Here is a 144,179-nt window from a genome sequence, read left to right as displayed (position 1 = left end):
CACGCCTAAGCTCAAAACCCACGCTTAAGGAGGGACCCCACGACCAAGGAAGAACCTCACTCCCAAGGAAGAAACCCCACGCCCATCTTAAAACCACACGCCCAAGGAAGAACCCCATGCCTAAGGAGAAACCCTAAACGAACCAACCCCACGCCCTAGGACCAACCCCACACCAACAAACCAACCCCACGCCCAACCAACCGACCCCACGCCCAACTAATAAGCCCCACGCCTTAGGGAGGACCCCATGCCCGAGGGACACCACGCTTATATAGGGGCGGGGCCAACGCCCAAGGAAACCCCACACCTAAGGAATCCCCACGCTCATAGAGGGACCCTACGCAATACTTCTTTTGAGGTGATCAAAGTTTCCGAGGATAGTAATCTTCATGCCCTAGATGAACAGAACAATATATTTTTGTCATCAAATATATCTAATGATCAGGCAAATAATTAAGTAGCTCAGCTTTTAGATATTCTGCTTTCAAATGCTATTGGGGAGACAATCTAGCAGAGTTTGGAACATCCTTCACACATCTTTTAGATATTATGTTTTCAAATGCTATTGGGGAGACAATCTAGTAGAGTTTGGAACATCCTTCACACTCATTGTTTCCATCAATGCACGTTTATGTGCATAGTAGCTCAGTTTTTAGATATTAGAAATCTTATTTTTCTTTCAAATGCTACTGGGGAGACAATCTGGCAGAGTTTGGAACTTCAGCTTAGGTACTCTTCCTCAAAACCTTCCTGAATTTTTCACTTTAGATGGTGATCCCAGCTATAAGATCAAACTCAATTTTCCTCCAATGTGTCTGCAAATTCCTGACTGACTATAAAAGGTAATAACCCAGGTTATTACCTTGTCTCTAATAAGTTGATTCCTTATTGATGGGAAAATCCTAAGTGGAATAGCCAGTTGTGACCCAATTGATAATTTTTTTTCTTCCTCAACTCTTTAATATCTTCTATTGTGCGCCGTGCGTCGGATGACGAGGACGGACACAGCTCGTGGTACGATGTTGCTCGTTGGACCTCTCGGGGAGTGGGGAGGGGGGTTCAAGCGAGCCCGATGTCCCCGTAAGGGAGTTTGAGGGCTAACGTTGGATAACATGACTTGCTGAACCCTTTAATTGAGTCATTTTGGTCGATGAATCCTTTCGGGTGTGCGGGTACTCGTTGAATGACGGAAACTCGGATTGGGCAAATGTCAAGGATAGGTGCTCGAGGATCCCTTGTGATCAACTAGCCTCAGTCCCGAGAGGGTGTCTTACATGTCTAACCCTCAGTCCCTTGTCGTTGGCTTTGGCAGCCGTTCACGGGGTCCCGGACTTGTCGGTGCGGACCTCGCACTACCGTTCGCTTGTCCGACACACTATAATATGACTGTCGCCACCCGCTCGCCAAAGTCTTCACCCCCATTATGGGTGTCTCACATGTCTAACCCTCGCACTGCAGTCAAGTAGTAAAATGTAAATGCCACATATATAATTTGCATAATACATTAGCTTATATTTTGGGAATTTGTGACATTATAGCTATAGCATTAATAAACACTAAATGGGTCTGATTCATTTTGAAGCACTATAATGGCAAGCTACTTGGGCCTAATAAACTTCTTTATGAATATAAAACTATTAATTGTTAATGACATATACAGATACACATTCAAAAACAATTTTACTTAAGCACTCATTTTAAACTTACTTGGCGCCATTAGTTATGAAACTTTATCATTACATTATTAAACACTCCAATTAACATACCGTATTTTATTTCTAAAAACACTCCAATTAACAAAATCGGCAGCAGCAACATCATCAGCAAGCATCATCATCTAAAAATAACCATGATCATGATTAGTTATGAAAACCATGATGCCTAAGAATTCAAGCTTACAAGAACGTTAATCAAGATTAATTGATCCTCAATTTCAAAAAAATTAGAACTTTTGAAAACAATTATTGCGGGCTGTGAATGAAATGTAACAAATGGATCTGCAAATGGTGTATCAAAGCCCTGTATAATCACATGATACCTCAATCCCCTAAAGTGCTATGGAGAAGACTGGTGGAACAATAAGGCACCTGGCAATTACAGTTGGGTGCTCAAAAGAATCATGAAATGTAGAGATTTGGGTCCATACTTTGTTTGGACCTTGCAAGCTCCTTCTATTTCAGAGGTGTACTGCAGGGCTAAAAGATCAAAGGGCGTTAGCTTCTTTATGCAGGGGGGCTGCTGGTCAAGTCAGTGGATTCAACTGATGCCTGTGGTTTTGGTTTTGGTCTAATGACCTGCAGCAGGTGGTTTTTTTTTTGGGGGGGGGGGGGTGGGTGGGTCTGTAGACTGGGGTTTAAATCTGCAGATGGGGTTGTTGTTTTCTGCTGCTGGGTGGTGTAGCAGCAGCAGGGGTAGGCATCATGCTAATGGCATCAGTGGTTGAGCTGCAGTGGTTGTGTTGGCAGGTGCTACAATGGTTGTGGTCAGCTTGTTGGAGGTGATTTAGACTATAGAATCTTGGATTTTTCTGTTGGTTTTAGAAAGGTTCGGCTTTTCAGAGCCGTGTGGGCTTTCTTTGGAATTTCAGGTCTGCAGTTGAGCTCCGGTTTACTGTCACGCTTGATGTGATGCTTGTTTTGATGTTGTCCTATGGTGGAAGCAATTATGCAGCCTGTGGTTCTTTTCTAAACATGTGTTTGAGTGATTTTGGTTCCTGAAGTTTCACTTAGTTTTCATTAACCAAACATGACCATCAACATTTTGTAATTTCTAACACATAAAACATCATATATTTCACAAAACATAAGACATAAGAATCATAAACAAAAATCAATATTGACCCTAACGAGGACCCTAATGATGATTTCTAACCTATAATCTAAACAAAAATCATAGTACTCCTAATACCCTCCGGGAGTCCAATTAGGTGGGTGGAACCACCCAATTGGCCTTAAAACGATCAATTTAGCAATTCGCAACTTGCACCGATTTTATGAACTCAAGCCTACCACGGACATTTATGACATTATATAATGGTCATATATGGTTCCAAAAATCATTATATGATCCTAAGATGTATCTCCTAGGGTCTTAATACTTTTCGCCACCGGGCCCCGTAACCTAAAATATTCTTCAAAAAACGTGGATAATAGCCTTTAACTTTGGAATTTTTTGACCTTTTTTTGCCTGGAAATAAAAATTGCCGAGTTGTTTACCATGGTCCCTAATACCTTCCGGGAGTCCAATGGATTGGGTGGAACCATCCAATTTTCCTTAAAACGGTCTATTTATTAATTCGCAACTTGCATCGATTTTGTGAACTCAAGCCTACCACGGACATTTATGACATCATTTAATGGTTATATATGGTTCCAAACGGCATTATATGACCCTAAGATGTATCTCCTAGGGTCTCAACACTTTTTGACATCGGGCCCCGTAACCTCAAAAATTCCTTGAAAAGCGTTGATAGCTTTCAATTTTGGAAAATTTTGACATTTTTTCGCCTGAAAATAAAAATTACCGAGATGATTATAATGGTCCCTAATACCCTTCGGGAGTCCAATTGGGTGGGTGGAACCATCCAATTTGCCTGGAACAAAGTGGCGGTTACTTGATAATGGGTAGTTACCATGTAGTGGGCTGTTAACAAAGTTGTGGGAAGTTATTCCTATTTGGCCGGGATGTAGCAAGCCCTTGAGTAGTATAAATAGAGGACTTGCACCCATTCGTTGGGAATTCACTCATTTGGGCTCTTTGCTTGTATTGTACTCTCGTTCTCAAAGTAATAAGAATTGAAGTAGTCATGAGTTTACCTTTGTTTGCTTGTCTTGCTTTGTTTATCGTAGTAGGCTAGTCTAGACTTGGTCTAGATGCCATCACGGGAAACTCCTTGGTCCCTAATTTAGAAAAAAAGTTAGTCCTTAAATTATCCCATGACAAATTTCAGAAATTTTTATTTCCGGGCGAAAAAAGTAAAAAAATTCTAAAATCAAAGGCTAATATCAACGCTTTTTGATAAATTTTTTAGGTTTCAGGGCCCGGTGTCGAAAAATCATGAAATTCTTTTGGATACCTCTCGGGTTCATATAATATCGTTTGGAACCATATATGTTCGTTATTTGTTGTCATAAATGTGCATGGTTGGCTTGAAATAATGAAATCGGTGCAAATTGTAAACCGGTAAATTGGTCATTTAAAGGCAAATTGGATGTTTCCACCCACCAAATTGGACTCCCAGAGGATATTAGGGACCATGGTAAACATTTCGACATGAACGAGAAAAGTATGCGCGTCCTCGTCAAATACCAAGCTGCGAAACTGCATTCTTTGTCGAGGCCCACACAAATGGTGGGAGTGCGAGCATAAAAAAGAGCTTGACAAGATCCAAAAAAGATTGTCATCTATATATTTTCGTGCAAGAGATCCCAGAGGAGAAAGAGACCAGCAAAGACAACAGCCCATACTACGGGATGTACTCCATGAGAATGACTTCCCCAGAACCTAAAGTCCGGTACATATCAACAATGCGAGTGATCGAGCCAGAGAAAGAGGCGACATCAAGAAATAAAGCTTGCACTAGAGACACTCAGAGGCGGGAGATGAAGCCCAGAGAGCCGGTGACATCCTATATACACACCTGCAAAACTCAAAATCAGACACCTGGTTCGAAGCGAGGAGCGACGAGCTCAGAGAAACCCCAGAGACAAGCACCAAAGTCAATAAAGATTTCAGGAGTCAGCCGCATCAATGACACGTCAGAGACCCAAGATAGTTTAGGATTTTCTAGTTTGTTTGTAACTCTTGTAAGTCGACGAGGTCGTTGACAGCTTAAGTGGGGGAGGATGTTAGAATCCAACTCCTTTTGATGTATTAGATTCCCCTTAGATGCTTTATTAGAGTTTAGTTTATGTTTTCTTAACTTGAGGTCCCATTATTATGTTACTGTCAGTTTAGTGTTCTCTAGGGGTTCTCCATGTAAACTATTTAAAGCTCTTTTTATAAGGTGAATGATTAATGAAATCTTAAGTGTTGCTTTGATTTTATGCTTGTTTGTTGTTAGACCTTTATAGATGATTGGTTTCACCCACCCAATTGGAATCCTTTAGGGTATCAGGGTCCGTGGCAAACATTTCGGGAATTTTTATTTCCGAACGAAAAAAAGTCAAAAAATTCCAAAATTGAAGGCTATCTACGCTTTTGGAGAAATTTTGGAGGTTTCGGGGCCTGGTGTCGAAAAGTCTTGAAATCCTAAGGGATACATCTCAGGGTTATATAATTCTTTTTGGAACTATATATAATGATTATTTGTTGTCATAAATTTTCGTGGTAAGCTTGAATTAATGAAATTGGTGTAAGTTGTAAACTGGTAAATTTGTCGTTTAAAGGCAAATTGGATGGTTCCACCCACCCAATTGGACTCCCGGAAGGTATTAGGGACCATGTTAAACATTTCGGCAATTTTTATTTTCGGGCGAAAAAAAGTAAAAAAATTACAAAATTGAAGGCTAATATCCATGCTTTTTGAGAAATTTTAGAGGTTTCGGGGCCCGGAGTCAAAAAGTCTTGAAATTCTATGGAATACATCTCGGGGTCATTTAATGTCGTTTGGAACCATATATGATCATTATTTGTTGTCATAAATGTTCGTGGTTTGCTTGAATTAATGAATTCGGTGCAAGTTTGAAACTGGTAAATTGGTTGTTTAAAGGCAAATTGGATGGTTCCACCCACCCAATTAGACTCCCAGAGGGTATTGAGAGACCATGGTAAATATTTCGGCAATTTTTATTTCCCGACTAATATCCACACTTTTTGAGATTTTTTAGAGTTTTCAAGGCCCGGTTTTGAAAACTCTTGAAATTTTAGGGAATACATCTCGGGGTCATATAATGTCGTTCAGAACCTTATATGATCATTAAATATTGTCATAAATGTTCGTGGAAGGCTTGAATTAATGAAATCAGTGTAAGTTGTAAACCGGTAAATTGGTTGTTTAAATGCAAATTTGATGGTTCCACCCACCCAATTGGACTTCCGGAGGGTATTGGGGACCATGTTTAACATTTCGGCAATTTTTATATCCGAGAAAAAAAAAAGTCAAAAAATTCCAAAATAGAAGGCTAATATCCACGCTTTTAGAGAAATTTTAAAGGTTTGAATTAATGAAATTAGTGAAAGTTGTAAACTTGTAATTTGGTCGTTTAAAGGCAAATTAGATGGTTCCACCCACCCAATTGGTCTTCCGGAGGGTATTTGGGACCATGTTAATCTTTTTGGCAATTTTTATTTCCGGGTAAAAAAACAGTCAAAAAATTCCAAAATTGAAGGCTAATATCCACAGTTTTTGAAAAATTTTGGATGTTGTGGGGCCTGGTGTCGAAAACTCTTGAAATCCTAAGGGTTACATCTCGGGGTAATATAATGTCGTTTGGAACCATATATGATCATTATTTGTTGTCATAAATGTTCGTGGTTGGCTTGAATTAATGAAATCGATGCAAGTTGTAAACCGGTAAATTAGTCGTTTAAAGGCAAATTGGATGGTTCCACCCACACAATTGGATTCCCATAGGGTATTAGGGACCATGTCAAACATTTGGCAATTTTTATTTTTGGGCAAAAAAAGTAAAAAAATTCAAAAATTGAAGGCTAATATCCACGCTTTTTGAGAAATTTTTGAGGTTTCGGGGCCTGGTGCAGAAAAGTTTTGAAATTCTATGGGATACATGTCGGAGTCATATAATGTCGTTTGGAACCATATGTGATCATTATTTGTTGTCATAAATTTTCGTGGTTTTTCTTGAATTAATAAAATTGGTGTAAGTTGTAAACGGGTAAATTAGTCATTTAAAGGCAAATTGGATAGTTCCACCCACCCAATTGGACCCACGGAGGATATTAGGAACCACGGTAAACATTTTGGCAAATTTTATTTCTCGGCGAAAAAAAGTCAAAGAACTACAAAATTGAAGGCTTATATCAACGCTTTTTGAGAACTTTTGGAGATTACGGGGCCCGGTGTCGAAAAGTCTTCAAATTCTATGGGATACATCTCGGAGTCATATAATGCCATTTAGAACCATATAGGATCATTATGTGTTGTCATAAATGTTCGTGGTTGGCTTAAATTAATGAATTTGATGCATGTTGTAAACCGTTTAATTGTTCGTTTAAAGACAAATTGGATGGTTCCACCCACCCAATTGGTATCCTGGAGAGTATTAAAGATCATGGTAATCATTTCGGCAATTTTTATTTCCCAGCGAATAAAAGTAAAAAAAAAAAATAAAAAATTGAAGACTAATATCCACGCTTTTTGAGAAATTTTGGAGGTTTTGGGGCCCGGTGTCGAAACTCTTGAAATTCTATGGGATACATCTCAGGGTCATATTATGTTGTTTGGAACCATATATGATTGTTATTTGTCATCATTAATATTTGTTGTAGGCTAGACTTAATGAATTCGGTGCAATTTGTAAACCGGTAAATTAGTCGTATAAAGGCAATATGGATGGTTACACCCACCCAATTGGAATCCTGGAGGGTATCAGGGTCCATGGCAAACATTTTGGCAATTTTTATTTCCGGACGAAAAAAAGTCAAAAAATTCAAAAACTAAAGGCTAATATTCACGCTTTTTGAGGAATTTTGGAGTTTACGGGGCCCGGTGTCGAAAAGTCTTGAAATTCTATGGGATATATGTTGGAGTTATATAATGCTGTTTGGAAGCATATATATATAATCATTATTTGTTGTCATAAATGTTCGTGGTTGACTTGAATAAATGAAATCGGTGTAAGTTATAAACCGGTAAATTAGTCGTTCAAAGCAAATTCGATGGTTCCACCCACCCAATTGGACTCCCGGTGGGTATTAGGGACCATGGTAAACATTTCAGAAATTTTTATTTCCCAGCGAAAAAAAAAATCAAAGAACTCAAAAATTGAAGGCTAATATCCATGCTTTTTGAGATATTTTGAAGGTTACAGGGCCTGGTGTCGAAAACTCTTGAAATTCTATGGGATACATCTCGGGGTCATATAATGTCATTTTGGAACCATATATGATCATTATTTGTTGTCATAAATGTTCGTTGTTGGCTTGAATTAATGAATTCGGTGCAAGATGTAAACCGGTAAATTGTTCGTTTAAAGACAAATTGGATGGTTGCACCCACACAATTGGACTCCCGTAGGATATTTGGGACCAGGGTAAGCATTTCGGCAATTTTTATATCCGGGCGAAAAAAAAGTCAAAAAATTCAAACATTAAGACTAATATCCACGCTTTTTGAGACTTTTTAGAGTCTTTAAGGACCGGTTACGAAAACTCTTGAAATTTTAGGGAATACAATTCGGGGTCATATAATGTCGTTTGGAACCTTATATGATCATTATTTATTGTCATAAAAGTTCATGGTAGGCTTGAATGAATGAAATTAGTGAAAGTTGTAAACTTGTAATTTGGTCGTTTAAAGGCAAATTGGATGGTTCCACCCACCCAATTGGTCTTCCGGAGGGTATTTGGGACCATGTTAATCTTTTTGGAAATTTTTATTTCCGGGTAAAAAAACAGTCAAAAAATTCCAAAATTGAAGGCTAATATCCACGGTTTTTGAAAAATTTTGGATGTTGTGGGGCCTGGTGTCGAAAACTCTTGAAATTCTATGGGATACATCTCAGGGTCATATAATGTCGTTTGGAACCATATATGATCATTATATGTTGTCATAAATGTTCGTGGTATGCTTGAATTAATGAATTCGGTGCAAGTTGTAAGCCGGTAAATTGTTCGTTTAAAGGAAAATGGGATGGTTCCACCCACCCAATTGGACTCCCAGAGGGTATTTGGGACCATGGTAAACATTTCGGCAACTTTTATTTTCGGGCGAAAAAAAAAGTCAAAAAATTCCTAAATTAAAGGCTAATATCCACGCTTTTTGAAAAATTTTGGAGATTTCGGGGCCCGGTGTAGAAAAGTCTTGAAATTCTATAGGATACATGCCAGAGTAAAATAATGCGGTTTTGAACCATATATGTTCATTATTTGTTGTCATAAATGTTCATGGTTGGCTTGAATTAATGAAATTGGTGCAAATTTAAAACCGGTAAATGAATCGTTTAAAGGAAAATTAGATGTTTCCACCCAGCCAATTATTGGACTCCTGGATCGTATTAGGGACCTTTGTAAATATTTTGGCAATTTTTATTTTCGGGCGAAAAAAAGTCAAAATATTCCAAAATTGAAGGCTAATATCCACGCTTTTTGAGATTTTTTGGAGTTTTCGGGGCTCGGTGTCGAACAGTCTTGAAATTTGATGGTATACATCTCTGGGTCATATAATGCCGTTTGGAACCATATATGATCATTCTTTCTTGTCATAAATGTTCGTGGTTGGCTTTAATTAATGAAATCAGTGTAAGCTATAAACCGGTAAATTGGTCGTTTAAAGGCAAATTGGATGGTTCCACCCACCAACACTAGTGGAAAAAAGACCATCCGTAACGGGCAAAAAGGGCCCATCCGTAACGGGCAGCGTCCGTTACGTATACGGCTGTTACGGATGGCCATTGTTATTCGTAACGGGCAACTGAAATGCCCGTTATGAATAAGTACTTTTTCGTAACGGGAATTTCAGGTGCCCGTTATGAATAACCCATTATTTGTAACGGGTAGGTTCTGTCCGTTACGAATAACGGGGTTATTTGTAACGGGCAGGTTCTGCCTGTTACGAATAACAGGGTTATTTGTAACGGGCAGGTTCTGCCCGTTACGAATACTGTTAGATCCAATTAAAAAAAATAACGGGCAGGTGAAATGCCCGTTACGTATGTTTATATTTTCTATCAAGTGTCCATGCTTAGACCATAACTTTTGCAACGTCGGAAGTAAAGTAGACCGTATTTCAAGTCCTTCAAACATGACTGTCGAGTTATCACTTTGGTTGTGCTATCAAAAATACAGAGGTATCAAAGTGAACATGGTTTCTACTTCCTTGCAAGTACTAGTAGCCAAAGGAGACAGGTGTAAAGTTTATTCAATACCTGACTCGTAGAAGTTATATAAGCCCTTGATACTGAGTGAGTGATCTGAGTATTGTTGCGATCCACCCTTAAAGCCTCCGGATGAAATGCTGATCAACAAGAACAATCATTAATATAAGAGTTGAAGGCTATGATAAGACAATTGATTTCGGACAGAAAGGCTAAAACATTGTGAGAAGTTACCTTGCTCAGTGACATGCTTCATATCTTTTGTGGTAGACAGAATTCTCGTAGTTTCCTCTTGTGCTTCGGACTTAGAAGAATTTCCTATAGTTCTCTCTTGTGATGCAGAAGTAGAAGCAATCTCAACGAATCTCTTCTTGAATTTAGGTCCAAAACTCTGATGTGTATGTTTTCGTAAAGGAGCACCTTCTTGATTGCTTGTAGCAGGCAACATCTCTTCACTTTCTATAGGTTCCCTTCATAATTAAACATACAAAAGGTTTAAATGGAAATATTCGAATATCAAAACTACCTCCCCAAATCAATACCAATCTACAATTCAATTATTCGAATTCTTTAAACCTTTACTTATCTATTTTCATTTCCTACACTTAGCCAACACCCTGCAGATTGGATATAATGTCAAAGATAACAAATAAATTCCAAAACAAAATGTTGGAGAAACACGTAGGAAAATATATACTCCGGTCTTGGAAGTAGCAGCATCATAGTTAATGAATATAAATGACAAGAAAATTATATTCCTTATTTTAAATGCTTTAAAACTGTAAGAGAGTATCATCAACTATGTGATCCTTCAGACAAAGTGTTAAAAACCAGAAAATTATATTCCTAATTCCTTATGCTGATTGCTAAGTTGCCAAGGTGTGTCTTTGTAATCAGACATAGTTCATTTCCGTAACTTTTTCACCCATGGTTCCACCCACCCAATTGGACTCTCGGAGGGTATTAGGGACCATGGTTAACATTTCGGCAATTTTTATTTCCAGGCAAAAAATAGTCAAATAATTTCAAAATTTAAGGCTAATATCCACGATTTTTGTGAAATTTTGAAGGTTTCAGGGCTCGGTGTCAAAAAGTCATGAAATTCCATGGGATATATCTCGGAGTCATATAATTCCTATTAGAACCATATATGATCATTATTTGTTGTCATAAATGTTCGTGGTTGGCTTGAATTAATGAATTCGTTGCAAGTTGTAAACTGCTAAATTGTTCGTTTAAAGAAAAATTAGATGGTTCCACCCACCCAATTGGACTAACGGAGGATATTTGGGACCATAGTAAACATTTCAAAAAAATTTATATCTGAGCCAAAAAAAAGTCAAAAAATTCTAAAATTGAAGAATATTATCCACGCTTTTTGAGATTTTTTGGAGTCTTCGGGGCCCGGTTTCGAAAATTCTTAAAATTTTAGGAAATACATCTTGGGGTCATATAATGTCGTTCGGAACCTTATATGATGATTATATATTTTCATAAATGTTCGTGGTAGGCTTGAATTAATGAAATCAGTGTAAGTTAATTGTAAACCGGTAAATTGGTTGTTTAAATGCAAATTGGACGGTTCCACCCACCCAATTGGACTTCTGGAGGGTATTAGGGACCATGGTAAATATTTCGGCAGTTTTTATTTCTGGGGAAAAAAAAAGTCAAAAAAATTCCAAAATTGAAGGGTAATATCCACGCTTTTTGAGAAATTTTGGAGGTTTCGGGGCTCGATTTGAAAAAGTCTTTAAATTCCATGGGATACATCTCGGAGTCATATAATGCCGTTTAGAACCATATATGATCATTATTTGTTGTCATAAATGTTCGTTCTAGGCTTGAATTAATGAAATGGTTTAAGTTGTAATCTGGTAAATTAGTCGTTTAAAGGCAAATTGGATGGTTCCACCCACCCGATTGGACTCCCGGAGGCTATTAGGGACCATATGAAACATTTCGACAATTTTTATTTTCGGGAGAAAATAAGTCAAAAAATTCCAAAATTGAAGGCTAATATCACGCTTTTTAAAAAATTTTGGAGGTTTTGGGGTTCAGCGTGGGGTTGATATAGTAGGCTTGAAATTTCTCTAAGGGAGTGGGGTTTCATGATGGGTGTGGGGTTCTTACATGGGCGTGGGGTTTGAGCTTCGGCGTGGGTTTTCTCCTTGGGCGTGGGGTTTCATCTTGGGCGTGGGTTCCATCTTAGGCGTGGGGTTTGACCTTGGGCGTGGGGTTTCTTTCTAGGGTGTGGGGCTCTTCATTGGGCGTGGGGTTGATATAGTAGGCGTGGGGTATGAGTTTTTGGCGTAGGGCTGATACAGTAGGCGTGGGGTTTCTCCTAGGGCGTGCGGTTTCATGATGGGCGTGGGGTTCTTCCTTTGGCGTGGGGTTTGAGCTTCGGCGTGGGGTTTCTCCTAGGGCGTGGGGTTTCATCTTGGGTGTGGGGTTTGAGTTTCGGCGTGGGGTTTCTCCTAGGGTGTGGGGTTTCATGATGGGCGTGGGTTTCTTCCTTTGGCGTGGGGTTTGAGCTTCGGCGAGGGGTTTTCCTAGGGCGTGGGGTTTCATCTTGGGCGTGTGGTTTGACCTTGGGCGTGGAGTTTCTTCATTGGGCGTGGGGTTTCATTCTAGGGCATGGGGTTCTTCATTGGGCGTGGGGTTCATAAGATAGGCATGGGGTTTGAGTTTTGGGCGTAGGGTTGATACAGTAGGCGTGGGATTTCTCCTAGGGCGTGGGGTTTCATGATGGGCGTGGGGTTCTTCCTTGGGCGTGTGGTTTTAGCTTCAGCGTGGTGATTCTTCCTATGGCGTGTGGTGAGCTTCGGCGTGGGGTTTGAGTTTTGGGCGTAGGGTTGATACATTAGGCCTGGGGTTTCATGATGGGCGTGGGGTTCTTCTTTCGGCGTGGGGTTTGAGATTCGGCGTTGGGTTTCTCCTAGGGCGCGGGGTTTCATCTTGGGCGTGGGGTTTCTTCTTAGGCGTGAGTTTTTGGTCTTGGGCGTGGAGTTTCTTCATTAGGCGTGGGGTTTCTTTCTAGGGCGTGCGGTTCTTCATTGGGCGTGGGGTTGATACAGTAGGCGTGGGGTTTGAGTTTTGGGCGTAGGGTTGGAACCATGCAATTTACCTTAAAACAGTCAATTTACCAATAAGCAACTTGCACTGATTTTGTGAACTCAAGCCTACCGTGGAAATTTATGACATCTTTTAATGTTCATATATCCCTAAGATGTATTCCCTAGAATCTCAACACTTTTCTCCACCGGGCCCTGTAACCTCAAAAATTCCTCAAAAAGCGTGGATAATAGCCTTCAATTTTGGAATTTTTTGACCTTTTTTTGCCCGGAAATAAAAATTATCGAGATGTTTACCATGGTCCCTAATACCCTCCGGGAGTCCAATTAGGTGGGTGGAACCATCCAATTTACCTTTAAACGGTCAATTTACCAATTCGCAACTTGCACCGATTTTGTGAACTCAAGCCTACCACGGACATTTAAGAGATCATTTAATGGTCATATATAGTTCCAAATGGCATTATATGACCCTAAGATGTATCCCCTAGGTTCTTAACACTTTTAGCCACCAGGCCACTTAACCTCAAAAATTCCTCAAAAAGCGTTGATAATAGCCTTCAGTTTTTGAATTTTTTGACTTTTTTCCGCCCGAAATAAAAATAGCTGAGATGTATACCATGGTCCCTAATATCCTCCGGGAGTTTAATTAGGTTGGTGGAACCATCCAATTTACCTTAAAACGGTCAATTTACCAATTCACAACTTGCACCGATTTTGTGAACTCAAACCTACCACGGACATTTATGACATCATTTAATGGTCATATATGGTTCCAAACGGCATTATATGACCCTAAGATATATCCCATAGGGTATCAACACTTTTCGCCCCCGGCCCTAATAACCTTAAAAATTCCTCAAAAAGCATGGGTAATAATAGCCTTCAATTTAGGAATTTTTTTACCTTTTTTCGCCCAAAAATAATAATTGCCGAGATGTTTACCATGGTCTCTAATATTCTCCGGGAGTCCAATTGAGTGAGTGGAACCATCCAATTTGCCTTAAAACGTTCAATTTACCAATTTGCAACTTGCACTGATTTTGTGAACTCAAGCCTACCACGGATATTTATGACATTATATAAAGGTCATGTATGGTTCCAAACGGCATTATATGATCCTAAGATGTATCGCCTAGGGTCTTAATACTTTTCGTCATCGGGCCCCATTACCTCAAAAATTCCTCAAAAAGCGTGGATAATAGCCTTCAATTTTGGAATTTTTTGACCTGTTTATGCCCGGAAATAAAAATTGTCGAGTTGTTTACCATGGTCCCTAATACCCTCCGGGAGTCCAATTGAATGGGTGGAACCATCCAATTTGCCTTAAAACGGTCAATTTATTAATTCGCAACTTGCACCGATTTTGTGAACTCAAGCCTACCACTGACATTTATGACATCATTGAATGGTTATATATGATTCCAAACGGCATTATATGACCCTAAGATGTATCCCCTAGGGTCTCAACACTTTTTGACACCGGGCCCCGTAACCTCAAAAATTCCTTAAAAAGCGTGGATAATAGCTTTAAATTTTGGAATTTTTTAACATTTTTTCGCCTGAAAATAAAAATTACCGAGATGTTTATAATGGTCCCTAATATCCTCCGGGATTCCACTTGAGTGGGTATAACCATCCAATTTGCCCTAAAACGATCAATTTACACGTTTTCGTAAACTCCTCCTGTATTGGCTATAAACTTTCACGGGGCATGTACGTAGTCGAATAATGGTCATATATGGGTCGAAACAATATTATATGTCCCCAGGACGCATCCCGTAATGTTCCGTGAAATTCCCACACCAAGTCTCGACACATCCTAAATTGTTCCGATTTCGTGTTTTATAGCCTTCATATTTGGCTTCCGTATATCATTTTTTCACCTAGCGAGAATATGCATCTAAGTACTTCCTTGGGCTCCCAAAGGCCCATGGAAGTTTTAAACAGTGTCCGGATTTTGACTTAGAGGCGTTCAGTTATAATCCAGCACACGGTAGTTTCGCGCCACTGGCTTTTCAACCAGGCGACGCATGCGCCACACGGCCCCTTGCCCACGCCCAAGGAAGAAACCCCACGACCTAGAAGAAACCCCACGCCTAAGGAAGACACCCACGCCCATCATGAAACCCCACGCTCTAGGAGACACCCCACGCCGAAGCTCAAACCCCACGCCCAAGGAAGAACCCCCACGCCCATCATGAAACCCCACGCCCTAGGAGAAACCCCATGCCTACTGTATCAACCCTACGCCCAAAACTCTAACCCCACGCCTACTGTATCAACCCCACGCCCAATGAAGAACCCCACGCCCTAGAAAAAAAACCCCACGCTTAATGAAGAAACTCCACGCCCAAGGTCAAACCCCACGCCCAAGATGAAACCCCATGCCCTAGGAGAAACCGTAGGCCGAAGCTCAAACCCCGCGCCCAATGAAGAACCCCATGCCCATCATGAAACCCACGCTCTAAGAGAAACCCCACGCCTAATGTATCAACCCTACGCCCAAAACTCAAACCCCACCCCGAAGCTCATCCCACGCCATAGGAAGAAACCCCATGCCGAAAGTCAAACCCAACGCCCAAGGAAGAACCCCACGCCCATCATGAAACCCCACGCCCTATGAGAAACCCTACGCCCAAAACTCAAACCCCACGCCCAAAACTCAAACCCCACGCCCAACAAAGAACCCCACGCCCTAGAAATATACCCCACGCCCAATGAAGAAACTCCACGCCCAAGGTCAAACCCTACGCCCAAGATGAAACCCCAAGCACAAGATGAAACTCCACGCCCTAGGAAAAAACCCCACACCGAAGCTCAAACCCAACGCCCAAGGAAGAACCCCACGCCCATCATGAAACCCCACGCCCTAGGAGAAACCTCACGCCTAATGTATCAACCCTACGCCCAAAACTCAAACCCCACACCGAAGCTTACTCCACGCCATAGGAAGAAACCCCACGCCGAAAGTCAAACCCCACGCCCATCATGAAACCCCACGCCCTAGGAGAAACCCTACGCCTACTTTATAAACCCTACGCCCAAAACACAAACCCCACGCCTACTGTGTCAACCCCAAGCCCAATTAAGAACTCCACGCCCTAGAAAGAAACCCCACACCCAATGAATAAATTACACACCGAAGGTCAAACCCCACGCCCTAGATGAAACCCAACGCCCAAGATGAAACCCCACGACCTAGGAGAAACCCCACGCCGAAGCTCAAACCCCACGCCCAAGGAAGAAACCCACGCCCATCATGAAATCCCTCGCCCTAGTAAGAACCCCACGCCGAATGTATCAACCCTATGCCCAAAACTCAAACCCCACGCAGAAACTCACCCCACGCCATAGGAAGAAACCCCACGCCGAAAGTCAAACCCCACGCCCAAGGAAGAACCCCACGCCCATCATGAAACCCTACGCCATATGAGAAACCCTACGCTTACTGTATCAACCCTACGCCCAAAACTCAAACCCCACGCCCAATGAAGAACCCCACGCCCTAGAAAGAAACCCAACGCCCAATAAAGAAACTCCACGCCAAAGTCAAAACCCACGCCCAAGATGAAACCCCACGCCCTAGGAGAAACCCCACGTCGAAGCTCAAACCCCACGCCCAAGGAAGAACCCCACGCCTAATGTATCAACCCTACGCCCAAAACTCAAACCTTACGTCAAAGCTCACCCCACGCCATAGGAAGAAACACCACGCCGTTACTTAAACCCTAAGCCTAAAGAGAGGACCCCATGCCCAAGTAAGAACCCTACGCCTAAGAGGGACCCCACGCCTAAACTCAAACCCCACGCCCAAGGAATAACCCCACGCCCATCCTGATACCTCATGCCTAATGTATCAACCCTACGCCCATCCTGAAACCCCACGCCTAAACTCAAAAACCACGCTTTAAGAGGGACCCCACGACCAAGGAAGAACCCCACTCTCAAGGAAGAAACCCCACGCCCATCTTAAAACCCCACACCCAAGGAAGAACCCCACGCCCAAGGAGAAACCCTAAACAAACCAACCCTACGCCCAACCAGCTGACCCCACGCCCAACTAACAAGCCCCACGCTTTAGGGAGGACCCCATGCCGAGGGACACCACGCTTATATAGGGGTGGGGCCAACGTCCAAGGAAACCCACGCTTATAGAGGGACACCACGCCTAAGGAAACCTCACGCTCATAGAAGGACCCTACGCAATACTTCTTTTGGGGTGCTCAAAGTTTCCAAGGATAGTAATCTTCATGCCCTAGATGAACAGAACAATATCTTTTGGTCATCAAATCATATAATGATCAGGCAAATAATTAAGTAGGTCAACTTTTAGATATTCTGCTTTCAAATGCTATTGGGGAGACAATCTAGCAGAGTTTGGAACATCCTTCACACAGCTTTTAGATATTCTGCTTTCGAATGCTATTGAGTAGACAATCTAGCAGAGTTTGAAACATCCTTCACACTCAATGTTGCCATCAATGTAGGTTGATGTGCATAGTAGCTCAGCTTTAAGATATTGGAAATCTTATTCTTCTTTCAAATGCTGCTAGGAGACAATCTGGCAGAGTTTGGAACTTCATCTTAGGCACTCTTCCTCGAAACCTTCCTGAATTTTTCACTTTAGATGGTGATCCCATCTATAAGATCAAACTCAATTTTCCTCCAATGTGTCTGCAATTTCCTGACTGACTATAAAAGGTAATAACCCGGCCTTGTCTCTAGCAAGGTGATTCCTTACTGATGGGAAAATCCTAAGTGGAATAGACGGTTGTGACCCAATTGATAATTTTTTTCTTCCTCAACTCTTTAATATCTTCCATTGTGCGTCGTGCGTCGGATGACGAGGACGGACACAATTCGTGGTATGATGTTGCTCGTTGGGCCTCTCAGGGGAGTGGGGGGGGTTCGAGCGAGCTCGATGTCCCCGTAAGGGCGTTTGAGAACTAACGTTGGACAACAGGACTTGCGGAACCCTTTAATTAAGTCATTTTGGCCGATGATTCATTTCGGGTGTGCGGGTACTCGTTGAATGACGGAGACTCAGATTGGGCAAATGTCGAGGATAGGTGCTCGAAAATCCATTTTCCGCATAAAACATTTTTTTTTTTTAAAAAAAAAGAAAAAAAGAAAATAAAATAAAATAAAATAAAATATCCGCCATTAAATCCATACATCATCATCATAAATCAACATCATCATACATCATTATCATCATCATCATCATCGGCAGCAGACTGGGGTTTAAATCTTCAGATGGGCTTGTTGTTTTCTGCTGCTGGGTGGTGTAGCAGCAGCAGGGGTAGGCATCATGCTAATGGCATCAGCGGTGAAGCTGCAGTGGTTGTGTTGGCAGGTGCTACACAGGTTGTGGTCAGCTTGATGGAGGTGAGTTAGACTATAGCAGCTTAGATTTGGTTGCTGTTCCAAGTTCAATTAGTTGTGGGTTTTTGAAAGGTTCGGCTTTTCAGAGCCTTATGGGCTTTCTTTTGAATTTCAGGTCTGCATTTGAGCTCCGGTTTACTGTCATGCTTAATGTGATGCTTATTTTGATGTTGTGCTATGGTGGAAGCAATTATGCAGCCTGTGGTTCTTTTCTAAACATGTGTTTGAGTGATTTTGGTTCCTGAAGTCTCACTTAGTTTTCATTAATCAAACATGACCATCAACATTTTGTAATTTCTAACACATAAAACATCATACATTTCAAAAAAAATCAGACATAAGAATCATAAACAAAAATCAATATTGACCCTAACAGGGACCCTAATAATGATTTCTAACCTATAATCTAAACAAAAATCATAGTACTCCTAATACCCTCCGGGAGTCCAATTAGGTCGGAGGAACCACCCAATTGGCCTTAAAACGATCAATTTACCAATTCGCAACTTGCACCGATTTTGTGAACTCAAGCCTACCATGGACATTTAAGACATCATATAATGGTCAATTATGGTTTCAAACGTCATTAAATGACCCTAAGATGTATACCCTAGGGTCTCAACACTTTCCGCCACCGGGCCCCGTAACCTCAAAAATTCCTAAAAAAGCGTGGATAATAGCCTTCAATTTTAAAATTGTTTGACCTTTTTTCGCCCGAAAATAAAAATTGCCAAGATGTATACCATAGTCCCTAATACCCACCGGGAGTCCAATTGGGTGGGTGGAACCATCCAATTTGCCTTAAAACGGTCAATTTACCAAATCACAACCTACACCAAATTTATGAACTCAAGCCTACCACGGACATTTATGACATCATTGAATGGTCATTAATGGTTCCAAACGGCATTATATGACCCCAAGATGTATCTTCTAGGGTCTCAACACTTTTCGCCACCGGGCCCCGTAACCTCAAAAATTCCTCAAAAAACTTGGATAATAGCCTTCAATTTTGGATTTTTTAACTTTTTTCGCCCGGAATAAAAAGTCCCGAGATATTTACCATGGTCCCTATTATCCACTGAGAGTCCAATTGGGTGGGTGGAACCATCCAATTTGCCTTAAAACGGTCAATTTACCAATTCGCAACTTGCACCGATTTTGTGAACTCAACCCTACCACGGACATTTATGACTTCATTTAATGGTCATATATGTTTCCAAACGGCATTATATGACCCTAAGACGTATCACCTAGGGTCTCAACACTTTTCGCCACCGGGCGCCGTAACTTCAAAAATTCCTCAAAAAATAAGGATAATAGCTTTCAATTTTGGAATTTTTTTTACTTTTTTCGTTCGAAAATAAAAATTGCCGAGATTTTTACCATGGTCTCTAATACCCACGGGGAGTCCAATTGGGTGGGTGGAATCATCCAATTTGCCTTGAAACGGTCAGTTTACCAATTCGCAACTTGCACCGATTTTGTGAACTCAAGCCTACCACGGAAATTTATGAGTTCATTTAATGGTCATATATGGTTCCAAACAGCATTATATGACCCTAAAATATATCCATTAGGGTCTCAACACTTTTCGTCACCGGGGCCCGTAACCTCAAAAATTCCTCAAAATGGGTAGATAGCCTTCAATCTTAGAATTTTTTGACTTTTTTCGCACGAAATAAAAATTGTCGAGATGTTTAACATGGCCCCTAATACCCTCCTGGAGTCCAATTAAGTGGGTGGAACCATCCAATTTGCCTTAAAACGATCAATTTACCAATTCGCAACTTGCACCGATTTTGTGAACGCAAGCCTACCACGGACATTTATGACATCAATAATCATATATGGTGCCAAACGGCATTACATGACCCAATGATGTATCCCATAGGTTCTCTTAAAACTTTTCGCCACCGGGCCCGTAACATTTAAAATTCCATAAAAAAACGTGGATAATAGCCTTAAATTTTGGAATTTTTGGACTTTTTTCGCCCGGAATTAAAAAATGCTGAGATGTTTACCATGGTCCCTAATACCTTCCGATAGTCCAATTAGATGGGTGGAACCATCTAATTTGCCTTAAAACAGTCAATTTACCAATTCGCAACTTGCTCCGATTTTGTGAACTACCATGGACATTTATGACATCTTTTAATGATCATATATGGTTCAAAACGACATTATATGACCCTAAGATGTATTCCCTAGAGTCTCAACACTTTTCGCCACCGGGCCACCTAACCTCAAAAATTCCTCAAAAAGCGTGGATAAAGCCTTCATTTTTGGAATTTTTTGACCTTTTTTTCCCGAAAATTAAAATTGTCGAGATGTTAACCATGGTCCCTAATACCCTCCGGAAGTCCAATTAGGTGGGTGAACCATCCAATTTGCCTTAAAACAATCAATTTACTAATTCACAACTTGCACCGATTTTGTGAACTCAAGCCTACCACGGACATTTATGACATCATGTAATTGTCATATATGGTTCCAAACGGCATTATATGACCCTAAGATGTATCCCTTAGGGTCTCAACATTTTTCGCCACCGGCCCCAATAACCTTAAAAATTTCTCAAAAAGCGTGGATAATAGCCTTCAATTTTGAAAATTTTGACCTTTTTTCTCCCAGAAATAAAAATTTCCGAGATATTTACTATGGTCCCTAATATCCTTCAGGAGTCCATTTGAGTGGGTGGAACCATCCAATTTGCCTTAAAACAATCTATTTTCCAATTCGCAACTCTCACCGATTTTGTGAACTCAAGCCTACCACGAGCATTCAAGACATCATATAATGGTCATATATGGTTCCAAACGGCATTATATGACCCAATGATGTATCCCATAGGGTCTCAAAACTTTTTGCCACCGGGCCCATAATGTCAAAAATTCCACAAAAAACGTGGATAATAGCCTTCAATTTTGGATTTTTTGACTTTTTTTGCCCGGAAACAAAAATTGGTTAGATGTTTACCATGATCTCTAATACCCTCGTGGAGTCACATTGGGTGGGTGGAATCATCCAATTTGCCTTGAAACGGTCAATTTACCAATTCGCAACTTGCACCGAGTTTGTGAACTCAATCCTACCACGGACATTTATGAGATCAGTCAATGGTCATATATGGTTTTAAACAACATTATATGACCCTAAAATGTATCCCTTAGGGTCTCAACAGTTTTCGCCACCGGGCCAAGTAACCTCAAAAATTCCTCAAAAAGGGTAAATAGCCTACAATTTTGGAATTTTTGACTTTTTTCGCCCAGATAAAATTTTCCGAGATTTTAAACAAGGTCCCTAATACCCTCCGGGAGTCCAATTGGGTAGGTGGAACCATCCAATTGTTCTTAAAATTATCAATTTACCAAATTGCAACTTGTATCGATTTTGTGAACTCAAGCCTACCACTGACATTTATGACATTAATTAATGGTCATATATGGTTCCAAACAGCATTACATGACCCAATGATGTATCCCATAGGGTCTCAAAACTTTTTGCCACCGGGCCCGTAACGTCAAAAATTCCACAAAAAACGTGGATAATAGCCTTCAATTTTGATGTTTTTTGACTTTTTTTGCCCGGAAACAAAAATTTCTTAGATGTTTACCATGGTCTCTAATACCCTCTAAGAGTTTAATTAGGTGTGTGGAACCATCCAATTTGCCTTAAAACAGTCAATTTACCAATTCGCAACTTGCACCGATTTTGTGAACTCAAGCCTACCACGGACATTTATGACATCATTTAATAGTCATATATGGTTCTAAACGACATTATATGACCCTAGGATGTATCCCCTAGGGTCTCGACACTTTTCGCCACCGACCCCAATAACCTCCAAAAATCCTCAAAAAGCGTGGATAATAGCCTTCAATTTTGGAATTTTTTTACCTTTTTTGGCCCGGAAATAAAAATTGCCGAGATGTTTACTATAATCCCTAATATCCTCCGGGAGTCCAACTGAGTGGGTGGAACCATCCAATTTGCCTTAAAACGATCAATTTACTAATTCGCAACTCTCACCAATTTTGTGAACTCAAGCCTACCACGGACATTTAAGACATCATATAATGGTCATATATGGTTCCAAACGGCATTATATGACCCTAAGATGTATCCCCTAGGGTCTTAACACTTTTCGCCACCGGACCCCTTAACCTCAAAATTTTCTCAAAAAACGTGGATAATAGCCTTTAATTTTGGATTTTTTTTACCTTTTTCGCCCGGAAATAAAAATTGCCGAGATGTTTACTATAGTCCCTAATATCCTCCGGGAGTCCAACTGGGTGGCTGGAACCATCCAATTTGCCTTAAAACGATCAATTTACTAATTCACAACTCTCATCGATTTTGTGAACTCAAGTCTACCATGGACATTTAAGACATCATATAATGGTCATATATGGTTCCAAACGGCATTATATGACCCTAAGATGTATCCCCTAGGGTCTTAACACTTTTCGCCACCGGACCCCTTAACCTCAAAAATTTCTCAAAAAGCGTGGATAATAGCCTTCAATTTTGAAATTTTTTGACCTTTTTTCGCCCGGAAATAATAATTGCCGAGATGTTTACTATGGTCCCTAATATCCTCCAGGAGTCCAATTGAGTGAGTGGAACCGTCCAATTTGCCTTAAAACGATCAATTTACCAATTCGCAACTCTCACCAATTTGTGAACTCAAGCCTACCACGGACATTTAAGACATCATATAATGATCATATATGGTTCCAAACGGCATTATATGACCCTAAGATGTATCCCCTAAGGTCTTAACACATTTCGCCACCAGGCCCTTAACCTCAAAAATTCCTCAAAAAGCGTGGATAATAGCCTTCAATTTTTGAATTTTTTGACTTTTTTTCGCCCGAAAATAAAAATTTTCTTCATATTTGGCTTCCGTATATCATTTTTTTACCCGGCGAGATTATGCATCTAAGTACTTCCTTGGGTTCCCAAAGGCCCTTGGGAGTCATAAACAATGTCTGGAACCATCTAATTCATCCTTAAACTTCATGTCTTAAGGGCCTTGGAAGTTGTAAAAAGTGCTCGGAACCCGGTATGCCTTGTCCTTGGGTGGACATGCCACACGGCCCCTTGCCCACTTGTATCATCAAACATCCCAACAGTTAGGCTTTGTGACACCTCTTAATCCCGTACTTAGCCTTTTTTTAGCATACGAGATGCATCGCTAACCTCATTTTCTAAATTATAGGTGTTTTTAGGGAATAGGGTAGGGGGAGGGACGAATCGAAGTGACATAGGGCTTAATCTGAGTATCCACCGCGCGAGCTTAGCCTACGACACGTGTCAAAACCCCTACTGTAGGACGGCACCAGGCAGTGGGCGCATGCGTCGCTTCTGGCCCGAATTTTGACTTAAAGGAGTTCAATCATAATCCAGCACACGGTAGTTTCACGCCACTTGCTTTTCAACCAGGCGACGCATGCGCCACACGACCCCTTGCCCACGCCCAAGGAAAAAACCTACACCCTAGGAGAAACCCCACGCCGAAGCTCAAACCCCACGCCCAAGGAAGAAACCCACGCCCATCATGAAACCCCACTTCTAAGAGCAACCTCACGCCGAAGCTCAAACCCCACGCCCAAGGAAGAACCCCACGCCCTAAGAAAAACCCCACGCCTACTGTAAACCCTACGCCCAAAACTCAAACCCGACGCCTACCGTATCAAATCCATGCCCAATGAAGAACCCCACGCCCTAGAAAGAAACCCCACGCCCAATAAAGAAACTCCACGCCTTAGGAGAAACCCCACGCCGAAGCTCAAACCCCACGCCCAAGGAAGAACCCCACGCCCATTATGAAACCCCACGCCCTAGGAGAAACCCCACGCCTAATGCATCAACCCTACGCCCAAAACTAAAACCCCACACCGAAGCTCACCCCACGCCATAGGAAGAAACCCCACGCCGAAGCTCAAACCCCACGCCCAAGGAAGAACCCCACGCCCAACATGAAACCCCACGCCCTAGGATAAACCCTACGCCTATTGTATCAACCCTACGCCCAAAACTCAAACCCCACGCCTACTGTATCAACCCCACGTCTAATGAAGAACCCCACGCCCAAGAAAGAATCCCCACGCCCAATGAAGAAACCCCACGCCCAAACTCAAACTCCACGCCCAAGCTCAAACCCCACGCCCAAGATGAAACCCCACGCCAAAGATGAAACCCCACACCTAAACTCCATTCCCACACCTAATTTCATAACCCACGCCCTATGAAGAAACCCCACGCCGTTACTCAAACCCCAAGCCTAAAAGAGAGGACCTCATGCCAAAGGAAGAACCCCACACCTAAGAGGGACCCCACGCCTAAACTCAAACCCCACGCTTAAGGAATAACCCCACGCCCATCCTGAAACCCCACGACTAATGTATCAACCGTACGTCTATCCTGAAACCCTACGCCTAAGCTCAAAACCCACGCTTAAAGAGGGACCCCGCGACCAAGGAAGAACCCCTACTCCCAAGGAAGAAACCCCACGCCCATCTTGAAACCCCACGCCCAAGAAGAAACCCTAAACGAATAAACCCCACGACCTAGGACCAACCTACACCAACAAACCAACCCCATGCCAAACCAACCGACCCCACGCCCAACTTATAAGCCCCACGCCTTATGGAGGACCCCATACCCGAGGGAAACCATTATAGGGGCGGGGCCAACGCCCAAGGAAACCCCACGCCTATAGAGGGACCCCACGCCTAAGGAAACCCCACGCTCATAGAGGGACCCTACGCAATACTTCTTTTGGGGTGCTCAAAGTTTCCGAGGATAGTAATCTTCATGCCCTATATGAACAGAACAATATCTTTTGGTCATCAAATATATCTAATGATCAGGCAAATAATTCAGTAGCTCAGTTTTTAGATATTCTGCTTTCAAATGCTATTAGGGAGACAATCTAGCAGAGTTTGAAACATCCTTCACACAGCTTTAAGATATTCTGCTTTCAAATGCTATTGGAGAGACAATCTAGCAGAGTTTGGAACATCCTTCACACTCATTATTGCCATCAATGCACGTTGATGTGCATAGTAGCTCAGCTTTTAGATATTGGAAATCTTATTCTTCTTTCAAATGCTACTGGGGAGACAATCTGGCAGAGTTTGGAACTTCAGCTTAGGTACTCTACCTCGAAACCTTCCTGAATTTTTCACTTTAGATGGTGATCCCAGCTATAAGATCAAACTCAATTTTCCTCCAATATGTCTGCAAATTCCTGACTGACTATAAAAGGTAATAACCCGGGTTATTACCTTGTCTCTAACAAGGTGATTCCTTACTGATGGGAAAATCCTAAGTGGAATAGCCAGTTGTGACCCAATGAATAGTTTTTTTTCTTCCTCAACTCTTTAATATCTTCCATTGTGCGTCGTGCGTCGGATGACGAGGACGGACACAACTCGTGGTATGATGTTGCTCGTTGGGCCTCTCGGGGGAAAGGAGAGGGGGGTTCGAGCGAGCCCGATGTCCCCGTAAGGGCGTTTGAGGGCTAACGTTGGACAACAGGACTTGATGAACCCTTTAATTAAGTCATTTTGGTCGTTGAATCCTTTCAGGTGTGTGGGTACTCGTTGAATGACGGAGACTCGGATTGGGCAAATGTCGAGGATAGGTGCTCGAGGATCCCTTGTGATCAACTAGCCTCAGTCCCTCAGTACCGAGAGGGTGTCTTACATGTCTAACCCTCAGTCTCTTGTCGTTGGCTTTGGCAGTCGTTCACGGGGTCCCAAACTTGTCGGTGCGGACCTCGCAATGTCGCTCGCCTGTCCGACATACTATAATATGACTGTCGCCACCCGCTCGCCAAAGTCTTCACCCCCATTAGGTGTGTCTCACATGTCTAACCCTCGCAATGCAGTCAAGTAGTAAAATGTAAATGCCACAATATCTAATGTGCATAATACATTAGCTTATATTTTGGGAATTTGAGACATCATAGCTATAGCATTAATAAACACTAAATGGGTCTGATTCATGTTGAAGCACTATAATGGCAAGATACTTGGGCCTAATAAACTTCTTTATGAATAGAAAACTATTAATTGTTAATGACATATACAAACACACATTCAAAAACAATTTTACTTAAGCGCTCATTCTAAACTTACTTGGCGCCATTGGTTATGAAACTTTATCATTATATTATTAAACACTTCAATTAACATACCGTATTTTATTTCTAAAAAAAATGAAAAAGTTATGTGTTCAACATTTCAACGTGAGAAGCCCATTACTTAGTGAGAGACAAAGTTAAAGAGGCAAATATGTAAGAAACAACTTGTTCCAATTTCCATAAAATAATTTGATCCAATTTCCCAGAAAATAATTTGATCCATTTTCCGCATAAAACATAAAAAGATATTCGCATAAAACATTCAAAAAAAAAAAGAAAAAAAAAAGTATCCGCCATAAAATCCATACATCATCATCATCAAACATCACCATCATCATACATCATTATCATCATCATTAGCAGCAGCAGCATCCTCAGCAAGCATCATCATCTAAAAATAACCATGATCATGATTAAATATGATAACCATGATTCCTAAGAATTCAGGCTTACAAGAACGTTAATCAAGATTAATTGATCCTCAATTTCAAACAAATTAGAACTTTAAAATAAATTATTGTGGGCTATGAATGAAATGTAACAAATGGATCTGCAAATGGAGTATCAAAGCCATGTATAATCACATGAGACCTCAATCTCCTAAAGTGCCATGGAGAAGACTGGTGGAACAATAAGGCACCTGGCACTTATAGTTGGGTGCTCAAAAGAATCATGAAATGTAGAGAGTTGGGTCCATACTTTGTTGGTCAAGTCAGTGGATTCAACTGATGTCTGTGGTTTTGGTTGTGGTCTAATGACGTGCAGCAGGTGGTTTTTTTTTGGGGGGGGAGGGGGGGTCTGCAGACAAGGGTTTAAATCTGCAGATGGGGTTGTTGTTTTCTGCTGCTGGGTGGTGTAGCAGCAGTAGGGTTAGGCATCATGCTAATGGCATCAGTGGTTGAGCTGCAGTGGTTGTGTTGGCAGGTGCTACAGGTTGTGGTCAGCTTGGTGGAGGTGAGTTAGACAATAGCAACTTGGATTTGGCTGTTGATCCAGGTTCATTTAGCTGTGGGTTTTTTAAAGGTTCGGCTTTTCAAAGCCTTGTGGGCTTTCTTTTGAATTTCAAGTCTGCAGTTGAGCTCCGGTTTACTGTCATGCTTGATGTGATGCTTGTTTTGATGTTGTGCTATGGTCTCTAATATTCTCTTGGAGTCCAATTAAGTGGGTGGAACCATCCAATTTGCCTTAAAAGTATCAATTTACCAATTCGCAACTTGCACCAATTTTGTGAGATCAAGCCTACCACGGACATTTATGACATCAATTAATGGTCATATATGGTTCCAAACGGCATTACATGACCCAATAATGTATTCCATATGGTCTCAAAACTTTTCGCCATCGGGCCCGTAACGTCAAAAATTCCACAAAAAACGTGGATAATAGCCTTCAATTTTGGAATTTTTTTATTTTTTCGCCCGAAATAAAAAAACTGTTGAGATGTTTACCATGGTCCCTAATACCCTCCGGGAGTCCAATTAGGTGGGTGGAACCATCCACTTTGACATAAAACAGACAATTTACCAATTCGCAACTTGCCTTGATTTTGTTAACTCAAGCCTACCAAGGACATTTATGACATCATTTAATGTTCATATATAGTTCCAAACGACATTATATGACCCTAAGATGTATTACCTAGAGTCTAAACACTTTTCGCCACCGAGCCATGTAACCTCAAAAATTCCTCAAAAAGCGTGGATAATAGCCTAAAATTTTGGAATTTTTTGACCATTTTTTGCCCATAAATAAAAATTGTCGAGAAGTTTACCATGGTTCCTTATACCTTCCGGGAGTCCAATTAGGTGGGTGGAACCATCCAATTTGCCTTAAAACGGTCAATTTACCAATTCGCAACTTGCACCGATTTTGTGAACTCAAGCTACCACGGACATTCATGACATCATTTAATGGTCATATATGGTTCCAAACGACATTAAATGACCCTAAGATGTATCCCCTAGGGTCTCAACACTTTTCGCCAGCGGCCCCAATAAACTCAAAAATTCCTCAATAATCGTGGATAATAACCTTCAATTTTAGAATTTTTTCACCTTTTTTCGGCCGGAAATAAAAATTACCGAGATGTTTACTATGGTCCCTAATACCCTCCGGGAGTCCAATTGAGTGGGTGGAACCATCCAATTTGCCTTAAAACGATTAATTTACCAATTCGCAACTCTCAACGATTTAGTGAACTCAAACCTACCACGGACATTTAAGAGATCATATAATGGTGATATAAGGTTCCAAACGGCATTATATGACCCTAAGATATATCCCCTAGAATCTTAACACTTTTCGCCACCGAGCCACTTAACCTCAAAAATTCCTCAAAAAGCGTGGATAATAGCCTTTAATTTTGAAATTTTTTGACTTTTTTTCGCTCAAAATAAAAATTGTCGAAATGTTTGCCTAGTCCCTAATACCCTCCGGAAGTCCAATTAGGTGGGTGAAACCATCCAATTTGACATAAAACAGACAATTTACCAATTCGCAACTTGCACAGATTTTGTGAACTCAAGCCTACCACGGACATTTATGACATTATATAATGGTCATATATGGTTCGGAACGGCATTATATGATCCTAAGATGTATCGCCTAGGGTCTTAATATTTTTCGCCACTGGGCCTCGTAACCCTAAGATGTATTATCTAGAGTCTAAACACTTTTCGCCACCGAGCCCTGTAACCTCAAAAAATCCTCAAAAAGCATGGGTAATAATAGCCTTCAATTTAGGAATTTTTTTACTTTTTTTCGCCCAAAAATAAAAATTTCCGAGATGTTTACCATGGTCTCTAATATACTCCAGGAGTCCAATTGAGTGGGTGGAACCATCCAATTTGCCTTAAAACGTTCAATTTACCAATTCGCAACTTGCACAGATTTTGTGAGCTCAAGCCTACCACGGACATTTATGACATTATATAATGGTCATATATGGTTCGAAACGGCATTATATGATCCTAAGATGTATCGCCTAGGGTCTTAATATTTTTCGCCACTGGGCCTCGTAACCTCAAAAATTCCTCAAAAAGCGTGGATAATAGCCTTTAATTTTGGACTTTTTAACCTTTTTTTGCCCGAAAATAAAAATTGTCGAGTTGGTTACCATAGTCCCTAATACCCTCCGGGAGTCCAATTGAGTGGGTGGAACCATCCAATTTGCCTTAAAACGGTCAATTTATTAATTCGCAACTTGCACCGATTTTGTGAACTCAAGTCTACCACGGACATTTATGACATCATTTGATGGTTATATATGGTTCCAAACGGCATTAAATGACCCTTGCACCATCCCACACCCCAACACTTTGGCTTTGTCACTAGTCTCAATCCATTACTTATCATTTTTTAGTATATAAGAAGCAACGCTAACCTACTTTTCCAAAATATAGGTGTTTTTATGGAATAGGGTGAGGAGAGGGACGAATCGAAACGACATAGGGCTGAATCTCTATGGATCGTGGCAGAAAGGCCACGCTGCCACTTACAATACCCCGTCGCATATTTAAGTCGTCTGCAAAGGATTCAACCTGTCGCTCAGTAGGAATTGTATTTCAAGGCGGCTCTCAAGCGCATCCACCACGCGAGCTTAGCCAACGACACGTGACCTTGGGGGCCGAAGCCCATACTATAGGACGGCAATCGGGCAGCGGGCGCATGCGTCGCTTCTTGCCCGGATTCTGACTTAGAGGCGTTCAGTCATAATCCAACACACGGTAGCTTCGCGCCACTGGCTTTTCAACCAAGCGCGATGACCAATTGTGTGAATCAACGGTTCCTCTCCTACTTGGTTTAATTACCATTGCGACACTGTCATCAGTAGGGTAAAACTAACCTGTCTCATGACGGTCTAAACCCAGCTAATGTTCCCTATTGGTGGGTGAACACTCCAACACTTGGTAAACCCAGCAACGTCGCTATAAACGCTTGGCTGCCACAAACCAGCTATCCCTGTGGTAACTTTTCTGACACCTCTGGCTTTAAATTCAAAAGGTCTAAAGGATCGTTAGGCCACAATTTCACGGTTCGTATTCGTACTGAAAATCAGAATGAAACGAGCTTTTACCCTTCTATTCCACACGAGATTTATGTTCTCATTGAGCTCATCTTAGGACACCTGCGTTATTTTTAAATAGATGTGCCGCCCCAGCCACACTCCATACCTGAAAATGTCCTCCGCCCGGATCGGGCCGCAAAGCGGACCTTAGGTCTAAAAGGAGGGACATTGGCCCGCTTCCGACTCACGGAGTAAGTAAAAGATTGTTAAAAGTAGTGGTATTTCACTTGCGCCGAATCTCCCACTTATCCTACACCTCTCAAGTCATTTCACAAAGTTAGACTAAAGCCAAGCTCAAAAGGGTCTTCTTTCCCCGCTTATTCTTGGTTGTGGTTTCGCTAGATAGTAGACAGGGACAGTGGGAATCTCGTTAATCCATTCATGTGCGTCACTAATTAGACGACGAGGCATTTGGCTACCTTAAGAGAGTAATAGTTACTCCCGTCGTTTACCCGCGCTCAGTTGAATTTCTTCATTTTAACGTTCAGAGCATTGGCAGAAATCACATTGCGTTAACATCCGCAGGGACCATCGCAATGCTTTGTTTTAATTAAACAGTCGGATTCCCCTTGTCCGTACTAGTTCTGAGTTGGATGTTCGACGCCCGGGAAGGCCCCTGAAGAGATCGTTCCCAGTCCGTCCCCCGGCCGGCAAGCGGTGATCCGCTCTCGCCACGGAAGCAGCTCAAGTAGTCCGCCGACAACCGACGGGTTCGGGACTGGGACCCCCATGCCCAGCCCTCAAAGACAATCCTTTGCCCAAAGTTACGGATCCATTTTGCCGAATTCCCTTGCCTACATTGTTCCATCGACCAGAGGTTGTTCACCTTGGAGACCTGATGCGGTTATGAGTACGATCGGGAGTGGTTGGCACTCGGTTCACACAATATAAGTTTATGATTAAACTATTAAGTTTTGATATTTTCTTACTAATAACCTACTAATACTCATATTTAACTTAAATAATTTGTACATAACATGTATATATTAATGTCATACAAAATTATAAAAATATAGAGTTTTTCTAAGCTATGTCCCTAAGGTAGTCGAGTTTCTAAGGTGTACCCATGCTTTTTCAAATTTCTAAGTTGTGCCCCTCAACTCACTACCATTAATGAATGGTACCCTCCTTGGAACTTCCACGTCACCTAAAGTTTACTATAAATTTAATAAAAAGAAGATAAAAGGTAAGGAAATGATACGAGAAAGAAATTTTAACCACAACAACCTTAATAACGAAAACTAAAGCCACGAAATCACACTCTCAATTAACTTTTAAATAACTAATAAGGGTACATTTTAGTATTGATAAGAAGTTGAAGGGCACGGCTTAGAAACTTGAAAAAGGATGGGTACACCTTAGAAACTCAACTACCTTAGGGATATAGCTTAGAAAAACCCAAAAACATATGTCTAAAAAAATTATGTATAGGTTATATACATAAATGGTTAGTTAATGAATTAATATTTGTGTTTTTGTGTTGTATATTCAATCAATTATTGATTGTAAGACTATAATGTGACTGTTTTTGGCACTACGCTTGGGAATATATATTGGCTGGTAAGATATAAGATTACTATTGTGTCTATAATTTTAGTGAAAACAACAACAGATAGGAATGCAAATGACATAAATAACAACAAAAAAAAATTTTAAAAAAAAAAAAAAAACATACATAAAATAAAAGAAATGCAAATGACATAAAATACTATTTGAATCATATTCTTTAGTTTTTTATGGAAAATTATTAATTTATTGTGAACTAATAATAGCTTCATACGGAGTATTAATTTGTGAACAAATACAAGTTTATCTGCTGCCCGATAAATAAATTTTTGTTAATTTAGTGGCATTTCTGTAAAAATATTAAAAAAGCATGGTCATTTATTCAGTACTTTTGTAATCCATCCAAGTACTGTTTACAACTTGCATTTATACTTGATAAAACGATTATACCCCATAAATTTATCTGGAGAATTAACTAGACACAGCTCTTTGATTTGTTTATGTAAATAAGTCTATTAATTACGGAGTACTTTTTTTTACAAGCTCATTATTAATAATTGTATTACCCTTTTTTTAAGGATATTTTCACGTGATTCTTAATTTTAAATTGGCAAAGACACAGCATTATCATTACATTAGCATAAGGATGTAAAGGCCTTGAATGTGATTCTAAGTGAGGCCCATAGGCCAGATTAAAGCCCATAAACAAAACAGAATAACATACAAGTACCATTCAATTTAAATTATATAACCATCGAAAATATAGCCGATAGGCAATGTAATTTCAGTATAAAATCATTTTATACTAAGACCAATTATTTTGTTGTTCATTCGCGATAAATTTCATTTAATTACCCCTCTCTCATTTGGGGAGCTCCAAAATAACCTAAGAATGAGGTTGTACCATTTACAAAGTACAACCAGGTGTACAGCATAAATATATTCAATAGGCAAAGAGAAATGATCACCACATTTAGAGCAAACTAAGCACAAATCCTCAACCTGTATCAGCTCCCACCATTCCGATGGCCAAGACAGTAAAGGCCTCAGACTCAGGTAAATAATCTATAACCATCCCAAGCAACCTTATATCACACATCTGGTAAATACTCTATAACCATCCCAAGCAACCTTATATCACACATCAAGCATCAGATCTCTTTTCTGAAATACTTCTATATGCAATGTATACAGGTATACAATCCATTCTTGGGGCTGAGATATATATACTAACATGTCACCGGTCACCACAGTGCACATATACAAGTTTAAAACAAGAGTAGATCTGACTTGCTTAAAGCATTCATACGATCAAGTATGCTACCACAATATAAGAATTGGTTCCTCAGTTTGTCCTTGTGTATACGGATGACTCACTACCAAAAGCAACTACTTCAAAATTGAGCATCCACTCGAACAGGTCAATTACAGAAATACTCCAGAATCCTTTATCTCAATCATTCCCCATCTTAAACTACTTCTAAACATAGACTCATAGTGAAACCTTAAGCGCAAATCTATTGACTAAATGGTCTCTAGGCATCTAATTCACCATCAAAAACCACTATCAGATCAAGCATGTTAGTATAGATCAAGCTTGCGTACACTACATAGCCTCCCTCTCATTCCCGCAAAGAAGTGCTCTTGCAAGACATACTCTTGCAAGCCTGCAACTCATTTAATCCAGCAATCTCATTGACCTACTACGTACTTTGGAGATACAAAGAGCAGTATTCACTTCACTCAAAGAACTACACCATCCCACAGGTGGCTGCAGACTCTAGTACAAGTGCAAGTGCAATGAGTAATAGCAAAAAGTGATTTATACTTAGAAAAAGAATATTAATCAAATTCAAAACAACATAATGTCCTTGCCTGCTTAATTATAAGATGTTTGTTTTGTTTCTGCTCCAGCCTCTTGTGCCTGCTAAAACCAAAACAGAAGATGTTGAAACAGTAGACTAAAGTAGTCGCAAGACATGAGCCATAATCTATTTCATTCCAAACCAACCGAGCAAAGAGCAGAGAACAAAAATGATTACGGCAAGCAGTGCTGAAACAGAAAATGTGAGTTCATAGAGCTAGACACAGATCAATCAAAAGCCAGAAGGTACTGCCACAACTAAAGGTTACAATACACTCTCAGCAGTTAAGGAAGCTGTGTGCAATCAAGTACTGTACAAGAACAGTACCAGATGTCAGGGTCCAGGGTGGTCTACCAGTGACCTGAAGCAATCATGTAATATTTTAGCAAAAACCACCCCTAAGGACATGCTTGGTTTGGGGGGAAATGAATAATGAATGAGAGGTGTAGAAGACAAAATAAAGACAATCAGGTGGTGGTGAATGGGATGAGGCAGTGATGGCGCGAGGAGGGAAGGATGGAGAGATTACTACCCCTCATTTTGGGAGTCTTTGAGTGGGGCATTTGATTAAAAAAAAATTACAAAATAAATAAATAAATAAAACCTGTATTCAAGTATAATAGTAGCACAAAACCTCTCTCATTTGAATGGTTTCCATTGGTTCACAGTTAAGTTTGACATAAAAGTAATAACATTTACCCTCCCTCCATATAAGTTAAACAGTAGTCTAAACCTCTAACCTTCCTTTATCTTGTCCAAAATCATAATAAAAGTAATCCTAAGCAAGAAAGGATAAGAAAACAAGTACAAATTACCTAATTCAGTACCGCATATTACCCGAGAAGCTGCCAACATAGATTTACAGACCCAACTTCCTTCACATCCGCAAAAGGAGACTCAGCAGGTTCACACTTCCAAAGGGTAAAAGGACTACATAAAGACCGATTGCAAATGCAATATCGAGAAACACAATTTCACATTAAGTTGCTTCAAACAGAAGGGGGTAAAAAAAATTTTAAGGGTACATCCATAACACCAGATTTGATAAAATTAACCAAAGATAGTCAAGTTACTCAACTACATAACATACTGTTCCCAGGGGAGGAGGTGGATGATTGTTAATAAACTGATAGATTAGAAATAGAAACCAGACAAATTTGAAGAGTTGTAATTACTCACATGAAATTCCAATGCAGAAATCCCGAGACATTTAAGTACATTCCAGAGAAACTTTATCAAAATTCAAAACAATTTCCTGAAGAGGCAGAATTATCAATGCACAAAAACAGTCTCATTGCGTCTTGGAGGTCTATCAGGAACTGATCCAGGTTTGAATTTTGCAGATTCATGTCTTGCAAGTTCAGGCGGAACAGGACTATTACTCTGAATGAGCATCTGCTTCAAATCATAAAAGACATCAGTATCATGCAAAGTCAAAAAGGTGGTCGCCACACCAGTTTTTCCTGCTCTCCCAGTTCGGCCAATACGATGGGTGTACATCTCAATATTCCCCGGCATATCATAGTTGATTACATGAGCAACATCAGGTATATCAATACCACGTCCAGCAACATCTGTGGCAACCATTACATTGTACCTCTTGGTCCTGAAACCTTCCAGACTGATTTCTCTTTGTTCCTGTGATTTTCCACCATGCAATGTTGTGACTCGATAACCTGATTTGTCCAAATTTTTGGAAAGCACATCAGCAGTCTTCTTGGTGTTAACAAACACTATAGCTGTCTTATCACCCAACTCATCAAGGTGTTTTTGCAGCTTGTAAGTTTTTTCTGATTCCTTTGTCATGATCACATGTTGTGTGATGAGGTCAGTAGTTTTTCCAGCCGTACCAATAGTCACCACCACAGGATTCCTCAAGTACTTCCTGGCAAGCCGCTCTACAGCAGGTGGCATAGTGGCACTAAACATATAGGTTGTCCGGTAAATCTTTTTTGCATCAAGCTCCTCTTCTTCATTCTCAGGCTTCATATTACTTGAAGGCATTGCATCCAACACACCAACAACCTGAGGCTCAAAACCCATATCTATCATTCGATCAGCTTCATCAAGAACAACATAATTGCACTGGTTCAGAACAACATAACGCCTTTCCAGACAATCCAAGAGACGTCCAGGGGTTGCAATAACAATTTCACACCCTTGTCTAATTTTGAATCCCTGCTCCTCAATGGATTGTCCACCAACAATCGAGACAACCTTAATCCCCAGATAGTGGGCAAACTTAACAGTCTCCTCTTCAATCTGTTGAGCTAATTCGCGAGTAGGGGCCATAACAACAGCATAAGGACCCTCAGCTTCATTCTCTTCAGTAATTGGTGGCAGCCTAGTTATATAAGCCAACATAGGGAGAACAAAAGCAGCCGTCTTACCCGAACCAGTCTCCGCAACACCAATGACATCTCGCTGTTGAAGTCCTAAAGGAATAGCTGCCATCTGGATAGGGGATGGAGTCTTATAGCCAGCTCGGTCCACAGCTTTCAACAGCTCTGAAGTCAGTTTACTCTCTACCCAATTCCTCATTGGTTTAGGAATCTTAGACCCCTTGTAAGATATATTGAAGTCCTCCCTGAAAATTCTCCAGTCCCTTTCAGTCATTTCTTCAAGCCTCTTGTCAGACCAGTGGCGGTCTACCCTCATATCATGATCCTCATACACTTCAGCAGCTTGCTCCCGACGACGTTGAGCAGCAGCCTCCTCAGGTGCCTCTTCTGTGCCATCCTTTTTGCGAATTTCCTCACGCAACTCAACTTCATTTTTAACAGCTAGCTTCTTCTGCTCCCTACGATCTATTCCCGCTCGGAACCCTCTACCAAACAGCAGCTGAGCCTCATGAGGGTTTTGATAGAGAGCATTCATGTCGCGAGAGGTGTCCTCAGTGTTCTCCCAATCAAAGGAAAATCGAAATTTCTCACTAGGCTTGATCACACGCTTCTTAGGTTTCTTGGAACCTAGATACTGCTCTTTGATAAGCTCCAGTTCCTTTTCCCTCTCCCTTTCCGTCAACTTCTCCAGCCTAGCACGATCCCTAGTTTTGCTCTCCTCTTCGCGTTCCTTGTCACGATTCCTTCTTTCAATTTCACGATCTCTCTCCCGATCACGGTCCCTTTCTCTTTCTCTCACACGGTCACGGTCACGGTAACGGTCATGATCGCGGTCACGATCACGGTCATGGTCGCGGGAAGAGCGGTGGTGAGAAGAATCAGAGGGTCTGTTATCAACAGATCGACTCTGAAGCAACTCCTCAGCACGACGTCTCTGTTCAGCAACTTCTTCTTGGCGTTTTTGTAAAGCTAACTGCTCTCTCTGGGCTTTAGTCAAGAAAACCGGCTTCGCATTACTAGAGCTGGTATTCGCCACAGCAGCTGAGGCAACCACACTGGCAACTTCCTCCAAAGGCCTCTTCATTGTATCAAATATACGTCGTCTACTCTCAATCGATAAACAAACAAACAACACCTTTCACCTGATTATAATCAATCAACGCAATTTGATTAAGGTTCAATCCTAACATTAAAAGGTCTGATTTCACAGTTCAATCCTAATATTAAAAGGTTCTGCAACCAAATTTCATTCAATTTTCAAATAAGGCTCATAACTTTAGGGATTTTTCTATTCAATTATCAAATAAGGCTCATAACTCTAGGGATTTTTTATTCAATTATCAAATAAGGCTCATAACTTTAGGGATTTTTTATTCAATTATCAAATAACGCTCATAACTTTAGGGATTTTTTATTAAATTATCAAATAAGGCTCATAACTTTAGGGATTTTTTATTCAATTATCAATTAGGCTCATAATTTTCTTTTCTAAGAACATAATCGCTGGTTATGATCTTTCATAACTTAGTAATTAAAGCCAATAATTGAACCCTAAACTTAATACACTCACAATCAAATTAAATTAGATCAAAGATAAACCCTAATTGTAAAATTGATATGATGCTTACAAAAGAAAACAACAACTTACCACAGTTTCAATGGATGATACAAGTATTAGAAGGCGCCTCGCTTCAATGGAGAACGTCAAGTGCGCTTCAATGGAGAACTGAGAAAATAGGGCTCGTTCTTTCGTGTTTTTTTTTTTTTAAAGTAGTGCAATTCAATGGGTTGGAGTCTTGGAGACCCATTCAAACCCTGACCCTTTCGAGTTATAAATGGGTCCGTTTTATATATAAATAAGACAGTTCTTACAAAGTCTTTCAATTATAGATCCTTTAAAAGCCCTGACCCTTTCGAGTTAAAAATGAGCGTAATGAAATTATACTTGTGCAACCTACTACTGCGTATTAATGACTTGTGCTATCTATTAGTATCCAAATTTCAACCTTAACTTGTGCAATCTATTAGTATTAAATAAGATGAGTTAGATCAAACCCAATTAAATATTTCGGACCAAGGGCAACCTTAAAACAAAAACCACAAATTTGGATAATACACATTAGTACAAATCTAATAAATGTATTTAATTACCATACATATGAGGTTAAACTTTAAATTTAAACAATTAAATTTAATTAGACCCGATCATAAAATATAAATTCAAATTTGATCAAATTAAGATAAAGGTTTGTTCACATTTATTGAGTTGAGTTAAACTGAATTGATTGGAGCTAAACTGAATTGAACTGAACTAAATATTTTATGATGGAGGAAAATTAAGAGTTGAACTGAATTGAAATGAACTGATTGAAGCTGGTCTGAATTGAAATTAAGTAAATGTGAACAGACCCTAAATCCCAATGCATAATGCCACACTGTCCAATTTTACACTATAAACAAGTACATTACGCTTTGTGAGATACTAACGCATTTAATTATTTTAATTATTATGCAATACTAACTTATTTGCAGGATAAGCTCAAAAAAAACTTATTTGCAGGATTCATAGCTTCTAATATGTAGTAATTATTTTGCTCTTCTTTTGTAGTAGCTTTAGGAAACGTAACCTATAAAACGGACAGGAATCAAGATCAAAAGCCCGCTTTAGGCCCTGTTCTTTTAAGCTTCTGGACAAGGCAGGGCAGAGCACGGCAGATCAGATTAGATTTCAGCAGAGCAGTGCAGAGCAGGACAGAGCAGAGCAGCTCTAAAGAACATTGCCTTAGAGTAGAGAGGGGGGTAAGAGAATGCCCCTACTCCCAAGCATTTAATAGTTAACGGGGCTCGAACTCATGACCTCAAAGTCCCAAAGAGTCACAGTTAGCGGGCCTCAAACTCATGACCTTGAAGTCCCAAAGAGTCACCGCTTTATAGTGGAGAGGGGGTAAGGAATCCCCCTACTCCCAAGCATTTAATAGTTAGCGGGGCTCGAACTCATGACCTCAAAGTCCCACCCCACCCAACGGTATAAGCAGATAGAAATTGTAGTTTAGGAATTTCTTACTACACTTAACATAATTTGCACATATAATAAAAATTGTCACAAGATTTATCAGTTCAAAGGCTTAACAAGTTAACATAACTTGAACAAAATAAAAGTAGTCACAAGATTTATCAGTTCAAAGGCAGTTGACTGGATTCTAATCGGGTTACTATGGAAGAAATCAACTCACAATAACAATAACACCAACACCAAAACCAATTCCATTGGTACCATTGCCCAACAGAGCAGGAGCCAGATACCACATACCTGTCTCTCTACCATCAGTCATCACTACAAAAAGACACTACTCGTCTAAGTCAAAGAACAGAACCACTACGCATACAAATAAACATCTACAAAATACAAGCAAGACGTTAAAACCACATGTCATGCAAATATGTAAGTTGGATAAATAGGATGCAGTTTAACATAGCAAGAATCTACATCTATCTATATTAATATCTAAAAAAACTAATCTCCCAAAGTCTACTACTCTTCCCTCAACAACCAAAATCAAATTCTACACAGGAACCCTTATCCTAAAATGCAACTATGAAACTATTGTAATACCAGAGAGTAGCCACGAATTACCTAACACAAATGTTGTGTGTGGCTAACTATGAACAGCAGTGATCAGAGCACAAAAGAAATCTAACAGTTGAACTGTCGACATGAGAATGACATATGACAAGTTTGGAGTTTGGACTTAGCCTTTTGCGCCTCTTTTTCTCTTCTTTGCACTCTTCGATTTTGATGTATTCTGAGACTTCCCCTTCAAAGTTTCAGGCACTTTTGGTGTTTCTGGTGAAGACTCCATATCCTCCTCCTCATCCTCTGCTTGAGGAGCTGCTTTTACTTTACTGCTGCTGTTATTGGATTTGCTACCACTCTTTGGCGATTTGCCCTTGGACTTTGTGGCACCCTTAGGAGTTTCTTGCTGTGGCTTAGTACTTCCTTTAGATGCATCCACATCATTAGCTTTGGACTTCCCAACTGCTTTAGGGGTCTTGTCCTTGCTGCCAAATTTTGAATCTTTGTTTTTTCCACCTTTATCCTCCTCAGATTTAGCAATACTCTTCAAAGTTTCATCATTCGCTTTGCCATCTACCTTACTATCATCCTTGAGCTTAGTCCGGGGCTTGGTTGTAGTTTTGGATTTGCTGGTTGAAGCTCCAGACCTGGAAGGTACAAACAAAATATCTTACGCTGAGTTTAAATAAAACAAAGTACAAAAAAAGGGGAATACATCAATAATAAGTAAAATGCACACTGTACTTTTTAGCTGAAGTTTCAGTCTTTCCTCGTTTAGCAGCTGGGGCAGGACTTGTCTTAGATTTTTTAGCTTTTGGCCTACAAACCAGCAAATTATGAGTGATGAGAGAACCATAAAGTTGACAGAATAAATTCATAGAACTCTCCTATAAAAACAGCCAGTTTAACACCACATAACTTTGGATTAAAGCAATAAGTTATCACAAGATTAAATCAAAATACAATTTTTTTAAAACTAGTGAGTATGAATGAGTCAACTTAATGTGCATAAAGGCAAGGCTCTCTTGCACTAACAAAGCCCAATGTTCAGCAAGAAGACATACGTTTCAGCAGCTTCATCAGGGCTTTCACCATCGCTTGAATCCCCCTGTGATCAAAATGAACCAGCACAAATTAGCAACTGTAAAAACATCTATTTATTAAAACCTATAAACCAAGAAAATTCAAAGACCAAACCTGATCAGGCTTGGAGTCATCATTAATCAACTTCCACTTTTCCTTCTCAAGCTTTAAAACCTCTACATCACCATCACTATATAATACCTACATAAATATGAAGCAAACTACTTAGTAAAAAAAGCGAAAGCCTAAAATACAGAATCAACACATGACATTAGACTTCCCATCACCTTATGCTTTCCGGAAGCGGGCTCAAAGTGCTCGATAACCCCTTTATAATACCTGCAAAAACACTCCCCCAAACGAAAGGAAATTACAGTATGTACTAATAGATATATTTAGGAATCATTTCATGGTAAGGCAGCGACTCAGTCATGCATGAGCCAATGCCAGCTATAAAGATACTGCATTGCCAAAGCTATAATGACTGGGAAAAAACAAAACATAAGTACTGCTACAACTATGCAACCATAGATGCATTGTGTCAAGATAAAAGTGCAAAACACATGTTTGAACATAAAGACAGTAACATCAGAGATGAGATAAGGTAAGAATTCAGATACTCAGAGTACAAAAGTGATAATACAAATAGCTTACAGCAATACAATGATAATTAACATTCAAATTCTCTCAAATCTAGAACAGATGATGCAAATTTGATACGCAAAGTTCCACAAAATTGACAAATTTGACAAAATGCAAAGTTACTCAGTAGAAAATAAGCAAACATCTTACTTCTTGTCATCCGGCCACCAAACCTGGACCTTCAAACCAACCAATTCCTTACCATATTTTGCAGCCTGAAATTTACATCAAAATGATCTGATGAGAATTCAAATCCAAAATAAAAACCTCTACATGAGTAATAAACCCTCATCACCAAACAATTTTCTGAGAAAAGTTTGCCTTAAAAGAAATCCAAGATTGTGGAGAGATGATAACAATTCATATGAACTAATCAACATTTCAAGAGATATACAAATCGTTGACAACAGTCCAACATTATTGAGTATGCTTATCAAACAACGTTAGCTTATACAGTACCCCAACTACAAAAGCAGAACTCCAAATAATATATGGAATAAACCGTCCCATCCTACCAACTTGAAAGCAGCAATCTAAAACGCACATCTTGGTCAAAACTGCCTCGTCCAAAATTTTTGACATGCTTTATCGAATTCAAAAAAGGGGGGGACATACGAGAAATAGATTTGGATCAAAAATATAAATCCTGACAATAACACAAAAAGGTGTTAAGACAGTCATATTGTTTCAAATGTATAGTGTTCTCAAACACTGGTACACTTTCTAAGATAATGATCATGCATTCTAAATACCAATAATGCAATTTCACAGCACCTGTAGGTCAAATTAAAACATTGGTCGGAATTCAATTCCTTATACCAATATAAGGTAGCTTTTTAGACGATTTCAGCACCAAAAACTATGGAATTCAGCTCAGCAATCCATGATAAAAGATATTAAGCATTATTGGCAGACTCAATGCAAGCATTATCTAATGATCAAGGCCTGAATAACTGAATAGACACACAAACCTTCTTTTCAAAGGGTACTTTCTTTTCACTGGATACTTTCTTTTCAGCAGATACTTTCTTTTCGCTGGTACGCTTCCTCTTGGAATTTGACTCAGATGCTTTCTCTACATCACTCTCATCTTTAGTGGTTTTTGCAGTAGACTTGGCTGAACCAACAGGCTTCTGAATAAATCATTAAATATTTTTGAGTCAAATAAAGCTTGTGCAATGGCATAACTTAACTAATTAATAAGAATTCATCACAAGATAAACACAATGGATCCCAACAAGTACCTTCTCATCCTTGGACGGAGTTTTTGTAAGCTCCTTCGCAGGAGTTGCTTTTCCTTGACCTCTCTTTTTCTTATTATCACGCAGATTACCAACAACTTCGTCCTTCTTGCCCAGCTGTTTTGCTGGTTTGGCTTCCACATTACTTGTTTTCCCATCTTCCTTTGGATCATCAGAACTCAGTTCACTGTCTTCCTTATCAGTTACTGAAGGCACCTTTTTCCCTATCTGCTTCGGCAATTTGGACTCTGAAGCACTAACCCCTTCAGATGATTTCTTAACATCACTTTCCTCCTCCTTCATTTCAACATCACCAGCTGGCTCACTTTGCACCATTTCATCTTTCTTCTTCCCTGGTTCATCCTTTTTCGGATTTTCATCAGCAACGCTTCCAGTTGGAGAGGAAGAAGGGGCATCAACAAGCTCGTCTGATGCTTTTGGTGAGGGGACTGGGTGGTCTGACTCCTTTTCATTTTCAGCTAGCTTCGCAGAATCAGCTCCAATAGCCGAGCTCTGCGCATTGTCTTCACCCTTTTCATCTTCTTGTTGAGGCACAGGCGTCTCTACTCCCTCCTTTTCATCCATAACAGCTGGCTCTGAAGAGCTCTTCAAAGAGTTCCCCTTCTTCCCTTTACGCTTGTTAACTTTTACTGGCTTAGTTCGTGACTTTGTGGGTTCTTCAGCATTTGAATTGTCTACCTTACCCTTGCTTTGCTCTGCATCTACATCACGAGCCATGTTATTCACCTCCTTGGAATCATCATTTCCAGCAGAAGTATCTTCAACCTCTTTCTGTATTGTACCATTGCTCACCACAGCCTTTGGAGACCCAACAGTACCAGGACCAATTTCTTCTGAAGGAGGCGCATCATCCAGAGTTTCCAAAGCAACCTGAGAATAGAATAAACAGCCAACTTTAAGACATAACTCCAGAGAAATGAAGATTCAAGATCTTTCAGATGGCACAAGGAGTCGAGGAGTACACATACTTCAACTGCCTTTTCTGAAGGTGTATTGGTCAGGTCATCCTCATCAGCCTGATTACAGAAAATTATATACACCAATTTAAAAATACAGGGGATTATAGATATTCAAAGCATCAATTAGATTCTACCAAGAATTCCAAGCAGCTTGGTGCCTAAATGCTGCAGATACCAGTAAAATTGTTTTTAAAACATAGACAAAGGAAAGACTGACATCAAAGTCAAGACACTTAGGTACTCAACTATCATGATTAATAAAAAGACAAATTAGTGAAATTCTTGCCTTTCAACGTCTGTTAACATAACAATACTAAATGAACTTGATGGTCTCAGCCCCTTTCAACCTAATTTTTTTATAGAGAAAGGAATTAAACAAAATTTTGATTACACAAAAAAAATTAACATTTTTTCCCATGTGATATCATCCAAATTCTAGCTCAGTTCTTCAATACATATGAGTGCACACTAGAAGCATAAGAGTTCAGCAATCGCCAGGTAACAATTTTAGCTTTGCAGAAATACAGGAAAAGATATCATTCACCATGCAAGAAAGAATATAATACCACATTTTTCTTTGCAGCATCTGCCTCACTAGGCTCAACAGCCTCAGTTCTTGCTTGGAAAACCTTTGCCACAACCTTACTATAATCATCTAGGGTGGTACCACGAGACTTCATAGCTGGTAATAGATAAGGTTTAAGCTTGCTAGCACACTTATCAGCCACTTTCTCCCCGAGCTGGCAAGCAACAGGCAGAACTTCCTGAACAGTAAAAATAAATAAATAAAATAAAATAAAATGGAATAAAAAAAAAACCCCAACAGGATCACAAAACTCATTCGGGGTGATCAGAATCATAACTTGCGCAAAGTTCAAAGCAACCGACCTTGTTCTCTGTTTTCAAAACGTCTAGGATAGATGAACAAAGATCTATAGATATATCCTCACTTTCTTCCAATACAAGGGTCATGATTGTCTCCATTGACGAAAACACATTTTCAGGATGCTCACTCCTGCAAGTGCCCAAAGATAAACCTCTATTATGTAAGATCAATCAATCAAATTTTATCAAAACAGAATGTCCCAAAAGAGAGATGAGCAGATGGTCCAACATATCTATATACGAGCCAAATTTTCTCAAGATTGTTCAGCTAAAAATATGAAGCAGAGTCCATTAACAAAATTCTGGAAAGATGCACTGTAGAAACTGATATTCCTAAAATATACAACAACCTTTGGTGGGAGCAAAAAGAAAAATGAAAGAGCAATAGCCAAAGAAAGGCACGCAATCCACAAAGAATTAAAAAGAAAAGGCAACAGCCAACAGGTAATATCTAGATGAGAGAGAGTGGAACAGAAATAATGAAATCAAAGATAGTTCACAACATATGGACCACAATAATGAACACTCCATTCCATTCATCAGAACTATCTCACAATTATGGCAAAAAAACAATAAAACTTAACAGTTCATAACCAAGACTTTCCTCCTTAGCAAACATGCAATACTAAGGTGAGGACTGAAGAGAACATATGAAAAAACCTCTTCTGTATTGTGTTTTACTGATTCACTTCATGGAGGCTAGTAAGGATAGAAAAGTAATCCAACTTCATTTTAGGCAGATATTGCAAAGATCCAAGCATTGCAAGGCTAAAAGACAATCAGGAAAGAGAGATACACGAATGTCAAAACCAAAGGTCCTGTAAACAAACCAGGCAAACAAGGCAATAGAATCTAATGAAAAGCAACAGCCTAACTAAGAATCCATCACAAAGTAGGTTTCTTAGCATCAATTCATCTACAATTAATATTAATTAGCTTTCTGTTACCTAATAGTTCTAAAGAAATGATGGAACATTTCTGCGATTAAGGCATCACATTCCAGATCCAGCATTACTACACATGATCTGACTTTTGCAACTGTTTCCAGGATGGATGTCCTCTTGCCATACGATGGGCTAGATTGGTCATCCAACTTCTCAAACGATGATACAATTAATTGAAACACCTCCTGTAAAGAATAGTGTACATCAGCATAGGGACTGAATATATATATATATATATATATATATATATATATATATATATATATATATAGGAATCCTCATAATAGAGTAATTGATCACACTAACCTTCATTTGGTCATCCTCATAAGGTGCATCAGGAGCTGTGATCCTTGTTATCTCACTAATACATGAAGCAACAGCAACATTCACATCAATGTCTTTATGTCTCAATAGCTCATTGGCAATCAATGCTTTCATCGACGGAGAAAGTGCTTTCTTCATTGACTCAGATGGTGACTGCTCCACTCTGGTGAGTAAATTTTCAACCCGCTACAAGCAAGAGAAATGAGGATAAATATAACCTGATAACCCTATATTGTGAAATTACCCAGAGAGGTATTGCTATCATAGCTTAAGTTTCAATTTATACTCAAAAAATGTAGCAAATAACAAAATAAATTGCATCCCACATATTATAAAGCTACAAAAGATTCCTCCCCCCCCCCCCCCAACCATACACACAAATTTATACCAGTACACCAAGCACCAAGACAGGAAAAAATATCAATGAAGGACTATTCACGTAACTATAATTAAGTTACTTTGGACTCAAGTAGTAGAGTTGAATACAAGTATGGATCTTTGTATCAGATATAGCAATTCTAAAAATTGGGGACATGCGGACTCTATTGGAATTGGACACAAGTAAAGGATACAAATTGTGTATATACATAATACGTTATTACATTCTCCCATTTCTTAATAACTTTAAAATTGTTAGAACTTCAACATATAGTCTTAAGTATACATATTTATATTACAGGCTTACAGCAAAATCTCTTTAAAAGAATGCAAAAGAAAGTTTTTCTTAATATATACATAATTAACTACATATATATTTATATACATTAGTAAATTTCCTACTTAATTCTTGCATAACTTTACAGAAGCAGTCACAAGCACAGTAAAATATCATGTTTTATAAACTATTTAATTAATTGCAAAATCTTTTAGGTTAATTCGGATAAAACAACAGATGTAGTGAAAATACGTTGGATTAAATTTTTAAAAATACAGAAGGGAAGACATAATTTCAGTCACATGTTACGTAACAGGGCTTAAAACCCAAAATCTGTTGTAGAACAGCTATTCCGCGGTGGAATGGCGGAGTTATATTTCCATGGCTTCATTACCCTTTGCTTTGATATCCTAAGCACAGTAAAATATCATGTTTTATAATGTATTTAATTAATTACAAAATCTTTTAGGTTAATTGAGATAAAACAACGGATGTAGTGAAAAAAACGTTCTCACATAGCGGGATCAATTATTTAACAACACAGCAGGATCAATTATTTAACAGCACATATGGAAAGATGTTATTCCAGTCACAGTGTTACGTAACAGGGTTCAAAACCCAAAATCTGTTACAGAACGGCTCCATGACTTCATTACCCTTTACTTTGATATCCTGCAAACCAACCCCCCCCCCCCCCTAACAAAATTTACTAACAAGCATCTTTTTTATGAAAAATACCAAGTATAGTTTTTACTGCCCGTAAAACAAAATGTAGCAATGTTTCAATATAACACGCCAAATTCATTGTCTTTAAAATGGAGATAGATATATTCAATTATGAGGGAAACAAAATATTGCCTTTCCTTATTAGAGGATTGGCGTGTTTGTCAACAGCCTGTACAAAAATCGTATTAAAATCAAGCCCAACCCCAGAAATTCGACCTGGGCTTATTTCCTTGATATCCTTCCTAAAACGGACCCACAATCAACTCTAGCCACCATGACATCAGAGAGCCATAATTAATTAAATCTAGCAAATAATCAAAAGAGGGGGGAAATTGGAAAAGGCATCAATGTCACAAAATAATTGAAAATTTATTTAATTTGATTCTCAAAATAAAAAGGTTAAACTTATATACATGCAACTATTTAAGAAAATAAATTCAACAGATACATCCAATCAACACTTGAATTAAATATGAAAATCAAGCAAAATTCAAAATTCAGGGAAAAAAAAACCCTAGAATCTGGAAATACTGAAATAAAAAATAAAATAAAATTTGAGACTTACGTCAAGCGAAGAGAGCAACTCAGCGACGGAAGGAGGAGGAGAGAGAAGCTGGTTACCAGCTTCAGTGAGCTGCTTCTCGAGCAGCTCGTCATCTGACAACGCCATTGTTAAACAACTCTAGATCTCTCAATTCCTCGACTTCTGCAACAGCATCGAAACCCTAAAACCTCCAGAAAAATGGATCACCACCATATATAACAATTTAACACCGAAAAAAAAAAAAGAATTGAATCTAAAAAAAAAATTAAAAAAAATCAAAATTTCATCGTCAAAGAGAGAAGCGTTAGAGCGCGAAAAAGGACGAAAATTAAATTTTTACAATTTTTGATGAAATTATTTTAGGAGAGAGAAAAACTAGGGTTTAGTTTTCGATTTTAATTTTAGGGGAAAATGGGAGAGAGAGAAAAAAAAAGAGGAGAGAGAAAACAAACCTGAATTTGTGCGTAATAGAAATTTATGAGAACCTCGATTTCTTCTTTAATTTTTTTGGCGAGTTTTTCGTAAGATGGATTTATTTATGACGATGGGTTTTGAGAGAGAAATGTAAATATTTCGTCACTAATACGAAGTATTTCATTTTCATAGTGAAAATAGTATTTATAATAATCCGGATATTACTGAGGGTCTGATGTTATGGATTATAGTTTGAAGAGTTTTGGAGTCCGCTTGTTTGGGATTGGGGGGATGTTTTGGGCTATAGAGTATTTTTCTTCTTGTTTTTGACCCAATTCAAGCTCAAATGAAATAATGCATGCCTTTTTATGCTTTGAACAAAGTTGTGTTTTTACTAATGGTAATGAGTGTGCTTAATTTGTCTCTTTCCGAATTTATGGTGTTCTTCTCAACAAGTGTATTTAGAGTTTTGGTAACAGTTTGGCTGGTGTCTGAAATTTACTGGTAAAATTGGATTGGTAAGTTAATAAGGTAATTTGTCACTTTTGGAATTTACGATGTTCCACCAACGAGTGTTTTCAGAGTTTTAGTAACAGTTTGGCCATTGTCTGTGATTTTACTGGTAAAATTGGATTCGTTTGCTGATAAGGAACATGATAGGTTTAGATACGTTAATCATGGTTGTTAATGTAACTTGAATTTGCTTCAAATCTTGCTTCTTGTACCGATCTTTTCTGGATTTTGTATACTTATGTATTTGAAGCCGTTATGGAGAAAGGTATGGTGACATGGAACAACTAAGTTGCTAGATAGATCATTATAATATAAATCAACACTCATTAGTGAGCAAAATACTTCTTTGTAGTTGTTATTAATTGTTATTTATATCGTTAGTTAAGAGTGACACGTGAGCCAGGAAAAAAAAAGAATTAGTAAACCTTACTATTGTTCATGTTGATACAAGTGTCGCAAATACTTCCACATTTTTTTACTTTTAAAAAGTTTAAGATAACTCTTATAAAAAGTGTTTGGACAATTATACCAACTAAATGCTTTTTTTTTTTTTACTTATTTGCTTCTTTTTTTGAACTTTTAAGAATAATAATGTTAAAACATTTATACCCCTAACAAATTTTATTTTTATAATTTGTCTCGTTAATGCTAACAACAACTAAAGTTGTGACATAAGGCTAAACAGAAAACTATCGGAACATGACTAGCTATTGTGCGCGCATAATGCGCATTAGCTGCCCTATTAAACATCAAAATACTCCCTCCGTCCCCGAATGATAGTCACTTTTTCCATTTTTGGACACCCAAAATGTTAGTCACATTTCACAATTTTTGTTCCCATACAATAACACAAAATTACTTATATGCCCTCAATTTTTTTGGCTTTATTATCTGTGATATCCAAAATACCCTTAAAATTGTATTTGTACTTGTGCCATAATGAATGAATTGTCTCCCTTGATTTTTGGTGTTCTGAATATTTTTGTAACGTTGCTTTCTCTCTCTTAATTTCTCTCTCATCTTTTCTCTCTCTTCATTTCTTTGGTTTTCTGGGTTCTTCCATTGAAGAACGACTCATTTTCTTCATTCTCTCTCTTCAAATTGAGCAAGTTGGGGTTCAAAAGCGCCGGAAAAATTGTTGATTATTGTTGTACGTGTTCGAACGAATCAAAGCCCTCAACTAATTTTGTGAATCCGCCCTTTTTAAAGGTGATAGGTATCGTTTTTTTCGATTTCCTGTATATTTAATTTTTGCAATTTTCTGTTCTGAGTAATTTGATTATATGGGGTATTTCTTGATTCTTTATGATGTTTAACTGAAATAATTACATTTTTCGGATTATTTTTGCCGATGTTTACTTCTTTGCCATGGATCTTGATTTCGTTCAATGCTATGGAGTATGATTTGGATTTAAAATATCTTCCCCTAAATCATGATTATATTGTGAATATTTTTGTTTGCGATTTTATATATTTGCCCTAGAGTAAGGTTATCTGTTCAATTTTGTGAATTAGGGTTTCACTGTACACTTGAATTAGGGTTTCACTGTTCACATGATTTAGGGGTCACTATTCAATTGCATGTATATTTATCTATTCAATTGCATGTATACTTCACTATTCAATATATGAGAGCTATGACTTATGAAACAATGTTAGAGGTTTAGTTATGTATTGTTGACATTGTTATAACATGAGTCCTTTTGTTTGAATGCTTCATGGTTGAAACAGGAACAAAGGACCCATTGTTATGCATCTTGAGTGATTGTATACTCATGTTGGTTTGATGTGTGGCTGTCTTTAGTACTTGTGTACTCATATAATGATATTGGTTTGATGTGTGGCTGTCTTGAGTACTTGTATACTCATATAATGATATTGGTTTGATGTGTGGCTGTCTTGAGTACTTGTATACTCATATAATGATATTGGTTTGATATGTGGCTGTCTTGAGTGATTGTACACTCATTTAAACATGTTGGGTCAATGTATACTCATTTACACTTGCTTTTTTGATGGTTGGCTGTCTTAATTGGTTACATGTTGATTAAGTCGTGATTGAGTGAGTCCCCTGGTTGCTTTTCAGGTTGCCTGTGACCATGAGTCAGTCCCCTGGTTCAAAATGTTGGGGTTTAGTGAGTCCGACTCACCGCGGAAACAAACCCCGACCCGAGGAACCATTCGCAATAATTAAAATCATAAAGCATAAATAAATAATCACAAAGAAAAGATAACGAATCTTACCCTCGAAGCGAGCTTCGCCCAAAACCCGGGGCTCTTACTTGAAAGCTACGAGCACGTCAAGCGCCGCGCCTCCGACGGTATCCACCCACAAAAAGGCGAACACAACTTTAAGGTCCGCTACCTTGGGGTTAGCAAGGTCCGACCAAAACCCGAGTGTTATATGAGTTTAAGAGTTTTCCCAAAAATTATGGAATGCTCTTTTTAACTCCCACTCAAGCATTTCACTCCAAATGCCAAGGTTGGTATTTATAGAGGAAAGTATGAGTGGGAATTTCTATCCCATCAATGTGGGATCATGAAATTCCACAAATTAATTTAAAGCTAAATTAAATTAAAATTGCAAACTAATAATAAATCTACAAGTGGCATTACCATGTGAGATGGGTTGGTGAGGACCACATGGAGAGTAGGGGACCATACTTGCTCCCCACTCAATGCTCTCCTTGTGCCACATGTCCTCACCCACTTACTCCCATATTCCAAGCTTCCCCTTATTCACGGCCCTATGGCCCGAGCCCGGCCCGAGCCCAGCCCGCACCTGGCCCGAGCCAAGCCCGCACCAGCTGCTGCTATGGCGCGGCTGCTGTTGTGGCGCGGTGCGGCTGCTGCTGTGCCTAGCCGCGGCTGGCTGTGGCTGCCAGCACGGTGCGCTAGCTCGTCTTGCCCCTAGCATTCGGATGCTCGAGGCACACCGATGCTAGGGGTATTTTCGGGAATATGGTCGATTTATTATTATTTTGCGCGTCTCGTCTTTTATCATTTAGACTCGACTTCCGACGATCGGTTTCGACGCTCTAAGCTCGAATTACCGACGTCTAAATATTTAACACTCGGGCGACGAATTAATTTCTTCCGAATTAATTCGTCGAGTTGGTTCGTATATTTTGCTTGGGTGTGACCCGAAGGGTTCAGTCAAGATTAAGCTGTAATATTAATTATATTAATATTACTGATCGGAAGCGGCCTCCACCCAGGTATTCCGATCACTTGACCTTACTGAATATATTAGCTTTCTAATAATTCTGAACCCGCTATAAGAATAATACACTTGTTCGAAGGACACCATTCCTTTCAATCTCCCACTTGTCCTTCCGGACAAGTGTGCATTTAGTGTATAGCCCTTATCCTATGTCTCTTCATGTCTCTTCATGAACTACAGAGTAAGATTACTAGTCATCTCTGTTACGTCCAGAAGTGTTTCTCGAAATCCGAGTTTGACTGTTAATAAGCAGATGATTTCTAAAATTCATCTGAGCTTGGCCATGCATTTTTCACAGTCTCGCTCTTCGAGAGGCCTTGTAAACAACAAGACATGTTCCCTATTGTTAGTAGGGGGACATTTCCAGTCTTGTAATGTAGCTTCTCTTACTAAAAGGACTCACCCGCCTGATATCTGTCTTTATAATCCCCAGTTACGGCAGACGTTTGGCGGATACCAAAGCGGACCAGTACTCAAACAAGAGATCTCCCACTACTCATGGTCAAAGGAAAAGAGTTCCGATAGTAATAATGAGAAAATACTTATGACGATTTTTAAATCTCTTAAAGTATCCTCATAGGTCGATCCAGTATGGTTCTAAACCAATACCTGTGCAAATGATTTATATCTTCATAGCACAAGAAACGGTGCTACAAATCATACTACACACTAATCTCTGATGGTCATCAATCGTCCACAAAATATGACCTTGATTAGGGATAATTTTCGATTAAAATATTCAATGTTCACTTAATAGGTGTTTCTTTATCCAAGCCATTGACTTGATACCCTATTTTGAATATTTATTAAAATCGAATGGACTCATTATTTAATTCTAAACCACAATTAAATAGAGACGGAGTGATTTAAATTGCATGAAAAATTTTAATTACTCCAAAACTGAATGGTTCATCATGGTGCTTTACATCAACATTGTTCAAAATTTGATTAAAACACTATAAAATGGAATTCAAAGCCAGTTCACGACATGCTTGATTCCCATTGCCTCAATGTATTTGTTGTGCTTCACTTGAGACAAAGGTTTAGTAAGTGGATCGGCTACATTGTCATCCGTTCCAACTTTGCAAATTCTGATTTCACCTTCTGACTTCCATTCTCGAATCATATGAAATCGCCTCTGGACATGTTTGACCTTCTGATGTTCTCGTGGCTCTCTAGCCTGAGCAATAGCTCCATTGTTGTCACAATAGAGGTCTATTGGACCCTTGATGGAGGGTACAACACCAAGTTCATCAATGAACTTGCGAATCCAAACTGCCTCCTTGGCTGCCTCAGATGCTGCCAAGTACTCGGCTTCAGTTGAAGAATCAGCGGTTGTGCTTTGCTTTGCACTCTTCCAACTAAACGCTCCTCCATTGAGACAGAATATGTATCCTGATTGTGACTTAAAGTCGTCTCTGTCTGTCTGGAAGCTTGCGTCGGTATATCCCTCAACAACCAATTCATCTTTACCACCATAAACCAGGAATTTATCCTTGTTCCTTTTCAGGTACTTTAGAATATTCTTGGCCGCAGTCCAATGCGCCTCTCCTGGGTCTGATTGGTATCGGCTCGTAGCACTTAAGGCATACGATACATCTGGCCTAGTACATATCATGGCATACATGATCGATCCAATAAGCGAAGCATATGGAATTCGACTCATCCTTTCTCGCTCATCAGGTGTCTTTGGACACTGCTTCTTGCTTAAGGTTATGCCATGTGACATGGGTAGGTGCCCTCTCTTGGCTCCTTCCATTTGGAATCGAGCCAGTACCTTATCGATGTAAGTACTCTGACTCATTCCAATCATCCTTTTTGATCTATCCCTATAGATCTTGATGCCTAATATGTACTGAGCCTCTCCCAAGTCTTTCATTGAAAAACATTTCCCGAGCCAAGCCTTTACAGACTCTAGCAATGGAATGTTATTTCCAATGAGCAAAATGTCATCGACATATAAGACTAGGAAGGCGATGTCACTCCCACTGACCTTCTTGTAGACACAAGACTCATCTGGATTCTTGATAAAACCAAATTCACTGATGGCTTCATCAAATTGCAGATTCCAACTCCTGCTTGCTTGTTTTAATCCATAAATGGACTTCTTAAGCTTGCATACCTTCTTAGGATTATTCTGGTCGACAAAACCTTCAGGCTGTGTCATATACACAGTTTCTTCCAAAATCCCATTGAGGAAGGCGGTTTTGACGTCCATCTGTCATACTTCATAATTGTAATATGCAGCAATCGCTAGAAGAATTCAAACGAACTTAAGCATAGCAACTGGAGAAAAGGTTTCATCATAATCAACGCCGTGAATTTGCCTGTAACCTTTTGCTACCAGCCTTGCATTGTAAATAAATACATTTCCATCTTTGTCGGTTTTCATCTTGAAAATCCATTTACATCCGATAGGTGTGTAACCTGTGGGTAAATCAACCAAGTCCCATACTTGATTTTCAAACATGGAGTCCATTTCGTATTTCATGACCTCTTGCCATTTTGCAGAGTCGGGGCTCGTCATAGCTTGCTTGTAGGTTGCCGGCTCATCTCCGTCCACTACTAGGATGTCCTGATCTTCGGTTAATACAACACCGAGATATCTGTCAGGTTGAGATCTTGGCCGAGTCGACCTACGTAGGGTAATGGACTGAGCATTTGCATTGTCGGGTTGACTTTGCATATTTTGACTTTGACCAATGTCAACAGCTGCTTGGTAAGCACTTTGATTGTCAACTTGTCCTTGTTGCTCGTCCTCTCGAACTTCGTCGAGTTCGATTTTCCTCCCACTTGTCATTTTGGAGAGATGCTCCTTCTCCAAGAAGACACCATCACGAGCAACAAACACTTTGTTCTCGGATTTGTTGTAGAAGTAATACCCTTTGGTTTCTTTTGGATAACCCACAAAGTAAACCTTGTCAGATTTCGGATGAAGTTTGTCAGAAATGAGTTTCTTGACATATGCTTCGCATCCCCAAATCTTGAGAAAAGACAACCTTGGCGGTTTGCTTGTCCATAATTCATATGGAGTCTTTTCCACTGCTTTTGACGGAGCACGATTTATAGTGAGTGCCGCAGTTAAAAGTGCATGTCCCCAGAAAGAGATTGGAAGTTCACTAAGACCCATAGTAGATCATACCATGTCTAACAGGGTTCGATTCCTCCTTTCAGATACTCCATTTCATTGAGGAGTTCCCGGAGGTGTCAACTCTGAAAGTATTCCATGTTCTTTCAGATGGTCATCGAACTCTTGTCTCAAATATTCGCCACCTCGATCCGATCGAAGCGCTTTGATTTTTCTTGCCGAGTTGGTTTTCAACTTCTTTCTGAAATTCTTTGAATTTATCAAACGATTCAGATTTGTGCGACATTAGATAGACATAACCATATCTACTAAAATCGTCCGTGAAGGTTATGAAATACTGATAACCACTCCTTGCGGGTGTACTCATTGGTCCACATACATCGGTGTGTATTAGTCCCAACAAGTCACTGGCCCTTTCTCCTAACTTGGAGAATGGTTGCTTTATCATCTTTCCTAATAAACATCCTTCGCAATTCTCAAAGGATTCTAAATCAAATGAGTCAAGAATACCTTCTTGTAGAAGTTTCTTGATGTGTTTGATGTTAATGTGGCCAAGGCGACAATGCCACAAGTAAGTTTGACTAGACTGTGTAGTCTTAGCTTTCTTTGCAGGATTATTAACGTTATAAATTTCCTTGTCTAGTGATAACACATAAAGACCATTTTCTGAATGTGCCGTACCATATAAAACATTATCGAGATAAAATGAACATGTTTGGTCTTTAACTCGAAATTCAAAACCTTTGGCGTCTAACGCCGAAATTGAAATGATGTTTTTGGTAATGTTGGGAACACAATAAACATTGTCAAGTTCCAAAACTAGCCCTGTGGGCAAAGACAAACTAAGAGATCCTATGGAAATAGCACCAATCCTTGCTCCATTTCCTACCCGGAGCTCGATCTCTCCCTTCGCTAGCCTCCTAGTGTTCCTTAGTGCCTGTGAATTGGAACAAAGGTGTGATCCACATCCGGTATCTAATACCCATGAAGCCGAGCTAGTGAAGTTAAAGTCTATAACGTAAATACCTGATGTAGAAGCAACGGTTCCGTTCTTCTTATCTTCCTTGAATTTGAGGCAGTCTCTCTTCCAATGTCCCTTCTTCTTGCAATAGAAGCATTCGGAATCAGACTTAGAAGATGCTACCCTTTTCTCCTTGTTGTCTTTGGTAGCTTTCGGCTTAGGCGGAAAGTTCTTCTTCCCTTTCCCCTTGAAGCCCTTCTTCCTTTTGCCTGCCCTTTTGAACGGCTTACCCTTCTTAATCATGAGCATATCATGCTTTCCCTCATCCTTGAGCGTCTGCTCAGCTTGCTTCAACATCCCATGAAGCTCGGTGAGGGTTTTCTCCATGCTATGCATGTTGTAGTTCATCTTGAACTGGTCATAGCCTTTGTGAAGGGAATGGAGAATGATGTCAATAGCCATTTCAGTTGAATACCCCGCATCAAGCCTTCCCATTTTCTCAAATAATCCGATCATTTTGAGCACATGTGGGCTGACTGGCTCTCCTTTCTTGAGCTTAGTCTCAAGGATCTGCCTGTGGGTTTCAAACCTTTCAGTTCGAGCCTGCTCTTGAAACATATTCTGTAACTCAGAAATGATCTCATAGGCCGATTCCTTCTCGAAGAAGGTTTTCTGAAGTTCAAGAGACATAGTGGCTAGCATTACGCACTTGACATCCCGATTGGCTACTTGCCATCGGTTAAGGGCCGCTTGAGTTACCTCCTCATTGGGAGCGTCGGGCATTTCCTCATCAAGGACATACTCTTTCTGTTCTTGCATAAGAACGATGCGCAAATTCCTTTGCCAATCAAGGAAATTGGTACCACTCAATTCTCCTTGTCGAGAATTGAGCGTAATGAAAACTGATTGTTTGGGGTTGAAGACATGATTCTACAATTGAAAGAATTTTAATGAAAAACCATTCAAAAATACTTAAATAAGATTGAATTTTATTCATGCAAATTTTCAATACTTATTTGATGTCTTATTCACACGTAAAATTTGTCCCTATTTTGTGAAAATAAGGCGATTCCAAGATCCGAAGAAACAAAGAGTGGTTAAGCATGCTTTGGCTTGTCTTAAACACTCAATCTTCTAGGGTAAGCATTGCCTTGCTAATGGCTCTAAGCCACTCTTGGTTAGACAATCGTCGCATCTAATGCATCTTTGACGATGTATCTCTTTTGCCACGGTATGTGACGACTCCTCACTCATACCGATGAGTTAAACCAAAACCAACGTGCACACCCGGTGTGGCTTATGCCCCTTGGAGAAGTGATGGCACCTCGCTTTGGCGTAGCCTACCATCACCATCGTCCGGTTAGTAAGTGTTGTTTTGGAAAGGCAAGTTTGACTCAATATTATTAGGGACCTAGGATTTCTATGTTGGTTGATTTAAGTGAACTTAACTAATCATCGCAACATCAAGAAAACCTAAAACATGCATCTAACGAATAATTCACACACATATATATATAAGCATAAAATATAGAGCGAAATTATAGATGCATATTGGCAACTAGCATGACCCCTTGAAATCTTCATATTTTCAAAAGGTCTTCATTTGCAATTCAAGGCTTTGTCTTCCAAGATACGCCGTCTTCAAGACTTAACCAAACTATGCAAAAACTAGTGTCTACAACTAGGAATAATCTAAATATTAAAGTACAAAAATACTTAACGGTGCGTAGACCGTATTTAGATTTACAAAAATACATAACAGCACGTAGTCCGTATTTTCTATCCTAGTCGGGTCCCACTAGTTGCCATTTCATAAAACATGTGAGAGAGAATATATATATATATTCCATTCATCCATTCACTGTTTGTGAATGGCCCATGCAATTTACAAATTTAAAACAAAGTAAAAATGCATTTAAACAACGCGTGCACTAGTAACTAATCTAGGTGGTTAATCCGATTAACACGCCTAATTAAAACTAGTCAAAGTTGTTTAACCAATTATATAATTTACGTCATTAATAATTGAAGCTCCCACTAAATTCCGCATTTCCTTAATTAATCTAATTAATTAAGTCGGTAGCACCCAAACTTGTCAAAATGAAAATTTTGCCAATGCCGCTCAAAAACCGAGGCCTAGCCTCCCAAAATTTTAATTAAAATAAACAAAATTAATTAAAATAAATAAACGGCAAAATAATTAACATCAAGCCTACTACGGCTAGCCACCTCACCGCACCAAGCATACGCACACGCCAAGACCACGAACACACGGCCCACGGCCCACGGCACACGGCCGCGAGCTGCTGCCACGGCTGTGCTGCTGCCGTACGTGGCTGCTGCCGCGCGTGTGGCCGCAAGCAAGGCGGCGCTGCCACCTTGGCAGCCACATATGGGCTGTTGTGCAGCCCGGCTCGCCAAGGTGATGCATTACCTCGTTTTGCATGCCACGACCTCGGGATTTGATCCTTTTTCGCGAGACAACAATAATTAATTCTAAATTAATTTTAGAACTAATTTAGAGAGCAAAATAAAATTTTAAACAAGTCTAACTTAATAAAATTTTCAAAGTGCAAATAACCAAAATAATTCCAAGAACCATTCTTAATTAAATTGGTTTAGCTTGGTGCAACATAAAATTGAGGCAATTTCTCACTTTCAATTTAATAAATTTAAATTAAACTTGAGAATTTGACAAAGTAAAGGGAAGTTGGAAAAATATGAACTTTAATGTTCAAATGAAAATTCCAACATCTAAATTTTGTGAATCCTTGAAAATTATATCTTCCAACATGAAGATAACCAAATTTCTATCACAAAAATCGAAACTTTCACTAGTAGAAAAAAATAAAAAGGCACCGCTCAATGGCCACCGGTTTTCGAAAACCGGTGGCTTAAAAAATGGGCAGGATTATATATATTTAAATTGCCACCGGTTCAATCCGAACCGGTGGCATAAATGGTAAAGGCCACCGGTTTTGAACCGGTGGTTTTGTTAAAAAAAAAAACGCGCCTCATCTCTACTTCTCTCTTCTCGTACTCTCTCCTTTGTTTTCTCTCTCTTCTTGATTTCTCCGTCTCCTCTCTCTTCTCTCTGCTCAAACCCTCCTTTCTCTCTCTTCACTTGCCTCCTCTTGCTCCATCTACCGCCGCCCCATCTACCGCCACTCCACTCTTTCTTTCTTTCACTTCTCTCTTGGCACCACTACTGGGGAATTTAGGATTTGAGGATGACGGCGGTGGTGAATGTTGTCGCCACCATCGTAATTGACGGTCTTTTTATTTACCGGTGCCAGATCTTTGCAGATGTGGTGGAATTCTTCACGAAGGTATGTGCTCTTCGATTTGAGATCTAGGGTTTCTGATTTTTATTTACTTTTTTTGTGATTAATGATGAACAATTGAAATGAATTGGGCGTTTGATTGAATTAGTTGGGGTTATGTTGTGATGAGGTTGATGAATATGTTGTACTCTTCACGGCGCCAAGGTGATTATGGTGACGGTGGTCGCGATCCGCCAGCCCACTCCATCTCTCTATCTCTTCTTGAGTCCTCTGCTTAAATCCGAGAATAAGGTACTTGTATTTGTAATTTTTTCGATTGTTTTCGATTTTTTTTTTTGCTGAATTGTGTTTTTAGGGTTAGGATCTGGTTCAGATCGGGCTTCAATTTACTGAAATTCTGATTTTTTTTTTTTTTTTTTGGTTTGAATTGATTTGGAATTGATTAGGTTGTTGTGTTAACGTGTGACAGACATGTTTCGATTTTTTATGGCATTTTTCTGGGTGTTTTTGAGTGTTTAGTGGGTTTTTTGGGGGGTATTTACAGCTGATAATATGAATTTTGATTTTGATTTCGATTTCATTGAGTTATAAGGTTATATTTTGGATTTTGTGATGTGGTTGCTGTGTTTGGGTTTGAGTTTGTATGTGATGTTTGATTTTGAGTTCGATTTTGTCCCTCTTGTTAGCTAATAATAGTAAGTTACATGAATGGGATTAAATTGGAATCGGGAGTAAAGGGGATTATGGGTTTGATTGGGTTTTAGTTGCTAGATCTGATCCAGGAGGAGTTATGGTCTGTTATATTTTGAGATCAAAGATTGGGTTTGTGGATGTTGTTTAACTGTTTGTAGTTTAATCTTTGATGGGTTTTGATGCTTATATATTTTTGATTTCTGGGTGATTGTAGAAAACGGAGGGAAAGATGAAAGTGTGTCTCAACCGAGTTTCACTGAGTTCAAATTGGACGAGATAAGAGCTGCTGCTTCTGGGTTTTGTTATTAATTACTGTTCATATATTTAAGGTCTTATTCTTGTCCACACCATATACATAAAGGGTTCAAATGTTCAAATTGGTGTTAAGGTTATAAATTACTGCTCATGTTAATTTTATTTTAGATGGATTTTCGTAAAGGATTGAATTAGAATTAGATTTTGCTTTTTTTTTTTTTTAATTTTTTTTTTATTATTGTTATTATGATTGAGTATCTGTTAAATTATTGAATGATTGGTGTTTTAAGGTTGGAATTTGCAAGCTTCCATTTCATCCAATTAGTTTGGAGGTTATTGGAGGAGTTGGTGGAATGTAAGTTTTTATTTAACCTTTTAATGTAATTTCATTTTTAAATAAGTGATATCTGATATGATTTAGATTATTGTTGCTTTTTGTTTAGCTTTTGATTTGGTGCAACTGTGATCTTGTTTGTTGAAATTGTAATACTTTTGGTGTTTCGAATTGGAAGTGCTTGTTTGGTAACTATCATTTTTGTTTGTATTGTGATATTTGTAAGTGCATATTTTGTGAATTCTAAGTGCAGTTCTTTTATTATTGCCTGATCTGTTTTTCTATTTTTTTTTTTTTTTTTTTTGGTGATTTGTTTCATAAGTGTATATCTATGCTTCACCTATTGTGGAGATTGATTCCATAGTAATTAAAAATATCATAGTGTTTTTTTTATTCAATTAGTTGTTGAAGAGTTTAAGTAGAGAAAGAAAATAGATTCTATCACTAATCTTACATTTATTTGGTGCTATTCTTATTGGTCTCTTTTTCTGTATTTTTCTTCTTTGCAGGAAAAGTAATTTCCGAGGCGTGTGCTTAATAAGGACAGGTTTAGTTTCAATTTTGTTTCTTAATTTTTTTTTATTGTTAATTTGTGATTGCAATTTCTGATTGTTCTGGTGCATCTGTTGCTGCAACTGCTGCCTTACAAGGCTGCTGCTTCTGTGTTGCTGCTGTATCTGTGCTACCATGTTGCTGCTGCTTCTGTCTTGTGCTTGTAATGTATCAATGATTCTTTTCCAACAGCTTCTATAGAGTTTCTAATTTTGCTATGGCCATGTGATCAGATATTTCCTTGTTTATTGTGATTGAAGGTTGGTAGTATAATAATTATGTGCACAGTCAACACGTTATGCTGTATCGATGTCTCTGATCTCTCTGTCACATTCCTCTTTGCCTTGTCATACTAGGTAAAGACAAGGCAAAACATGGTTTTTATCTTCTAATAGGCATAATGGAAGTGAGTGACTCTAGGTTTCATGGTGTAGAACTTGTTATCACACATAATTTGTAGTTTTTTGAAGTTATCCAAAGTTGCTTTCTTTGGAGTTTGCCAAGGAAATAGCTAAATATATGGCCAAAAACATATTCGAATGCACATTGGTGACATATGAGTTGTAGCCTAAACCTCTTAACTTGACTGGAATGTTTTTTTGTAGGAGACATCTGAGAAAGAGAATGTTACTATTTAGAGATATTTAGATTATGCATATAGTAGTCTCTCCAAATATTTGAGAGTGTTTCTCAGTGTAAAGAATTCCAATTTGGTTTCATTTATCTTATGTTCTCTTGCTAAGATACATACAAGTATAAAAGAGGAAGGCATTATTAAGAAAAGGAGGCTTTTAGTGAAATTGGAGTTCCAGAGTGCCACATATCTTGTGGAACCTTTCTTATGTACCTACCTGTTTTGACATGGAAATATGTGTGAACAGTTCAACTTAAGGTGTGCTTGATCATATTAATGGGGAATTATTTATCTTGCTAACCCATGTTGCTTATTATTTCACAACTATCGAAATATATCTGTATGGTGGTATGACCATATGCTTTTAATACAAATGTAATGGTTTATATATGAAACATGGTCCAGCAGATGTTATGATGTGGACATTATTGTATTGATTAGTAGACATTTGTTGAAGGGTATTAGTTCTTGTTGCCATCACTGATTAGCTAATTTAAAGATTATTATCTTGGTCCCATCCCACATTATTTCTCAAGAATATTACAGGTTTAGTTTCAATTTTGTTTTTTATTCATTGTTAATTTCTAATTGCAATTTCTGATTGTTTTGGTGCAGCTACTGCCTCGTAAGGCTGCTGCTGCTGTATCTGTGTTGCAGATGCTTCTGTGCTGCCGTGTAACTTTGTATTTTATTTTATTTTTTGGACGAAAATTGTAATATTACAGCATCTTTTTTATAAAAATATGTAAGTTTATATATATATTAGTGTTTATACATCAATTTAAGTGAAAAAAATGCAAAAAAAAAAAAAAAAAAAATTTTTTTTTTTTTGCCATTAAAGGCACCGGTTTTGAGCAAGAACCGGTGCCAATAACCCTTACAAAAAAAAAAGCGGGAAAGGTTTTGCCACCGGTTAACCGGTGGCAATACTAGTTTTTGCCACCAGTTTTGAACCGGTGGCCTTGAGTCTGTTTATTGCCACCCCCCAAATGCCCACCGGTTCAAAACCGGTGGCATAGGGGGGTTTTGAACCGGTGGCCAAATGATATTTTCTACTAGTGTTTATGTTTCCAATCAACTCAAAATGATTAAAACATCAAAGTTTAACACAAAATAACATGAAATTTAGTGGTTTTTAAAGTTTCAATCACTTATCACAAATAAAGATTGAATCTTTAACACTTAGGAAGCCTCAAAAATAACACTTTCACACTAAAAAGCAATTAGTTTGCAATTATGTGAAAATAAATCAACCTTTAAGCATCAAATACTACCAAGTAAGTGTGCTTTAAGGGGACATAAAAATGCAGAAAATAATGCAAATAATCAACCATATAATCAAAAATTTATGCCATTAATTTCAAGGTTAGAAAAGACTTAAAATTTTTCGTCAAAAACGAAAAACCCCTCGAAAAAGGCATTTCTGGTCAGAATTTGGCTAAAATCACAGGTCCCTTGGGGAAAAAAACCTTTCCAGAACACGTTTTCCACCCAAAATTCACTAGTCTTGGGCAAAAATCTGGGTTATGGGCCAAACTCGACATTAAAAACGGGATTTAAATAAATAAAACCGAGCTACTAATCTAATTAGCAACTTAAACCATAAAATTAAGCCAAAATAAACCTTGAAAAACATGATTCTAAAAATAAACGAGCGGGGCTCCGATACCGCTGTTGGGGTTTAGTGAGTCCGACTCACCGCGGAAACAAACCCCGACCCGAGGAACCATTCGCAATAATTAAAATCATAAAGCATAAATAAATAATCACAAAGAAAAGATAACGAATCTTACCCTCGAAGCGAGCTTCGCCCAAAACCCGGGGCTCTTACTTGAAAGCTACGAGCACGTCAAGCGCCGCGCCTCCGACAGTATCCACCCACAAAAAGGCGAACACAACTTTAAGGTCCGCTACCTTGGGGTTAGCAAGGTCCGACCAAAACCCGAGTGTTATATGAGTTTAAGAGTTTTCCCAAAAATTATGGAATGCTCTTTTTAACTCCCACTCAAGCATTTCACTCCAAATGCCAAGGTTGGTATTTATAGAGGAAAGTATGAGTGGGAATTTCTATCCCATCAATGTGGGATCATGAAATTCCACAAATTAATTTAAAGCTAAATTAAATTAAAATTGTAAACTAATAATAAATCTACAAGTGGCATTACCATGTGAGATGGGTTGGTGAGGACCACATGGAGAGTAGGGGACCATACTTGCTCCCCACTCAATGTTCTCCTTGTGCCACATGTCCTCACCCACTTACTCCCATATTCCAAGCTTCCCCTTATTCACGGCCCTATGGCCCGAGCCCGGCCCGAGCCCAGCCCGCACTTGGCCCGAGCCAAGCCCGCACCAGCTGCTGCTATGGCGCGGCTGCTGCTGTGGCGCGGTGCGGCTGCTGCTGTGCCTAGCCGTGGCTGCCAGCACGGTGCGCTAGCTCGTCTTGCCCCTAGCATTCGGATGCTCGGGGCATACCGATGCTAGGGGTATTTTCGGGAATATGGTCGATTTATTATTATTTTGCGCGTCTCGTCTTTTATCATTTAGACTCGACTTCCGACGATCGGTTTCGACGCTCTAAGCTCGAATTACCGACGTCTAAATATTTAACACTCGGGCGACGAATTAATTTCTTCCGAATTAATTCGTCGAGTTGGTTCGTATATTTTGCTTGGGTGTGACCCGAAGGGTTCAGTCAAGATTAAGCTGTAATATTAATTATATTAATATTACTGATCGGAAGCGGCCTCCACCCAGGCATTTCGATCACTTGACCTTACTGAATATATTAGCTTTCTAATAATTCTGAACCCGCTATAAGAATAATACACTTGTTCGAAGGACACCATTCCTTTCACAAAAGAATCACACTCTCATCACACTCTCATCACACTCACAGCTATGAAATGTATAGAAAGCAGAAGGCAAGCAGAGAAGAGGTTGATAAACCATCTAATTCTCCAGCCAAACCACCAAAATCTCTAGCAAAACTCCCATCTACCTCTAATGTGAAAGCTCCTGCCAACTCTCCTGTCAAACCCCGTGTTCCCATTCCTTTGGACCAACAAACTAGTTCACTTGCTGACAGGATATTTGCTGATTCCAAATCACACTACACATCTGAGTCCTACCAATGCACTGACCGTGACTGTGAATTAGGCAGTGGCTGTGATGGGGAGCACAGTTACAACAATGAGACTTTGAGAATTAGATTTGGAATTGTCCCAACAGGAATGCCTCCTGCAGACTCTGACTATTGGCCTCATAATTGGTATAGAAGGCAATGCAGGAAGAAGGGTTTGCCAAGACCTTATGACAATGTTGACTCAGACTTCTCAGACTCCAATGATGATGATGGTGGTTGCTCCCCTTCTAAGCTTCCTGACAGGGTAAAGTCGTATCCCCTAATCAAAAATAATTACCAAAATCACTAACTAAGGTAGATAGGGAAGTAGGGTCGATCTCCACAGGGAAACAAGTCTTTTTACTCCTAATTGATTATTATAATCTAAATTATTTAAGTAACCAATATTTATAATTAACTATGAAACTAAACTACAAAGAATAGGAATAGGGAGAAAACAATATATGAAAGGATCTAGGGCATAGGTTCACCAATAAATAATACTCCAGGGTAAAACAGGTTAATCAATCATTGACATGGCATAAATAACATGATTAACAGGCTCTCGCAATTTATTAATCAACATAAATCTAACAGGCTCTCGCAATTTACTAGATCTAAGTTCTTATTGAAAATAGCCTTTAATATCAAATTAACATCTGCTCGATTCATCAATTTAATATTGCTATACTTTTACAAGCCGCAATTGTAAAACATTAAATCAATCCAATAAGAAATTATCATGCAATACCAACAATCAATAATAGTCAATCATCAATGCATCAATTAACCAGATTGTAAAGGGCTCACGCTACGTATTACAATCACACAATTAATTTACCGGTATTAAATCTCATCTCTCGAATCTTGACTTAACCATTTATAAATTAACTTGCCTATTGAAACTAGACCTAAACATCAATTCTCATCTCTCGATTCTTGAATCAATATTGTCAAACTCATGCATAAAAGATAGGCCTAATCTAGTCACAGAGCATTAAACCAATCAATAGGAAATTAATCTAGCATTGATAATCAACAACAATAATTTACCCCTTCATATTATTTATGGATCCCCCTAAACCCTAGAAATTAAACTACTCACACATATTAAAAACTAAACTAATCAAAGTAATAAAATAAATCATGGTGAAAGGAATAAAATAAATAAGATTAAAGGAAGAGAAATCGTTACCAAAATAATCTGAAATTAATCAAAGGAATAAGAACAAAGGTGGTCGCGTTCCTCCAATGCTCGTAGTTGCTTCATAAAAATCCCGGGAAAATGCTTCAAAGGTGCAATTCCCTGCAAAACTCAACCAAAACTACGAAAACACTAGAAAACACATATTAGTAATAAAAGTGGCCTGAAAGAGCCAAAAACACTACTAATAATGACCACGGGACGGGGGTAAAATACTATATAAAATAGACATATCACTTCCTATGTCCCAGAGAAAGGATTCTGATAATGAATCTCACAGCCAAGTCTCAGAATGCCTTGGTGTGAATGTGATGTGGTTTCTTTTGTTTTCTAAGATTGGGGATAATTGAATGTGATGGTTGGTTGTATTTAGAACATGAGGATTATCTTGTTGGTTTTGTTTTGGTTTTTTTGTTGTTGTTGATTATGATGATCTTTGGTAGTCTTGTTGATATGCTCTTTTGGGTTGGGTTTTAATTTTGTTGCCTATTATCATGATATGTTGGTTGGATATGCCTTGTTGGTTGCCTATGTTGGTTGGATATGCCTTGTTTGGATATGCCTTGTTGGTTGCCTAAAATTGTACTTGTATACTCATGTTGGTTTGATGTGTGGTTCTTTTGAGTACTTGTATACTCATGTTGATTTGATGTGTGGCTGTTTTGAGTACTTGTATACTCATGTTGGTTTGATGTGTGGCTGTCTTGAGTATATGCCTAAGATGAGGTCTGTGATGATATTTTGTTTGTGCATTTAGAAGGCATATAGGATCTTTTTCATGTCATTTAGACCACAAGGTACCATCTTCCTCAAGGAATTTATAAAGCATGATATAAGTTTTATTTGGCTGCTCAATTTGCCTATTATGATAAAAACTTTAAAATCTGAGACCTTTTGTCATAACATGTCCTTACACTTAGTGTGTTATGACCAATGGGATATATGTTTAGATGTTCAAATTATTGACCACTTCACAATTATCCCATTTGGTAATAACACATTATGTAAGTGAATGTGATTTGATAAGGTCAATGATGAATGATTGGAGTATGATGTTAGGAGGCATTTTATTTTTGCCATATAACATGTATTGTGTTTTGGTTTCTTGTTTGGTTAGATGAGATTGCTTGTGTGTCCTTTGTGTGAGCTTGTATTCCACAATATAAGTCTTCAATGATATGCACTACATGGCCTGAGACCTTGTGTATGTTGTAATTTAACTTATGATACTTATGTTGTTCAACAGGTGGGGTGTGTAAGTAGTTTAAACAATGGTATTTACCTATTTATACACTCCGTCTGTTGAAACAACATAAGGTGTTGGTTTTACTTGACAATGATGAGTCTTTTTTGTTGAGATGCCCAACTTTAAATGCCCTATCATTCTGCTGTCCTTAGAGAATAACTCAGACTACTCTTGAAATATTTTTTTTGCTGACTATAGATTGTGTGTGGATGTTTGGTTGGTGTGTCAATGATGCTTGGGGACAATCTGAGTTAACAATAAAAGAGTGCAATGACATTTTTAGAGCACTTTGTTTTCCAAAATAAAATGCATGTTTCATTCCATAATAAAGGATTTGATTACATATTTTAAGAGCACTTGGATATGCCTTGTTGGTTGCCTATGTTGGTTAGATATGCCTTGTTTGGATATGCCTTGATGGTTACCCAAAATTGTACTTGTATACTCATGTTGGTTTGATGTGTGGCTGTTTTGAGTACTTGTATACTCATGTTGGTTTGATGTGTGGATAATTTGAGAACTTGTATACTCATGTTGGTTTGATGTGTGGCTGTTTTGAGTACTTGTATACTCATGTTGGTTTGATGTGTGGCTGTTTTGAGTACGTATATAATGATATTGGTTTAATGTGTTGTTGTCTTGAGTATATGCCTAAGATGAGGTCTGTGATGATATTTTGTTTGTGCATTTAGAAGGCATATAGGATCTTGTTCATGTCATTTAGACCACAAGGTACCATCTTCCTCAAGGAATTTATAAAGCATGATATAAGTTTTATTTGGCTGCTCAATGTGCCTATTATGATAAAAACTTTAAAATCTGAGACCTTTTGTCATAACATGTCCTTATACTTAGTGTGTTATTACCAATGGGATATATGTTTAGATGTTCAAATTATTGACCACTTCACAATTATCCCATTAGGTAATAAGACATTATGTGAGTGAATGTGATTTGATAAGGTCAATGATGAATGATGGGAGTATGATGTTAGGAGGCCTTTTGTTTTTGCCATATAACATGTATTGTGTTTTGGTTTCTTGTTTGGTTAGATGAGATTGCTTGTGTGTCCTTTGTGTGAGCTTGTATTCCACAATATAAGTCTTCAATGAATATGCACTAAATGCCCTGAGACCTTGTGTATGTTGTAATTTAACTTATGATACTTATGTTGTTCAACACTTAGGGGTGTGTAAGTAGTTTATACAATGGTATTTACCTATTTATAAACTCCATCTGTTGAAACAACATAAGGTGTTGGTTTTATTTGACAATGATGAGTCTTTTTTTGTTGAGATGCCCAACTTTAAATGCCCTATCATTCTGCTGTCCTTAGAGAATAACTCAGACTACTCTTGAATTATTTTCTTTGCTGACTATGGATTGTGTGTGGATGTTTGGTTGGTGTGTCAATGATGCTTGGGGACAATCTGAGTTAACAATAAAAGAGTGCAATGACATTTTTAGAGCACTTTGTTTTCCAAAATAAAATGCATGTTTCATTCCATAATAAAGGATTTGATTACATATTTTAAGAGACCTAATGTCTTAAGCAAAAGATAAGAACAAAAAATAAAAATAAACATGCCAAATTTTTTTACACTTGACCCCTATTCACTACTCTGCATTGGCATTTGAAGTAGATGCCTCTTGATCATTGGCCATAACAAGCCTATATGCCTCTGTGTTTGGTCTTTCTTGTGTGTTGTGCTCTTCAATTGCTTGTGTGTTGTCAATGTTGACCTCTTCAGTGTCTTGCTCATCATCTGAGTCTGGCTTGTCCATGTACACTCTCTCCCATGCATCAATCACAGCCCACATAGGAGCTTCTATAGGATCTTGTAGTCTTCCCTCTCTTTCCAGCTTATCTTTGTTAACACGTGGAGGTTCAAATCTGTTAGAACCTTTACTTTTCAGAATTTGGTTCATTGTGTGGCACAAAGTTACCCACACCTTGAACAACCTATTAGGAGGTAGCTCACTAAATGCATCTTCAACAACCTTTATCGACTGGTCTGGTGTCTTAGCCATTTTCTTGTGTTGAAGTGATTGGATGCTTCTGAAAAAGCCCAAATCCAGAACATTCATGTCTGGACTGTTTGGTGGTTGCTGAGTTAATATAAAAGTGAACCCTGGCTGTTCACAATGTTCTTGCCAAACTGCATCATCTTGAGTAATATGTGCCTTTGCATTATCTTGCTGAATGTAGATTGTGTTGTGTTGACCTGTGTGAGGCCATTTTTCCATAATTGCTGGAATGACTTTTTCAATCAACATCCACCTTGAGACATCCCTGTTGATTGGATCAATTACCTTTGTGACCATTTCTCCCTTTTTCCTGTATTTTGAGGACCTAAGTGCTGGTTCCTTTTTTACAAATGGAAAAATGCCTATTTTCCCATCAAAAATTACTTCTTTTTCTGCATTGTACCAAGGTTTTGCAACTGCTCCTTGGAACATGAATTTTGGAATGAACTTGGCTGATTGCATTACTCTATGTGGACCTTTTTCTCCTTTTGCTAAATATGACCTATGTGTTTTTTTAGTCAGTGTAAACCATTTTTCATCAATATGTACTGTATTGTACATTGACTGGTACACTCTTTTTGTGCCTGGTGAATCTCCTACAATGCTGTTGAGTATGAATCTCAGCCTATCTAATCTGTTTGCTGGTGTAAGCTTTGGCTTTAATGCATTTGTGTGAGGTCTGACTTCTCCTCTCTCAATCAGTCTCTGGATTGTGCTTTTACCAACATTTAGCATTACTGCCAAGTCCCTTTGGCATGATCTGTTCCCCATTGCCACTGCCCTTATGGCATCATTTGGAATAGTTATTCTCTTTCTTCCACAATTGTGGAAGTCTGTTGACATGTTGTACTGTAACTGTGCATCCCTTTGTTCCTTCCCCTTTTTCCATATTCTGAGAATAGTTCTTGAGCACAGATTGAAATGATTGGCTTCCTGTTGAATGGATCCATATTTCAGGTTTCCATTTGTTGACCTTGTTAATAGCCATATCAAAATGTCTAACTTGGCCCCACTACTGAGCCTCCTCCTTGTTGGCTGATGATGACCTTCAGAGTTTTCTGGGTTGATTGGTGTTTGCTGATTGTTGTTGTTGCTTGCTGTGTCTTGGTGATCTGATGTTGCTTGCTGATTGCTATTGTTACCTGCTGTCTCTATATGGTTGCTTGCTGGTTTAGATGGATCTGTTGCATCAGGGGAAGGAGTTTGGTTTAAGTCAAACCCAATGTTGTCATGGTTATTTTCTGAGTCAATCCCATCATCGTAGGCAAAGTTGAGATCATAGTGAAACATTTCAGCATCATTAGCAGCATCATCTTCATCCATGTCATCATTCAAATTGAAGTCTGAAGCCATTTGGAGTTGGAGGCAATGATGTGATTTGGGTGTCTTTGAATGTGTTTTTTTTTTAAAGTGTCAATTTTCTGTTCTTGAATTGTTCTCTGTAAAATTCCCTCTCAAATGATTTGAAAATTTGAGAAGGAGTGGTTTTTATAAGGATTTTGGTTTTAACATTAGTCATGAATCCGTGTACTTTCATTCTATTGGATGATGTAATTTTTCAGCTAATTTGATTGGTTAAAAATCAATCACATGGATTACAAATGCATTGCTTTATTTTCATTGGTTGTGTAATAAAGACAAAAAAAAACCCAAAGGTTTCTCTTTGTAATCCGCCCCTTTTTAATGACAGCAACTTTCTCTCTCTACCTTTTGTTTTGCAAATGATTGGGTTTTAGTTCCCAAGTACTTCATTTATTTCTCCTTAATTCCCGTGATTTTCACCCAAAAGTGACTATCATTCGGGGACGGAGGGAGTACTAAATAGGAAAAGTTGTCAAAAATCACATTTTAACTTATTGTCATAAAACATCTTTTGTCGGTTTTCAATATTGACTTTCTATTTAAGACATTGACCGCCCATGTGCATGGCGTGTGTCTACTAAAAACACTCATTTTGTAGTAGATAAATAGTTTCATGGACATGCAACTATAATAAAATCAATAGCAATCGACATGATATAGGCAAAAAGCAATTTTCTTCAAAAACCTCCAACCATTGAAAAAGTATAGTAGTTTATTTGGGAGATGCTAGGAGTATATGTGGTATAGTCAGCAAAAAGTGAGGGTCTGTTCTCATTGACTGAACTCAGCTGAACTGAACTGAATTGAGCTGAACTGAACTGAACTGAAATGAATATTTTATAAGAGAAGGAAATTAGGAGTTGAACTTAACTGAACTGAACTGAACTGAATTGATCTGAACTGAACTGAATTTCAACGTAAGAGAATAGGCCCTGAATCAATTGTTTAAATAATTTGAAAATATTTGATTTTTTAAAAATGTGTCGTGAATTTAATATGAATGCATCAACTAAACAAGCACCAACATGATCTTTCTTAAGTTGCCTTAATTAGTTTATGTACCATCGAAAAAACTTATTCAATTTAATAAATAGCTAAAAACCAAACAAGTGGATTAAAAGGGAAAAAAAATCAACATGAGTAAAAAATGAAAGTTCAGTAATAACCAAGATCAACAATTTATAAATGTTTAATTCAATTATATAAATTAGACAAAGAGGCTACGCACACACTTGTGTATATCATACGATGTACTCCGTATTTTGTATATATAAGCTAATCCACATTGACTTGGTGTTCCACACATAAAATTCTTTTACTTTCTAAATAATTTTATTTTAATGTTTCAATATAATATTAATATTTTCACAAATTTTGAGTCTAAATATATTTAAAGACGGGAAGTAAAGTAACAAATGAATTTAAATTAATATATGATTTTTGGGTACAATCTCTGTATAACAGTTTATAATAAAATAAACTAAGTCCTATGATTTTGTTCCGCAGCTTGACGATGACACGTGTGCGACACCTGTAGGGTGACGTTTGATGGCGTCGACTTGAGTTTGATTGCAGGGTGACGTTGGTGATGTCAACTTGTATTCAAGGGTTTTGTTTGAATACACCCGAACGAGGGCTTATAAGCTTAATCCCGTTCAAATGTGTTTGAGTGCAGACAAGTCGGCATGAGTTTGATGTGCTTGTTGACTTATTTTAGAGAGAGTTCTGTTTGAGTTTTATGAGCTTTTGGGAATAATGATTTCCGAATCCCTTGAACTGATGGAGGATTATGTATTTATAGGAGATGGGAACCCCTTGAGTGGACTTAGTAGGTTTGGGCTTGGCGCCCTGACCCATTTTATGACTTAGAAGTCTTTTAACCTGGTCTATTTGATTTTTTTGTATAACCCGAATTGTATTTGATTCATTGGGATTATTTATCTGGGTGGGCCAAAAATAATTAAAATGGATCATTAATATGATTTAACCCAAATAAATTAATTTAATTTAATGTACGACTCACAAAGAACACCTTTAATATACTTCGTTCGGTTTTTGTCAAAAAAAAAAAAAAAAAAAAAATGTACGACACTCATTAAATTTCCGTGTCTACAATTAAATTAATGTGTTATGAGTTGTCTTCTATTGTTTTTAAATTTAAAATTAAAAGGTTACAACACATGCATTAATAACATACAGATATAGTAATCAAGCTAAAGTCTATAAATAGTGAGTAAAACCAATGTTATAAGCATAATACCAAGTAAATCTCAATTATGTGATTACAATAAACATAATACCAAGTAATATCTCAATAATGTGATTACAATAAACATAATACCAAGTAATATCTCAATAATGTGATCACAATCTTATCTTTCCATTCACATTAATGGTAATATCAATTATGTAATATTTGTTTATTACTGGATTTGAACATACTTTAACAATAAGTCTTATACAAATAAGACAGACTTTTATTAATTCTATTAAAAGCCCAGTATGAGGGCTGCTTTAATTAACATTTTATAATTCAACTTTAACCTATTTAAGGCTATTGTTTGATTTGTAATGAGTTTGACTATTTTTTAATGTGTATATTCTAATAGATACATGTTATAAAGGCTAAAATGATTAATTTAATACACTATGAGTGTTTTTTAAGATTAAAATTTATGTTAAAAAAATGATGACTTTTTATAGTATATAAGAATAACTTTAAACATTTTAGGGTGACTTTGACCTATCTTACAACAAGTTATTGACTGAAAGTCGAGCTTATTAAAAAATTTGTCATAATTTAAACCTTATAAAATGATTATTACATCTTAATTAATGATATTTAATCATGCATTCATAATTTCAAATCATGATAAAGTAAAATCTTTTCTTTTTTTACAAAACTAAAATCTTTTTTGTGTGAATATGATATTATATTATAATTTGTGATAATGTCTTAGCAATTTTGATTTATTTACCTTTTTATTTTTTAATTTGACAAGGTTGAAAGATTTATTAACTTGTTTTGAAAATAACGTAGCTAATAATATATCTTAGTGATATTTTTTCTCACATGTTAATCATAAAGACATAGGCCCAATTCACTTCACCTTATTTTAGCCGAACTGAAATTATTTTTACGTAATTGTAATTATTTTTGCTGAACTTTAATTATTTTTACTGACTAAAATTATTTTTTGCTGCATGAACTGAAACTATTTTTACAGATTTTACTTTTACTATATATCTTCTTTAAAGTTACTTAATTGAACTTATTTTACTGAATTGAAATTATATTTACTGAAATGAAAGTACTTTTACTTATTATTATTTTTTAAGGTGAAGTGAACGGGACCATAGTGTATATATATAAACAAAAGTTTTTTTTTTTGTTTGAAACAATATAAACAGAAGCTTAGGGATTCATAGAGTGAGTTTTTTTTTAACCAAAGCCAAGAATAAAAGTTGCTAGTAAAATTTGATAATCATGATATATATTTTATATTTTTTTCTATCATTCCTTTATTTACTACCATTTTTTTGTAATCAAATTTTATACAATATATCCCACCTACTCATTAACCACAAATCCTCAAATCCTAACCCCTTATATATTTCGCACACCAAAATAAATTTAAATAAAAATAAATAAAACCAAAAATATAATGTGTTTTCAAAGTGAGTGAGTAAGACAAAGCCAAACTTTGTAATATAAAACTAAATAAATTTACGAAACTAGAATAAAAATAAGGGTAATGATATATATAGCATTAAATATACTTCCTAAAATGGAACTAAGTTGGGAATTCATGACAGAATCACTCGCAAATCGGTGTGATTAATGTAAATTTATCATATATATATATATATATATATATATATATATATATATATATATATATATATATATATATATATATATATATATATATATATATATATATTTAAGGGTTATGTTTATCATTTTCCTAAAAATAATACCACCCCACTTTTCTCATTAGTAATTGACAAATTTTTTTTCAGGAGTTTATATTCTAAAAGGTTTTCAATTTTTTTGTTTTTGTGTGTCAATTTCAAGGTTTTTTTTTTTTCTATTTGTTTTGTGATCTAAATGATTTTCAATTTTTTTTGGGTTTTATGTGAGACAATTTTAAGGGGTTTTATTTTTATTATCTTTTTCCTTCTTTTTTCTTGTCTTAATTTCTAGGAGAAAAATAATAATATCCTTAAACTATTAACTAAATGTGTTTAACTGAAGTAAATGGCGATGACCATACATTCACGCGTAAATTATCTCACTTATATATTTTTAAAAAGTAAATAATTTTTATTAAAATTAAATTAGTTTAGTTGAAATGAAATTAGTTTAATTGAACTAAATTACACTTAGGGGTTCACTCTTGTATGGGAGCATCATGTGTCCCTTTAAGGTCCCTAAACTTTGGCTTATAATAGTTACATTAGCCATCTCACCCTATAAGTCCCTAAACTTTCATTTCTAATTTAATAAATGTCAACTCATTGGCTAAAGGTCCCTAAACTTTGCATTTAAAATCATAAAATTTATTGCCAAATATGCACCAAGGTCCCTAAATTATGCCTAGTCAGATAATTTGTATCTAAATAGTGAGTCATTGGTGGTTGAGGGACCATTTTGTCTCATTTGAAAGTTAAGGGACTAAAATGCTACAAATACCAAAGTTGAAGGACCGTATCTTGACTTAAGTCCAGCAATGTCATTATAAACCTGTATTTTCTCTAAATACGAGGTCGTGTACTGTATTATTTCGATCAAACGGTAGACATACAACGAAAGTCTTTGGAGCTTTTTACTTTAATGCTGCAACTTCCCTTCTTTCTCCTCCGAATTCTCCATTGCAGCGCGTAATCTGAATTCTCCATCTCATTCTCTGTTGAAGCTCGAACTAAGATTTCTCTCCTCCATTAGGTAAGATGTTTTGTTTTTTTTTTCTATTTTAAATCATGGATTCATTTCACAATCTAGGGTTTATCGCTGATTCAATTGTCTGTATAATCAATTTTAGGGCTCTTCTAAGGTGAATTTTTCAACTTTTGGTGTTAATTACTCTAGTTATGAAATATTATAATCGTCAATTTTGTTGCTGGAAATTTTCAATGTGCAGTTACGTTGATATTCTTATACGTGAAGAATTATGTGTGATTTGTTTAGCCTAATTTGATTGTTGAGTCAAATTCGGTTGCTAATGTGTTGCAGGATGTTGTTTATAATCATTTATTGTACGATGGAACTATGATTATGGACCTTTTCTCCCTCACCCAGGGCGGCCGCTCCTCCTGCAGTTTGCCCTGGCTCAGGGACGGGCCTGTGTAAATTTTTGCTTTTTTAACAAATCATATATGAGTAAGCATAATCTGTGAGAGATTCGAGTAGCTTTTGTGAGATTAGAGTAGGAGAAGGGAAGCAGGGGTGAGATTAGGAAAGCTAAGGGGGCTTTGGTTTAGTAATTTTAGCTATAGGAAACGGACTCAAATAAGTGTTTCCATATCTAGTTGTTTGGTATGAGTTAAAGATAACAACTACCGTTTCCAGTGGGTAACAAAATCACCCAATTTGTTACCCCTAGGCCTTGACAAAGTAATGGAAACAAAATTCGTTTTCTTAATCACAATCTACTCAAATTGTTTCCATTCCATTATGATACCGGACATATACGCTTTGTTTGGATAGCAAAGAAGGAAGGAAAAGAAGGGGAGGGAAAATGGAGGAAGGGAAGGGAAAAGAAAGGGAGGGGAAGGTGAGCTTCATTTTCCCTTCAAATCTCTCCAATTTTGGAGAGATTATGGTTATTATAGAGAGAGGGAAAATGGATCCCTCTCTCTCCTTCCCCTTCCTTCCCCCAATCTTTTACCCAAACAAGAGATTTTGTCCCCCTCCATTTCTCTTCTCTTCTTTTCCTTTCATTTCTTCCTATCCAAACAAAGTGATAGTAAAGGTAACGTTTATCATTACCCTTTCCCCGGTAAGGTGTTATACCAAACACCCCCTAAATATCAGGGGGCGCGTTAACCCAGGATGCCTTTTTATTTGAGCTAAATCCTGCAAATGTGGCAGTGTAAGCAGCTTGGGTGTTTTCCTAATCGAGTGAGAGGTATTGACCGGGGAAGGTAGAATTCAAAGCATATCTAGGAATATTAGTTTGCCTTTATTGTTTTGTATTTTGTGTCATATATTATGTTTCCTTCCCGTAATTTCATTTAGATGGAAAGGATTCATTATTGTGCTTCATGAGCCATGGGCATGCCATTTATTGGTAATACTGATTACCATTGATTAATCGATAGCCTAAATTTCTCATTCTCATGGCTTCTTTTCATTACCAGTGATTAAATGGGGAGTAAAGGGCGATTACCACCTCATCATATGAGGCATCCTCTTCATGGCCCTGGTTTGGTGCATCCGGAGCCATTTGGAGCCGGGATACGGCCTCCACATGGTGGGTTTCCTCATGGTGACATGTTGCCTCCACCGGAAATTTTGGAGCAGAAACTTGCTTCTCAACATGTTGAGATGGAGAGGTTGGCAACAGAGAACCAAAGGCTTGCTGCTACTCATGGATCATCGAGACAGCAGCTTGCTGCTGCACAACAGGAACTTCAGATGTTGGAAGCTCAAATTCGAGATTCAAAGCTAGAGAGAGAGCAACAGATGAGAGGTCTAATAGATAAAATTTCAAAGATGGAAGCCGAATTAAAGTCAGTGGACCGCCTTAAACTAGATCTACAGCAAGCAAGGACAGAGGCACAAAGTTTGGTTGAAGTGAGGCAAGAGCTTATGTCTAAAGTGCAGCAACTAAATATTGAGTTACAAAGGGCCCATGTAGATGTGCAGCAAATACCTTCTATGATGTCTGAACTCAGTCACCTTAGACAAGAATTTCATCAGTACAGGTAAATGTCTTTAACTTTCAATATTTGGTAATCTTAGTCTCCTATTTAATTGCAAAGTCTAATGACAGATGTGACCATGCTCCGTGAATTTGTTAGCTGTTAAAACTCCTCACATATTGTTGGCACAGTTTTGAATCTACACTGATATGCTTAGATGCTGAATTTGGCAGGGCCACATATGAACATGAAAAAAAGGTTTACCGTGACCATATTGAATCTCTTCATGCTATGGAAAAGGAGTACAGAAGCATGAATGATGAGGTGGCAAAACTTCGAGCTGAGTTGAATAATATTTCAAACAGTGATAAAAGATCAGGTAACTTATTTGTCGTGAAACATATCTGCTTTTAGGTTTGTGATTTCAACGGTTTTGGTAATTTCTGAATTGCATACTCATATCTCTATTGCGGACACAGCTTATGTTAGTGCTGCCGGATATGGGGACATTGATGCCTCTGCTCACAATCCTTCAGGACAGAGTTCCTATGAAGATGGTTATGGAACTCAGCAGGTACAAGTGTTTATAAATTTTCATGTACCAGCTACGTTTGGTCACCTTAAGACTCTTGCTATATGTTGTTACTGATTGTTATAATGGTATGCTTTATTTTGCATGCAAATTGACCTCAATCTGCAACCTGTAGTGCTGTACCATAATCTTGTAGTTTGACTGGCATATTTATCTACTTGATTTGAAGCAGCTGACTGTATCTACAGATCTACACTGGCATATCAGTTGCTTTTTGATTGAGTTGTGTGTAGAAGAATAGACTAGCATTAGCATAGCTTTATCCTTGATGAAAAATTTGGCCACTTTTTACTTGTAAAAACAGAGCACAGAAACCCTGTACTCAAGGGAGCAAAAATTTTCAACTTGCATAGTTTTAATCATACCGACTTACCATGACCAATGGAAACGTCCTCTTTGGAATGATAGGAAGAAGTAAGACTGTCAATGCCTGTTGACCTACATTGCTTAGTGGCATGGTATGATTTTCCTCTTAGACCCGTGACCTGTCAGCTTGTTGCTTTGATATGTTATCATGCTCCAAACACTCACATCCCCTCCCCTCTCTTTTAGAAATTATTCTTGAGGTCTTTTGCTTTTTTATTTTACCAACGGGGCCTGTTACAATATGTTCTTGTTTAAATATCTCACACCTTTCCTTTGTCTTGAAATTCTTCTGGAAACACAAGGTTTATTGGTTTGCACTTATAATTTGCTATCAATTTTTCCTTGGTGAATGTGTGGTGTTTGCTAGAAAAATATATTGTGTGGCAAAGTGGATAGGGGTTTTTCTTTATCATAGAAGCTAAGCATGTGGTTTCTGGGGTGCAAAGTGTGCGCTGTTGTTTGTTTCCCACTAGCTACAGGTTACAATAGTTTTAATAGTAGCTGAATATGAATATTTTTTCCTTGGCTTTGGCTCCCTTTTGATCCCCTAATCTGTCTCATGTGCTTTTGTGTGTTGCCTTCCTTGGGCCTTCCATTATGATTAAAAAGCTCTACCTTACAGTTATGAATGTCGTTTTTTCTCCTCTAGTATTATCTTTTTTGTCTTTTGTGCTGAATTAGCTTTCTGGCTTCTTTAGTTTTCAGTAATTATGACATTTTCTAATTTCTCCTGCCCTATTTAGTTGTTCTTTATGATTACCGTTTCTCCTTTTTTTTTTCCCTTGCTCTTATTTTGGGTATTACCATCTCCTTTCCATCCACGTCTATTTTCCTCTGTGTGCATTCTGTATAATTATATTTTATTTTATTTATTTTATTTTTTTATTTATTTTTTTTTGACGAAAAAAAAATGATAATAGTTTCTTTACTTGCTTGAGGGGGGGAAAGGCTGTATATCCTTGCTAATCCTGGCATGCTGTGTGCTTCATAGTCAGTAGTGCTGATATTATTGATCCTTCAGCTGGTTATTTCTGAAACCATATATGTGGCTATGGTCTGTTTATAATACGAGTTCTTTGTGTACTGCTTTAGTGCTTTACAATACATTCTCGATATGGTCAGGTTAGATAAAAATTTATTCTGTCCTGTTGTCGGAATTTATGCTGGTTTTTATGCTGAAATTTGAACTGCTGCTTACTTTCTATATAAATATTCTGTTTGTCTGTCCGAAAAGTTGAGGATATGTCTTCTGGTCTTGGCTACAGGTACATCACCAGTTTCCTGCCAGTGGTGCTGCTGCTACTGCATCTACACCTACACCTGCTGTTACAGGAGGCAGTGTGGTAGCCAGCGGTGGTGGTACACCAACTTATGCTGCACCTCAATCTGGGCCAGCCTCTGCAAGGGCGGGCTATGATGTATCGAGGGCCCCTAGTTATGAAGCACAAAGGCTTCCAATTCCAACCTATGACCTGCAAGGTGGTCAAGCCTACAACGCTCAGAGAGCATCAGGCTATGATGCATATAGAGGAGCTAATTATGACATGCAAAGGCCTCCTTATGACCCGCAAAGAGCTGCAGCTTATGAAATGCCTTGGGCAAATAACTATGATGCACATTCTAGGGGTGCAGTGGCTCCACTTCCTCCTCAGAGCCAAACACCCGTAAACAACATGCCTTATGGATCTGCTGCGCCACCACCTGTTGCTCGAGCAGCAGCGGGAAATGAAATGCAGCCTCGAGGTGGCAATACTGCTCGTAGGTAAGAGAATATCACCAGAAGGTTCTCTGAATTCAGCTGTCTAGATCATGCTTCGTTTCCTTTGAAGATTTGGCATTAGCTCTAAAGCATCTAGACATTAGTTGCTTTTGCATTCAAGTGGTTCAATGCTGATTTTTTGAGTGGAGAAGGAAGGATTAAAACATCCTAGAAGGTTGACAACACAAGGGAGCTTGATATATTGTGGGATTTTACTTTTGTAGATCACTGGATCTTTCTGTGGCAGTGGATCTTTATATGAGCATTTTTTGTTTGCCAAAATTGGGGTCAAGCCCTGCTGTTTCCTTTTGGCCTCATTGTGACCAATTGCGATTAATGTTTACTGCTCTTTGATCAATTTTGAATGAAATTTTTAGGAATTTAATATGTCATATAAAATTGGTTTTGATATGGGTGAAAGTGTGTTGGTAAATGTGGGTTTGGGAAAGAGAACATTATATTTATCCATGGCTCTAAAACTGTCCTAGAGACCTAGCAATGTAAAACCTTCCTTCAGACCATGAGTCCTGTTATGCCCATTTAATATTCTGCGTGTTTTGGAATCTGGATGAACAATGATGATTGGTACAAGTTATGGTAAGTGATACAATTTTGCAGCGATTATTCGGTGTATTACATGAGCTACTGATTTGCAAAGCAACACATCAAGCTTAAACAATTTTAGATTTAGGAAATGTAGGATTCCCTCCGTGTTTTTTTAAGTGTTAATCTTTCCAAATGCAGTCATGGTTTTTAAAGTGTTAAATTTACCCCCCCCCCCTTTTTTTTGGCAAAAAACTACCGTCTAATACTCTATATTTTATCTTTCTCCTCTCATTGTCCCAATCGAACCCATTATTATAATTTTTTTTTTTTTTTTACATTCACATTCATTACTTTTTAATATACTATTAAGATTGTCAACCTCGCTATCTTTTAATTACACTTTTTAATACTCCAATTATCCCCAACTTACCTCTTATTTTAAGTCAATTAAATTGCCTAAAACTATGTGTCTATCCAAGTGTACGTATAAGGTTTTACACAAATAGCTCATATCTAAAATCTATCATTGCACTCCATGTGTAATTATAGATTATATTACTTCGTATTACATTAAACTTACAACATATTTTGTATAAATATACCTTATTCGTTTTGTATGAAATTATCTATTAATATATCTTGTTTTAAATAATTATACAATTAACTTGAAATAATTATAATAAATCAAACAAAACAATGTATTACCAAACATTCTAAATAACACAATCAGCTAATACAATACTACATTCAAATCAATTTACACAATTAACTTGAAATTTTACCTAGTGTAATGTGCTCCTAACATTTGATTGTAAACATGGCCAAAATGGCTTGAAGTAGAAACTACATACGAGTAGTATTTATTTCCACGTAATGCGAAACTATTTGCGATTTTATCTTTAAGAACAGACTACCAGATTATACAGACAGGTGAACTGAACAAAGTAGACAGTCAAATCAGGCCTTCAACTACGGAAAAGCAATCGACGATCTCTGCAGCCAATGCAAGTCCAAGGAAACAGTGGAGGATCAAGGCAGTAATGATGTATGCAGTTCGTGTGGCAGATCTGACAGAACACAAGAAGATCCTCCGGATCTCGGCTCTGACAGTGACAACAGACTGAGGGAAATGTGACCTACAATACCAAATAAAATCCCATTAAAATATCCCCCAAAAATAGATACAGTACAAAAGAAGATGCAAGCCTCTACAACAGTACAACACCCATCAGTGAAAAAAATAAAACAAAGTAAACAAACACACGATAGAAGTAAAGAATTGTCCTTAAGAGAAAATGTGAGCAATTAAAGAATGTCTACTAGATCATCTATACGAGCATAAGAATCACCTGCACGTCAGAGTGACTTGCTGTACCCTCTGAAACAAAGAATATGTCTTGTGATAATGATGCACATGGTATGGTCTGTGAGTAGATTTTCTGATCCAGAGAGGCTGCAGCATTGAGACTTGTAATGTTGAGAAAACTGGCCTTGCATAAAGGGCATGTAGGTTCCTTCCTGTTTAAAATCTGTATACAGATAAGTTGTTTATTAAACAACTGCACAAAAACAGCACTTGTAGTAGTGATCTAGTTCTGATAATTGTCCAAGTACTCCCTGAAACTAATTTGCCTTAAATATGATTATGGTTGATTAGTTGGTCAATAGACTTTTCTAATTAGATACAGAAATATGAATCATATGAACAAGGACATGCACCATTCCCAAGTTCACTAATTCAAAAGCAAATTAACAATCAGTTATGCATACCATGCGATCAGCCCAGTTCTGGATGCATAAGAAACAGAAGCGATGTCCACATGGCAAAACTCCTCTTAGTGGGCTAAATTCTGTCCAGCATATGACACATGATAGCTCTACTGCTGCACTGACTGTTGTTTGATCTCTTCCAAGTTTATCCCCGTTTAAATTTTGTACATCAAGACTACTTTTTTCCACGTTTCTCCCCTTGACATTTGATGTATCATCATTGTGCAAGCTTGTGTCTGAAAGAAGCCCTAGATCATTCATAATGTTGATTTCATCTTCGCTTCCTTGTACAGAAGATGCAGTATCGAACCTTCTGCTAATGCTTGCTTCAATCTCCGTGGTCAAGTCATCAGACTCGTTAGTCGGGCTTGAAGCAACATGGAGCTCATTGACATCTGTATGTGTTCTGCTTTGTTCAGCATCAATAGTAGCTATCTCAATGACCGAACTTTTAGCATTCTTCTTCACAAGTCGCCGGCTTCTATGAGAAGATTTTGCAATACATAGCAAATTGCTTGTATCGTCACCACTCCTCTGCTTAAATGAGCATTGGCGTGAGTAATCTGATTCTTCACACTGAAAGATCAAGAGGAAAGGTAAGAGTCAGTCATTTGAAAATATTCTGCCATAATATGATACCAGTTTCTTGTTACTTCTGATTTCTGAAGTCTGAAGATTCATAATTACAAAGGGTAGCTAGATTTAAGTTCTGCTCTGGTTTAGATTGGGAATATAATTATTTAAAGAAGAGTTCAAGCTCCAGTTATGGTCCTAATCACCTGAAGTCCATCGACTGTAGGCATCAGGGGTTCACGAATAGACCTTCTAGTATTTGCCTTTGATCGTCTGTCTTCTCTAAAAAATTCTTTATCCAATTTTCTCTTAGGCAATTGTCGAGCAGCTTTTCTGCTTCCTGGTTTGGGAAATGAATTCTACAATAGATCAAATAAAAACAAAAAAAATACACAATAGTTGGTTAAAAGGATTGGTAGTACAAACTGCAAACAGATGAATGCTGCCAGTTCAATTTGAGATAGCATTGGTAAAATGCATAAGAATCACTAGCACTGAGGGATCAACGCAAAATCTCTCAGGATCAGGTGCAAATGTGCGACACCACATCGCCAAAAACAAATTCCCCTATAATTCAATCCTCAGGCTACATTAACAATATTCTTCAGTGACATGATTCTATTACCTCATCTAGCAACAAATCGTCATCCCAATCATCGTTCTCAATTTCATCAGAATCCAGATCTATTACATCATCGAGGCAATCACGTATGTTTGGCTTGTTCGAAAGAGCAGTATTCTCAAATAGCATGCCTGTGGTTTCCGTGACAACTGGAAGGCTCTGGAGTTTGAAACCTATTTCTTGTCCACTGCAAATAACAAAACAGACTAGTTGATAACCATGTAATGGTGGGACAGTATAAAAAGACTGACAATGCTAATGCAGCCATTCAAGCTTTTTCAAAAATCGAAGTGAAGAAGAGAACAATAGCTTTGTATGAAATTTATACAGTCAAAAACTTATCCCTTCTCTTCAATCTATACATGTTTGATGGTTCGCTTGTGAATGTTATGATGATTGAGGACCTCTTCTCTTCACAAATTGCAAGTTGAATCGTCAGATTAATCAAGCATCAACTAAGCACTAAATGATGTGTTGCATCTCAAGTAGCCAACAAGAAGAAATATATAAAATACTTCCACAGCCTGACCATCTTAAAGCAAACGAACCAGAGAAGATGCCGGAACTTTTTCTTACCTACGCAGTGTATAGGGAAACTCAGCAACACACTTTCCTTCCTTAATGCAGTCTTCAAGCCACCGATGATTGATAATCTGAGTCCCAAATTTCTTCGCATATTCATACTTCTTCCCTTTAAACTTCCAACAAATCTATCCAAAAAGAGAGTTTTTTAAATTGGCATATTATGAGAACAAAATAAATTAAAGAATAACTTGAAAGGGTAGAAAAAAGTGAACAAATAGCTAAACATAATTCTGTCTAATAGAGCAAGTGACATAGTAGCTTTCTTTGTAGAGTGACAGAGCCCCCTTATAAAATGTAATTATAAGCATACTATACAACATATCTTCCTTCACATATAGAAAGTATTTGTCACAAATTAGCTGCTGGACGCCTGGACCTCAAAAGCCTACATCAATAATTCCGACACGGTCTTGCCATGCTTCCATATATCCACTGCTCCCTACAAATTCCACCCACAAACTCTTACACAGTTACACCCGATAATCCGGGAATATGCTGGTATGGCTTTCCGTGGAAAGGAGTGACTAGCTAACAGCAAATTGTTAATACTTTGTAGATCATTCTTGTCAGTTATACATAAACCACCCTAAAATCTAGATTTCTACTACAGAGTTTAAATTTTCCTCGTTTTAAATGCAACTTTCAGCTGAAAAATCCTTTTAATTTTACAGGACATTAAAAGTCAATAAATCCAAATATTCATGAAAAAAAAAATCATAAATTACAATTGAAACACAGATAACCTCATAATTCCAAAAACAATACGAATTTCCGAACAAGATTGGTTCAAAATCAGCCAAATTGAAGCTAAAACCCAAAATTCTATACCAAATTAGGGCAATAAAAGAAAAGAATAACTGACCAAATGCGTCGTAGATTGTGACATTCTACCGACATAATTGGCACCGGCGAGAGATATCAACTTTATCAGCATCGTTCGCTCAGTTCCATAGTATCCACTCACCGTTACAACGATGGTATCCATTCCTTCCACCATTTTTCGACAATTTTCTGAAACCCTAATAAGCGCAGTCGAAGATTAAGGATCGCAGAATAATGAAATTAGCAATGTATCGTAGATAAAATTTGAGTGAAAATCACCTTAAACCTTAAACAGGCGTTTGTTGGATTTGAAGAAAGTTTGAGCTAATTTGGGGGTTTTGCCGGGAATTGGGAAGTTATGAAAATTTAGAGGGTTCTAGATCTTTTTTCTTTATGATAACAATTTTTATTATTAGGAAATTTTGTCAATAACTACCAATTAAATCACGTGTTTTGAAAACAACTACCTATTAAAAAAGTTTTTTAAAAGAACTGCCATAAAGTTGTAAAAAGTTTAAGTAACACTACCACTCTAACAATTTTGACTAGAATCTCTGGTATTTGAGTCTCATTTTTTTTATCACTTTTTACTGTTATGAAGGGTAATTTAGTCAATTTAGATGATGATTTTATGAGGTAAAGGTAAAAAGTGAAACCTACATGCCAAATATTCTACTTGGAATTATCAGAGTGGTAGTGTTACTTAAACTTTTTACAATTTTGTGGTAGTTCTTTTTAAAAAAAAAATTTAATAGGTAATTGTTTTCAAAACACGCACTTTAATTGGTAGTTCTTGACAAAATTTCCTTTATTACTCCGTACTACGTATTACTGTGTTATTTTTTTTTAGGGAATGATAGCATTTTTTTAATACGGGTAAAATAAAGAGGGGTGTCCACTGCCCATGGCCCACATGTTAGGGAATGATAGCAATATAGCATAGCTTTTATCAAATCCAATTCCGCCAAAAATTTTACGGAGTATAATTTTACTTTTAGACCGGGGATATTTCGCAAAAAGGTTAGTAACAGATGAAATAATACTCACAAATGAAAATTGAAAACCTTTGCAGTTAATAGGTAGTGAAACTCAAAAAATTTCATCACAAAGATATAGCTGCTAAATAAATCTTTTTTTTATCAAAAAAAAATAATAATATAAAATTTTAAAAGTAAAAATTCATAAAAATGACAACTCACAATAAAAAAAATAAATAAATAAGGGTTCGTTTGGCATTGCTTTGGTTTTCTGTTTTTTGGTTTTTTGTTGTATAAAAGTATATGATATATGTCACATAATAAATCAAAAATATTTTAAACTTATTAGAATCATAACAAATATGAAAACTGACAGCAAAAAAGTGGAAACATCTTTTTCTTGTTTCCTGTTTTTGGTTTTTAGTTTACAAAAAACCAAAAACCAAAGTGATGTCAAACAAGTCCTAAATAAATCAAGTATTTAAAAAAAAAGTTTTTCAAGGCTTGGATTGAGATTCTATTTACAACCATTTTTTTTTATTACATTTTCATATAAAAATTATTCGATTATGGGTCATTAGGCCCTAAAAAAATGCATCACATTTTTATTTAGAATTTTGAATCAGATCCACATAACTAATTTTTGATTCGGATTGGATTTGATAATAAATTCTAATTAAATTAAATTAAAAATTAAAACATAAATTTTATTTCAGATTGGATTGGATTTGTCCTTATGCCTAAATTTATATGATGTGATGCAACTATTTTGAAACAAAAGCTAGGTACTATGACCCATGACACATCTGAAAAATCCCTTTTACTAGCCACATTCAATATGAAGGTATAAGAATCACATCCCTTTGATACATATTTTGTCCCAATTTTGGTTGGGTAGTTTAATAACCATCTTTATTCAGACCATAACTTAGTCCACGACTCCACGCGAATTCATTTCCAAATTACCAGTGGACTAATGTGGGTGACATACATGTGATAATATATCGAACAATAATGTGGAAAGTAGGCAAGGTGGATGTGTGAAAGCTTCACCTAATTAGGATTCGAACTCGTGGCATGCATCCCTACTAATAAGACAACCTAATAATGTGAATTCAATTTGTTAAAAGACTGACGGTTATTTTACAATATCTATGTAGGAGATCTCATGTGATTTTTTTCCCTCTGTTTTAGACGAGGTGTCATTCACTTTTTACGGATTTATTGCCAGTTTTTACGGAAAAAGAAAAATCTGATGTGATTCTCCTCAATTAATAGCCTTTAATTTTATAAATATAATGATCCAAAGTATTACAATGTTCATTTTCATAAGCCAATCCATTTGTCTTGTTTTGCAAACATCTAAATAAAAATTTTCCTAAAAATTGCTCATTTTATCAAACTTGCAAACCCACCAAAAAAAAAACCCTTCCTCATAAATCAAATTACAACTATCCATGGATTCTAGATACCAAAAATGTTCTGGACTTCAAGGTGATGAGACAGATTGAGTTCACTTCCAACTTCAATTCTCATTGTTATTCTCTCACTCCTTCCTATCAAATTCGCTGTCATTACCGGTGTGTTATCAAAGAGATGGTGTCGCCTTTGGACCTTCATCACCGCTTTTCGCTTCAACGAATCAACTAGTAAGGCTTTTAATGCATCTTCTATCATTAATCATGTTTTACCTCAACTTTTATCCCCTGAAATCAAAACCTCTGTACTCCTTATCGATGACTACCCGTACCAAGTCTCTGACTTTGGTTATCCTCACTCGTTATATTAATCGCTACACAAGTCAAGAGACTTACCTTACAACTCTAGGAACCGATATCGCCTCGTGGATTCAATTTTTCTGCACTCGAAAAGTGCAGACTATTGAGGTTTGATTTTTCGGAGATATTTTTTTCTAGTGATGGTAAAAGTTCAACCACATTACCACCTTGTCTCTTCCAATACAAGTCATTGGTATCTCTCATTTTGGCCATACAACTTGATATAAATACTTTGCCAGATGAAATTAATGTTCCTAATCTAAAGATTATTAACATGAGTCATCTTAACGATAATCATGAAAATTTGTTGGCCAATCTATTTAGTTCTTGCCCTTGTCTTGAATATTCAAGATTGTCTGGGAATTTTGATGAAGATTTTGATAATAGGGATGGGGGTAGAGACATTCAAGTGGTTGTTTCGTCATCAAAATTAAAGTCATTGTGTATGTATTCCTACACGCAATGTGAGGGAAAAAATTGGGACCATTCACGTAGATATCGATGCCCCTAATTTGAAGGTGTTTGAAGCTTCAGATGTACGTCACTCAGAGTTTAGGTTTGTACGCGAACCAAGAGAGTTACAAAGTGCAAGCTTAACATATTCCCAAGGTCGAATGAGTAGAGGCACAAAGCTATTTTGGGCATTTCGTGGTGTTAAGGCTCTTATGATGTGTTTTACTATGATAATTTCTTTGAATGGCTTGAATGATGATATTCAATTGCCAATATTTCATAATTTAAGACATCTTGAATTTACGAAAACATCTCATACTTGTTGGAAAACGTTACTGCGTTTTCTTAATCATGCTCTCAATGTTGAGAACTAACTATTAGGATGAGCTTAATTGAAGAGATATTGGAAATTACGTGTTCACTGAGTTTAATATCTACAACCCCGAGAGCAATTCCTTTAGATATCCCACCTCCGTGCTCGTTGCAACGTGTCAAAGAGATAATTATCTGCCTTAAGGGGCTAGAATATGACCATGAGGCGATGCATTTGTTAATGTATTTATTGAATAATGTAAGGGCCTTAGAATTGCTGATTGTTGAGGTTTCTGCTAGAGATGATGATTGCCAAGGTGTTGGATACAGAGTTAAGCTATTTAATATTACATAACATTGAGGATGCTTCTACAGACTTCTTTGTCACGTCGTATTCAAGGTGTTTTGCAACGTGTTGTAAAGGAGGAATTGCCTTATATGGATTTTCATGACAGTGAATTAGAAGAGAGCTCCAGTGAATTAGAGGAATAAATGTATGCCTTTGTTATGATGTAAGTGAGCTACATAGTAGAGAAAATTATACTTGTAGCCTAAGCTATATGATTTTTATTTCAATGTTGATGTTAGCGTGTTTTAAGTGTGTGAGTGGTCTTGTGTTAGTTGTCGAAATATCAATGAGGTTGTTCATTGTCTATTTATGGTCGAAGATTAAAACTTTATATTAGAATTTTCCATTGAAATTGAAAATGAATGGTCTTCATCATTATCTAAGTTATTGGTTAATTTTCAAGTTATATCGCCTCACGTAATATTTCTCGACATTTATTTTAATAATTTTTTAGGTAGAAAAAAACACCTATTACTCCTTCTATCCCATAATTTATTTTCTTTTCAATATATTAAATAAAATCAATTGATCAAATCGGTACAAAATAAATAAATAAATGAGATCTAATGACAAGAAAAAAATAAAAATATACAACCCCTCTGACATTTGGTAAAAGAAAATTAACCATATGCTACAACTTGGTAAATAAGTAATCTCAAACGACATTTGGTAAAAAAAACCCATAGTATCAAATTAAACGAAACAAAAAATATAGAAGTATGTCATATATTACCGAGTGATTTCCATATAAATTGCTAAAAAATAATTAAATTACATAATAATGTCACATCATTCAATCATCAATAATCAGTAACTTAATACTAAAACAGACACTGGGAGTGATATGTGTCACATCCTGATATTGTTTTTCCCCTCTAAAACCCCCATCCCTTTTTAATCATTTTTTTTTTTAATATTTGATACAATAATAATAATATCATTCAAAATCTTTTATATCATCTTTATGACAAAAATATTACTTTTTACTTGGTGCTCATAATTCTTCCATACACATTTACCTAAAATATTATTCCAACTCCTTTTTAATTATCTGATAAACGGAGTAACATTAGATTTTGCTATTAAAGTAATACTTCGTAATAAACTTGATTCATATTACTGATATTAAAGAAATTCCTTTAAAACATCACTTTTATTTGTTATATATAATTATTTTTGTAAAAAAAAATTACACTTACAGTGCATGGCACGGGGCCTAAGCTAGTTTTATCAATATTTCAGACATATCGTACACATCCACACAAGTTATTTTTTTTACGGCCGGTCCACACAGAAACCGCTAATTTTACTCTTATTGAAATGTTATTTCAAGCAGTTTTACTCAATTAGCGGTTTAGTTAGAGTAAGAATACTAAACTAATTTTTGGTATATGTATATTTATAAAATCTCTAATTGTGAATTGTGGTTTTGTATCCTCCCTAATTAAGTTCCCCTCCAATTTCACTCAAAAAATCCAAGAGAACATAATCAATTGAATACAAATTCTCAATTATTCAAGTAATGTTTCACACCTTCCTCTTAATTCATTGTTTATTGTATTTGTTTATAAGTTTTAATTGAACGCAATTAACATAATTAGGTGTAAATTAGTGATTCAGATTAGGGTTTATGGGTCCAAATAAATTTGGGGGTTTTGATTTCTAGGGTTTAGGGGTTCAATTGAGTTCTAGGTTTCGGTTATTTAATTTGGACTTTGAGATTGAATTTAATTGCATTTTAATTATTAATTGGCCATTGTAATTGATAGAATGTCTAATTGGCCATTTTAATTGATATGATGTCTAAATTTGGGGGTTTTGATTTCTAGGTTTAGGGAAAGTTAAGTAGGGAGGAGAGAGAAGGTAATTAGGGGAGTTAATTGAGGGGAAATGATTTTGGCACACCCTAAATTGATTTTGGCACACCCCTATGTGAGAGCACGGTTTTCTATGCTCTTCTCACATAGGGGTGTGCTTAAATCAATTTAGGGTGTGCCAAAATCAATTCCCTTAATTGAGTGGGAAAAGTGAAAAAGTAGGCCCCATTAGTGTTTTTTTTGGACGAAAAACGTTAATAAGTAGTGTTATCCAAATTATCTTAACTTCTGAGTAGTTCTTAACAAATAAAAAAAAAGAGTAGTTATTTACAAATGACCCTATCTTTAGGGTAGTTCAAGACAAAATTTCCATAATATAAAAGACTTTTTTTTTTTTTTTTTTTTTTTTTTTTTTTTTATGGTGAAAGGTCAAATTTTAGAAGCTTTGTAAAAATGTACTCCATACCATATCCAATTATCCATCCATCCATACCTTATACCTTATAAAAAGTAGGAGATTGCTCTTATGAATAGTGTACGGACTATTATACCCTTTAAAATATTTATTTACCGTCTTATCCCCATGTGTAATAAATTTTGCAATTTTATCAATTAATCAAAAATTAAAAGGAGGATTGGAATAATAAAGTTTAGAATTTTCTATATTAACGGGGGTTATGGTTTAATTACATAACAACATTAATCATTGGACAACGAAATGTTGTTTATTTACGTGGGCGTTATTTTAAAGTAGCTCAACTAAAGTTTAGAACATTGCACAACATCCAACACATTTATCATTAATATGCAAATATCGATCTTTGATAAAATATTATACACAAACCGGCATAAAACATAAAGAAAATTGATAATGATTTTTCTCAAAGGGCTAGCTATATCTCAAAGGGCTAGCTATATCGCAAGCGTTAGAATCCAGAAAATTAGTGGACTCAAAATAAATAATATTTTATTAATTTCATATTCTCTCTTATCCAATTCGCTCCACTAATTTTGTTTTTTACAATTTTTTATTCTTCCATCTATACCACTACCTCCATATTTTATTATTTTCTTTTATTTCTCCTAAAATTCCACGCATGGAGAAATGGAGCAAAACGAAGGGAGTATTTTGGAACATCTGTACTTAGTATTTAAAAACTATAACCAAGAAAGACACATGTCCCATCCATTCTATTACACATCTCTAACCATGTCATCTTACACTATTAATTTTTTATTACACCATTTTTTTTTTAATTTTTTCATTAAACTTATAATTCATCTTTCATACACACTTTATCTCTCCCCTTTAATTCAACTTTTTCCTATTATCTCTTTAATTTTAGCCCTTCCACCTTTTATTTAAGCCTCTTTTTCGATTAAAGTTCGAAAATTTTAATTTCTTTAATCATATTTCCGATGACATATTATACCCTATAGTGACTTATTGATATTTCCTCACTTATCTATCAATACAATTTTATATGAATAAGCCAAGCATCAGTAGATTAGTTTTGTATGAAAATCACTTTGCATTACTTCTTGTTCGTAAATCCTAAGAGTGGGTAATTAATAATTGCATAAAGATTAAAATCAACCCAAATTCAATGGACTTTTGACTTCTATTTCCCCTTTTCTTTCACTTTCTCTTTTTCGCCACCTCATTTTAAACATTTCAAACTCCAACAAAATTCAGCTGCAGTAGCCATACCCATAACCACCATCCAACTCCCTCTTTCTCTCTCCCATTTGATCTGCAAAACTCCTTCATCAAATCCAACGCAATCGATCATCACAATTCTACTACAATAATCGATCAATTTGAAGTCAAATCCAACACTCGGATCTCTCATCTTCAGCTGCAAAATGCATTGAAACTCCAATCGATTTGATCAAGAACAAGAGAATGCTGGCAATGGAGACTGCAAAATCGAAGCTCAAAATCGGCGGATTGATCGCAATCACATTGATAATCAGTGTAATTGGATTATTCGGTTTGTTAAAGCCAATTCACAATGGTTGTGCTATGACTTACATGTATCCGATGTATATTCCGATTTCGTCGCCGAAGAATTTATCGTCGAATAAGTATGGATTGTATTTGTATCATGAAGGATGGAAGAAGATTGATTTTGATCAGCATCTTAAGCAGCTTAATGGTGTTCCTGTGTTGTTTGTACCTGGCAATGGCGGTAGTTATAAGCAGGTATTCCATTTTATTCCAGTTTTAAGTTTGAATTTCTTCGTTTTTGGTAGTTTTTGCAGTTGCTTTAGATAGTAATAAATTCGTTTAGCTTGTATTACTGGATTTTGGTGTTATTTTTGGTAAAATTTTGTTGCTATTATTGGTTGTTATTCGGTTTTGATCAGAAATTATTTTAGGCATTATCCAAAAAGAAAAATAAATAAATGAGAAGTCAAAAAAATTAGGGATTAGGATTCGAAATTTGTAAAATATTGCTGAATAAACCTAATGTAAACTCGGAATTGAATCTAGAATCAGAGTCTGGTTTATTTGGATTCAACATTCGGTGTTTGCGGTAAAGTTAGCATATAATTTTAATTAGCTGTAATTTTTAAGGTTACTTGAAGAAGCGATGAGGTTTATAAATTTGATGCATAGTGAACAGAATGTGTAGAGTGGTGTAGTAATTGGACACTGTACGCGCTAATACGGGGAGTTTATGTGTCCATGTGGAATCCGGGGAAGTATGCGTCTCAAAAACTTTGCAGCAAGAATAGAACATAATCATTGTCACAATTGGTTGGAATTTTTGGAAGAAAGTTGTAACTTGTGCATTGACAGATGATATGAATATAGTATCAATGATCTTATGCTTCCAAATTTAAAAGCTAGAGCCTAGAGCTAGGAAGAAGAAGATAGGTATGATACTATGATTTGGGACAGAAATTTATACAGAGGTGTAAATATATGTGATTCAAGGTTATGAACTTCTAAAGTAGTAATGCTTCAAGGTTTCATGCCTACTATGTACTTGAGGCTACTATAGAACTGTTTTAAGTACACAGTGTGAAAGCAGAGAATAGTAGACTTTGGTGTCATTCTTTTTTCAGAGTTTTCTATTTATCTTTTGTTGCTTTGCTCCTCGTAGGTGCGCTCAATCGCAAAAGAGTCTCATTGGGCATACACCTCAGGGCCACCTGAGCGTAGTTATTATCAAGAGGCTTCTTTGGGTTCAGAGGATGAGGAGGAAGGGCTGGACATTGGTGCAGCTAAGTTTTCTCTACCCAATCAATATGCTTCTAAGCTGGATTGGTTTGCTGTGGATTTGGAAGGTGAACATTCTGCCATGGATGGTCAGATCCTTGAAGAACATACAGAATACGTTGTATATGCAATTCATCGGGTATGGAGTCATCAGATTGTTTATGATTATGTACATGTTTTTGATTCCATGTAATTGGCGATCATGTTTTGTTCCCTTGTATTTTTTGCATTTCTTAGTTTCCATCTTTTCTTTTACCAGAATCTTCTGTTTGCTTGATGTGCTACCAGATATTGGATCAATATAAAGAGTCTTCTGATGCTAGAACTAAGGAAGGAGCTGCTGTTTCTGAAAAATTGCCTAAAAATGTTATACTAGTTGGTCATTCCATGGGTGGTTTTGTTGCTAGAGCTGCTACTGTTCACCCAAATTTACGGAAATCAGCTGTTGAAACAATTGTTACACTTTCAAGTCCGCACCAGTGAGTACCTATTTCATTTCCTTATTTCCTTTTTTGAAGTGGACTGGGGAGTTAGTGGGTTGCTTTCACTGAATGGTATAGCATTTCAAAAAGTTAATCATATGAGCTTTACTTGATGCAGGTCACCTCCTGTGGCATTGCAGCCATCTTTGGGATATTACTACTCGTCCGTAAATCAGAAATGGCGAGAAGGATATCATACGCAAGGTTCTCATGCTCGTAGTTATGCATCCCGTCCTACACTCTCTCATGTTGTTGTGATCTCAATTTCTGGAGGAATCAATGATTATCAGGTTCCTTTATGTCTTACTTCACAGCTTGAATTTGGCTATTGGTATTGACATATCTCAATTGTTCTCTTGGTTATATTTTCGCTGTCTTCTGTAGTAAGCTATTTTCCAACTTGCCTCGTGACAGTTGGTGTCAGTCAGATGGTTTTTGTATTACCTACCATGATATCTTTTCCTGATGTAATATTTGTTTTTAGATAGAGTAACACGACTGCAATGTTTTCTCACCTTTTGGTAAACACCACCCCCCTTCTCTTAAGAGAGGACAAATGCAATAGATGAAGTATTTTATATCCTTTGTTTCATTAGTCAATCAACTTGACTTTTTTTATAATCAAGTAATAGTGATAAAGTACCAATACTGAGAGCTTTCAGATTAGCACTGTAATATATGCATAGACTGATTACTAATCCTCTAGGAATCTGGGATATACAATTTGATGTATTATCTAAATGGTAAGGAGGTCTACACAGTGAGATGGAGTAATTTCCTTTTTACTGTGCATCTTGGAAATGATCGAAGTAGTATTGAAAGTCACTAGACAAAGATCTTGGTAGTGGTAGCATATTTTATTGGCAGATCGTTTTGATTTAAAATAAAATAACCAACTTATCAAACATTTGATTAACTAACTAGTAGAAGTAATATATTTTGGTACTGTGCTGTACAGCATTTCTAGTCTTTTGAATATTGATCAACTCTAGCATTTTGCGATTGTGTCACTAATTCCTTTTGACCACATGTGTATTCTACTTTTTGACTAGGATGGGGATGGTGAAGCCCAAAATTTTCTAATTTTATGTCACCAGCTAGATCTCTTGTATGAAATTAGATTCCTAGTTTAATGAATCAACTTTTAAAAGGACTAAGATAATCTTGTACTTCATAGTTGGGAAACAGGATTGACAGTCATCTATATAATTAGCCCTTTCTAGGTGAGACTTTGACAGTTGAGTGGAAAGTTGCTGATTATAGTTTGTTGGCTAGATGCTCATTTGATATAGGACAATTGGAGAGCCACCCCAAAAGCTAGCTCAAGGGGAGAAGAGCCCATTGTCCTATATAAATCCCACATCAACCCCCCATATGACCAATGTGGGACTCAAGTCCCATACCTTGTGATGGATAGTCCTGTAACATCCGCCCCTCCTTAAAGGACCGATGTCCTTGTTGGTCATGGCTGGCTTCATCTAGGCCACCAAATCCGTGGGCCACCACTCCGAGGTTGGCTCTTTAAAGGACCGATGTCCTCGTTGGTCACGGCTGGTTTCTTCTAGGCCACCAAATCCATGGGCCACCACTCCGAGGTCGGCTCTGATACCATTGATATAGGTCAATAGGAGAGCCACCCCAGAAGCTAGCTCAAGGGGAGGAGAGCCCATTGTCCTATATGAATCCCACATCAACCCCCCATATGACCGATGTGGGATTCAAGTCCCATACCTTGCATTGGATAGTCCTATAACATCATTTCTTAGGATCCTGAGTATGTATTCATCCTTTTTTTTTTCTTTTTTTTTTTTTTGCAGTGTCTCTGGTTACTAAGTGCTTTAACTATATGCATATGCTGTCGAGGTGATGTGCATTCTAACTCCTTTTATCCTGTCTAAAGGTGCGGTCAAATTTAGAAACTCTTGATGGCATTGTCCCTCCCACCCATGGCTTTATGATCAGCAGTACAGAAATGAAGAATGTGTGGTTGTCAATGGAACACCAGGCAATTTTATGGTGCAATCAACTTGTTGTCCAAGTAAGGATTTGAAGTCTCCCACCAGCAGAGTTTATACTTTATAGCATAAATCTTTTGTTCAGAGTTGTGATTTTTCTTACTTTCAATACAGGTGTCACATACACTTCTTAGTTTGGTGGATTTAGAAACAGGAAATCCATTCACTGATAGACAAAAAAGATTGGGAGTTTTTACAAAGATGCTTTATGGTGGCCTTCGACAAAGAGTTTTGGCCATTGATGGCGATGAAAGGAATTATCTTGGTATTTTCATCACACTCCTAACTGCAAATGCTGATTTGTGAATTAAGGAATTCTTTTCTGCAATTATACGAGTCAACTTGTTTTATGGTACAGTACTACAAAGGCAGTTGCATATTTGGTAAATTTTTTGACGATGGGCTTGTGTTGACCTATGATGCTATGACTCTATGTAAAGATGTATGACAAATAATGATGGAGCAGGAATGCTGTTTCTCTATACTCAAAAGGCTAATGTTTTTCTAGATTTAGGACTGTAATATGCTAGTATGATAGAATTTAAATATTTTACCATGTCATCTATGTAAAGGCAAGCTCAATGATAGTTTGGAAAATATATGAGCTTTCAGTCTCATATAGTTGAACTAAAGGGGCTTATCTCTCTGACTACTGGAAGAAATGATTTACACATAAGATAAGTCATATTTAAGTACATTGCTCATGGTATCTTTTTAAAGAGCTAACCTTTGCCTAAAATTTATATCGCAGGTTCTTGTCCTAAAAATGTTTTATGGGATATGGACAATCTTGAGAAGGATCTTTATATTCAGGCACCCACAGTCACTGTCTTAGCAATGGATGGAAAGAGACGTTGGTTGGATATTCAAAAGCTGGTTAGTCTGGGTATTTTTGGAGCAATCAGTACAATAGATATTTCCTACCTATTTTCTTTTCCTTATGTGCTATATGCAAAATTCACATGTCAATCTATTAAAAAAAAAAAAAAAAATCACATGTCAATAGAAGTAAATATGTAGAAAAATGGGATATAGGGGGGTCATCTGAATTAAAAATTTCAAACAATAAATGATTTTGACTTTCTTCTCTTCCCCTTTTTCTTTTGGAAGGGAGGCCATAAAATAATTATCTATTTCTTCTCTCACACTACTTTATACATCCATTTCAAGGCTCTGTTCTGTCTAACTTCTTTTGTCTGAATACATAATATCAAAACGTAAAAGTTACCTTTCACCGTGTTAGAATTAATTTTGTCTCAACGTAATTTGAGGAATAAGAGAAGATGAGTTGAAACAAACAGACCATAAATCTATTTTCATAGTGCCGTTTGTGTGGTGATTATTTGTCTGAAAACGTGGAAAGGAATCAAAGGATTGCTATCAAAATTTTCTTTTTATCTTTTTTTAGTGTCTAAAAATCTGTTCATGGAATCATGGCTATGAATTGAATCTTAGGAGTTTAAAATTATGGTACCTTGATTTGAAAGTCCATAGCTGCAAACAATTGCAATGGTTTGAGTTATTCCCCTTGGCTGCTTGCATTCATTCTTTGGTATTCTTGTATGCTTTGTATCAGTTGTAATAGTTTATTCATGTCTGTAGGGTTCAAATGGGAAAAGCCATTTTGTATTGGTTACAAATCTTTCCCCATGTTATGGGATCAGAGTTCATCTCTGGCCAGAAAAGGGAAACTCTTCATCTGACTTGCCTCTTGGCAAAAGAATAGTGGAGGTAACATCAACAACGGCAAAAATTCCATCAGGACCAGCACCAAGGCAGGTATTAATTTGATACTTCCCTGTGTTATCCTCAAAGTTATCTGGTTAAATATACTGCAAGGCCTTAACTCTTTCTGTTTTCGTCAGTTTTAAAAAGTTCTTGACAATTTTACTAATGCCTTTTTTGACAAACCCCCTATTACTACATTACCTTTCTTACTCCACCATATTTTCACCTTTTCTCATTTAACTTAATCCACCTTTTTCTAACACCCACATACCTTTTTACTCTCTCTCCTAATTTACCCAGTTTTTTCTTACACTCATTCACTGTGTCAACAACTTATCTCTGATTGCTTTAATTTGTGTGCATACATTTAACATAATAAAAGAACATTCAGAATTGGAGGTAGTATATTTTTTATGCTCAACGGTTGACTTCAATCATTAACTTGTTTTATGCTGAAATTTCTTACTTTCAGTAATCATTGTGATTTTTATTGAAGTATGTGGAGGCAAATCATCCTTATGTCATTCAAATAAGCTAGTATATAAAAGATTTAGGTCCCTTGTTGATAAATTGTCATTGTAATTTAAACATACTGACATCTCTGAATTTTTTTTATGGCCATTACTATCAGATTGAACCAGGGAGTCAGACAGAACAGCCTCCTCCATCTGCTGTATTTTGGTTAAGGCCTGAAGCTATGCAGGGATTTAGATTCATAACAATTTCAGTTGCTCCTCGGCCAGTATTGTCTTAGACTCTTAGTACTCAATAGACATATTTTATTCTGTATTACCCAATCATGTCAACTTTACAACTGATCTGCTCAAACTTCTGTACGTAGACGGTATCTGGGAGACCTCCACCAGCAGCTTCAATGGCTGTTGGACAATTCTTCAACCCAGGGGAGGGAGTTAAGGAATTTTCTCGGTTCTCATTACTTCTGTCTGCCATTTTGCGTAATGTAAGCTTTCTCTAATTTTGCATTTGTCAAAAAATCTACACATTATAAATTTTTAATATGCTAAATTACTGACTGTGCAGGAGATATTGTTCAAGGAGGATCACCCTATAGCTCTTAATCTTTCTTTTACCATCAGTTTAGGCCTGTTACCTGTCACGATTTCTCTAAAAACAAGTGGTTGTGGAATAAAAAATTCAGGATTTTCAGCTCAAGAGGATGATGATGTTGAAAACAGCCGTAAGTGCTCAGTTTCTATTTGCTTGTGTGTAGTAGAAATTCATATGATATTTTTAGATTTAATTAGCTAATCTTAATCTGGAATCTTGATACATTATAGATTCCTTTTGTTTCCTGGTACTCACTATTGGAGATTTGATAAAAATGTTTAAGCATAGCCTCTGGTTTTTCTTCCTAAACCTTTGTTTGGATTCCATGATAAGATGCTATAGATAGTAACTTAGAGGGTTCCTACGTCCTGGCTTCTTGGCTTGAATTTCATAAACTCCAGTAAGACAACTTGATGATCACTGTATTCTCTTTTAAAAGCTGAAAAGATGTATTGTAATTGGGATGAAATAAGTTGACTTTTACAATTATGCTGAAGTTGTTCTTTGCTGAATCTGCTTTCACTATCCATGTAAAAAAGACACGTTTTTTCTGCTATGAAATGCTAAGCATTCTAAGAATTGATGTGCCTTTCCTGCAGACCTAAATATCTAAATGTGTTTTGCTTCATTATCTTTTTTATTATTTCATTTTAATTAGCTAGACTGCTAGAATTTAACTGTTGTATGATTCAGCTTCTTTAAGACGTAACAGAATGGACTCTCAGTTCGATATCATTGTTATTAGTTCTTTTAGGGTTGCAATTAATTATAAAAAGTTGAGTATATCTTGGGCTTGTATAGTGCTGAGTATTCCTAGTTCCTCTTTTTACACCCAAGTGCATTTAATTGACAATTACTCAGACATCAAGGGTGTAAACTTTCCAGTATTATACTACCTGTCTAGTTATCACATTGTAGGTATAAATTACATTATAATAGAAATAATTATTTGTGGATGGAAGGAGAATATATATTAAAGGTGATATAGTGATATTTGTAGCTGGCATTGCAAGAGCCTTATAAGAGTGAAAAAAAAAAAAAAAATCAACGTATTTTTTCCGAGAAGTTAATTATTTCAGTATCTTTTCATCTGGCCTTTGACATTGTGTTTCACTCTCTTTCACATGATTATTTAATTGCTTTGCATCAATTTTATTTATTTATTTATTATTGCTTATTGCTATGTCATTAGGGCTTTGTAAGATGCGATGCTTTCCAGCTGTGGCCTTTGCTTGGGATAGGACATCTGGTCTTCATGTATACCCAAATCTGAATTCTGAAACAGTCATCGTAGACTCTGCACCAGCACTCTGGAATTCAGCCCAGGGATCAGACAAAACTACTGTCTTGTTACTGGTACATCATTTTTTTCTTAACTAGTAATTGACTTATCACCATTCATCAGTATATTCATTGTATCTACTCTTAGTATTTATTCAGTACGGAGTACATAACTACTCATTTATTCATTAACTTCCGTTGGTTCTGTCTACAGGTCGATCCTCACTGTGCTTACATAGCTAGCTTTTCTGTTTCTATCACTGCTGCTGCAAGCAGATTTCTGCTTCTATACTGCTCTAAGGTGATGAGTTGTGCTCTATGATCTAAGTATCAATATTGTTTGCCTCAAGTTTTCCATGTGTCACTCACCAAAAGAGCATGTTCATTTAACTCTAGATCTGATTTTTAAAAGAGATTTTAAATAAATGTTCTATTGTTAGAATTTTAGTTTTTGTGTCAAAGTCTGGTGTGGCAGCAAGGATTTGCAGATAAAATATGTGTTCACAACTGGAAAGTTACTCATACCTTGGTTCCATGGTGAACCTTATCAGAAAATTGCAATGTGTCGATTGGTTTGAAAATCTATCTTATCTAAAGATCAACAATCCAACTCCCCCAACTTCTCTTATTGGCCACAGACTATCTATGATTTATATGTTACAAGAACAGGCAACTTTTGATTATTTATTCTATCACTAATTCACAAAATCATTAGAGGATAACTTTTTAGCAAAGGTTTCTAAAGTAATTCTATTCTACTATTCTAGTAGGTTTTTTATTTTATTTTTTTTTATTTTTTTATTTTTTTTAATTTTCACCAGAATTTTGATATTTGAGGGCAGATATCAAATGTGGAGTTAATAGCTTTTGTTTTTTTGACTAGGTCAAATCACCGATATGTAATATATGTGCCTTGTGTAATTGAACATTGTTTCCTTACTGCTCACTAAACATAATTGTGATCTGTGAATTAAGCCTGTATGGGATATTGGTTCACTGAACCTTATCAGCTGCTTGGTTCCTTAATCTAGAGTAATATTATAACATATGGTATATCACCTATTCTCAGCTGACATCATTCGCCGTCTTCCTTGGCCTGCTATGAGTTCCCCCAATTTCTTTGATACAATCTAAATGATGAATGCCTGATTATAGTGCAACTCCAGTTCTTAAAAAATTAATTGTCAAACTTGTACTTATAGGCAGATGTGCCTATGTGGGCTACGTTTTAAGATTTACTAAGCTTTTCTTTTTAATAATGTATCAAAGCTGCATTTTTAATTCAAAGCATAACAAAGATGCCTAGTCAGTATTGGATTTGTTGATTTCCCATATTTATATGATATGGTTGCTGTTGCAGATAGTTGGTCTTGCTATTGCCGTAGTCTTCTTTGCTCTCATGAAGCAAGCACATGCCTGGGAGCGTGATTTGCCTATACCATCAATGTTAACTGCTGTTGGGTGTAATATGAAGCTGTTTACCCCATTTCTCCTAGTGACTGTAGTGCCTCTGTTGACCCCTCTGGTGCTCTCTGTCCTTCAGTTTCATCCCATTCCATCAGTCTCAAGCTTCCTTGTTGTATCACTTGCCTGTTACATGTTTGCGAATGGCCTCATCATTATTCTGATTTTAGTCTCACAGTTGGTTTTCCATGTCAGTGCCGTTGCTCATGTTTTCTTCAGGAAAAGGTCAGTTGACTCAATTTTCCTCCATTCACTTAATGTTTTTTTTGGATAAGTAACAACTTGTTTACATGCCACAACTGCATTCTTCAAAAAAAAAAAAAAAAAAAAAAAAAAACATTCTGCTTTGGCCTTGCTTTGGAGAGTCCCTCCTTCCCAATTATAAAATATATTGCTGGCTTGCTATTTTTTGTGCCTGACTAGTACTTGACATGTCTCCGAACATGCAATGGCAGTTGTGCAGGCTGTGCTTGATTGTAACTGATGCAAATTTTGCTTTGAATGCCTCTTTACACTTTCTGTGTGCTTGTTCTGTGCAAGTTCATGCATGAGGATTGAGCATTTCTAGAATTTACAATTCGTCTCCGCAGAGTAAAATATTTCCTGATTTGTGAAAGGTTTCTGATACATAGTTATCCTCTAAATGAAAGTAAATTTGTCAGAAACTGTGAACCATAGGGCTTGACAAACAATGCTTCCTCTGTTTTTGTTTCTACCTGCAACACTTTTCATATCACTCTTGCCAATGTATTATTTTAATCACTAACATCTTTAATTACCACAATATGTAAAAGTAATAAAATTTAATAATGATGTGAATTTAACAGTATCTCACATGACTATATTTTTCCTGTATAAATCATCAAAGCTAGTCAAATTGGAGTACATGAATAGTGTATAAGTCAGTGTTGCAAGTAAAAAAAAATAAAAAATTGAAGTATAGTGTTATAAATTTCTTTTCAAGCTTTGCAGTCTTTCATAATTTTGTATACGTACTTAAGTTAGACAAATACTGAATGCTCAAATGCAGAAAATTGAAGCTCAGCATAGCAATGTCTTTTAAGAAAGTGAAAGATATTGAAACCTCAAAGCAGTCCTGAACTCCTGATTGTATGTGAAGACAGTATAAAATAAAAAAATATGGGCTCTGTACAAACTTATCCATTACTGGAATATACTTGAGTGCTAATTATGTTTTTCCTTAGTAAAATTAAAAAGGCTGAAGAGTGATAATCAATTTGGAGTTCACTTATTAGCATAGGCAAGTCATAAGGAGTAACTGATTGTCATCCTACCTCTTTATAGTTTATAATACTGATGTAATGTTAATTTATCTTCGATATGTATACTACTATCATCATTATTTGTACTACATTATCACTATTTTGTCATGATTATAGTTTTCTTGCTCATTATATGGCAGGTGGCAAGTATGGGAAGGGAACTTTTGTTTGATTTGTCTCCAAAAGTTTTTCAACCTTGTTTCCAGGATCTTTTCATTTAAGGTAAGTGACTTTGACACATACCGCTTGCTCTTCTGTTGACATATAATCTTAAATACCATCTAAAAATCTTCTTGCCTTCTGTTTTTCTTTCTCATCTACTAATAGAAAATGTTTGTCTTGCCTAATTGCTGTGGATAGGTGGTGAGAGTTATTAGATCTAATCCAGTACTCATGATGGCTTTGGTAGCAACCATTTTGGTGTGCTTTGTTCATCCAGCATTGGGCTTATCATTACTGCTGATATCACATTCTTTATGCTGCCATAGTGCATTATGCAGGTAATTCTTGCAAGTTGAATATCAAGTCATTATGGGAAAGATCACCCTGATTTTAAATGCCGGTGTCTAACTAAATTTATCAGGGTCAGGACATTTTGAAACAAAATCTAATCATTGATTTTTATTAAAACAGCATTTATTGTTAATTTAATGGTCTATATGCTGGGAGATACCAAGTGGTGAGCTTACTATCATTTGAAATGTAGACCTTAATATTATTTCTCAGTGAAGATTTTTTTTAAGCAAAATGATGGTAGTTGGTTACTTGTCCGGCCTACTATGATTGAATTGTTATCCTTACTTTCTTGGCATTGTGGCATGCTTCTTCTGGCTCATCCCCCGCCCCCTCTTTGGGGAATGTCATGTGGATACTAAAAAGCAAATTTTTTCATTTTTTTTTTGGTGACAGCTATTTGACAGCATCCTATCGTAGAGGAACACAAAAAAAGGAATCATATAACTCTAAAGATAAAGACTATGACCGGTCGGAACAGTATGCTTCTCAACAAAGCCGTCGGTTGAAACGTGGTTTGCCTTTAGAAGAGAATCAAAACATTCCTGGTGGACCCCTTTACAGTTATGATAACATACAGTTAGAAATCTTCCACCACAGACATGGGATGCTAATTTTGCATTTTCTTGCGATGCTAATGTTTGCTCCATCCCTAGTGGCCTGGTTACAGGTATGAATCCCAACGTCTTGTTCTTTGAATTCTTTGGTTATTGTCGTTACCTATTATTTTTTCACCACATAGAATACCCAATTGGATTATGTTCTAGCACTGTGTATGACTGGATATGAACACTATCAATCTTGATTCATAAATAGTGGGAAGGCTGTCAGATCTTGCATAACTTTCTTTGAACATAAGGAATAAGTTTAGGGTATATGCCCTTACCTACCAGATATGCTTGGAGTATGTTTTTTTGGATTATTCTCCGTTAACTTTATAAAAAATGGTTTTAAATAAGTTCAATTGAGATTAAAAAACTTTAGCAAAAATACCCTCACTAATTAAGGAAATAATAAGTTAACTTCGTAAAAGTTTAGGAAAGCTGCAACCCTTCACTTCTCAGTCCAAGTCTACTATATCATTTTTACTCCCAATGATGTAATTCATGTATCAATATTTCAATACTACTTGTAGTACACTTCACTAAAAAATAAGCTTCATTTTGAGTTCTCTTGTTTGCAGAGACTAAGAATGGGTCAGAGCTTTCCTTGGTTTCTAGATTCAGTTCTTTGCATTGGCGTCATCCTTCATGGTGTTTGTGATTCAAATCCAGAACTTAATTTCTTCGTTTACCCCATCCCTGGTGTACATGGGCTTGAAGTAAAGTTGAGCTTTGCCTACCTGCTTGCTGGGTATTTTTCATTCTTGTCAGGCCTGGCATTGGCTCCTTATAGAGTGTTATATGCCATGGCTACTATTGGAGCACTTTCATTTGCGTTCAGAATGATCCGTAGGAGGAACAGAGAGAAGGGAGAGGCAATTTTTAGTAGTCGGAAGCACTCTCATCGCCAATAGTGTGTCTTTTACAGTAAATTTTTTGTAGGTAGGTCCTGTATACGGTACCAGTCATTTGTTGATTGCCTTTTGAAGGTATTGTAAACCCTAGCTTCTTAACCTCAGTTTTGCAATTCCATAACCATATTCACGATGTATGTTTTTTTTATTGTGAAGAAATGTAGATTGAACTCTGATATAGGATAAACAGATTTAATGTGAACTCACTAGTCAGAATCCCTTAAGGGAGATTACAGAGTTATTTATTCTTCGATTTTGTATTTCCCACGTAGCTTTACACGCAAATACAATTTTTCAAATGGACTTTTACTTTGTTTTCAGTATTTCCCACATATTTGCATGCCCACTTTGACAACCTCTTATAAATTAAAATAATTTTATTTTTTTTTTTAAAATAAATCATTACATAATCTCAACAATACTTGCCTCACTGGTAAGCTGAACACCAACTCTGTGTTCACCCCTCGTTTTGATTGGCAAAGCTCATGTTCGAAATTAAGAAGAGAAACTGTTAACGGGAAAATAATGACTGTTCTATCTTTCATACTGTAAGCAGCTAAATGGTAGCTTCCAAGAACATACTCTGCTCAAAGGTAAAACATGCCTAAAACATAATTTAGGGATAAGATCTATGGGAAATGATTTATTCATTACATAATGTTAACACAAATCGATGAATCAGCCCATTGTGTAGGACGGTGTAGGCAAGTTGATTACAGTGCTCTTAATTTTCGTCATCATATTAATACTGTTGGTTATCCCCTGGGAACCAATTCCACTGTCCTTTATTCCCTGCATAACATAAGAATCATAAGCATCAGACAAAGAAAGACTTTCTATATTATGTGTTTATGACTCTTCTCTTAAGGGAATTATAAGCATAATCACTACTTATTGCCAGCAAGCTGATCTTCAGTTTTGGTTTGTTAGTTTGACGCCACAAGCTTACCTGGAAGGGGAAGTGATCTGGTCCACGAGCAGGCGCAGAATTGATCTGAACTGTTCCCGTCTCCATTGCATCACTAATCAGAATTGCCTTGTTTATGTCTTTTGTGAAAACACATCCCTGCATCAATCATCACATGAATTAAGTCAATAGAGGAATAGAGAGGCAAGTTCCATATCACCCTGCGAAAAATCATTAAGAGCACCCATGTCTGAGAGACATCATTGTGTTTGAAAGTTTTTGATTACACTATATTGGGTATTTCATACTTTCATGTCATAGACTCATAGTTGAGGAATTGAGAGCCAAATGGAGTGACATGAGATTTTGCCTTTGGTGCTAAATCAGACATTAAATTTCGTAGTTGTAAATTTTAGAACTGGGATCTTTTGCATGCATTTGTATTGTATCTACTAGTTATATTTATTCTAAAATTGCATGTTACGAGTACTATATAAAAGTGGACAAACTAGAGAGATTAACCATACCTGGAGACCGAAATTGCTAGCATTACAATGGTGGATCCCTTCTTCGATAGAGTTTATCCTAATAACTGGCAAGACAGGGCCGAAAGGCTCCTCCCATGCAATCCTCATGTCTGGCCGAACATTGTCCAATAGCAAGGGCCAAATGAGGTTGCCCTCCCTTTTATACTCTTGGCAGAAAGTTGCTCCCTTCTCCTTGGCATCCTTGACTAATCCTTCAATGAAGTTTGCAGATGACTCTGTGACAACAGGAGTTATATCACAGTTTTCCTCAGGAGGACCGACTGTGAGTTTGGCTACTCTAGCTTTCACTTTTTCGACAAGGGTATCAGCCACAGAATCGATTACTAGCACAACTTTTACAGCTGTGCATCTTTGGCCACTGAAGTGAAGAAAGGAAAGGATTAAAGCTGTTACATGAATTTAAACTAAACACGAAAAGGACAGATCGAGTTAGACGAGTTTATATCAAACATCAAATATTATTATTGGAGTATGTTTAAAGAAGCAGTTTGAATTCGTCATACACTTTGCTATGAAGTCAAGAATGACTAATGGCAGTTGCAACTTGCAATTCGACATACACTTTCAAGTTTCAACAGCCTATGAAACTGTAAGATAAACAAGCTTGGAAAAGAATTTTACCTGTAAGAGAAGCCTCCTTTTATAATGTTTGCAGCAACAAGATCCAAATCGGCATCTTCAAGTACAATGCAAGCATCTTTTCCACCAAGTTCCATCTGAAGAGGGATCATTCCAGCCTTCTTTGAAATTGCAATTCCAGTGTCTCCTCCAGTGAAGCTGAAGTCCAAAAAACATATTTATTCAGTAAACATCCTCTCAAAAAACAGTATTATTTTAAGCCAATCAATGTTTCAGAATCAGCTAAGTGAATACGCCCTCACCTTATGCAGTCAACCCCTGGATGCAATGTTAGGAAATCACCAATTTCAGAGCCTTTTCCGGTGATACAGCTTATAAGTCCTTTAGGAAAGCCAGCCAAGTGAAAGCAATGGATCATGTGGAGTGCAGAAACAGCACCCTACCATACAAGAAATCCTCTCAATGTTAAACGTTATTTTTCAAATTGCAAAAAAAAAAAAAAAAAAACAGAAGCTGAGAAGCTGTAAGTTTCTGTAAGACTAGTTACCTGTGTTGGAGGCTTTAGCACGAGCGAATTTCCAGCAATAAGAGCAGGTGCAATTTTTGAGACAGCAAGGTTGACAGGATAGTTGAAGGGTGGAATTGCTAAAACAACCCCTAGTGGAATCTGCAAATGAACACATCTATATGAAATGAACGAGGATAACCGACCATTGCAAAGACATAAATAAACATGTAGTTATTATATGATGCTTACTGATATAAGTTATGTAGCGAGCAATCATGCACAATATTAGGGGTGTTATAGCATTATCTGTGGTGATTGTTAAAAGTCTAGCAGCTTATACTTCTGTAGGAAAATTGAGTATAAACAAGTGTACAGACAAACAGTAATTACTGGGATAAATATCAAGTCAAAATAAAAATAGCTTAGGTTTCTGTATTGTTTGTCACTAACTTATGGAGTAATTTGACAATAAAGCAGCAATACATTAGTTTAGGTGGTAATCCCATTTCATTAATCATGTGCTGGTGTAAGGTGGGTCGCAAAGCGATATGCTTCACAAAAATGAACAGGTTGGTTCTACAATATCAACTGTCATTCTCAATTGAAATTCTAGTGGTTCAAACCATGGCAAAAAATATACAGGGGACCATTAGCCAGTGGCTAGTAAACTCTTTCACCTACCGTGAATGAGTTGTGGATATGTATCTTGGATCTATCCATTTCCATTAATATAGGAAGCCAATGATGTAAACATATACATGCATAACACATTACTAGTAGACAAACAACTTAAGGAAAAACATATCCAAGATGATAGTATTTTGTATGTGTTATTTCGTTCAATCCATAATTAAACCATAAGAGCCCCTAACCCCTTTATGGTAGTTCCACCAGTTGTCGAGAATTATGACACGCATTAACCATAGACGCGCTAAGATAATATACAATATGTCCAGATGGAGGGAAAGAAATAAAAAGAATAAAGATGTTTACCTTGGATGTTAAACAATACTTGGTCCTCTCATTTCCAGGGAAACTGTCAGAAACCAGGAACTTTCCTTCTCCAAGAATTCTCACCCCTTCTTCGGCACAATAAGACACCAAATCTCCAGACCTAACAGCCTATTAATTACAAAACTTGACATTAACCAAATCAAACAAACAAATATTGATGATGCAAAGTAAAAGAGAATTTGTAAACTAAACTAACTCGCTTTAGTATAAGAAAAAAGATGATTACTTCAGTCACAGCATCCTTAGCAGGCTTAGCAATCTCTTTGACCAAACATTCAGCAATTGGAGTTTTATGTTGTTTCAAAATGGCAGCTGCTTTATGCAATAACTCTGCTCTCTTCCAAAGAGGTGTCTTTGCCCATGATTTTTGTGCCACTTTGGATGCTTCCATCACCTTATTAACCTCTTCTTGGGTGCATGCTATATTTGTGTGACACAAAAATGTTAGAGAATCATATAGTAATGCTTATATCATATTAGGCCTTACACAAAATAAATATTACCTTGGACTTTATATTGGGTCTTTCTAGTGGTAGGATTAATGATGGAAACTGATTTACCAGAAGATGAAATTTTCCATTCACCATCAGCATAATATTTATAAACTTCCCCTTCAATTATTTCAGCAAATACACCATTTCCTGCCATTGCAGATTAATAAAACTCAAACTCTTCTTCTTCTTCTTCTTTTAAGAAAAAAATTAAAAGTTGTAAGTTGGAAGAGAATGGTGCTGTGGGCTGATGGGTGGCCAAGGCTTATACAAGGTGTAGGAAAACTTTGGCTTTTGTGGGGTTGCTATAATGTGGTAGGTGGTTCTAAACGTGCCAAGTGTTACCAAAATTTTATACTTATAACATCCACTATTTTGACTTGTCTTAACTCTTATGGGTTTGGATTTGCTTTTTTTTTTTTTTGACAAGATTTACTTCTACTTTATTAATAACTTGTCTTAACTAACTAATGAGGTTTTGGTCTAGTGGAAAAAATTAGTGACCTGTGTATGGTAGGTAATAGGTTTAAATCCTCTCATTTCATTCGTAATTTTAAATAATCATTATGGCTTATCCGCAAAGAAAAACAAAAAAATATACTTCGTACATATCAATTGTGCAAAATCAGTGTAATTCATAAGTTTTAGTTATTAAAAATAAAGTATATAATCTCTTAAACAAAAACAAATAAATAATATCAAACCATTAGTTAGCCTATACAAGATACAAGTATAAAAGTATAAGAGAGGTTTTACACCTAGAATTCAATTTCCAAATGAAGACAACCAGTCCTCTTGTTTCTATTACAAGACTGCTAAAATGATACTCTATATAGTGGACATTTGTTCATAATAATTTAACAAGTCCAAAACAATTTTGGTGCGAGTAAAACAAACTTAAGAAAACCAACCACAAATCACAAAACAAGCAAAACCTCGTGGCGTTTAAACGGGTAGTTGGGAGGGTCCGCAAATCATCCAATCGGGTCGTCACTTTCATGCCTTATAATATGTGGATCTTATTTCTTTTTACCCTCAACAATAATGTTGGTCCATTAAACCAAAATGGACCCAAAAGAGTTATTGAAGGGTTTGGTACGTTGGTTAGATGCAATACCTCCTTATTCCCTATCTAACCTTCATAGCAATGTCTCCAGAACACTTCCTCTGTCATAACGCCAACTACTATATCATGGAAATTTAAGATTGATTTACTATATCATGGAAATTTAAGATTGATTTGAAGGTCTTGCACTAAGTTACCACAAGACATTGAAGCTATACTTACCATGAAAATATAAAATTACACAAAATATACCAGTCTTTCAAATACACACTTATCTTGTAGATTTAAACTTTAGAGGATGGACATTTAAATTTATATAATCCTTAAATGATAAATGTACGAGTGTACTACGTATAATTTTGATACCATTACTAAAAAAACATAGTCTCAAAAAATAAGACACTAGTACTACTCGAAATACATTATATTAAAGAACCAACTTAAACAAAAGTTTAAACTGATAGTTAAAGTTCAAGATTGATTTATAAATTATACGAGGTATCAACAATAAAAGTTACAGTATTCATAAGTTATTATAACACACTACAAAATCCTAGTTTTTTCAATTGTCTGAATCCAATATTGTGTCACATTGTCACTAATATTTAAAAATAAAAAAAAAAGTATTCATAAATCATGATCATTTAACTTGTATTGGACATTTTGAAAGCCAAAACTAAACCGTACTTCGGGCCTGTTCAGTTCAGCTTAATTTCAATTTAGTTCAATTCATTTTAGTCCGATTCAGCTCTAATCAGTTCAGTTCCTAATTTCTTCTCTCATAAACAATTAATTTCAACTTAGTTCAGTTCAATTCAGCCCATTTCAGTTATTTTCAGTAAATCAGAACAGACCCTACGTATGTCCTAATCTCCTAAACTCCTAATCAACCACTTAAAAATGTTTACGCATAATACAATGCACTTAGTTGTATGTGTGATTTACGGAGTAATAAAATAGCAAATCCTACGTATTCTATGTTCATTCTATGAGTCCATACGTGTGCATAAGAAAAATTCATAACATAGAATGACAGTTATGACACTGTGGTACGACTGGATCACTGGACTAACATCTGTTTTATATTTGGGTGCACACTGTATGAGTGACTGTGTGCAGTGCAATTCAAGTTTTCAGAGATCTGGCTAGACTAAACAACGTAAACAATTCAATTCAATCCAAAGCTCAAACATTTAGACGACTATCTAAAAAATCCTAGAAAAAGGAGCTTCGAAACCTAGATTTAGTACTGTATAAGCTAATTTCATCAAAAGCAAACACAATACCAACATCTCAGTATGTCTTCCACCTCTTTGGCTCTCACCTTCTTCCTCTTCTTCTCATTATTCCCACTTTTCTGCTCATTTACAGCTTCCGCCGCTTCAGATGATGTAGAGGTATGATGGGTCTTTGAATACCCATTTTAAATGCAATTGACTGAAATTAATTTAGGGATTTTTTTATCACCTATTTTGAATACAATTGAATTTGATTTCTGGGTGTTGCTTATTTTGTGTTCTAATTGATTTTCCTGGTGTTTTGTGTTAGATTACATATGGGTCAGTTTTGAAGATGATGCATGAGAAGACTAAATTTAGGTTGCATTCTCATGATTTGCCATATGGATCTGGCAGTGGACAGCAATCTGTTACTGGTTTTCCCTCTGTTGATGATGCAAATAGCTATTGGGTACTCACTCTTGCTCTCTTTGATCATGCCTGCAATTTAAAATAATGATAAACATACATTTTTTGGATTATTCGGTGTGATTTGGTTATTTACTTCTTTCTTAGATTGCATTCTTTGTACTTGCGTATAGTACTGCTACTTTTGAATGTTTGGAAGAAGTTGTCGCATTTTAAAGAATGGTTTATGATTATATATTCCAAAATGCCAACAAAGGGTTCAGTAGTGAAATTGTGTCTTATGTTCTCAGTTATGAGGAACATACGTGACAATTATATAGAGATGGAGTTTTTGTTAGGATGCAAATGCAAGTGTAACATTACTATGTATATGTATTGTAATTCTTATGATTAATAAGATAGTTGATGGCATAAGATTGTGTTAATGCATTGGAGTTTTGTGCATGTATGCAATGGTTGGTCTTGAATAGTTGAATGTATAAATATATATTGTGGGGTAATAGTAATAGCCTGCTTTGTTATTGCTGTATGTAATTGACCTCTGTACCGCTCAAGATAGGAGTTTCTTTTAATGCATTGGGTAATGTTGATATTGATGTTGTATGGTAGCATTATTGTTCACTAACTAGTGTATTTAAATTGGAGATTGTTAGGCCAGAGCTGGGAACATCTGCTAAGCAAGGTGACCCTATTGTAAGTGCAACGATTATCAGGCTGCAGCATATGACGACAAGAAAGTGGCTGCACAGTCATTCCTTTGAATCACCCCTTTCAGGCAATCAGGAGGTTGGTCTCAGTTTATACTGATTCAGTATGCTCATACTATAGTAATATACTTCGTATTTATGTCTGCACTTCTACTGCTTTTTTCTTTTTAATTTTATTGCATCATGTATGGTGAATATCAACTTCAGAAACGATTCTTTCTGTGTCATTATCCACGACCTGCCATATACCTTATGATTTAGAGTTTACATATACCAGTTGGCTTTTATTACCATCCCGATGACATTAAAAATTAACATGCTCTTGTTTCCAGTTACGTTACTTGAACAATAAGGTTTACTGGACCAATAAGATTTTTATATGCACCTCTTTACAAAATGCCTAAGAAACATTTATATGTTATACTTCGTATATTATAGCTCGTTACTGTGAAAAAGTCATTTCTGATTTGTAGGGCATTTCATAACTATTCCAATTTACTTTGTTCTGCAACTAGATTTCCGGTCCTACAGGACCCCTTTATGAGAGAGGTGGTTTTATTTGAATCATATTTCTAGATTATTAGATTTTTTTTCTTTTCATTTAGTATTATTCAAGGTATCCCTTTAAAGATAGATTTGTTCCATTTCTCAAGTCAAGCAACTGCTTTGATCAATTAGTCTAAGACAATATTCTTATTATGAGCATTAAGATTAGGTAGAAAGCAAGGTCAACTAATGTAGATATCACCAGGGGTTCCACAGACTTGAATAGAACTGTCTATTGAATCAAGGAGATGCCAATATGTTTGTGTTAAGATACATAAACTCAAAGTTATGAAATATGAAGTGGACTTGAACTACTATTGAAGAATTCTGACACATCCACTTTTGCTTACTTTAAGCAAGAATTGAGAGTTGTTGTCACTGTGTACTAGACTATGTAGTGTACATTAAAAAAAAAATGAATACTACTTCATATGACTTTACTCCCTGCAATAGGGAGTGAAGTGCATTGTTCAAATCTGTTGTTGTGAAGTATTTAGGAAGCCAAGATCATGCCTTATGCCTGCTCTTATTAAAAGTGAAAATCTTGGACATCTGCTGGACGAGGAGTCCCTTAGTTGTAAATGACCCATTAGTTTGCAATTTTAAAGCTAACTGCATAGAGAAGCTCATGAGCAAGTCCTCTGGAAGGGAGAGAGTGAGACATCCCATGGGTCATTTTGGAACAAATACCGTGTTGTATTAGATTCTGATCTACATGTCAAGTGTATTGAGTTATTGACATTGTTACAAAGTCCAATGAAAGATGGAAATCAGTCCGTGGTCACTGCTGAGCCTTTAACATGTGTTACATGTCCTAGGCAATCTTGACATGCATTTGGAAACACGCTCTCATTGTTGCTCTTCTTTCCCATCAATGACATATAATACGAACCTCAAAGTTGATGACTTAGTTGTTGAGTTTAAGTGTACTATTGGTGCCATACGTCTTATTGAGGTATGTGATATGTCAGTTGGTCACGTCAGGGATGCTTTAGTTGGCCAAAAGGCCCAAAACCCAGGGATAAGACTCAAATACACCCGAATCAAGTAAAGTGTAGGGTAATTGAAAGCAAGACCAGACTAAAAGGTGACAACTCGTATCATGCAGATGACTTTTCACCCCAGATCTTAATGGGTTGCTTCGTGCGTGTTTTCTTATAAGATTTAAAGTAGATGGAGATAACCAATCCATATTTCGTAACCCTACATCCCTTCCCCCCCCCCCCCCCCCCCTCTTCCTCTCTCTCCTCGAAAAGAAGGTTAATTTGTAATCTATATAACAATATCAAAGGGCTTTGAGACATAAACATGTAAATGGTTCAAGGTCTCTTCGAACTTGATGTAAAATTGTGTGTAACAAAGTCCAGATCATTGGGTCCCGATATCAAAGTTATTGCCACTAATCTCAGCGGTACAATGGGAAGTCTTAGTTCCTTTCTGGGGAAAACTGTGGCAATTGTAAAGGCATACACCTAAGGCTATGGATGCTTGAACATTTTGCATACTGCATACATGTTCAAATTCTGATAAAACTACCACTATTTCATCTCCAGTCTGCCCATGTACCCCTTGTTGCTGATGAGATTGAATCCTCAGGGATACAGGAGACAAAGAAATAAAAAGGATTTATTTATTTATTTAATTTTTTTTAAAAAGAACATAAATAACATATATACCTATGTATTTCAATTCAAGCTTCCTGTAACCACAGAATGCTCATATTTACATGTTCTAAAGTGAAAATATATGCATCTCAGTATATACACCTCTTGATTGATACTTCTTATGAAGTATTTCATAAATTATGAGTGTTACTAAATGGTGATATAACCTATATATAGAGTGTTAGTAATCTTAGTATAGTGGGAATAAGGAATGCTGTGAGTTAAATATGAATTTATGGACCCATAAAAAAATGAATTTATGAAGAAAATAGAAAAAGAAAAAGACCATAAAAATTGGGACAACTGTGGGAGTGGAGGACTGGAGGTAAACTTTCACTTCTCTGGTACAGGTCTCTGGTCTATATTGAACTAAATCGGGGTAAGGCTGTATATACCTTCTAATGCCAAGATGCGTATAGGTTATTATATTTGTTTACTTCCCTTGTGGTGCATGGTAAGATAGTTTGTTCTGCCCCTGAAATAAAACGGTTTCTCCTTGGGTAGTTCACTACTGAGATTTCAATCCTATGCCTTACCATGTGTAGGTCAGCTGCTTTGGGAATGATGGCAAGTCTGACACGGGTGATCATTGGAGGTTTGTTGTAATATTTATTTTTCTTCTGGTTGGCTTGTTCATCTCCGTTGTAGTAGCTTTTCCTGAGTTTATGTTCTCCTTTTTCTAAAGTAATTAATTCTTTCAGGCTAATAGTTGAAGGAACAGGGAAAATGTGGATGAAGGATCAAAGGGTTCGGCTTCAGCATGTGGATACTGGTGTTTATTTACATAGCCACAAGAAGAAGTATGGCATGGGGCAGCAAGAGGTAAGCAATGTTGAAGCTATTCCTCATTTTTTGGAAATGATAATTAGACAAGCTCCTGGAGCTTTCCTTTTAGGGAGCTGCTCAGGGACAGTTCCACAGAGGGGCAGTTATACATATTGAACTAAGCTAGCTATTTCTTTCCGTCTGATAAAAGACCACGTACTAGTATACTACTGAAGAAATAATTTCTTCAAGAAGCAACTGGTAGTTTCAAGCATATACTTGTTTGTTGGATGTGTCGTCATTGTCCCCAGTTTACTCTGTAATACCAAATACTCGCTCATCTTTTGCACAAACACTAATCACAAATTTTCTAATGTTTTTCCTTGACCAGGTTTGTGGGGTGATCAATAAGCAGAGTGACAATATTTGGATGGCAGCTGAGGGTGTATACTTCTCTGTGAATAAAACCAAACACAGCACATAGTAATACACGTTGAGGCCTTGAGGGTTTTCATTAATCTTTATAGTATTGACATACATAATACTCCATATACCATATTTCCAAACAAGCACTTGTATTGCAAGTGCTTCCACAGGTAAGCAATGTACTGAATGAATGATAATTGATCAAAATTTTGATAGAATTTTAATGTTAAGCCTTTTTTATGATTCCTCTTTGATTGTTATGTCACATCGTATTATGAACGATTTGACAGCGACGGGCCAGGATGATAACTGATTTTATATTGTCTCTGGACTAGATGCTCTATTATTGAGTCTTCTTGAGCACATTTTCTCATTGAATAATTCAGCAGCATTCAGCAATGCTTTTAAAACGTGGAATTATATATCGTAAAATCAAATATCCAACCTCCATTATGATTGTGTTTTCGTGTATCCATTTAAAAAAACATAGCAGTAGAAAAGATATAGAAGAATGTAAGACCTAGTCAATTGTATCTTACATTTAGAATAGAGCACATTATATAGTGGAAAAATTTAGGATTAATATATATTAAGGCCTAGATATCTATTATTTTATTACTTATTAGAAGTGTGATGGTTGATTAAAAATGAGACAAGTAATCTACTACTTCGATTCATATTACTCGCAACAAATGAAAATTTTATGTCTCATAAATAATACTCCTTTGTTACAATCGGAAAAAGTGTAAATTTTTACGTACATACATCCGACTGTAATTACTATTCATAACATTTTGTTCTTTTTATTCAATTTTTTTTTCAATGAGAGAGAATTTACTTTGAAATGGGCTTGCTTTTAGTTGTGTGTGTGTTTTTTTATTTTTTTGAATAGTTTTAGTTGTGTGTTTGATAAACAGATTACTTCGTGTAAAAATTAGGCATGATGAAAAAATTAGGCCCATAAAAGGGTCGTACGCTTTAGAGGCCTAACAGGGGGCCCAAATGGTCCAAACAGAAAAGGCCCACAATACATTCATCGACTTTGCTGACAAAGGCACATGATCATCACTTTCTAGATGGGGAAAATTGAAAAGAAATGGACTTTATATAACTTGGTCCCCCTTTCATTTTTATTATTTCTCCCGTTTTTTGAGTTGTAACAATTCGACTTTTATTCTATTTACTGGTATTTGATTTACTTGATCGCTTTAATCACTTTACTCTAATTTGACTTTTAATTATTTATACTATTTTACTTTCAAAGGTTTACGAGTATAATTTTTGCGTAATTAAAGATATTAGCAATTGAAATAATACATTCGTAGCGTGAAAAGAGAAAGTACTTAATAATATTTATTTCCAGTTTTAAGGTTTTTTTTTTTTAGTCTTGTACAGTTGGTTTTTTTTTTTTTTTTTGGACAAGCTGCACTATGCTAAATAAAAAGAAATAAAAATTGCATCTTGTAGTTGAAATGTGAGATTAGCTTCCTTAAATTCTACTAATCGATGTCTTATTAATCAACTAAGGACTTCCAAATTTTTGAGGGGTCCAGAAAAATGGTGTATGTCCCTTTTTTATACAACTTATATATAGAAGTATAATAATTAATACAGTATATAATATTGTCGGTGAGTTTATATCATATGCCAAATTGGTATTTAAGTGTGATAGCTTGAGATCGCCCTTTGATCATTATGCTATGAGAATATGTAATCAAGTGTGTAAAAACTAAAAACTATACTCTTCAAGTCTTCATTGATTAATATACTTGAGAAGACGATAATTGGGTACGTTCAAATATAGTTTGGGTCATATATTAGTTTTGGATTCTCATTCGGATCAAATCTTTAGGGGGGGAAAAATATTATATATAATTCTTAGAGCTATATATAAGCATTAAATACACCTTAGAAAATCGTATAAAGTTAAAAAATCATATAAATATACACTAAGGATCTGTTCTCAAACGATTATTTTTAGTTCAGCTCTATTAAGTTCAGTTCAGTTCAGTTCAGCTCTAATAAGTTCAGTTTAGTTCAGATTCTAATTTCCTTTTCTTATAAAATATTCATTTTAGTTCAGTTCAAAAGTTCAGTTCAGTTCAATTCAACTCAGTTTAGTCAATGAGAACATAACCTAATTACACTGATTTACGCGTGTTTTTGTCATAAATTTCTAATTTTAGAGTATAATTTTCAAGAGTAAATTTAATGTTTATATATAGACTTTAGAGCTACATGTAATATAGCCAAAAAAAATTAGTGCTACGTTATCGACTTATCGGTACTCACAAATCTGCTAAAATTTTGACAAAATTGGCCTTGAATTATGGCGCACACACAAACCAACAAATTACCTCTGACTACCTTGGACTTTCACTTACAAAAGCAGGCTTCTAACTCTCTTTTCACACGTTCTCGTTAAACCCAATTTATCTTGTTAATTTTTCAAACCAAACCACCCCAATCAACTCTACTACTCGTACCATTAAAGATTTCCCACTTCCAAAACGGAAGAAAGAAAGAAAAAGGTTTTGAAATTCACACTTAGTAAAAAGATAAACATCCTTAGTTCTTGACTCCGTACTAGAGTACTAGACGATCTCACCTAAAACTTGCTATTTAAACACCAACTTAAATGAAAGTTCGCATTGGAGGCAGTGGTTAGCAAATCACACTACCTATTAGGTGAATGTACGAATACTTAAGTTTGGATGATTGCGAATAGCCATTTACGTGCATCTAATAATTTTTCGAGAAGGTCCAAACATAGCACGTATGTCATCTAAAACATTCTAAACCCAAACCGAGCATACGCTCAGGTGGCAAGCATCACCAATACCATCATCCTTCCAAGAGTTCAACCACAAACGAACCGAGAGGGCAAGCTAGTGCAAGAGTATGCAGTTAGGGTCGTTGGGTTGGCCATAAAGAGAGCATCTCACATGATCAAGTTACCTTATCCCATAAATAAACAAATAAAATAAACTCGTACCAAAAAAGAATACGCACTACTTGAGAAAAAGGGAAGCATAAGAGTAGTATGGTTCTTGAAAATGTGTAGTGTAGGGACCTTGATATGATGCTACGGCCCCCTAGATAAACAAATTATTGAACAACTTGTGAATCAATAATCTCTCTTAGCTTAGCAAGGCTCTACAAATCTGGCTGTAATACACCTTAATGATTAATGAAATGTCTGTATTGGCTCCTCTTAGTCATTATACGTCATCACTTCGAATCAATGCGTTGATTGAGTGTGAAATTATGACTATTTAACATTAATCCAAGAAATCTGGGCAGGTAGAATGATCTCATAAAGATTGTAGTTTGTGTTTGTCAACTAACCTTTGCAAAAATCCAGAGATTTGAGAAGACATTTCCCCAAATCTCATAATGTTGAGATCATAGGCAATGGTTTTCAAAAGTTGTGTTCTTGAGAGAATAGACTGTTGGAAAAGTTCTACTTATGCTTTTGAAAACAAAAGCTTGATTAATGGGTCTACCATCAAGGGTCTAATAAAACAATAGTAGGCATTCACTTCAGTGTGAGAAATTTATTCTGAAACGGATGGAGTATATGAGTAATAGTCACTTAGAAAGTACCCCATAGTGTCAACCGAACGAACCCTAACAAGATACAGAGTAATAGAATGATTTATAATTCCCACTTGAGACTTATCACTCAAAAACACTAGCATAATGGTAACCACAAACAAGATTTACACATAGAAGTTGACCTACCAACCACTAGCACAAATTCTCCAAAATTTAACCAAATTAAACAGTCTACCTCTCTGAGCTGGCTACATAAATACAACAATATAATTGTCAAAGACATTATCATCTCATAACAGTCTAGTGGGAAGTTCACATGACTCTACACAAACATAGACTAAACCTAACAATTTCCATAAATATATAAGACAATTGACAATTAACAAACTATAGTAATCTATTAATATAATGCAGGAAGTGTGCAAATGAACAAATTTGGTCAGTGCATTATCATATTAACACAGATCCAGAAGCATATTTACAGCTAAGCAAAACAGGAAAAGAGAGAGAAATTGGGAACTGACAGTTATTTTAAGGTGAAAAATAACATGTTTCCAGGACTCATCATGTGCTACATTTTATATACGTAGTAAAATATTTACCCAAACAAGAAGAGAAGCTGAAGCTGAAGCTGCACTTTTAATTACACATCTAGCAGCCTAATCCTGCTTTTAATTCTTGTTTTCCTAATCTGCAACATTTTTTGTAAATATACTCAGTTGGAGAGTATTATTCAAAGATGGAATAACAATGCAGATAATTAATACGGAGTAAGTCGAGATCCTAGGATTTATTAATTACTCCATCTACGCGTCTAAACAAAGCATTCACTGAGTAAATGAACTGATTTAGAAGGGGCGACGACTATTAAACACGAAAGAGTGACTTGTAACTGTTTAAGGCAAGGGAATTAATATTGGATGGCACTCCGTATGCAAGGCCTGACCATTTCGTTGAAAACCACCCCATGAAATGTTGGTGATTTATATTGCTTCCCATAGGTTTCGGGCAAATTTTGAACAAACTTAAAGAAGAAAAAGAAAGATTGTGCTATTGAAATTTATTCTTTTCATCATTCACTAGTGATAAGGACTCTACTATACAATGATCCTCTTAATGGCTCTTAACAACCAAAATGCTAAATCATACGAAAATGTCTAGTATTATGCTAGCCAAACATGGATACAAAACATAGCTAATCTATATGAACATATGATATCAGTATAATGAGACCATTACATGCTGCACATGAACATCGATTCAAGGAAAATGGGAGAGAGCACTAACTCTTACTGCTCGGAAAATATCTCATCTTCAATGATCTTAAAAGGGCAAGCTCTTCGATGTTGAACTCACTGTGAGAGACTTGAGATGCTCCGAAGGAACAAAATCTTGGGGCAAGTTAGCCCTCTTGACAATCCTTTTCATATTATTCTGTAAACTCTGCTGGACTAATTGCTTTACTGCCTTTTTCTCTTGGCTCATCATCATATCTTCCTCTTCCTTATTAACATTGGCGGTAGATGAGGAAGACCCACATATAGGGGCGGAAACAGCTGCTGTGGTTTTATTGTTAACAAAGCTCCGAGAGACTTGCTTCCCCTTGTCTACCCTCAAACATTCCAATATCCTTGATGCCCTTTTCTGTGCTAATGTGCTACCTAGAAGGGTTAATTCGAGCAATGCTGATCCAACCCCCACTTCTATCATAGTCTGTCTATCACTATAAGATTTATGCGCCATCACCATTATTACGTAGCAGGCCTTTTCTTGGCACCCTGGTGAGTCTGACCAATTCAAAGCATCGATCAAAATAGGGAAAACATCCGGGGCATTGCTAATTGCCTTCCTTCCTTCCGAGATCGAAACTACATTGCTTAATATCGAAAGGATACGCTCACTCATTTCCATATCCCCCAACATGCTTACAAGGTACTGAATCAAATTAGTCTCAAGAATCAAGGCAATGTTCGAGGGTGTTATAGACAGATTGTATAGTGCTCTAAGTGAGTCTTGTCTTGCTTGCAAACTAGACTCGGTATCCTCAAGCACACTAACTAGATAAGAAATCGCCCCGGATGTCCCAATGATAGGCTTATTAGAATCTAACGCGCTCAACGCAAGGAAATTCGCGACAATGGCTTCGGAAACAGCCGAGTTAAGACACCCATTTGAGGACTCAATCTTCGTTAGCATCTTATGTACCGCCCCTGCTTGAACTATAGCAGCCTTATTCCTGTGAGAAATATACCAAATTGTTAAATTGACAACACCACCAAAAAAAAGTGAGACCAAGATCAAAAGCAAAGGCCACATTTCCCCCAAATTTACCCTTTACAGATGAAAACAACAGAACATTACACAAAAAAACAGAATATAGCAGAAGTCTCATGTAAGAATCTAAACAAAAACTCCAATTTACCCCAAATGAAAGCGACCCTAGATTAACACATTTCCTATTCTACAGTAGAAGTGAAATCATAACGCCCCCATTATTTTTAACTCATTTTCCACAACCAAAAAAAAAAAAATCAAATCCTTTCCCAGAAACAACATGCATTCAATTTCATTAATAAAAAAAGCCCAGAAACCAAATCGGAAAATTATTACTCTACTTATATTTAAAAATAAGGTGCAATAAATTACAGATACAGTATGATTTATGATACAGGAAGTAGATAATTTCCAATAATGAACATGCATTGCATTTGATGAAAGTAAAATAAAGAAAAGAAAACTTACAAATCATTGGCAATACCCAAATTAAGAAGGGCGTAAAGAGGTTGAATAAGAGATTGATGATGATCGTAATCAAGCATGGCGACCAGAGGAGGGATAGCCCCAAGCATGGCTAAAGTAGAGCGAGCTTCAGCATCTTCCTTGGCGAAGCTTCTCACAAGTTTAGCCCCATTTTCTCTCTCCTCTGAATGTAACAACCTCACCGCCATTCTTAACTCCTCTAACCTCTCCTCCTTTTTTTTGACATCTTCCACATTTTGCTCCACTTTCTCTCTCCTCTCGGAAGAACAGGAGGAGGAAGATAGGTTGAGGAGATCCGCCAGCTTTCCCGACCCGCCGGGCCCATGGGTTGATGGGGTGGGTTCGGGTTTGTTGATTTGGGTATTTGGGTGATGGGAGTTTTTGGGTTTGGAAGGTTTGGAAATGGCGGCGCCGCCGCAGCTGACGGTGGCGAGTAGTTTTCGGAGGGAGAAGGAGTTCCAGAGACGGCAATGGTGGTGATGAGGAGAAGAGGAGTGGTTGAGGATGAGAGATCCGACGTCGTTTTGAGGAGGATGACACTTGGCCATTGATATATGAATTTGAGTTTGGTAGCTCTGGTTTTGATTCTACATTGCGGACAAAGAAAGATGAAAAAGAGGAGAGAGAAAAGGGGGTTTGTTAATTGTTTGGGGGGATTTAAACTTTAAAGTGATTAGCAGTGTCTACTGTGTAGTGGAGGAGTGTGGAGGACTGGAGGGATGGGCGAACAGAGAGAAAAGGAAGTGGAGATCATACTTTATTACGGAATACTTGGTATATTAATACAATTAAATATTTTCTCCCTTTTGAACGCATGTTAAAAACCGGATTTAACAAAATATACCTATAGACGATTCAAACAAGATTTGTTGATTTGTATAAAATAAAATTCTACTATATTTTATTGTATGTATGAATTACAAATACGAGTCAATGTATAGTGTGTCAATAATGTAAAAGTCAAACGGTGTTCATTAAAAAAAAACGGAGGAAGTAATAATGTTTGTTTTTAGTTGTATGGTTAACCTCCGGGTTTTTTTTTTTTTTTTTTTAATTTTTTTATTAGTGTTCAATCTTATTTGATTTCCAATTCTATATTTTCATACAAGTTCATTTCAAAAAGTTCTTACAATGAGTTTTTTTAGCCCAACAAATTATTTTAATACCCTATTTACCAAACATCAAAATTAGCTTTTTAAAATAGTCGGACACAATAAGCTATAAGCTCTTTACCAAACAAGGGCAATATCGTAGATATTTAGTTAACACTGTGTTATCTCCTTGAACAACCTAAAATAATAATTATTGCTATAAAATATTTTTAATCGTTTTTTTTTTTTTTGGTAGCAAGGGAGGCAATGGAGAATGGGGGTGATTATTAAAGAAGTTACCAACCTGCTACGGAGTACTCTTCTCTACACTGGAGTTGTTTCATACGGAGTATTTGCATACATGAATCATCATACATTACCCCGTTGAATCTTTTATTCTTTTAAGGTTTATTATTATTATATAAATAAAGCCATAAATGGATTATTATAATAATTTATACAGTTGTTACCAAAAAAAAGAATAATATAGACATATAGTGACATTGGATCGGAATTTGGGACATATTTGTGTGGGGAAAGGCGTTGAAACCTTCACCTGGTGAACACTGTACTGCAACTCGCAGTTAATGTGCGGTTTATCATCATGTGTCCTCGCTCCCTTCTTTAATCTTGTTATTATATTTATAACTCATGTTTTTTACTGTACAAATCCAATAACAGAGGAAAATCATATTACGTATTGTAGTAGAGAAAATAAAAATCATATATACAATCATACATTTAAATACAAATCATAGCCTAATCTCATTATTTATCTGAAAGCATTATTCGAGCATGTTTTTGCACGACCATATCTTTTTTTTAATACGGAAGTACTCAATTGTTTACAAGCCTCCGCCATTATTATGATAATATATCTGATTTTAAGAAAACTAAATCAGGCAACATAACCCATTCAGAATGATGTAATATTGTTATATGCATTCATGCTACAACATGCTTCATTAATAATTTGATAAACAAGAGAAAGATACTGCAATTGCAAGGCCTTTAAAAAAAAGATTGGATGATTCTTTTCTCTCTTGTTAATTACAAAGTGGTGGAGAAACATAATTTTAATTGTCATAGTATAAAGATATATGTGATGCCAAACTCAAGCTAGTATATAAAAAAGTAGTAATGTAAAATCTTTGAGGTTGTTAATTAACAAGTTAAAATAAAAATCTCTTAGGTTTTGCTTTCACACCTTGTTTTAATTTGGTTTTCCACAAACAATAAAAAAGCAAAAGCAATCACCAAGTGTGTGAAGATATCTATTAACAAAATGACCAAACTAACTTGATAGCAGCATGTCTATTAATATATGGAGTTTTACTCATACCAGGCATTCTCTTCTGGACCACATTCATCCTTGACCCGAAAGAACATTTCATATAACTTTGACTTCTTTACCTGCATTTACTTTCAACTCCTTCCTAGTTCCTACCATTTCTTCTTCTTCTTCTTCAATTATCTCGGTTCAATTAATACGTACTCGTAGTGACAATGTCTTAAATTGGTAGCATAAGATGTGTCTGAAAATTTTAAACAACTGGCATATTTAACTTCTACACACCTAATTATTATTTTTTAACAGAAACTGAACACCTAATTATCCGATAGATAGTCATTTAATTGATGATAAAAGATTGAAACACAAAAATAACTTATCGATGACTCGTAGATGTTAGTTGTAATACTTTGTATTAAGACAATATCAAATCCTTAAAACAAGAATACAAAGGTACTAGCCCTTAGAACTTAGAAGAGATCCTGTCTAGTGTCTAGTAAGGTGGTATCAAATTCTTAATTGGAATAAGATAGGATCGGGTATAAAACCAAGATATTTTACTACGTAGCCCTTACTCCTGTGTCATGTACGAGTACGTAATTAAAGAGAGGTGAAACATGTTTGAATTGATGAAATTTAAAATTGACAAGACTGAACACCGCCCAAATACAAGTTTCTGGGCCTGAAACGGAAATACATTGCAGGGACCAAAATGCAGCCCATATTCAATTCACCGACGATACTATTTAACTCATTGGCCCCACTTTTATTTTAATTTTGGATCTCCAGTCTCCATGTACAACAAGACAACAACGTGCCACGTTACATGAAAATATTTTGTAAAAATGAAAAATAAAATGATATCGTAAGTAATCAACTTCTTTATACGAGTAATGATTAAAATTATGTACTTTGATTTAGAGATACGCTAGCTTTAGTAATGCAACATTGACTCGATGACATTTAAGCTTGTAAGAATGCTATATCTTATTCAATATCTCCACATGCACAACTACAACTACATCCCCCTATATACGTCCATACCATACCCATATAAGCGTATATCACATAGCACCCAAAAAAAAGACCCATTGTCACAATGCACCGACTCCATCTTGGAGCATGGCTACGTTAGTACGCGAAGTTCCCCACTTTCCTACCTCTTTCATCACAAATGCATTTTAGAACGTGGATCTTACTCCTCAGCGTACATAATACTCAGCATTGAGCAACCCCACATATGGTATTATGGTAAGGACCATATTCAATCACTGCTTATTCACTCTTTCAGATATCTAGCTTACTAGGTGGGAAGAATTGGCCACCAAAAATTAACATATCGTACTACAGCATTGAACATGAAAACGAATCGACACTGACGTATTGCATCATAAAATAAGAGATCAGCAAAAATCAAGAGAGAATGTACAGTAACTAACCTCAATCGTCAGCAACAAAAAGGCAACCATGAACATAGTTTTCATTTACATTTTTTATTTAGGTATTAATTCTGAGAACGTTAGTCATTGGCCACCATAACATTTTCCAAGGGACTGCTTTCCAGCTTTCTAATGACCAGCTTATTTTGAGGTGATGTGTCTTTGGCTGATGACAGTGTATCCACGTCAACAATGACAGAGTCATCTTCCTTAAAATCTCCCCTCAGAACTCCCATTGCAATTTCATTCTCAACCATCTGTTGTATCACCCGCTTGACAGGTCGGGCTCCATAATTCGGGTCAAAGCCCAATGTCCCAAGTAGTTTCAGGGCTTCTTTAGTGTATTGAAGATCAATCTTCTTTTGCTTCAGCCTATCTTTCACCCGATTCATCTGCAATGAAGGTAAATTACTAAAATTGTCAGGATAATCTGAATATTTCACAGCACCATGCACCATCTCTGCAGTAAACTCTAATTTTCTCGGAATTTATGAGCAAAAATATACTACAAAAGGACATGACGACTATACACAAGACTGAAGAAAAAGGTGGCTAGGTATCAAATTATCCCCTCAATTTCTATGGTCCTGTCTGCTGCACAGACTTATTAACCAAGTGAGATTTAGGTTTTATCTAATCTAATGCATGTTGGAATGTTCAACATAAATACCGTAAATTAGTTATGACTTGAGATGTTCCTTTCCTAGACCAAATTATAAAAAAAAAAAAAAAAAAAAACAAGGCAAATAAGGCATCGTGTTGAACAACTAGAATTTGCAGATAAGCCATGCATTGCTCCAAAATTATAATCTTTACCTGTAACTCAACAATTCTGCTGATTTCTCTGGAATCAAGAGGCTGGAAAACAATATATTCGTCAATCCTATTCATGAACTCGGGACGGAATGTTTGCCTAGCCAAATCTACAACCTGCCTTTTCATCAAGTCGTACACTGCATCCTTGCTATCTTGGGTATTCTTCAGAGTTTCCAGGATATAGTGGGACCCAATGTTAGATGTCATAATAACCACACAGTTAGTAAAACTGACAGTTCTTCCTTGAGCGTCAGTTATACGTCCATCATCCAATAGTTGCAATAAGATGTTGAAGACATCATGATGGGCCTTTTCAATTTCATCAAACAGGACAACAGAGTAAGGTCGTCGCCGCACTACTTCAGTGAGCTGCCCACCTTCTTCATATCCAACATAACCGGGGGGAGCACCAACCAGCCGTGACACTGCATGCTTTTCCATGTACTCACTCATATCTATACGTACAAGAGCATTTTCGGTGTTAAAAAGGTAACCAGCCAAAGCTTTTGCAAGCTCAGTTTTCCCTACACCAGTAGGGCCCATAAACATGAAGCTTGCTATTGGTCGATTCGGATCAGACAATCCAGCCCTTGAACGGCGAATCGCATCAGCCACGGATTTGACAGCCATGTCCTGTCCAATAACCCGTTTGTGAAGGACCTCTTCTAAATAGACAAGCTTCTCTCTCTCAGATTGTTGAAGGTTAGATAAGGGTATGCCAGTCCACTTGCTAACAATTTCAGTAATATCTACATCAGTTACTTCTTCTCGAAGCAAGGATTTACCAGACTCACGATATTCTGCCAGGTTCTTTTCAGCCTCCTGCAACTGCCGTTGAAGAGACATCAAGGTTCCATATTTTAGCTCAGCAGCACGACTGAGGTCATATTCACGTTCAGCAGCTTCCATCTCCAGATTGACTCTGTCGATCTGATTACGCATTTTTCAAAGGAAAAAAAAAAAGGATTATAAACATCAAGATTAATTGAAATGACAAGCACGGTGATTCTTATTTTTTAATTTATTTGATAGAGTAGTTGTTAATGTTTAAATGCAAATAACAGAGAGGGAATACTCCGTACCTCTTCTTTGACTGACCGGATTCGGTTCATAAGAACCTTTTCGCTTTCCCATTGATCGTTTAGCTCCTTTTGCTTCTCTTTCAATGAGCTTAGATCACTTTCCAACTTGCTAAGTCTCTCTTTGGATGCTCTATCAGTGTCATTTTTTAAGGATAGTTTCTCCATCTCTAATTTTAGCACTGCTCTATCTATCTCATCCAACTCTGTAGGCTTAGAAGTAATCTCCATTTTCAGCTTTGCAGCAGCTTCATCAACAAGATCGATAGCTGTATAGGACAAGCAAGGATTCTGATGAGACAAATAAAAATATGGCATTTTTCAGAAGATAGCAGAAAACAGTGGGTAAGGATGAGAATAAACTAAGACAAACCTTTATCAGGTAAAAACCTTTCAGTGATGTAACGATCAGAGAGTATAGCAGCTGCAACAAGAGCCCCATCTGATATCTTAACACCATGATGCAATTCATAACGTTCACGCAACCCACGAAGAATGGAAACTGTATCCTCCACGGATGGTTGGCCGCAAAAAACTTGCTGAAATCTCCGTTCAAGTGCAGGATCTTTTTCAATGTATTTTCTGTACTCATTCAATGTTGTGGCACCAATACACCGAAGTTCTCCTCGACCAAGCATTGGCTTTAGTAAGTTACCAGCATCCATAGCACCACCAGTAGCCCCTGCAATCAAGTTGTGAAAATTAAAAAGCTTGTGATTGCATTTTCTTTATCCAATGTTCAACATTGCCCCAACAACATTTTTGCATTATATATCTTAAACTACAATCTAGTTTAGAGGGTGTTCACATGGAAATTTCAACATTGTCCTAACTCAAAGTTAAAACTCCGTTGTCCGTTTTGTAAATTTTATAATAGCAAGTCAAACAACTGAAAAAGAATTAAAGAAAATTGTTATTGAAGAAATTTATTGCAGAGGATGACAAAGAGTAAAAACAGTAGCAACAGACTTAAAACCAAAGTCACCAAGAAAAACATACCTGCTCCCACTACTGTATGAATCTCATCTATAAAAAGGATTATTTGCCCATTTGAGGCACTCACTTCCTTCAGCACAGCTTTAAGTCTCTCCTCAAAATCTCCGCGAAATTTAGCCCCAGCAAGCAGAGCACCCATATCAAGTGAAATCAACTAAAAGAAAATTAAGGAAACATGAGATGATTAACGACAAAAGATGTTCGGAAGATAACTATTGGTTTCCTTTTTACAAGCAAAATCCCAATCATCACTTGCATTAATTAATCATTAAAACAAGACCAACTAGATTATCAAGCATCAGCCAACAAAACGCTTAAACTATTATTACTGTTACTTCTAACAGGAGACGCACCTTTCGATTCATCAATGGTTCAGGAACATCACCACGTATTATACGTTGGGCTAATCTGCAAAATAGCATAACATGATCATGACTTTGCTGTGAGTGACTGAGCAGGGGGAAAGACGGTTGAACCCAAAAGGCGTGCCAATTTTCAAACAAAGTAAGCTTACCCTTCCGCAATTGCTGTTTTACCAACTCCAGGCTCACCAATGATTACAGGATTGTTCTTGGTTCTTCTGGACAATATTTGGATGCAACGGCGAATTTCATCATCTCTCCCAATAACAGGATCAAGTTTACCGCGCCGGGCTAATTCAGTAAGATCACTTCCATACTTCTCTAGTGCTTCATATTTCCCTTCTGGATCTATTTCAAGAAATGAGAACCATAATAGTATTAGGGCAGTGGAAGATGAAACACTAAATTCACAAAATTACAAGGATAGCCTTACAAATGCACAGAATTAAAGATCTACAAATTTTCAAGCAGGAATGAGGAGTATGAGAAAATATAACTTCTCTAAAAAGTGAATCAATATATTGGAAAGAAGAGAGCAGTTGATATCATGCCATGGTGAACAAACTCAAGTTACCAAGAACTTAGATTAATTTCAATGCAGCAAGGAATGAGCTCAAGATAGCTATACACTTTTTACTGGTCAAAATGAGAGACGAGAAAATTTTTTTGCCACATAATGGACACAAAAGTAATTAACAACATATTTACTAATAGCAGCAACCATGAAAGTGTTCTTGGTAGAAAACAATTTAATTTTAAATAGCATAGCAATAGTTATCCACATTAAAGTAATACTAGCAATATCTCCCCACTTCCCAGGTTGGTCAAATAGAGCCCATTTTAATTTTCATCATCAAACTTGTAATGCTGGAAAACAACTAGCTTTTATCAATGATGATTTCAAAATAATAGAAAGAACATACTCTGATCTGTAACTTTTTGACTTCCACGAACAGCTTGAATGGAGTCCTTCAAATCCTTCTCATTAAGGTTAAAATTTTGAAACAATTGCTTCCCAAACCTTGGATCTGAATGAAATGCCAAAACCAAATGCTCTACAGACACAAAATCATCACCCATTTCTTTCTTGTGTTTTCTGGCTCTGTCCAAAAGGGAACCGAGATTTGTGCCAAGAATAGGACCGTTAGTGTCACCTACAACCTGCAGTATCAAAAGTCATTTAGCCACAAAACAGTTCATTTTATATAGTATGATAAACAACCAATTAAGCTCATGAAAACATACCTTTGGCTGCTTGGATATGAAGTCATCTATAGCTTGCAACACTGATGAATTGTCAAGCCCAGCTTTTGTTAAAATTCTACGGGCCAAACCATCTTTTTGTTCTAACAGGGCCTTTATTAGATGTTCAGTCTCGACAATTTGCTGTTTGCTCAGTCGTGCAGCTTCAACAGCCCCAACAATCCCCTCCCATGCCATCTCAGTAAACTCTGGTTGATTAATCTGAAAAAACGTAAACATCAGGACGCAACAAGATTGCAAGAACAGTTATTCATCTATTCATTATGAGGATAAAGCAAACACAAAAACTTCTAGAACAAAATGTGGGATAATGTTAAGCAGTAATTATACAAGCAAGGGCTAGCAAAAGGGAATAAACGGAATGAATATTGAATAAACTGAATACTGAATTAGCCAGCCTCAAGGAATTCAAAAGTGAGGGACCATACACAAAGTGAGGACAAGCAATGTCTGTTTCATAAATCCAAGGTTCAACCAAAGAAAGTTCTCCTTTGACTCCCTTCCCCTCCAAGAGTTACAACAATAATAAGCTAACACCTTAAGAATCTTTCAAACCAACAAGATATATCATCCCCTTATAAGAGTGCATATGGAGGAGGGGCATGAAAAACAAGACAAACAACTATCACCTACGGGCGATGCTCCTAAACTAAATCTAGAAACAGCTTACTCTAAATGATAGAACAGACAACTGCACAGCCCTCGTGTGAGATGATTGTAAGAATTTGTCGTGAAGTACCTTTTTCGGTAAAGAAGTTACAGGTTTCATTATATAGGATAAGCTATGCAAGTCGCCCATTCAATTGTCTTCTCAGATTCCAACTTAAAAGCACTTTTGAGGTGTTATCATACGTGCCAATTGCCTGCACTCACTGTATCAGGGCAAAATGATTCACTCTTTCTCACTGAAATTCTACTTGACTCCAATTGCAAATGTTAATACCAGTCTAAATACCCTATACACACCTCAAATCAAGAGGAAGAGCAGCTTGTCTATCCGGTTCCACAAATTAAGCTAACAAAAGAGAATTCATCTTGGCTTTCCTCAGACACATTTAAGATTTGCAATTCGGCCACCCCTATTAGATTCTCACTTATCTACCACGATGTATCTATTTTATCAAAATTAGTAGCCAAATATCTACATCTGCCACAACAGGACTTCCAATCTATGGCATGGGCCACTGACTCAAATGATCAACCATAACTTATAAGAACTACATAATTAGGAACAACTTACAGCAAGGTCATATCATTACCACTTAAGGCCCGCAATTCTAAGCTTAACGGTTCGAAATCATACTCCCTAATTGTACTTAATCTGTATAAACCTAGAGTGTAATCCTCTCACCAAATAAAAACCCTGAACAAATCTCAACCTTAATTATTACACCTGAAATCAACTAAGTAGCCCTCAATTGAACATACTATTAGCTGTGATTCACAAAATTGAACTTATGACTGTTATGTTCCCTTCCCTAATTTTATTGAACCTTAATTTCATATGTATGGTCAAAATACACAGCCTCAACTATGAACAAGAACAATGCCAAAATTTGAAGGTCAACATTACCTTTTGCATTGCAAAAATCAAAATTTCTACTTTATTTGTGTATTTAGGAGGTAAGGGCTACCAAACAATCATTGAATTTAACTATTCTAGAAAATTATAAAAAAGAACAGTCAATGATCAAAATCACCAGAAAAATTAAATAAGAAAAAATTGAATTGAAGAAATGAGTAACCTGGCCAGAGCTCGCGGAAGGAGCAGCAGAAGCAGAGTAAAATCGAGAACCCAGAAATGAATTGGTGGCGACTTCATTAATGGACTTCCTGAAAAGCTCTCTCTCCAAGACCCCATTTGCGAAACCGCTAGAATTGGGGGCGGAAAAAGGGTTGGAAGAGGGGAGAGAGTTGGAGGAAGAAGGGGCAGTTTTGGAAGCAGAAATGGCGGCATAAGCTGAGCGAGTAATCAGGCGTTTGGTGGTGATGGCTCTAGCAGCCATTGGAGACCCAGCAAAGAGGAGAGAGAATGTGAGAGATTGGAAGAATTGAAGAATGAGGAGTAGAGAGCGCTAAAGATGGAGGAAACTTGAACAAGGAGAAATGACAAAGGAATACAATGAAAGTTACAGAGATTTATGAGTTACAGGGAACACTTTGGAACTTTCTAGTGCCTACTCAACGTTAGTAGGATCTCCTCCTTGTCGAGGATAGAGCTGTCAAAAGTTGACCCGACCAAAATATCGACTCAAATCCGATCCATCTGAACTCGAAAAATGAAGACCCAAACCTGACCTGCTAGACCTGAGTTGACCCGAGTATGTGAGATCCGAACCCGAACATGAACTGATCTAGAGATGACCCGACCCGAATAAAACCCGTAAATTATTGACCTGAACCGAACCTGAATTGAACTGAAATTGACCCAAACCCTTTTTAACAAACTTATTTAAATTATTTCATATGCATGATAACAAACTTATTTTCTGTAAAAAAAATTAAAAAAAAAAAAAAAAAAAAAAAAAAAAAAAAAAACAAACAAACTTATTTAAATTGTGTAACGCATGAGTATAATCTAGTTTTCATGAACAAAAAAGAGAAAAAAAAAAAAAAAAAAAGTTTTTTGCGGGAATTTTTTTAATACAAACGCGACACTTGTACTTTGGGGATAGGGTTGGGGATTACTTTAGTACATTAAGCATTGATGTATTATTGAATTTATGAAATATACGGAAAGTTATTAGGAAACTCCAAAGTAATTTTCTGTCAAAAAAATATCAGGAAAGTCGAAAGTAATTAGAATCAATTATTATTTAAAAAGTTTTTACAGTAGGAAAAAAATCATCTCTTTTGCTCCGTATTTGGATAGATTTTTGTCTCCTATAAATCCAAATTACTAGCTTTAGTGAATTTAATAACCTTGTTGTGTTTGTGTTGTTAAATGTGGGTTGGCGTAGATAGCTGATTGGTCTGTGTTGCCCTTTGATTTATGGATTCTTTGGTAATGAATTTAGTTTGTTGAATTTGATTTCCCAACACCTTTCATATATATAGGTGATCATATCTTAAAAGCGTATGTTTTGTATGTATACTCAACTTATTGATGAATAATAATAAAGCAATACAAACCATTTTTATTATATTTCCACTCTAATTCGGCAGATGTCCAACACCTTATATATATATATATATATATATATATATATATAAAAAGAAAGTTTTTCAACATTTAAAAAAAAAAAAAATGAAACATTGGTTGTTTTCAAGGGGTAAGGTGGTCCTTGATCGGACCATTGATATGTCTATTTTATATAGTATTTTACCCCCGTCCCTCGGTCATAATTAGTAGTGTTTTTGGCCTTTTGGGGCCACTTTTATTACTAATATGTGTTTTCTAGTGTTTTTGTAGTTTTGGTTAAGTTTTGCAGGGAATTACACCTTTGGAGTATTTTCCCGGGATCTTTATGAAGCGACTACGAGCATTGGAGGAACACGACCACTTTTGGAGCCCAAGGCTGGCTAGAGCCATCGAGCCGGTGATAAAGGGCTCGGTTATTTGGATCACGAGGCAATTGGACCATGTATTCGAGACCCGGGAGGAAATATGGATTGGGCCGAGAAATCTAGCCCAATCGAAGTCCAAGCCTCGAAGATGAAGACCCGGGCCCGATCGGGCAAGCATACGCCCGATCGGGCGGTTGCGCGCATGAAGGCTATCAAGAAAGGCGCGCCCGATCGGGTGAGCGTGAGCTCGATCGGGCGCGGCACTTTAGACTGGGCATAGGAAAAAAAAAGGCGGGCCCGATCGGGCGCCCCTTCGCCCGATCGGGCGCGTGTTTTTCCATTAGTTTAGTTAATTCTTGTTTTAGGGGAAGTATATATAAGTTTTGTACGGATTATTTACGGACCGTCCTCTCCTTAGACTTTCTCTCTCTACTTAGTATTTTTCTCTCTCTCTTAAATTCTCTCTAACTCTTGTTCTTAATTCCTTCATTAATTCCAGATTTAGTTGGGTACAATTTCTTCCCTTTTTAATTTCAGCTATCTTAATTATTTTCTTGTTTATGTTTTTAATTGTTTATTTGATTGGATTAGTTATGATGATTAGTGAGTAGTTTAATTCTAGGGTTTAAGGGGATCCATAATTAATATGAAGGGATAGCTTGTTATTGTTGATTGTTGATATTGCATGATAATTTCCTATTGAATTGTTTTAACTCTTTGCAATTAGAATATGAATCGAGCAGATGTAATTTGGTTGTGAATGTTTAGCAATATTGAATTGATGAATCGAGCAGATGTTGATTTAATATTAAAGGCTATTTTTAATAGGAACTTAGGTCTAATAAATTGCGAGAGCCTGTTAGATCTATGTTGGTTAATAAATTGCGAGAGCCTGTTAATCATATTATCTATGCTTTGTTAATTATTAATTACTTCATTCTATCCCGGAATAATAATTATTGGTGAACCTGTAATCCTAGGTTTCCTTATTATTGATTCTTTTCTCCCTAAACTCATTCTTCGTAATATAGAATTCACATTCAAAATATTAGTTACTTGGATAATTTAGATTATATTAATTAATTAGAATTAAAAAGACCTGTTTCCCTGTGGAGTTCGACCCTACTTCCCTATCTACCTTAGTTAGTGATTTAGGTAATTACTTTTGATTTGGGGATACGACTTTACCCTGTCAAAATTTGGCGCCGTTGCCGGGGAAACGGTTTTATTTTTATTTTCTGATTATATTTTTGTAGTCTAGATTATCCCCCCCCCCCCTTGCCTCAGAGAACATTAGTTCTTTGAGGCAAATCTCATATTTGTCTTTAGTTCTTTGTTTATGCCCAGGTGTTCTAGATCAGGTGACATCCCTTTTGATCCTGAGATCGAGCGTTCTTTTCATAGGCAAAGGAGACTCTACAGACAAATTCTGGCGGGTTCTGAGGAGGACAACGATCGAAGAGATCCTCCCACTGATTCTAGTGATACAGATATTCCTTCAGATTTGGAATCAGAGATGACGGCCCAGAAGAAACTCAGTGATTATTCGCAACCGAAGCTCACAGATTTCCCGCACCTTACTCCTACTCCGGCTCTAGATGGAGTTCAATTTGAGATCAAGCCCCAATTTATCACTATGATAGAGAGGAAGCAGTTCAGCGGAGCTAAGGGTGAAGATCCTAATCTTCACATCGCAGATTTCTGCCAATATTGTAACACCATTAGACAAGCCGGGGTTACGCAGGACCAAATCAGGGAGATTCTTTTTCCCTTTTCTTTATGTGGCAAAGCAAAATTATGGTTTAATGGTTTGAATAGAACTGCACTTGGTATTACTGACTGGGAAACTCTTGCTTTGAACTTTTATAATAAATATTATCCTGCAGAGAGAACAGCGGTGCTAAGAAGTGCTATTCAGAACTTCGCTCAAGAGGCCGACGAAACACTATATGAGGCTTGGGAGAGGTTCAAGGATCTACAGAGAGAGTGCCCCCACCACAATCTAGCACAATGGCAATTGATCCAAGCATTCTATAATGGACTTGGAAATTCTTCCAGATCAGTACTAGATTCGGCAGCTAGTGGGAGGTTTATGAATTTAAATGTGGATGATGCAGGACAGGTTATCGAGGACATGGCAATACACAATTCCCAATATGGGAATCCGAGGGGGTTTGCAAATAAGGGGAAACATAATGTCGATTCTGTATCCTTTTTGCAAGCTCAATTAACTTCTATTTGTCAAAAATTAGATAATCTTACTACTACTCCTAACTCTGTAGCTAATGTTTCTGCTGTTGCTAACCATGAAGCTTTTTGTGAAAATTGTGGAATTGTAGGTCATTGGGAGCAAGATTGTAGGAGCTCTATGGAACAGGTTAATGCCTTTCAAACCTATAGGCAAAATAACCCCTATTCTAATTCCTACAATGCCGGTTATAAAAATCATCCTTACCTTTCATACCGGAGTACCAATGTACAAAACCCTCCACCTCCACAACAACCACAACAGCAACCCCCACCACAGCAAAAATATTATCATCCTAATGCCGGCCAGAAAAGCCAAGTATCACCCTCATCATCTTCCGACCCTGCCATGACAGAAATTAGAGCGATGCTAGCTAATATGCAAAAGCACATGGAGAGTAGGGATGCGCAAATAGATTCCATCTTAGCCCACAATAAAATCATGGACAATCAAATTGCACAACTTTCATCTACCCTACAATCCCGTCAGCAGGGAGCTCTACCGTCACAGCCTATCCATCCTACAGATCATGCTAATGCAATCACTCTAAGGAGTGGTTCCCATTATGATGGACCTCCTATGCCACAGGACGATGGACCAGTTTCTAATCTAGATTCCTCTACATCAAACGGTAATTCTGCTAGCCCTGCAGGGCTACAAAAAGACACTAACCCTACCAATGTTTCTGTGCAGGGTAAATTGCAGGATAAGGGAGGAGTTGTGCAGAGCCCAGTTATCAAGCTTCCATTCCCTAATAGACAACTGAAGAGTAAGCTTGATAAACAATTCGGTAAGTTTTTAGAGGTCGTGAAAAACCTGCAGGTAACAGTCCCTTTCACTGATTTAATCACTCAAGTACCTGCTTATGCTAAATTCATGAAAGACATTCTGACTAGAAAAAGGGCCTTTAATGAAGTAGAAACTGTAGCTTTCACAGAGGAGTGTAGCGCTTATTTGCAAAATAAATCACCTCCTAAATTAAAGGATCCAGGTAGTTTTTCTATCCCTTGTCACATTGGGAATGTTTTTATTGATAAGGCTTTATGTGATCTGGGTGCTAGTGTCAGTGTCATGCCATCATCTATATGTGCTAAATTAAATATGGGGGAATTGAAAATTACTAATATAACTTTACAAATGGCAGATCGTTCGGTAAAATATCCCTTGGGAATTTTAGAGGACGTACCTGTCAGAGTTGGTAAATTTTTCATTCCAGTTGATTTTGTTGTTTTAGATATGGCAGAGGACACACAAATACCCATTATATTAGGTAGGCCTTTCCTCCACACTGTAGGAGCTATTATTGATGTGAAAAATGGTAAACTGACCCTTTCTGTAGGCGACGATAATGTTACCTTTAATTTAGGGAAGGTTTTGAAAGGGCCTATGTTGGAGGAAAATTGTTGTTATATTGATACAATTGATATAATGGACAATATTTGTGTTGATAGCTTGCCACAGGTTCTTGCTAAGGATCCCTTGGAGGAAGTTCTCTGCGGGAATTTATCCAGCGATAATGCAAGCATTTGGGGTAATGAGGTACAAATTATTGAAAAAGCTCTTTCCTTAGAAGAGTTAAGCCCCAAGGAGACAATGAAGGTAGTAAATTTAGTTCAGGAATCAAAACCTGCAGAGGTCAAGAAACCTGAGCTAAAACCTCTCCCTTCTCATTTAAAATATGTTTTTCTAGATGAGCAGGAACTACACCCCGTGATCATCAGTACTGCACTCACTGACCTACAATCTTCCCAACTTCTAGGGGTTCTCAAAACCCATAAGAAGGCTATAGGGTACAGTATTGATGATCTTAAGGGTATTAGCCCTGATTTTTGTATGCACAGGATTCATCTTGAGGAAAATTATAAGCCCTGCATTCAACCCCAACGAAGATTAAATCCAAACATGCAGGAAGTAGTCAAGAAAGAGGTGATGAAATTACTCGATGCAGGTATCATCTATCCTATTTCTAACTCCAAGTGGGTAAGTCCTGTGCAGGTAGTACCGAAGAAGGGTGGGATGACTGTGATAACCAATGATAAAAATGAATTAATACCCACCAGAACTGTAACAGGGTGGCGTATGTGCATAGACTATCGTAGACTTAATATCGCCACTAAAAAGGATCATTTCCCCCTCCCCTTTATTGATCAAATGCTTGAGAGGTTAGCTAATCACAAATTCTTTTGCTATTTAGACGGGTATTCGGGATTTTTCCAAATTCCGATTCACCCTGAAGATCAGGAAAAGACCACCTTTACATGCCCTTATGGCACTTTTGCATATCGTAGAATGCCTTTTGGTTTATGTAATGCACCTGCTACCTTTCAGCGTTGCATGATGAGCATTTTTTCTGATTTCATAGAGTCTATTATGGAGGTCTTTATGGATGATTTTAGCGTATATGGTTCTTCTTTTGATTCATGTTTAATTAATCTCGCCAAAATTCTGAAAAGATGTGAGGAGTGCAACTTAGTGCTTAATTGGGAGAAATGTCACTTTATGGTGACAGAGGGAGTAGTCCTTGGTCATATTATATCTGATAAGGGCATACAGGTAGATAAAGCTAAAATATCAGTGATTGAGCAATTACCTCCCCCAGTTAATGTCAAGGGAGTTAGAAGCTTCTTGGGTCATGCGGGGTTTTATCGCCGCTTTATCAAAGATTTTTCTAAAATTGCTAAACCACTGACACAGCTTTTGCTCAAGGATGCCCCATTTATTTTTACTGACGAGTGTCTTGAGGCTTTCCACAGGATTAAGCAGGCTTTGATATCGGCACCCATCATATGTGCTCCCGATTGGAACCTCCCTTTCGAGATCATGTGTGATGCAAGTGACTTTGCACTAGGAGCCGTGCTCGGACAGAGGAAGGATAAGGTTTTGCATGCTATTTATTATGCTAGAAAAACCTTAGATGAAGCCCAAGTCAACTATGCCACCACAGAAAAGGAGTTTCTTGCTGTTATATATGCTTTAGAGAAATTTAGATCATATCTAGTTGGTTCTAAAGTTATTGTTTTTACTGATCATGCAGCATTAAAATATTTGATAGCCAAGGCGGAATCAAAGCCAAGGCTACTCCGTTGGGTTCTCTTGCTCCAAGATTTCAACATTGAAATAAAAGATAAAAAAGGAGCAGAGAACGTAGTGGCAGACCACTTGTCACGTATCAGGTATGATGAGGGTATGGATTCTTTACCTATAGATGATTCTTTCCCTGACGATAACCTGTATGCAGTTGTAGAGCATCACCCTTGGTACGCCGATTTTGCTAATTATATAGTGGGTGGTACTCTACCTCCTGACTTGTCCTACCAACAGAAGAAGAAATTCCTCTATGATGTTAAACATTATTTTTGGGATGACCCTTTTTTGTTTCGTGAGTGTGCAGATGGATTATTTCGCAGGTGTGTTCCCGAATGGGAGGTTCACGGCGTCCTTACCAGTTGTCATACTTCACCCTATGGTGGACATCATGGCCCCACTAAAACGGTGGCCAAGATTAATGAGTCAGGCTTCTTTTGGCCTACTATGTTTAAAGACGCTAACACTTTTGTGCAGGCTTGTGATTCTTGCCAGAGGACTGGCAACATTTCGCGGAGGCATGAGATGCCCCAAACTGGCATCCTAGAAGTTGAAATATTCGATGTTTGGGGTATCGATTATATGGGGCCGTTCCCATCTTCCAATGGGAATTGTTACATACTTGTAGCCGTCGATTATGTGTCCAAGTGGGTTGAAGCTATAGCTTCACCAACGAATGATTCCAAGGTAGTCATTAAGCTCTTCAAGAAGATCATATTTCCCAGGTTTGGTGTTCCACGAGCTATTATTAGTGATGGGGGTACCCACTTCCATGAAAGACAATTGGATAACCTCCTCAAGAAGTATGGTGTACATCACAGAACAGGGCTTAGTTACCACCCTCAAACTAGTGGTCAAGTTGAGGTCTCTAATAGGGAAATCAAGGCGATTCTAGAAAAGGTAGTAGCCAAGTCAAGAAAAGATTGGAGCATGAAGCTTGATGACACACTTTGGGCATACCGGACCGCATTTAAAACACCGATCGGTACTTCACCTTATAGATTGGTTTATGGTAAGGCATGTCATCTTCCCGTCGAATTGGAGTACAAAGCTTTTTGGGCGATCAAAGAGCTTAATATGGATTCTAAGGCCGCGGGTAAGAAGAGACTCCTTCAACTCAACGAGTTGGAGGAGTTTAGATTGTCGGCATATGATAGTGCGCGGATCTACAAGGAGAAGACCAAGAAGTGGCATGACAAGAGGATCTTACCAAGAGAGTTTGCACCGGGCGATAAGGTTCTTCTCTTTAATTCTAGATTGAAGATTTTCCCAGGAAAGTTGAAGTCTAGGTGGTCCGGTCCCTTCACTGTCACAAAGGTAAACAAATTTGGTTCGGTAGAGTTGGTGAATGACAAAGGTGAAGAATTCAAGGTGAATGGCCAAAGGTTGAAAGTGTATCATGAAGGTGCTACCATCAGAGATGTGGAGGAGACCCTCCTAACTCCACTCTCAACATGAGTTCCAAGGTGGTGAGAAGGTCGTGCGGGACCTAGATAAACCAGCGCTTTGCGGGAGGCAACCCGTATTTAATGCTTTTTTTTTTTTTTTATTTATTTATTTATTTATTTATTTATTTTTTAGAGAGGCGAGGAGAGTGATATTTCACCGGTTTTAAGTGTTTTTGTACAGGTATAAATTTCACAGAGTATAAAGACTTAGAGAAATTTTGAAGAAGAAACAGAATCGGAGGAAACAGGCACTCTCGGGCCCGATCGGGCGACCATCGCCCGATCGGGCGCGCAAGTGAGCCAGAATTCAGGGCCAATTTCGCCCGATCGGGCGAAACAGCCCGATCGGGCGCGCAAGCTAAGTGGATTCCAGGGTTATTTTCGCCCGATCGAGCGAAGCTTGCCCGATCGGGCAAAATTTTTGAAAATCGAGTAAAAGAAAAAGAAATGTCGGGCGAGAAAAAAGGGCGAAAAATCGTTCGCGTTCGCGCCCGATCGGGCGGAGATCGCCCGATCGGGCGCGCAACTTGAATTTTGGAGAACCACACCTACGCCCGATCGGGCGAGGCTCGCCCGATCGGGCGCGCCATCAGGACGACCCCCCTTTATTTTCTTTCTCTTCTTTCTTCCCTCATTTCCTCCTTATTTCTTCTTCTTCATTCACTTTCTCTCTCTAAAACCTCCATTTCCAAACCTTAAACTTTCACTTCAATCTAAGATCCCCTCCAATTCCTCCATCCAAAATCAAAAATTTTTACATATTTCATCTCCCTTCACCTTCCTCTACATTCTATACTAATTTTCCCCAATTTTCCCTCCATTTTTTCTCAAACCCTAAGAGAGAGAAATCTCAAATTTTCTACTATTTTCAACGACAATGGCCTCCAAGCGTTCAAGAAATCAAAGGGGTGAGAGCTCTATAGTTGAGAAATCAAATGAAACATTGGTTGTTTTCAAGGGGTAAGGTGGTCCTTGATCGGACCATTGATATGTCTATTTTATATAGTATTTTACCCCCGTCCCTCGGTCATAATTAGTAGTGTTTTTGGCCTTTTGGGGCCACTTTTATTACTAATATGTGTTTTCTAGTGTTTTTGTAGTTTTGGTTAAGTTTTGCAGGGAATTACACCTTTGGAGTATTTTCCCGGGATCTTTATGAAGCGACTACGAGCATTGGAGGAACACGACCACTTTTGGAGCCCAAGGCTGGCTAGAGCCATCGAGCCGGTGATAAAGGGCTCGGTTATTTGGATCACGAGGCAATTGGACCATGTATTCGAGACCCGGGAGGAAATATGGATTGGGCCGAGAAATCTAGCCCAATCGAAGTCCAAGCCTCGAAGATGAAGACCCGGGCCCGATCGGGCAAGCATACGCCCGATCGGGCGGTTGCGCGCATGAAGGCTATCAAGAAAGGCGCGCCCGATCGGGTGAGCGTGAGCTCGATCGGGCGCGGCACTTTAGACTGGGCATAGGAAAAAAAAAGGCGGGCCCGATCGGGCGCCCCTTCGCCCGATCGGGCGCGTGTTTTTCCATTAGTTTAGTTAATTCTTGTTTTAGGGGAAGTATATATAAGTTTTGTACGGATTATTTACGGACCGTCCTCTCCTTAGACTTTCTCTCTCTACTTAGTATTTTTCTCTCTCTCTTAAATTCTCTCTAACTCTTGTTCTTAATTCCTTCATTAATTCCAGATTTAGTTGGGTACAATTTCTTCCCTTTTTAATTTCAGCTATCTTAATTATTTTCTTGTTTATGTTTTTAATTGTTTATTTGATTGGATTAGTTATGATGATTAGTGAGTAGTTTAATTCTAGGGTTTAAGGGGATCCATAATTAATATGAAGGGATAGCTTGTTATTGTTGATTGTTGATATTGCATGATAATTTCCTATTGAATTGTTTTAACTCTTTGCAATTAGAATATGAATCGAGCAGATGTAATTTGGTTGTGAATGTTTAGCAATATTGAATTGATGAATCGAGCAGATGTTGATTTAATATTAAAGGCTATTTTTAATAGGAACTTAGGTCTAATAAATTGCGAGAGCCTGTTAGATCTATGTTGGTTAATAAATTGCGAGAGCCTGTTAATCATATTATCTATGCTTTGTTAATTATTAATTACTTCATTCTATCCCGGAATAATAATTATTGGTGAACCTGTAATCCTAGGTTTCCTTATTATTGATTCTTTTCTCCCTAAACTCATTCTTCGTAATATAGAATTCACATTCAAAATATTAGTTACTTGGATAATTTAGATTATATTAATTAATTAGAATTAAAAAGACCTGTTTCCCTGTGGAGTTCGACCCTACTTCCCTATCTACCTTAGTTAGTGATTTAGGTAATTACTTTTGATTTGGGGATACGACTTTACCCTGTCAACCATATAATTTTGGGTACGGTTCGGATTTAGATCAAGTCGATCAATATTCGAGTTCGACCACTTTCAAGTTTCAACCCCTTTCAATCCTCAGTGTGACGGCCTTTTTGGCGTCCAACGTTCCTAGTACTAATCACTCAAAAAGTTTAATTATGCGACATGCTCAAAATCGCCATTGCTAAAAGCCTCAAACCTCAATATTGTGTTAAATTTGCTAATATTATTCAACAAATTATAAAATTGAAACTATGTTCTACTATATAATTTTTTTTTTTTTTTGTTTTTTTTTTGTTTTTTGTTTTTTTTTTCTTTT

The 144,179-nt window shown here is 37.2% G+C and overlaps 8 protein-coding genes, 1 long non-coding RNA gene and 2 pseudogenes across 15 annotated transcripts; 4 read left to right on the top strand and 7 right to left on the bottom strand.

The window, feature by feature from the left end:
• Positions 1-30,042: 30,042 nt before the first annotated feature.
• On the bottom strand, positions 30,043-31,484 carry LOC145557232 (25S ribosomal RNA; annotated as a pseudogene).
• A 3,588-nt stretch (positions 31,485-35,072) lies between these two features.
• On the bottom strand, positions 35,073-38,192 carry LOC145642510 (DEAD-box ATP-dependent RNA helicase 21 pseudogene; annotated as a pseudogene). Its single transcript, XR_014115694.1, has 2 exons — positions 38,037-38,192; positions 35,073-37,530 (listed from the first exon to the last, which is right to left on the bottom strand). The product of XR_014115694.1 is annotated as a DEAD-box ATP-dependent RNA helicase 21 pseudogene (transcript).
• A 1,626-nt stretch (positions 38,193-39,818) lies between these two features.
• On the bottom strand, positions 39,819-48,575 carry LOC145642509 (sister chromatid cohesion protein PDS5 homolog C-like). Of its 2 annotated transcripts, XM_081693718.1 has the most exons (15): positions 48,439-48,575; positions 48,008-48,167; positions 46,044-46,247; positions 45,741-45,922; positions 44,797-44,923; positions 44,475-44,672; positions 43,918-43,965; positions 42,932-43,819; positions 42,659-42,820; positions 41,838-41,902; positions 41,333-41,384; positions 41,160-41,246; positions 41,027-41,070; positions 40,707-40,781; positions 39,819-40,609 (listed from the first exon to the last, which is right to left on the bottom strand). In XM_081693718.1, the coding sequence occupies exons 2-15, from the start codon at positions 48,110-48,112 to the stop codon at positions 40,138-40,140; spliced, it is 2,709 nt and encodes a 902-aa protein (XP_081549844.1). In that variant the 5' UTR covers positions 48,113-48,167; positions 48,439-48,575; the 3' UTR covers positions 39,819-40,137. The 2 variants fall into 2 exon arrangements, with proteins under 2 accessions (XP_081549844.1, XP_081549843.1); XM_081693717.1 differs by lacking the exon at positions 48,439-48,575 and having other exon boundaries at positions 48,008-48,409.
• Positions 48,576-59,191: 10,616 nt separating this feature from the next.
• LOC145642508 (uncharacterized) lies at positions 59,192-62,695 on the top strand. Of its 3 annotated transcripts, XR_014115693.1 has the most exons (6): positions 59,192-59,514; positions 59,618-59,760; positions 60,377-60,491; positions 60,708-60,772; positions 61,261-61,298; positions 62,553-62,695. It is a non-coding gene; the product is annotated as an uncharacterized LOC145642508 (long non-coding RNA). The 3 variants fall into 3 exon arrangements; XR_014115692.1 differs by having other exon boundaries at positions 61,261-62,695; XR_014115691.1 differs by having other exon boundaries at positions 60,377-62,695.
• Positions 62,696-75,679: 12,984 nt separating this feature from the next.
• Positions 75,680-80,896, top strand: LOC145642507 (protein FLX-like 2). The gene is made up of 5 exons (XM_081693716.1): positions 75,680-75,849; positions 77,265-77,831; positions 78,002-78,147; positions 78,248-78,342; positions 79,992-80,896. The coding sequence occupies exons 2-5, from the start codon at positions 77,272-77,274 to the stop codon at positions 80,490-80,492; spliced, it is 1,302 nt and encodes a 433-aa protein (XP_081549842.1). The 5' UTR covers positions 75,680-75,849; positions 77,265-77,271; the 3' UTR covers positions 80,493-80,896.
• A 733-nt stretch (positions 80,897-81,629) lies between these two features.
• LOC145556829 (uncharacterized) lies at positions 81,630-85,777 on the bottom strand. The gene is made up of 8 exons (XM_081618476.1): positions 85,683-85,777; positions 85,444-85,600; positions 84,573-84,706; positions 84,000-84,183; positions 83,581-83,733; positions 82,802-83,377; positions 82,381-82,560; positions 81,630-82,167 (listed from the first exon to the last, which is right to left on the bottom strand). Exons 2-8 carry the CDS (start codon positions 85,576-85,578, stop codon positions 81,997-81,999), a joined length of 1,533 nt encoding a protein of 510 aa, XP_081474602.1. The 5' UTR covers positions 85,579-85,600; positions 85,683-85,777; the 3' UTR covers positions 81,630-81,996.
• Positions 85,778-92,781: 7,004 nt separating this feature from the next.
• Positions 92,782-105,967, top strand: LOC145642505 (uncharacterized). The gene is made up of 18 exons (XM_081693713.1): positions 92,782-93,295; positions 94,203-94,457; positions 94,607-94,797; positions 94,919-95,090; positions 96,701-96,838; positions 96,930-97,080; positions 97,567-97,691; positions 98,418-98,594; positions 99,175-99,285; positions 99,385-99,504; positions 99,585-99,741; positions 100,804-100,967; positions 101,107-101,193; positions 102,253-102,581; positions 103,780-103,861; positions 104,000-104,139; positions 104,549-104,822; positions 105,336-105,967. The coding sequence occupies exons 1-18, from the start codon at positions 92,996-92,998 to the stop codon at positions 105,666-105,668; spliced, it is 3,306 nt and encodes a 1,101-aa protein (XP_081549839.1). The 5' UTR covers positions 92,782-92,995; the 3' UTR covers positions 105,669-105,967.
• A 212-nt stretch (positions 105,968-106,179) lies between these two features.
• LOC145642506 (NADP-dependent glyceraldehyde-3-phosphate dehydrogenase-like) lies at positions 106,180-110,026 on the bottom strand. Its single transcript, XM_081693715.1, has 9 exons — positions 109,728-110,026; positions 109,451-109,644; positions 109,204-109,332; positions 108,250-108,369; positions 108,005-108,141; positions 107,745-107,900; positions 107,103-107,481; positions 106,618-106,734; positions 106,180-106,460 (listed from the first exon to the last, which is right to left on the bottom strand). The coding sequence occupies exons 1-9, from the start codon at positions 109,870-109,872 to the stop codon at positions 106,347-106,349; spliced, it is 1,491 nt and encodes a 496-aa protein (XP_081549841.1). The 5' UTR covers positions 109,873-110,026; the 3' UTR covers positions 106,180-106,346.
• Positions 110,027-112,014: 1,988 nt separating this feature from the next.
• Positions 112,015-116,782, top strand: LOC145556828 (stromal cell-derived factor 2-like protein). Its single transcript, XM_081618475.1, has 6 exons — positions 112,015-112,178; positions 112,330-112,470; positions 113,073-113,213; positions 115,890-115,939; positions 116,046-116,166; positions 116,501-116,782. The coding sequence occupies exons 1-6, from the start codon at positions 112,080-112,082 to the stop codon at positions 116,591-116,593; spliced, it is 645 nt and encodes a 214-aa protein (XP_081474601.1). The 5' UTR covers positions 112,015-112,079; the 3' UTR covers positions 116,594-116,782.
• A 4,341-nt stretch (positions 116,783-121,123) lies between these two features.
• On the bottom strand, positions 121,124-123,587 carry LOC145642504 (U-box domain-containing protein 45-like). Its single transcript, XM_081693712.1, has 2 exons — positions 122,836-123,587; positions 121,124-122,329 (listed from the first exon to the last, which is right to left on the bottom strand). The coding sequence occupies exons 1-2, from the start codon at positions 123,399-123,401 to the stop codon at positions 121,417-121,419; spliced, it is 1,479 nt and encodes a 492-aa protein (XP_081549838.1). The 5' UTR covers positions 123,402-123,587; the 3' UTR covers positions 121,124-121,416.
• A 595-nt stretch (positions 123,588-124,182) lies between these two features.
• LOC145642502 (chaperone protein ClpB3, mitochondrial-like) lies at positions 124,183-133,328 on the bottom strand. 3 transcript variants are annotated; one of them, XR_014115690.1, is made up of 12 exons: positions 132,936-133,328; positions 131,173-131,391; positions 130,851-131,088; positions 130,080-130,275; positions 129,919-129,973; positions 129,569-129,719; positions 128,943-129,251; positions 128,573-128,838; positions 127,491-128,420; positions 126,675-127,066; positions 125,287-125,479; positions 124,183-124,605 (listed from the first exon to the last, which is right to left on the bottom strand). XR_014115690.1 is itself a non-coding variant. In XM_081693711.1 (10 exons), the coding sequence occupies exons 1-10, from the start codon at positions 133,194-133,196 to the stop codon at positions 126,755-126,757; spliced, it is 2,937 nt and encodes a 978-aa protein (XP_081549837.1). In that variant the 5' UTR covers positions 133,197-133,328; the 3' UTR covers positions 126,588-126,754. The 3 variants fall into 3 exon arrangements, 1 of the variants encoding a protein (XP_081549837.1); XR_014115689.1 differs by lacking the exon at positions 124,183-124,605 and having other exon boundaries at positions 125,102-125,479; XM_081693711.1 differs by lacking the exons at positions 124,183-124,605; positions 125,287-125,479 and having other exon boundaries at positions 126,588-127,066.
• Positions 133,329-144,179: the final 10,851 nt, after the last annotated feature.

This window comes from Chenopodium album, chromosome 8 (assembly GCF_948465745.1).
Source record: "Chenopodium album chromosome 8, dcCheAlbu1.1, whole genome shotgun sequence".
Lineage (NCBI taxonomy): Eukaryota > Viridiplantae > Streptophyta > Magnoliopsida > Caryophyllales > Amaranthaceae > Chenopodium > Chenopodium album.
Note: the sequence above shows the minus strand (reverse complement) of the source record. Positions and strands in the feature narration are given on the sequence as shown.

Bases quoted from the DNA above. Each gene is read 5' to 3' on its own strand.
- LOC145556829 (XM_081618476.1), bottom strand. From the start codon at position 85,578: ATGGTGGAAGGAATGGATACCATCGTTGTAACGGTGAGTGGATACTAT. The intron at 84,707-85,443 runs GTCAGTTATTCT...CTTTTTGGATAG, and splicing joins CACAATCTACGACGCATTTG to ATTTGTTGGAAGTTTAAAGG. The intron at 82,561-82,801 runs GTATGCATAACT...ATCTGTATACAG, and splicing joins AGAACTGGGCTGATCGCATG to ATTTTAAACAGGAAGGAACC.
- LOC145642505 (XM_081693713.1), top strand. From the start codon at position 92,996: ATGCTGGCAATGGAGACTGCAAAATCGAAGCTCAAAATCGGCGGATTG. The intron at 99,505-99,584 runs GTAAGCTTTCTC...CTGACTGTGCAG, and splicing joins TGTCTGCCATTTTGCGTAAT to GAGATATTGTTCAAGGAGGA. The intron at 99,742-100,803 runs GTAAGTGCTCAG...CTATGTCATTAG, and splicing joins TGATGATGTTGAAAACAGCC to GGCTTTGTAAGATGCGATGC.
- LOC145642504 (XM_081693712.1), bottom strand. From the start codon at position 123,401: ATGGCCAAGTGTCATCCTCCTCAAAACGACGTCGGATCTCTCATCCTC. The intron at 122,330-122,835 runs GTAAGTTTTCTT...TATTTCTCACAG, and splicing joins TTGGGTATTGCCAATGATTT to GAATAAGGCTGCTATAGTTC.
- LOC145556828 (XM_081618475.1), top strand. From the start codon at position 112,080: ATGTCTTCCACCTCTTTGGCTCTCACCTTCTTCCTCTTCTTCTCATTA. The intron at 113,214-115,889 runs GTTGGTCTCAGT...TACCATGTGTAG, and splicing joins CCCTTTCAGGCAATCAGGAG to GTCAGCTGCTTTGGGAATGA. The intron at 115,940-116,045 runs GTTTGTTGTAAT...TAATTCTTTCAG, and splicing joins GACACGGGTGATCATTGGAG to GCTAATAGTTGAAGGAACAG.
- LOC145642502 (XM_081693711.1), bottom strand. From the start codon at position 133,196: ATGGCTGCTAGAGCCATCACCACCAAACGCCTGATTACTCGCTCAGCT. The intron at 131,089-131,172 runs GTATGTTTTCAT...TTGATACTGCAG, and splicing joins TCATATCCAAGCAGCCAAAG to GTTGTAGGTGACACTAACGG. The intron at 127,067-127,490 runs GTAAAGATTATA...CCTTCATTGCAG, and splicing joins GCAGAATTGTTGAGTTACAG to ATGAATCGGGTGAAAGATAG.
- LOC145642506 (XM_081693715.1), bottom strand. From the start codon at position 109,872: ATGGCAGGAAATGGTGTATTTGCTGAAATAATTGAAGGGGAAGTTTAT. The intron at 107,901-108,004 runs GTGAGGGCGTAT...TTTGGACTTCAG, and splicing joins CCAGGGGTTGACTGCATAAG to CTTCACTGGAGGAGACACTG. The intron at 106,735-107,102 runs GTATGGTTAATC...TGATTGATGCAG, and splicing joins CTAGCAATTTCGGTCTCCAG to GGATGTGTTTTCACAAAAGA.
- LOC145642509 (XM_081693718.1), bottom strand. From the start codon at position 48,112: ATGGCGTTGTCAGATGACGAGCTGCTCGAGAAGCAGCTCACTGAAGCT. The intron at 46,248-48,007 runs GTAAGTCTCAAA...TCTTGCTTGTAG, and splicing joins AGTTGCTCTCTTCGCTTGAC to CGGGTTGAAAATTTACTCAC. The intron at 41,247-41,332 runs GTGATGGGAAGT...ATATTTATGTAG, and splicing joins CCGCTTCCGGAAAGCATAAG to GTATTATATAGTGATGGTGA.
- LOC145642507 (XM_081693716.1), top strand. From the start codon at position 77,272: ATGGGGAGTAAAGGGCGATTACCACCTCATCATATGAGGCATCCTCTT. The intron at 78,148-78,247 runs GTAACTTATTTG...TTGCGGACACAG, and splicing joins AAACAGTGATAAAAGATCAG to CTTATGTTAGTGCTGCCGGA. The intron at 78,343-79,991 runs GTACAAGTGTTT...TCTTGGCTACAG, and splicing joins ATGGTTATGGAACTCAGCAG to GTACATCACCAGTTTCCTGC.